This window comes from Tinamus guttatus, unplaced genomic scaffold (assembly GCF_059628265.1).
Source record: "Tinamus guttatus ecotype Peru unplaced genomic scaffold, ASM5962826v1 Tinamus_guttatus_pri_ptg001076l, whole genome shotgun sequence".
Classification (NCBI taxonomy): Eukaryota; Metazoa; Chordata; class Aves; order Tinamiformes; family Tinamidae; genus Tinamus; species Tinamus guttatus.
This window is the reverse complement of record NW_028289610.1, coordinates 109,055-235,299: the sequence shown is the minus strand read 5'-3', so window position 1 is coordinate 235,299 and position 126,245 is coordinate 109,055. Positions and strand designations below refer to the sequence as shown.

Here is a 126,245-nt window from a genome sequence, read left to right as displayed (position 1 = left end):
GGAAAGAAAGAAAGAAAGAAAGAAAGAAAGAAAGAAAGAAAGAAAGAAAGAAAGAAAGAAAGAAAGAAAGAAAGAGGGACAGAGGGAAACAAAGAAAGAAAGAAAGAAAGAAAGAAAGAAAGAAAGAAAGAAAGAAAGAGGGACAGAGGGAAACAAAGAAAGAAAGAAAGAAAGAAAGAAAGAAAGAAAGAAAGAAAGAAAGAAAGAAAGAGGAAGAAGAGGAAAGAAAGAAAGAAAGAAAGAAGAGAAGAAGAAGGAAAGAAGGAAAGAAGAAGAGAAAGGAAAGAAAGGAAGGAAACAAGTAAATGCCCGCAATTTAAAAATTGACACATCCTTTGAGTTATAGCCTCATATATATATTTCTCATGGTAAAAAATGTATATTGAAATAATTCTACCACAGAAAAATCACAAATTCAAAAGAAAAGTCATTCTTGAAATTTAACCAGTTTTCCCAGTAAAGTTCAAGCAGGTCCAGAAGCAGATAAACTCCTTGAAAAGTCCCCTGAGTATGTCCCCTGCTCTTGCCCCAAGTATTAAGTTGTTTTTATACTCAGATATAAGCAGAACAAACATTCTTAGCCAAAAAAGGAGAGTTTTCTTGGTCTTCTCCAATCTTTAGATGTTTCACTAAAACTACCAAATCCCCAAACGGGAAAAGCTACTAACTAACGTGAGAAATCAATGACCGCAAAGGGAGGGTCAGAATAAAGTTAGGAAAGAAATAGTGTGAAATGAAAACAACTTCTAATTGCTTTCTATTGGTTTAAGTTGGTAATCCACCTTATGTTTAACAGCTATTGGACCAAAAAATTCAAACTACCTCTGAAAAAGAAAGAAGATGATTCTTCAGTTCCCATAAAACAAGTAGTGCTTTTGAGTGGTGAAAATGCTCATTGCAGGAATATGTAAACATTTCAGGACTTACCTGATACCTTGGTTCACAGTTCGCTCAGTCCGTTACACCAATACACTCCAAAATCAGGGATTGCCCCTGCTTTATCCCAGGGTCAGATGGTTTTTGGCACTTCTCTCTCTCTCTCTCACACACACACACAGACACAGAGCACTTCCTTCGTGAGTGGCCTCTGGGGCACCATCACTCGTCACTAGCATGGCCAGGGCAGCAGTGTGAAACCTTTGCAGAGAGAAATAAAAACACAAAATCAGCTTATCCCGGATGTCTTCAGGAGTAACAAGAAGACAGAAGAGAACAAGGGCACCCCGTATCTGCTAACCGTTAGAGTGTGTATATCAAATGACATACAAGAAATGGGGTGATAATTTCTGAAACAGTTTTACTAATCATAATGTTAAGACAGAGACTACAATAACAAAACACAGACCCCAACAGATCTAGGGAATATATGAGTAGGACAGGGTGGGCAAGTAATGTAGATAGACAATTCTCTAATAATTTCAATCCAAACTGAATACACAACAAGGTATTATCACACACTATAATTTACCATGAAACTAACCTATCAAACACCAAACTGGTAGGACACAACAACCTTGCAGTGCAGGTTGAATGCAAATTGAATGTACTAACACTTATTCCCATAACTACAGAGCTAGTAGTGTTGCCCTTTTACCATTTTGCTATGAAGCTTTGGAGGATTTCATGCTCTTAAATCTTCAGTTCTTGGAAGCAGATGGCAACCCCAGAAGAACTCTTGATTGATTCATTTAAAAGAAAAAAAAAGATGGGGGGGGGGCAATAATCTTGGATTCGTAGAAACAAATTAGAAATTTTTGTATGGTTACTTTAGATAATACCATGCCAGGATATAAAAGAGCCTTTGTACATCTGAGAATTTAATAATATACTTTCATGTGTCATGGAATAAAACCCCAAGGGATGAGTTCTGGCAACACCTTCACATAGTGCAATTTTTCCTGGTGGTCTGGGAAGTCATTACCGCTTTTCAGCTGAAGCTACCTAATATTCCTTCCCTCAAAACCATGTTTCCTCTCTGCTTCTCCACTTGTGTCTTGTCATTGTTCACTGGGGCACAATTTTTCTGTAAAAACTGTCAGATGGTCTGACTCAGCAGGATTAGGAGATTCCCTGCTCCAGAACTGAGCCACTCCTTCTCTTTCCCATCCATGGAGCATATGGTGGCATGCCAGGGCGGACGGCACACTGCAGGAAGAGCAGCGCTCTGGGACTTCATAACCAGCTTTACAGGAGGGCTGCCTGGGCACGTTTCTGCCAGCCGGCAGAGGACAACCTCAGGGTGACTCCCCTTGTGTAACCCTAGAACCTGGAGAAAAATCTCCCAGCTTGGACACAGAAGCTGCATAGCCACATGCATAGGATATCAAGTGCTACAGTTTATTAACCTGGGTGAAGCACACGTGATGTTCTGGATCTGAGCTAATACTTATTGCAGTGCACGTGAGGAAGCAGAGAGAAGGCAATTGCAAATATTTTCCCCAAAACGGGGAGGGTGGGGAGCCAAAGGAGAGCAGGAGACAGTAAGGAGCTCTTACCAATGCTGTGAGCTTGTACCAAACTAATATAAAAGAGTAAGATTTCCTGTTGCTCGTCTTTCTTTTGGTTACTTTTGAGAAAAGGCAAAAATAGAACATAAAATTAAAAAATGTAAAAAAGAAAGCAAAAAGAATTTGTGGGGAAAGAAAAGGATACCCATCTTTACTAAATCCCAGAAATATTCAGTCTCAAAGAACCTCCTTAACTTATTTCTATATCTATTGATTTAGAAGAGTTCTGTTCTCAACAGGAATTCACCCTTGTTAAAATCATTCTGAACCTTATTTCCCCCTTGGGCTGATCACCAATGCTAGCAACAACCACCACCTTAGAACAGAAAATACACTGTGGAGAGACTCACCGCTTACTAAGCATTAGAGCCACCATTGCTATGCAGTGTAAGATGATATAGGAAATAGCGCATTATAACTCTTAGGAACAGAACAGGATAAGAATACAATTAATAGCTTGGCATGAATGAATGACTAATATAGGCAATTTAGACCATTCTAGCATTAGTTCTGCCAAGCAGAAGTTACAAGACTAGAAAATATCTAAGAGACGGCAGGTGAGTCAGAGCTTTCCATAACAAAAGGTTGGAAGAAATAGTTCCAAGTAGCCAATAAACTTCATTTTCACTTTATTTAGGATAAGATGATGTGAACATCTGTCTAGTTGCCTTAAACAGACAAGGATATTTAATGTTTTTGGTCAAGATAATGGAATACGGCTTCAGTACCCTAGTCACATTGCTCTGCCCTTGAATCTGTTGATGTGGAGGTCTCATCTACAGGTGCCCAAACCCTTCTTGAAGTCTTTTGATCTGAACAAGCTATATGATGTGTTTGCCCCAGTAAGTCTTCCCAGAAACAACTTTCTGACCTGATTTTACTAATTTGCCTGTCTTCTTTCTTTCGCCTTCATTTTTGCTTTTAATCTGTATCACAGTCACATGCATTTCATCACATTCATTTCCTGCCTATTGCAGAAGTTGGCCATTATTCTTTATTTGCTCTTTGCATTGCAAGAATAAATGGCTAAATAAAATCCTTGGTATCTCTTACTGTGGAATGCTTGTCTCTTTGGTTGTGTTCTCTGAACACTCATGATTTCCCTGTCGAAGTCTGGCGGTCCACCTCTCTCCTCGTACTGTGCTCCTACTCACAAGAGCTACACTGCTGAGGAACCCTTGTATTAAAAAAATGTTTAAAAGGAATATAATTGCTATCTGGAGGCACCAGTATACTCAAAAATCAAGACAGATGTAGTGGCAATTGTCAGCCACTGTTAAACACTCTGGAGTCAGACAAGATGGGTCTGTGTCTCCTCAGGGCAGTGCCTGTGCGAATCATCTAATTATATGATTCCAGATGAAACCACTCCATGTAAATCTAATTAGATAATAAGCAGTAAGCTACAAGATCTTTGTAGACCTTGTAGAGATAAGACTGAGATAGCTATGTAATGTCACATGATGCTCAGATTTAATAAAATAAATTCCATCTGAATTGTGAAAGTGATCTACAGGTCCATGAATTCATTCAAATTCCAACGTTTTAAAATTAAATTTAATTGTGGGTATCACATTGTGGCTCCACAGGGAAGTGGTGGTTCAGTTTTCTTATGTCTCATTTCTCCTTTATTGGGTTGCATCTCCCACAGTGCTTCATGGAATGGGACAGTGTAATAGAATTCCCTTTCCTCTTGCTGTCCGATTGGAAGCTTAACCTACAGAGAAGAACCAGAGCACAAAATATCAAAGCGTCATTTCAGAACTGAAATACTTCCTTCTACTCTGTATTTTTTCACAATATGTGGAACTTTAAAAATAGAGAATTTCAAGTAGCCACACTTTTTCCTTGAGTAAAGTTTTTAAAAAATACTTTCAATAGTGATCTCTTTTAAAACAAGAAATAACATAGACACAGAGATCATTTGTATTTTCAGGATAATCTAACTAGAACACAAGTGCAAAACAATCTCATGGAGTAGTCTTTATTGCATGAAGTCAGAGGGGTACTCAATAGTAACACTGAAATGTGTATGTCGTATCAAGTCTACATACATAGAGTGGATCTAGAAGCCTAATATATATATATATATATATATAAATCATTACATTTCATAAAAAGGACCAATTTAAAGCTTAGCAAGGGTGTAAAACAGTGGTCCTGACAGTCCAAATTATGAGACCTGTTTGCCCTATCTCACATTTCCTCTTCAGAGTTCCTTCTCTACAAAATGTGAGGAACATGGAATTACTGGGAAGTAAAACTTCAAGTTTGTGAGATGCTTAGCTAGCACAGTAATATAAATGTAAAATACAAAAGAAAAGTACCTACCACACAACCAAATTCCATTACAATAAAATCAAATAGTCTTGGTTTTGAAAAAAAATCATCTCTTCCAATATTCTCTGTTATACTTGAAACAGAAACAAGATAAGATCCTCACCTGCAATAAATCATCACAAAGCCATGGAAGCCAATGTCCATAAATCCCTTTCTGTCCAGGTGACCATGCAGCCCTTGTATGTGAACAACCCTCTTTTGAGGACTCCAGATTTTTAGCTCCAGCAGTGAGACAGAGGTTTGTCTTGTCGTGGCTTCACTACAAACATCTAATTGGCTGCATCAGCTGTTTGATTAAAGAAACAGTATTGACTTGCCCTCTTCTATCCCTAGACTGGTTAAGCAACAGAATTTGCTCTACAGGGTTTAGATAACACAGAAGAAGTTAGATAAAGAACAACAATCAAGTGAGCTGTAGGTGGAGATAAAATGACAGAAGAAAAGCTCTGTATGTTTTAAGAACTCAACTTCTTTTCTCTGCACCAAAACTTCAGCTTTAGTCTTCCCATATGTCGCCATAGTATTCTGCATCCCCTTAACGGGGACTTCCAGCAACTAAAAAAATTCAAATTCATTTGATCTGTTGTAAAACCTGAGGGTTTTTTTGTGTAAGTTTTTTTTCTTTCTTTCTTTTTTCATAATTAGATGGTCATGTGATTTTTCATGCCTCATGAGTCACACACTAGAATCTCTGTGTGACTCTTGGCCACACGAATGGTGCTACCCACTGTGCCGGAGCCAGGCACGGAAGGGCTTGAGGAGTATTTCCCAGGCGGGCAGGAATGAGCATGTTCACACCACAGTGGGATGCAGCTGGTGGGAAGGCGAGAGCCCGTGTAACCCAGAAGCGGATCAGACTCCTGCCAGCTCCCTAATCAACACAGTCCCAGTAAAAGACACACAATGCAATCTTAGTAAGGAAACTGCACTTTAACTACACATAGGGCACTTTAGGTTAAAACAGTTGGCAACTCCATATTGTCTGCCCTTTCCTTCTGCCTCACTGTCCTGTATTTCTTTCTCCCATTTCCTGATCTAATTTTTAATACTTTGTTGTGGTTTATAGCCATGCATATTCCCATTGATGGGACGTGTGACTCAAGCCACGCTTAATACCTTTTACTGATTGATTTTTCTCCACCTACATTGTCATGCAGACAATCTACAGCAGCACAAGAAGCTCAAATTCTGATCTAAGATATTCTCAGCAAAGCCATTTTGTTAGTACCCCTGCAGATGTGGATTCACCAAAGGGGATAAGGAGCTGTCAGCTACACACTTGTACAGTGCTTCCCCATCAGGGTGAACATACCAGCATCCCAAATGTCTATGTACAATGCCTGTAATATGCATACATATATTTTGTCAAAATATAACTTGTCACTTTGCTGAGCAAACAAGAGCTTAGTTTCTGGAATGGGTTAGGACTGAACTGGACCCCCGTATGAAGAATCAATAAGAGGCTGAAATACAGCTCATTGTAGAAATCATAGTAGTCAGAAAGATGTAGGAAAAGAGTAAAATAACTAGATGGACTTTGTCTTTTCCTTTCATTGGAAAATCTAGGAAGTGTTATGATGACTTAAAAAAAAAATCAGAAGTGTATTTTGAAACTGCTTAGAGCAGTCGTACTTCAGCGCTGCCAAGTGAATACATGGAAAGATTCAGAAAGCAGGGGCCTCTGGCTTGAGGGGCAACACTCTGTCATTGCTTTTTCAGATGAACAAAACACTGGAACGGATATATCATGGAACAGATCAGAACTGCAGGAACAATATTTAAAATGCATACATGCAAAGCAACTAGTCTCAAACCAGTCAAGAGCCTCCAAGTCACTGGTGCTCTGGAGTGGAATCCTCAAGGGAGCTTTGTACATGTGCAAGAGCACCAAGTAGCAGTGCGGATCCTACAAGGCATCCCTGATGTCCGCTGGCTGCCCTGCTTGCTGCTGCCACAGTTCCTCTTGGGACAGGGGCTCGTGCAGGTGGATCAGTATCTGAAGCTGGTGCTGAAGGAACTAAAAGCAATCATACAGCAGCAGAGTAGCAGTGGGTGATGTCTCAGCAGGGTTGGAGGCTCACTGACCCTCTCCTCGCCACAGTGAGGTGGTGTGGCTGGTCCATACACGATGGGAAGCTCCCAGGGAGCTCCCAAGGAGCAGATGCCCAGTTACCCCCAAGACCCCCAAACAGCACCATGTCAGGACAACAAGGCAATGGGGTTCATCTCCCACGTGGCAGGGGAGCATCTGGAGTCCACGCTACCAGATTACGACCATCAGTTTCATGACTGTTGTGACAGAGCAGGTAATATAGGAGAGTACTGACCAGGACTTGCAAACGTGTTATTTCTTCCTGTCACCTAGACTTCTACTAATCTGGTTTTGGCAGAATTAAGCTAAGGTACACAAACTGCTAGCCCAACAGTGGGGAATGAGCCCCAACCTATAGAGAGTTTACACACAGCTTCCTGATCCCATCTAACTAGTTTTCCACATTTTTTTTTGCATTTCCTCATCTGCATGAGCAAGCCGGTATTTGTAGCTGAGGGTGGGATCAGGGTGGAGCCTCTAAATACAGAGGCTTTTCATGGCATACAAACCACTAATTTTCCCAAAAGGCAAGCTCGGTTCAACATGACATTGCACATGGCATAAATCCCATCACCTGAGCTCAAGCATTTGTTCAGGGACTTTATTTAATCAGAACTTTAATGCTTCACATTTCCACCGTGACTTTGTTCATCAGATGAGAAGAAACAGCCAACAGGCTGGCGTTCTGTGTCCCATACTTGCAAATGCAAATCTTGTGATGATTATTAAATTATAGGTGCTGCTTTCCTGAAGCCTGTTATGGCAGGCAAAAAACAGGCCAAGCTTTCAAGCATTCAGCTCATTGTGTCGGTGATGAAACAGGCTTTCTCCATGGAAAATGTGACTGAATAAGCCTAATTACACCTTCTGGCTTTCAAGAAGAGGCCTTTATTGAAATGCAACAGGAGATACATTCTTTGTCCTAATCGCAACCAAAAGCATTCCATAACTGCAGTAACCTGCACAAGCTGCCGGACCAACAGCGCTCATATTTTGGCTTGTTTTGCACATAACTCACATACATTCATGTTTCATAAGCAGATCAGCCGCTCCTTTTGTCCTTGAGGGAAATTTCAGACAGTGTAGCACAAGAAGGCGAACTATGAATCTCTCCTTTGAAAATCATTCCTTTTCATAGAAAATGTTGCACAAGAGTCAAAGCCCTTTTGGAATGAGCACAGGTGGCCTCTACTTTATAGGTTCATTCCTTTCTCATATTCGAAAGCCAAGCTGTTTCTCTCAGATGAGGACGAAAAAAACCTCTAAGAAAAACAAAAGTCATATGACATATCCTTCAGTGTAGACAGAACCTTAAAAGCACGTGCCAAAGTAATTTGAAGACTATGCACTATCAGTATCTCCTCATGATACCCTATTATTGCATTTCTACCCATCAGGTCTCCATATTCAGTGAAACTTCATTGTATCTTGCTTTACTCCCTCCTCCAACAATAAAAGCTCTTCTCTTTCAATGTACCCACTCCCAAGGTACCTACCAGCTCCTGGGTGCCACCCTCACCCACTCTGACAATGCTTTCCTTCTACCTGAGAGATATGATTTACTTATGTCTGATTGTTTACATGAGTTTTATTTGGTGCAGGTCTTCAAGAACACAGATATGCACACAAAACATGGAATCTTGGAAGTTTCTTCTCTTTCCTAATTTAAGCAGAAAGGAAAACCTTCTCATTAATCTTAACCCTTCAGATGCAGTGAGCATTGAGGAAATCTTACCTTTTTAGAGTCTTTGTGCTTGTTCCCCAGCTTAACCAAATTATGATGCCATCCCTGAGTTCTGTTCTAGGACGAGTAACATGCATGTTTTCTGCAATGGGTGCGTTAGGTAGACACTGACAAGAAATAGCTTTGGAGGTGCTTGTGAGAGGGATTTCCTCACTCTCTGACCAAAATTAGATGCTAACCTCCTCACAGTGACAAGCGCCTGTTGTCACAAGATCTGGCTTTGCAGAATCCACTCACTTGGTGACGCCTGCACACATGTGCACACGCATGTACACATACAAAGCAATGTCAAATAAAATTGTGAGAATATAGCTTGTCACTCCGATCTTGAACCCATTCAAACTTCTAGCAAAGCTTGCCTCTCGGTTTTACTGGGAACAGGAACTCACCTGAAACTTGCTTGAATCCTATTTTATATTTTTGTGCTATTAAATATGAGTGAAAATTGACCACGAAGTACAGTTTTTTCTTCCAGTTAGGAAATGACATGGTAACTTAGATTAGACATTATCTATAAGTATCAGAGCTGCCAAGATCATGTCATCTCTAACATGATAATTCATCTAGGCTGGAAACAGATCCAACCATCATAGGAGCATAGTTTTCAGAGAGGTTGGGAGAAGAATGGGCCTAAAATCTTGAATGCTTTTAAGAACAAGCACCATCAGCTTAAATATAGGATTTTAGTATGATATTGGACTTCTGAAAGTAGGAGCTCCCTTCTAGTCCTGTGCTCACCATTAGTGGTCTCATTTTAGCTTTGAGGAAAAGCCCTCCAATAAATCCAGTATTTTCTCTTTCTCTTCTATTCTGGAGAGAACAATCTATGCCCTTAGGAATTTCAGATTCTGCTGTGTCTGCAGCATTGGTGTTAATGCAGTATGCTTGTTTAATCCAGTTTACAGGTATATCTGGGCCTTTCCATTCCTGTAAGACCAGTGGAGCGCTTCAGCACCACATTTGTCTTATTTGCAAGTCTTGCAAGCAAGAGAGTTGTCTGATGAAGAAGACATCATCTCATGTGACTCCCTGGAGACTACAGAAGCCTTAAACAATTGCAAAAATGAATGTATGCTTTTGTGCCCACAGTGCTTTCTTCAAAGAAGCTGAAATAGTATGTGATGCTTATAAGAGATTCACATCCTGCCCCAGCAAGAATGACAAAAGGATGGTAGGAACTACAAGCATAAAACAAGAGTCTTAGCAAACACCTCCTTGTCTACTTCACTTACAAATAAGAGCAGCAATTTGAATTGTAATATTGCACTGTTTATTATTTTATCCTAATATCATCAAGGACTCAAAGTTTTCAAAGTCATTTTAATTAATGGAATATATAAAGAAGCATTTAAGAAGACTAAGAGACTCTGCTCTATTTCATTCAAAATTTAGAGATCAGATGCATGAAAATGAATATTTCATCCCAAAATTACAATCTCTCTCTCTCTCTCTCTCTTTTTTTTTTTCCCAGTTTCATGGTCTCGTTTTTAAAGAGTGATAGCAGGATTTTGTTTTTCCTTATATACCTTAAAAATGCCCTTTGGCATTCCCCATGGGTGTCTGAGAGCAGAATGATAAGGGGATGCCTCTCCTTTGTTGACAGGAGATAACGCAGATCACACTGGGAGAGGTCACGGTGGCATTGCGGAGCACCCTGCCTTTCCTCGCAGTAGACTTGCTGAGACACAGTGACCATTCCTGAGGGAGGCAAATGTTATATACAAATAAAACTAACTGGACTTCATCTCCACTGCACTACCTCAGATCCAGGCAGAAATAACAGTGCCTTCTTGCTTTTCTGCTTTGTCATCACCATAGTTTTTTTGCATAACCTGTCTTTACTAATGGATGTGGTTTCCTGCAGAAGCCCTGAAAGTCTTCTCTGTTTTTGGATCTGAAGAGAACTTTCATGTCTTTTCTCCATTTTGATACCAGAGACACTGAGCAGCCTTTCATATGCTCAGATTTTGCAGAGCATGCACCTCTTCAGTCTTTTCCTAGGCAGGGACGGGGAAATCAGTGCCGACATCCAGTCAGATCTTTGGAGACAAATTACAACAAATAAGTTTATAACTTCTGTGGAAATTGTAGGCCCTAATCCGTGAAAGCATTGAACATTATCAGCTGTTATTACCAAAAAAGAAAAGAAGGTGCTTGGTGCCTTGTAGCTTTCTAGAACTCTTTTTTTTCCCCTCTCAAACCTATGTAAATTTGAGTGAACTACACTGGAAATAAAAATAATAAATAAATAAACAAACTAGGTCAAATAAGACTATGAGTTATGTATTTATGCTTGTGTATGTTTATATATAAACACAATTAATTGTCATTTTATCAGAGAGTCACACAAATCATTTTGATCTGTGACTTTGTGCGCTCCAAGAAACCACTAGCATTTCATTTAGATAAACAAGACTTTATCTAACTGTGCAGAAATTGTTCTTTGATGGAAGATTTAATCAGATTGGTTTCCGTGAAAAGTACTCAGTAGCTCACCAAGACCATTCTGGGACCCACATTTTACCCGTCCCGTCTGGGATGTAATCTTTGAAACATTGCCATTACTGGGAACTGGGAATCACTCAGTAAAATTCTGAAAGAGATTATTCTGAAAGAGAATATGCAGTACAGAATGAATATCAGCTTTTAACTCTCGGGTGCAATTTGTTTAATTAAGGTGACATTCAGAGACTCTAATTATTTTTTTCCAAGTATTCAGGACTCATGAGAAATTATGTTCTTTGCAGTCACTCAAAACTGTAGCATCTATAAACTTATAAAATATTTGACAAGCAGATATGGATATTTCTCTATCAATTTAACTGCTGTGGATCGATGAAAGAACCTTCTTCTCTTGCTGTCAGGAGAAAACAGGTCATGCTTCAAGGGAAACCATGACAGAATTAAGCATCATGTTGTTGCTCATAATAGACAGATCAAAGCTTAATGAAATCCACTCTAAACGCTCAGAGGACAGCATATTTTTTTCTGGAGGTAGCCTTTGCCTCTTTTATGCTTCCCACCATCATTTTGGGATTAGTTGGGAATGGTATTGTCCTGTGGTTTCTTTGCTTCAAGATCAAGAGGAACAAATTCACTATGTATGTCCTAAATCGGCCATTGATGATTTTACCTTTCTCTTTAGCTGCTTTGTTACTTTCTTGCTAATTCTAATGAACCTGGAGCCATCTGTTTTAAAGAAATATCTCATTCTTGTGGTGGACCTCATTTTCTACTTTGGGCACAACACCAGTTTCTTTCTTTTGACAGCCATCAGTGCAGAGACGTGTCTGAGCATCCTTTTCCCAGTATGGTACGAGTGCAATCAGCCTGAACATCTCTCAGAATACGTGTGTGCTTTTCTGTGGACTCTGTCCTGCCTGGTCAGCAGAATGCAGTACTTTTCCAAAGGAAGGACATGCAGTTCCAAGACTCTGGGATACAAGAGGCAATGGCTATATTTTCTTGCATATTAAATTTCCTGATTTTTACCCCTATCATAGTCATCTCCAGCTCGATCTTGTTCATTACTGTCCAAAGGAGACTCCAGAGCAGAGGCCCCAAATGAGGCTTTACATCACCCTCTTCATCACAGTCATGGTATTCCTTGTCTTTGCCATGCCTGTCAAGCTCACAAACACTGTAAAATATTGGCTTCCTGAACTGGTGTCACCTAGACCAGTCTGCATTTCTGTTTTGCCCAATGTCACCAACAGCAGTGCAAATTCTTTGGTCTACTTCTGCGTGGAGGGTCAAAACAGGCTGAGATTCAGGTACCCAATTCATACAGTGCTTCAGAGAGTCTTAAGGGATGAGATGTAGAGGGCAATCTGAGAATAGAACAGAAATATCAAAACTGAGTCAGAAACCCAGGAGTCTAGTTGCAAATTCCTGGCAGTGGAAATCACTCAGAAACTTAAAAACAGCCTGTTGTGCCAGAGCAGCTTACTTTTCTCTGGATACTACAGCATTAGAGATCGACTTGACTGGAAGTGGGTGTGACTTTTGTATTTGAGGAGTGAATATTGTTTTCTTTTACTCCATTCAACCTTCTTGCCTCAGGCTGTTATCTTAGAAGAAAAACAGGCTTTTGCTGGAGCATACGCTAGATGACTGTGAATTATTTACAGTTCTAAATTAAGGCAGCTGCAGGTATTCTTTCTGTAGTCTTCATTTTTGTCGTGTTTCAGAACAAAGGACTAATACTGCCAGCCTCTCTCCATCTTAGTAAAAGTAAATATAATATGAATAGTGTAAGTTTGCATGACTGAAAACTAATCTTCCTCACTGCAAAAACATAAACCCAGATTTGCATAGCTAAAGTGGAGCACGGTGTTTGACTGCATCTTGATTCAGATTGATATCAAAGGAGAAGCTTAAATACAGTTTCAGAATTGTTTTCAGTTTAGGCTTTTTATAATCTATGGACTTTTCTGCTTTTATAGAGATTTAAAGTGTTCCCAATCTAATATGCAGAACAAGACCTCAAAGGGCTTTGAAGGTAGGATTTCTTTACATCACCTGCTCTGTTCATTCCTCATGTAGCAAAACTTGAGCTCACAGAAATGAGAAATGCATCTAATGCATCTTATAAAGAGATGTTTCTCTTAGACAGGGGCCCTGCCTCCTGAACTAGTTATCTTAAAATGTTTAATTAAGTTTCCTTATAAATCCACTGAACTGAAAAAATAGGCTCCACCTGATAGTGTCAATCATGACATATTAAATCAATATAATGACTCTCTTAATGAGTTTTATTTCAGTGTCTCTTATTGAAAAAGAATACATTTTCACATTGTCATTAAAAACAAAGGTTCAGGAAGGACAATTAGATCATGAACATAGGCCTGTCATATACAATGAGTAATTAAATCAACCTGAAGGAAAACACTGATTTCTCTTTCCATTGTGTTTAGGACAAGATAACCAGTTCAAATTAAACCTTGAAAGACTGAAACGTGACAACATACAAGCCATTTTGTTTGACCTACTCTTTAAATCTGTTTGTGATCTGGCCATGAAATCTTTCTTGTTAATCTCATACTGTGATTATCCTTGCAGTCTTAAAAAGTTTGAAAAGTATTTCCAAGACTAGGTCAAACAAAATGGTTTATGTGTTGTCAAGCTTGTTGTGTGACAACAAGGGCAAATGATGGGACCTCACAAAGTTCTGTTAAGCCCTCCTTTATATATTGTATTGTGTTTTGATCATTTTGGACTAACTGTTTTTAACTCTTTCTTTGCCCTTGGATGCATTTTATCAATAAACATTTCAAAATGGTATTTTATTTAAAGTGTGTTTTAACAAAATACGTTGCCAAAGTAAAGCTCACCTTGAAAACATTTTTGAGGCCAAAAAAAAAAAGTCCATTTGTAGGTTTATTTGAGATGTTCTGGAAAAAAAAGAAAAAAGAAAAAAGAAAACAACAACAACAACAACAACAACAACAACACCAAAAACAGAGAAGTCTGTGTTTCCCCTGGAAAGAGAAGCAAATTAAAACCACACAGGGTCCCTACTAAAGTGATGTGAGAGAGATTTCCTCCCTGACCCCAGACGCAACACGCAGCCTGGGCAGCCTTGGCCTGGCCACACAGAGAACCTCGTGCTCCGGCATAAGGGCACGTGTGAAACCACAAGAATGCAGCTGCTGACTCACATGCTGAAGCACAACCACCCTTCCCTGCAAACACCCTGTGAAAATCTTCATTTCCGTGAAAGTATAGCTTCTGATTTTGTGGAAAAAGAGAAATTTTATCCGAAAAGATGAGTTACGCCTTTCCCAAACAAGTCGCCACAGACAATTTGGGGATTCTTGAGGAAACGGGCAGTCCCGGGCCTCAGGGAGGTAGCAAAGAAGAACCCTAGGGAGAGCAGGAGGAGGAGGAGCGCGGCCAGGCCTGCCTGGGCCAAGGTGCCTTGGCCGCGAGGCGGAGGGAGACGAGACCCTGGCAAAAGCAGCAGCCCACAGGGAGGCAGGAGGTGGCTGCAGCCTCCGGAGGGCAGGATGAATCCCCAGTGCAGCCCTTCACCTCAGCAAGGCTGCAGTGCTGGTGGGGAAGCCTCTCCCAGCCTGGCAGGACTCAGGAGGTCAGCATGGTGACAACCCACCTGGGGTGCAAACCAGGAGGGCCACACGACCTGAACGTAATGAAAGATTATACTGCTGCCACATGAGAAGAAAGGGAGGAGAGGAGCTGAAAAGAAAATGTATTTATGGCATTTCTCTGCTAAAGGCTTGGTCCTGCCTTTGCCTCTCAGTGAAAGCGGAGATGTCCGTGTTGGGTTTTCAACCTTTTGGTTGTAGGAGCATCTTCTGCCATGGGTTAAGCCATGACTAATGCTCCAGTGCTCCTGAAGGGGAAAAATCGGACCCCTGAGGCGACCGCAATGCTGAGCGAGGAAAGCAGCAAGATGGAGGAACCATGGGGAGGAAGAACTGAAGAGCAAACAGAGATAAGAGGCTTGGTCATTACCCAGCCACTCTACCTCCAGTACCCCTGCTGTGATCTTCAACGGAGACCTAGGCAGAGCTTTCAAAAGACAATCCTGGGAACTAAAGTTCATAACAGATGTTCATGGACAGTAAACATCATGGGTTCAAGATCAACATAATGGCAGAAATCCCTAGTTAACTCTTCCACCCTGCACCACATGGTAATTTTTAAGTGGATTACAGCATTCTCACCTCTATCACAAATGCCAACCCCCGTGTCTCTAAAATCATCTAAATTCATTTCAGAGCAGTTGTTTACAGACTGACAGCATGTAAATTTTGCTGCTATTATGGATTGCATTTTGTGTGTGTGCTGAAAGGTGTTCTTTACAAGAAGTTTTAAAAATTCCTAATTAACCTACCTCAGCTGAATACAATAAACTGACTTGCTCTTGCTTCTATTCAAATTCTATACTTCCAAGAGTTTTGTAAGAAAAATATTCCTGAAAATGTTTTATTCCATCTTTTGCGCACTATTAGGAATTAAGAAAAGTGATCAAAGTGATCCTACTAGCATGCAAACAAATAATGAAAAATAAGATTGATACATAACACATCTAATGCAATAAAACTGATTTTATTTATCAGAGTGAAAAGGAAGAAGAGTCATGATAAATAACTGTTGTTCTTCCTTTTTTACAAGTATCCCTCCTTAAGTTCCTTTAAACTTATGCTAGGAATACATCAGACTTTTCTCTCCAGCTGTTATCTTTTCCCTGATAGTTCCATGTCTTTAACTAAACTAATTCTTCCCTGAAGTAGTTCTCACGGAGCAGCCTATTATTCTGCCAAATGCTGTGACAGGTTAGGATGCTGAGTACTGTATCATGCTCTTGATGAGTCAGGTGAAGAGAATCCCCGGCTTAGAACTCCCACATGAGAGTATTACGCAGTGTTGAAAATGCAATTAAAGTGTGAAAAGGAAGTAAGAGTATATTTTGCCAGCACAGGCTTCCATGAGCGGTGCTGATTATAAACAGATGCCAAATCAAGAATACTTTTTTGTACAATAGGTTTAACAACTTGGAGGCAAAATATTGCTAAATAGTTAGCCATAGGAGCACAAAGCATCAGAAATGTGTGTTTCTGCTCCTTCTGCTTGGAAACCTTCATTAGGCAACAGTGAAATCTCTTGTGTCCCAGCAGAAACAAGCAGTGTACTTTTTTAATTTTTTTTCTGCAGCCTTGTCCTGTCACTTTACGCAAGCGCCGTGCTCCGTGGCTGACAGACAGGGCACTGTGCTGCCCTGTGCCGCAGGAAACAGCGCTTCTCTGTGCTGCCTCGGCTCCTGAGCCACCGCGTGCTCCTGAGCTCAGCTTCTGCTCCTGTGCTGTCCTCTCCCAATCCTCCTCTTGTCCCAGCCCCTCTCCCTGACCGAGCAGAGGCCCACAGAGCCTCTCTGCTGCACTTCCTGGCCCTGGCACCTGGCATGGGAGGATGAGGAAGGCGTCTTCCTTGGGAACAGCCTGCAGCGAGCAGATGGAGCAGCGCCTCCTGCTTGGTGCTGTGCACCTCAGCACAGTGACCCTCCAAGCACCAGCAGCTACAAACAGGAGCCATGTGTCCCTCCCAGCGCCCCTTGCAGCTCCAGCACCGCTGGAAGCACACAGATAAAGCAGTCTAAGCTAGGCAGGGAGCCTGGGGTCTGGATGCCAGCCAGTTTTTGTAAGCGTTTGGAAGCACGATGTCAGAGGCGGGTGCCTGCGGGATTAGGAAAGTCCAGGGCCATTTCTGTGCCCTGTCACCACTCTTCTGTGGTGTGCTGAGTTATGGTTTACGTAGGGTATTCATCAGCATGAGGTATGAAGTCAGAGCATCCCGCCTCTGTAGGGTTTTCTCCAGCTGCAGATAGCCCCTGGACACCCCTCATTGCGTAGCCATCCCCTGGGGACTGCCTGGCTGCCAGGCTCCGCAGCAGAGCCCGGGAGGCCCAGGAGCCCCACGCGGCTCCCGCGGCATCGGTTCCCATGACCCTGCAGCCGTGTGGAACAACCGCATGGAGCCGCTCCAGCCCCGCATCCCCAGGGAGGGCGCAGGTTTGGGCACTGCAGGAAGCTGCGAGATCCAGTGGTCTGTAAATCCTCCTATTTATGTAGGAGCAGCAAAATGCGTTGTACACATTTCATGCACAGTTTGCAGGAAACAAATCACTTCCACTGAGCAAGTGACAGGCTGCCTCTTCTGGGTACGTTCCTGCAGCTGTCAGCGAGCAGCTTGTTAAACCATCAGAAATCACAGCCAGCACATCCCTCGTGAGCCCAAAAGCCGGAGGCAACACAGAAATTTCTAGCAGCGTCTTTCAAAGCAAGTTTGAAACGTGGAATGTTTGCACCTAATTACTAGCGTCAAGTTTATGGAACAAATAAAATAGTTGCTATTCCTTCAAAATACAAAATAAAGATTGCTGAATCTCCCTTCATCATTTTCACTATTTTGAGTTAAAGTAATTTTAAGTTTTAAAGTGCGGTTATACAACATTTAACTCTCTAATGTTGAGCTTTGAGTTTCTACTTCTAGATACAGGTCATATTTGAAGGTAGTCCCCACTCCCACACAGGCACAAGAAAATGGGGCTTTAACTGCTTAAGTAAGGCTGCGCCCTGCACTCGGTGAGAGCCAAGGTTGCATTTCCAGGGGTGGGACGAGTGTAGTCTGAGCAATTTTAAATATTTTTTTCAGTTTATTTTTTTTTCTTTTTACCTAGATGTGTTTCTCCCAGGACACCATATGTCTCTCTTGCATAGCAACCATTACATCTTCCAGAGGTCCATCACACAGGCATGCCAAAAACAAACCTAACTCGCAGCATCGGAGCTGGCTTCTTTACCAACAGAGTTGCTGTTGCCGCTTGGTTTTAAAACCCGCGTACGGATGGCCTTGAATGAGTCGGAGGGGTAGGACACGTGCTCCGGAATGAGGGAGGCCACTGCCTGTGCCACCGGCGCTCCCACGACCGCAGAGGGCCCTGCCTGTCCAAGCAGGCAGGAGGAGGAGGAGGGCGCGCAGGGGATTTCTCCACCTCGGCTTTGAAACGGTGCCCCTGGGAAAAGATGAGCTTGCCCATCCCTCAGTGCTCGTTCACACAGGGAGAAATCAGAGGGCAAAATCTGGCTCCATAACACCCCTTTCTTAGGATGCTGATGGGGAACGATGCATTTGAAACTCTCACAGAGAGGATGAGGGTCGCAGATGAGCCCAAACAGTACTACAAGTGCTGGTTTTGTTAAGCCTAAACTTGAAGGAGAGAACCTCTGCATTAAGATGAAATGATGGGCTGGGTTAGACATTCCCTATAATGACCCTCTCCTCCCCCCTGCTCTTTACAGTATGACGCGTCTCCACTTTTTATGACCTCCTGGCTTGTAACACACTCAGTCCCTCAGGGGCTAGGAAAAACACAAAACAGGATCTTTCTTTCTGCCACCCCGCCTTCATATCTTCTTCACGGTCTTTGTCCTTTCTGGGGATCTCTTTCTGCCCACCCCAGGCATGTTCTGCCCCACAGCTCTGTGGGGCTTAGGGGGCAGCCTCCTTGCTTCCCTCCCTGCTGCGCAGCCACGGAGCCCTTTGGAGATCACTGTATCCTGGGGGGACAGCCCAGCCCCAGAGCTCCCTTAGGAGGCTTGGAAAAGTCCTGGAGGTGGTTGGAGGAGCCAGCTCTTTCGGCTGTAAGTGCTTCCCACTACGGGCTGTGTTATGCTACAGCACAGCTCTAACTCACCGCTTTCAGGTTGCTCAGAAACAGTAATTATTTGGCAAAAGATACCGAGATTTCTGCTCTCCCCAAGGTCTATGTTCTCTCTAAAACACCTGCTTCTGTCTTTAGCACAGGGGATGGGACTGAAATGTCACTTCCCTGCTGCAGGTCCTTGTGTGCCAGGCCTGTTGTAGACACCGGTCAGCTGCAGAGAGGTCTTTCCCCGAAGCAGAAGGACTGTGGGAAGAAACGTGGCCACAGCGTTTCATGCGCTGCTCCCTCTATTAGTCCTTTGGGGGCAGTTGTCTCCAGTGGAGAGCAGCAGGCAGGGAGGGGCTGCTGGAAAGAGCCCCAGAAAATGAAGGGACCTAAAACCACAAGCTGCAAGTCAGCGATCTGGCACTGCCTGCGGAGAACAACGCAGAAATACATTAGCCGAGCGGCTGTGCAGAATAGCGCTCCCTTGTCAGGCGTACAGAAACATCCTTAACACACAAGGTCCTGGTTCAGCTACGATGCCAGGATATGGGTAGAACAACCTCGGCTGGTTGCCTGAGGTACCATCACACAGGTGACTCAAACCAGCACCTGGCCGGCTGCTATTTTAGCTTATGATCTCTAGAGGCCCCTTCCAACCTCAACCTTTCTGTCATTCTGTGATTCCTCCAGTAAGGTGCTTGTAAGCACCCTGTTCCAGTAGGCATCAAGGTTTTCAGCTATGCGGTTTTATGAGCAAATGTAAAATGAAGAACAAGCATTAATTCACACCATTAGGAAAGCATAGGTCAAGAACACAAGGCATGCAGTTTAAAAAAAAAAAAAACTTATTTTGAACTTGAACATGTTAAAAAATGCTACAAGTCACATTGTTCTTTAGAAATAGGACCACTTTGATCTTTCACACTCCATTTTCAAGGTTATACTTTTGATGAGGGCTTTCACAACTTAAATTCCAGCATCTTGTTTCCATGAGTGTTGCGATTACCCTTCCTAACCCTACAAGCTAAAATGCAACTTTCTAACTGCCTCAGAGCTGACAGCCAGGTGAAATATAACTGCTCCTATGGACTTTGCTGCAGCTTTACTCCCATCTTTGGGTCTAGTTCCAGCTACCAGGCCTCAGAGCCACGTGGCAATTTCAACATTCACCACTTGGGTTATGTCCAGCTTCACTTAATAGCAATTCCCTAATCTTGAGCTATAAGTGCAGCTGAGCTCAGTACGGCCCCACATGCGGGGAGATCCTACCTTCATCTAGAGCTGCTCACAGAAACTTCTCATCTCTTGTCCATCTGTTCCCACAGCTGAGAGTTTGCTCCAATTTGCTAGACCAGCCCCCAGCTAACTGGTTTCATGAGAACTGACTGCACAGCCGACTTATGTCTTTAAAAGACTCTACATTATTATTAACAGGCTACTTTTTTTCCTTGAAAAAATGGTACCCAAAGGGGGAGATTACAATATATTCAACCTGCTCGTATTCTTTGTGCATTTATTCTGGATGTAAACATAACTGATTTATAGTAGCTTTTTATCTACTAGATTTGCCTATTTTTATTTATAATCTCAATTCTTCCAGCTCTAATGTCAGAAAGCTAAGTCTCCTGCCTGACTACAGTACTTTACTACAAGAAAATTGTCCTTTAAAGGGAGAAGGCACAGTCTGACCCATGGAGTGTTAGAATTTTTCCCTTAAATCAAAGGCCGCGCTCCCTTAAAAACTGCTGTTCTTCTCAAATGCAACAGGATCTAAGTGTGGTTGCCGCTCCCCACATTTAAGTGCTTATCTGAATTAAGGGCCCAGAGAACAAGGGTATGATTTTTCCCAACTCATATCTCCAGAAAAATATTTTCTTTGGAAAAATTTAAAAGCAATTACTCATTAGAGCACTTGTAACAGTCACTGTGGCTCAAAGAAGAATCTTTCTTAAGACGCATTAACAATCTGCTCCAAACGTTGCAATTAGCAGTGCAGATTAGCCTTCAGATTTCCCTGTTCATGTCTATGATGTGGTTTAGCTGTCTTTGGTGCAGCAGTAACTCACATTTGAGGCTTTTATTCATCTTAAGTGTAGGGAAAAAAGCAATTTTGAAATCTGATTTTGAAGCCTTCCCTCGTTTAAATTCCTTTGAGAGAAAAACAACACACAGCATCAGCAACATAAACCTGCCTGCTCAGTCACTACACAAAAACCTCATTTGTTGACACACAAGCTTCACTGTTCACATGCATTTAGTCTTTTGCTTCCTCACTAGAATACAAGTGGCAACAAATACAACATTTTAGCATTGCAAAACCATCAGATAAAAGCAATCATTTTCTCCTACCTATATATACACTGTCTTTTTCACTATAGGACCTTATGAAGAGGAAGAAAGAATAACTATTCCTAATTCACAAGTAAGGGACCTGGAGCAAATACCTCTGCGAGTAACTCCAACTTGTAGTGTAACTGAACTCTGCTTTTCTTAAATTTAGTGTTTTAGCCTGAATAATGCAGCTAGGTCAGCTGATTTCAAGGATAGATTAAACTTATGATCAAAAGTCTTAGACAGAAATTAAATGACTGAGAAGTGCTCCTGCAGGCAGAACAATATTTCCATCCTGCTACTCCAAAAGAAATCAGCTTCTAACCTAGGTGCTAGTCAATAAGGGCCAACCCAATAGCACTGCCATGATTTTATTAAGGTTTGTTCTACCATTTACAGGAACAGCATTTAACAGCAATACTTACTTGTGTTTTACAGAAACGGGACACATCCTATAAAGGCAAACATCTCTTTCCACCATAGCCTTTCTTAATTTGAATCATCCGATACCCTCTCATGAAGGCTGATCTCCATCACTCCTTTGCCTTCGTGTTCAGCTGTCCCTCCAGCCTGTTTTCTTGCACGCTCTACCCCTCCCTGCACTGCACACCCACTTTACAGCTAGTGCTCACAGCTTGGGCCAGCACACCGCTCTCCTGCAGCGCTCCTGTCAGCTCCTGCTGCTGGGAAATCCCCACGCGGACGAGCCGGGCGCCCCTCGGTGCCCGCCGGGCCCTGCGGCCTCCTGCTCCTCCTCATGGCGGAGCAGCTTCCCAGGCCGCACGCAGGGCCTGGCTGAATGGCACTGCTGTCTAGGAAAACGCGTCACGCCATGCTCGGCTTCACGTACATGCTACGCTGGCCAGAATCTGTCCCACAGGGGGAATGGATTTAGGGATTAGCTACCAAGCCTAACATCTTCAGGGCAGCTCCACATAACTGCCGGTGAAAGCTTTTCCCAAAGCCACACACACACACACACACACACTCAGAGCCTGTGTTCTCCACACAAGTCGATTTGTAGCGATGCTAAAAGACAGAAGAACGTAACAGAAGCAACGAACAGGGAGATAGTTGCACACTGGTATGTAAAGGGACACGGCCACAGAGAACCTCACTGCTCATTACATGACACAGAAAAAGCACCAGGAGTCGGTTACTTGTTTGGCTAAGAGCTAGCTTGTGAAATAAGAGCTGTAAACCACAAACGGCGCAGAACCTGAGAACTGCTTCTCAAGATGCACTGCCCTGTTCTTGTCAAGAGCAGCAAGGCAGCTACCCGGTAGCAGCAGAGCGCACGCGAGCCTCATGCCCGCTGCAACATCGCGCTGCTGCGTAAGCAGGGTTTGACACAAGCCTCCGTTGTACAGCCAATTAAAGGCACATTTTACATATTACATGACTACGGGTCCCATTCAGGTAGGTGCTGACTGATGAAATCTATTTGGAAACCACAGACTTGCAGGTTTTTCTAAGACAAGAAAATTCATAGAAGAAATTTTGGGAGAGGTCAGGAGTCCCTGGACTGATAAATATTCTCTTTATATCAGAGAGCTGAGCAGTGAAGCATGTCTCACGCTATTTTTGGATGGAGGAGTGCTCACATGTTGTGCACTAGAGGCAAATAGTGTGCAATGGGTGCAAACCCACCTGACTTGTGTATTTGCTTCCAGTCTGTAAAACATGCATGACCATTTATCTGTGCTTATCTTCAGCTCCACTACCACCGAACTGCGCAACACTCAAGAGCACTGCAAAGTACTTACTACTCCCCAGAATCTTTCATGAGCCTCAAGAGTGGTTTCTCGATGAACTCTACCCATTTTAATTTGGGCAACAGTGACATTTCCCCTGCTTTACAACCGAAGCCAAAAATAGCCTCTTTCATTTCGTAACTTCCAGAACTTTAACAAAATGTGTTTTACAAAGCAACGCAAGCAACGGAAACAAACTGGCATTCAGAATTGCTGTTAAGACCGAATAGAAGACTAACACTCAGATGAGTCATCCAAAATACCATTTCCCCCCTTCAGAAGGTGACTATGCTTTTAGTAGATGAACAGAATATTACTAACTGGAAACCACAGCATCCTCTCTAAAAAGAGGTTTGTGAGAAGGCCATTCTTATTACCGCTTTATTGTGCAAGACAAAGAAAACAGAGACAAACAGACAGTAAATAAGATCAGCATTCTGCAGTTCTCTTCCATAAGACAATCCTTCACACTGAATGGCAAGGAGCTCCTCCAAGTACAAAGGCCACGAGAGACCACAGTGCCACAATACTGCAGACTCTAAAGGGTAAAAATGGTAAGATATGGTTAGGCTTTTTAAATTTAGGGATTCATTTGTACTTTAAGCACTGGGATACCTTTCCAAATTGTGTCATGTGAGAAACTCACCCTTCACCAACATCACTGCCTTGTGACACTCTGAACGTGCACTTTGAATCTGCCAAGTTGAAAGTTTGTTTTTTGAAAAAACTCACGCACTTCCCACTCGGAGACTTGCCTCCCTCTCCTCGGGCTTATTAGAGCTAGCACTGCATCTCCCTGAGATAACTGCATCTACACTGACAGCACCTAGCTTTGTGATATTCATGAAGCAACGTCTCCCCAGGAATCGAGATCACAGCTCCATCTCCAGAGTGAAAACTTGGGAGCTCCCACCTGAGGGCAGCACGGGAACCTGCTCCCCAACCCCTTGGCTGTGCAGGTGGTCCTGCAGCAGAGCAGCAGTTGCTCAGTGCCCAGGCCTGGCACTCCAGTGCTCTTCCCTCACCCTTCCTGTCACACTGTCACCTACCGCAGGAGGCAGCTGACGTGCGGCGAGTGCCTCCAGCGGCGATAGAGGGAGATCCGCAGGTGAGGGTGGTCCTTGTAGTCGCGCAGAGCGAGCCTGATGCTGCAACACGAGCAGATGTGGTGAGCGCGAGGCTGCTGACGGCCCCTCGCTGCTCTGGAGAGGGATCGCGTGTCTAAGAGTTGCCAGAGCAAAGAGAAGGTGAGAGGGAGCGAAGATTTGTCACTTACTGCTTAAATTTATTGGACTGCAAAATGAACTGGTTCTCTGAAAGCCGTTGGACGTGGAAGCGACAGAGAGTTTTTAACTCGTGGTAAATATGCCTTTCACTGAGCCCTCGCCAGCCTTGGACATGGACAACCAAGAGAGGGGGACGTCGGCAGGGTACATCTACCCCAGAAAAGTTCTGCAAAAGGCAGAATATTGAGACATATCAGAGTTCTGAAATATAGAAGCACAGCTAGCATAACCAGGACTCATGCAAAAAGTGGCACGCAGGCGTAAGCCAAGCAGTAAAAGATAGCTGGGGTACAAGGGTATTTTTCTTTTGTCTCAGAATTTTTCTAAGCATGAATAACAAAAGCAAAGTCATGATTACCATGGTAAAAAACAAGCAAACAAACACCACAGAGGAAAATAGAACAACATCAAGCTGTTTTACACAGCACAGAGAATTAGGACAGCATAAATTGGCTGATGCCATCTTTCAGTGTGACAATATGAAAAGAATTCATAAGGCAAGATTCAATAAATTTGCTATTTCAAAAGGTCATTTGTGCCACCTGCATAGATAAAACTCCTGCCAAGGCAGGCCCAGGCACTAATGGATTTCTGCTCCTTCAGCAAAGCCACCATCACACACCCCCCGACGCGCTTTGGAGCTGCAGTCATACGCACGATGCTTGAAACGGCACCTCCGGTGAAATGCACCTGGTTCAGGCACTTGACTAACACGCCGAGATACTCAGAGAAAGGAGGATCAGTCTCTGCTGTGCCACTAAGCAAGAAAACAAAACAGAGCGACGATTTGTTCCTCCGGAGCCGCACTGTCACCCGCTACCTCTGCGCCACCCGCAGAGCTCCTGACTTGGCAGCCCTCCTGGTTACAGGATGGGTATTTCAAGCCCCGGTATCCTCTACAGAAATGAAGTTATAAGCAAAGGAATAGGAACAGTTGTCTGCTAGGAACTTTGCTGAAATCACTGCATCATACAGAGCTCAAAATGGAAATGAATGGAAAATGATTTGAACCTTATCCAAGTGAACTGAACTTCTGAGAGCTTGTTCAAGGACAAATAGGATTCACAATGTCATTTCCCAACCTCTAAGCCATCTCACGACTCTTGATTTCATTTTGAAAATGTCAGCTTTGACATAAAGCTGCTACGTTAAGATGTATAAAATCACAATCTAATTAGAACTGTGACATTTTCAATAACATTTTCCCCTACTCTAAAGCAAAGCCAAAGTGCAAAACGCAAAGTTATGCAAAGCAAACTGACAGCTGATTTTCAGAAGATCCATCCAAGTAACCTTTTTGAAAAATAACCATTTAAACAGCACTCACCCTGTTGATTTGCACAGTAGCAAATGAGCTACTTTCAGAAGAACTAGAAAGAGGAACAATGAAGGGGCATCAGAACAAAGTCATAAAGACAAAACTAAACAACTGAAGCAAACAAAAAGAAAAGCAAAAACTCACTGAAGTGTAGATAAATTGCTAAGAACAGACTGTATATAAACAAATATCACTTACCATCAAATAAATGAAGTTACAGAGCAGGAAAGGAAGGGCTGTGTTCCAACACAACTATTTGAGAAATGTTTAGAAGTATTTTACCTGAGCCACAGAGAAATGCATCATAGCCTGCCTCATGAGGAGATGACTTCACAGCTGAAAGCATCCAACAAAATCAGAAAGGGGTAAACACCTCCAACACACCATGCACAGTCACAGAACCCTTGCAGCCTTAAGACCTACTGCTTTGGGTTTTCCCCCCCACTCCCTTTTAAATTTTTATTCCCCATAGGAGGCTTAGGCTTACATCACAGATTTTAAAGGGGTATCAATAAAGAGGCAACAGTTACACCAACAGCTGTAATGCTTACTAAGATACAAATAAAGAATAAAATTATCTTTTACAAAAATGTAGAATAGAGTTGTATGCTACTGATGGATGGGAACCATTTCAAAGCATATGCAAGAGGGAGCCTGGAGAAGAGAACATCTGTCTGGGCAGCAAGTACCCCAAAGAGCACTGAGCACAAACCCCACAAACTTTTAGCAGAAGCCTCAGCACTCCTGCTTCTTTCTGGGACCTTCCTCCTACCTTCTCCCATTATTTTCCCTTCTGGGACCATCACTTCCTTGCTTTGCCCCTTCCAAAGGCTTTTTTAACAGCACCAAGTCAGACCAAATCCAGCCCAACTGTGCACAAATACCATTTGTGCTGGTGGCACAAGGCAGAGCTCTGCATCCTGCCTTGCAGCACGCTTGCTGGCTGCCAGGGGAAGTGCAGGATTTGGGAAAGCTGCACATCAGAAACTGTGCAAAATCACCACCAGCCCAGCACTCACATGCAAAGCATAAGTGGATATCCACAGAGTAAAATAAACCCATTTTAAATACCTGCCTTTTAAAATGTGCCTAGAGGAACGTACCATATCTTGAGCAGCCACTTGCAAGAACAATCACTGGGCACATTGGATCTGTGGGATTTAGGTCGCTGCTGAAAACAAGCAGATGTGTGAAATTTGTCTCTTTCTTTAGCATGTCAGAGAGAAGACAAGTTATGCACCACTTTTATCCTGCTATTTGCTAAAAAGGCAACACTTAATCGAATATTAGATAATAGTTTACTTCCTGAAAACTAACACCCTCACACTACCTTAGTTTTTTCCCCTAAATAGTAAAATCTATTAAGCAACAAATCTGTTCTGATTTCTTAAAATCAAACTAAACCACTAAAATCAATACAGTGGGCAACACTGGGCTTTGTAGGATAGAGTAATAAATAGATGTGACTGAAATAAAAGAAAGAACAAAGCAGAAGAATATCCACAAGAACCAAGTAACAATAACAACAACACAGAGCCCAGGCCCTGCTTATTATAGGCATCCACAGAACAAATTTAAAAAAGAAAAATCTTCAACCACCTCATATCTAAGCTCTGGGTGCAATATGTTTACAGATGAGCTCCATTTAACACATATTTAGCTACTACACAGGACTCAGTACTGAGAGCAGTTCTTTCCAAGGAGCTGGCACAAAGTTAGAATATGTTTTTGCTGAAATCTTGAGTGAGAATGCCTGCTTGTTTCGTAACAGGCATCAACACACTCTGAAGTAGAGCTATCTGCAAACCAAACTTGAGACCAATGAAATACGGATGGAAACCCATGAATGAAGCTCTCAAGCCCTGCTTGGTACTCTGGAGCCCAGATCTCTCTACAGTGACATTTGAAATACAACCAACCTGACATTGGCAACCATTTATGTCACAGAACAGAGACCAGAATATGTTTTATAGACTCTAAGCCCCTAATGTTATGAGAAGTAGTCTTCAGAAAAAAAGTAATTTACTTCACAATTACTTTGTAAGAAAGATTAGCAAGTTTGTGCTGTTAAATTTAGAGAGATGGGTAAATAAAAAGGAAGAATATTTGAAAGGAAAGTAAGTAGAAATATATGTAGTAATTGATTTGGAAATATGTTTCCCCCCAAAATAAAGAGATTGTTCAACCACTTGTAGCTACCACTTACCTGCACAAAACCTCATATACCTCCAAAAGATTAGATACTCGAGGAAATGGGTGATCCTGTAGAAGAATGTGAAGAAAATCAATTGAGACAGCTCTTGTGGTGAGTGAGCTCATTTTCTGTTCTGCTGATTTGCTATAATTGCTAAATGAAATCTGAAATCAGGATGTCTAATGGCAATACTAAGAACCAATCACAGCTGTGTAACCAATTCCAAACTACAAACAAACAAACAAACAAACAACAACAAAAAAAAAACCCTTTGCATCTCACCTTCCAGACAGACTTTGTTAGAGCCTTGGTGTCTATGAGGACAGGAAATAAGCTGTGAATGTTCCTTTTAAACTCCTCATAGCTTTCTGACCAAGAAATAAGAAAGCAAAACACATGTGAGAAAGATATCAAGAAAACAAGGAAAAGCCAGTAGTATTCCACAAAATAAGAGGGTGACAGTCAGGGGCCTGAGGCCCTGTTCCAGCAGTAAGAGCTGAGAAGAGGCAGATGATCAGCACCACGGCTCGCCAAGCCCCACGGGTGGCTGGCTGGTGAATGATCCCCATGCTGACTCTTCTGTCCCTGCTGCAAAGGTGCCTGGTGGACCCCACTGGGGAGCGCGGCTGGGCACAGCGTTACCTGGAAGGGGCTTGTAGAACTTGTCATGAAGGTGCAAGAGGTCCATGAGCATGTTGTGTCCCACCAGCGGCTGCAGGAGGAACACAAACAGAAGAGCTTGCTGAAGCACCCTGCCACAGAACGGCTCCCAGAGCGGGCACTTCCACTCAGTGTTCAGCAGCTGCGATCCTCTCACTACCTGAGCAGCACCCACACACACTCACCCAGCAGCCACTCAGGTGGCAAGGATCCCAGCAGGGCTAGTGCCTTCAAGAAGTGACACTTGGGGTCTCTTAAAAAGGATATTTTTCATTAATGTTCTGGTCTGAGAGGACCTAAGGAGCCACGGAGTGTGGTCTGCCTGCCCAGCTGAAGCCAGGTAAAGTCTTTCAGTGATCAGATTTACAGGCTCACTGGCCAGAGCAGGGAGTGCCCCTGCCTGCCCAGCAACCATAGACACTTCAAAACCTAAAATTCTTCCAATAATCTGCATACGGAACACAAGAATTACCACATACAATCAGACTAATGGCTTGGATGGTCTAATAAGCTTGTCTGCAGATAACTGCAAAACAGTAACTTGCTCAGCTGAGATGGTGGTTCATGCAGTATAATACCAGGATTTTCAACATTGTAAATGCCTACATTTTCTGAAGTCATTTAAGAAACCTTTTTTTTTTTTTTTTTTTCTTCTCTGAATGGGTTCTGGCTCCCGTTCCCTTGGTCTTGCTTGGTCTGCAGAAGTAACAAAAAGGAAATTCACTGCTGGATAAATAATTCTGAGCCTGCTTTGGGAGTGGGATCAGCAAGACGATGTTATGCCTAACAGCTATATTTTTCTGACTACAATCGCAATCTAAAAATTCCTCATGGTTTCATTATCAACTGAAAAGAAGATGTTAAGGCCAGCACACATACTCCGAATGATTCAATGTACTCGGTATAGAGCTCTTACATTTAATAAACCTCCTATTCCCTCTGTTGGGTAACAGCAATAAAAGAAAAAAAAAAGAAAAAAAAGAAAAAAAAAAAAAAAAAAGGTGTTTTACCTTCTTGGCTTTAACAAGGGCCTGGAAGAGGTTGGTGAAGCCCCGGGCAGACGTAAGAATTCGCTCCTTTCGGCAGGGGTCATGAGGAGAGTTCTCCAGAAGCCGGCGATGCTGTGGACTCACTTTTTTCACCATCACCTGAGAAGAGCAGTTACCAAGTCTCTCACCCTCCCATACTAGTAGTACGTATCTTGCTTACTAAGATTCCTTAAAGATGAGGACAGAAGTTCAGTTTCCAGCCTGTCAAGGGATGGAAAAGCAGTGCATTCCCCAGGACCTTAGGATTACCTCACTTTTCTTCTCTGAACAGGAAACAGTGCTCCAAAACTTGCTCTGAAGAAGAGACATATTAGCAATACACCCTTAGAGGATGGATGGTTGCTATCACAGATGCCTCAGAACACAAACGGACTTAGTTCAGTTTAATTCATGTAGCAACAAATTTACGGCACTGAAATAAGGGAAACAAAGAGGAATCACACAAACTGAATCCTCAAACGCTGTGCTTCACGTGAGATGACTGGGTAAACCCTTCCACTCTGTTGCCATTAATTATTAGGCCAAAACAGTACTGATAAAAAAAAAAAAAAAAAAGTATATAATTACTTCTAAGCAGACTGGTATCTCCTTCACCTCATGTTTAGAGAAGTCCACAACTATGGGTTTAATTTGAGGGGGAGGGTGTGTGTGTGGGGGCGTGGGGAGCACCCACATTTAAAATAGAAATCTAAAGATTGGCATATCCCACTAAAAACAAGTCATACAACAGAGAGCTGAAGTGTTCAGTGCAAAACTCGATGAAAAACACATAAAAGACCATAGTTTTTAGCCTTTTTAAGGGAGGTTCTGAAGGGGAAATTCGGCAAAGCTTGAGTACTTAAAAAGTACCTCTGGAAATGCCCTAAAAAAAATGTGCTTCTACTTCAAGACATTTTATGGCTATAAGAGAAACAGAGAACAGGTTTTCAACTTTGTGAGATCCCAAGAAAAGGGATCCAGAATCAACACTTCACAGAATATTCCTTTATCTTCTCTTTTCCTCCTCTTGGACCCATATCCTTAAAAGTACAAGCAACATATTTCAGACTGCAGAAATGCTACCTATATCTATCTAGATAGAAAATGTATTCCCAAAGATTCTAGTTTTCAGCTCACCTCATTGTCCCCAAGAGGCTGTGTCCAAACATTTTGAAGAGCCTGCCTCAGAACCAGTTGAACTTCGAACATCTGAAAGCCTGAGACAAGAAAGGAGGAACAAAAAAATCAGAGGTGCAGAGAAGGCTGTTAGGAAAATAATCTTCCTAAATACAAAGACTGAACAGATGTTTCTCTGCCAGTGCACAGGTGGTTTCTACACACTAGATAGACTAGTTTACCAGAACAGGCCATGGACAGCAGCCTGTGGCTCTAGACATTCAGGAAAAGTGATAAGTCCTCAGAGTCCACATGGCCTAATTGTTTCATACCACACAGATCCCGCAGAATCATAGTGTCCTCTTCCTTTGCTCCTGCTATCCAGGACGTCACCTCATCAATGGCCTTCTTCATGATGTCCCTGTGCAGGACACTGAAGCATGATAAGGGAGATAGAGAGAGAGAAAGAGCTCTTTATGGGAGTCATCTCGTGCCTTGATGTCAATGAGGGAATGCAGAAGCACCATTTCCCAAACATTCACTAAGTTCTTCACACTGTACCCTGTGATCTCAGCCATTCTCTGGAGAGATCAGCACGCTGGAAGAGCTGGCAGCAAGGCAGTCACATGAACAAGTTTTAGGATGACAAAACATGACCTGAATTACGGCAAGCTGCCAAGGTAGTCAGTATAGGAGGCAACTCCCTGGGGAACGCTCACCTGCAGACTTTCCAGCTTCCTGCCAAGAGATACTGCCTCAGGCTCTTCTCCTGCAACTCATTCATGTATGGGATTCCATCTTTCAGGAACTGAAGAGGAAAAAAAAAATGATCATTCTCCCCTGGACTTTTATCAAGTTACAGAAAAGCTGGTTAGGCATGTCTAAAATGGGCATGTACTTGGGAGAGCAATCCCCAACACATTCCCTTCAGAAGCACGCACGACCGCCCGAGGTGTTCAAAGCCTGCGAGTAGCCTAGTATGTATTTTTACATAAGAGAAGATGTATTTGGAGGAAAGAAAAGCATTTTGTCGACTTTAATCAGTCTTCTTTTTTTCTCTCTGCTTTTATCTTTCCTTTAATGACATACTTCCAGAATATTGCAATACCATGATGTTTCCTGCCCAAACTGCTAAGCAGTGCTGTTAATGTGATAGCATAGCCTTATTTTCAAATGTAGGTAACCTAAGGCTTCCCCATGTTAGTGACTAGTAGAGCTAGCACGATGGGCTAGCAAGGCAGTGTAGGTGCCCCAGGAGGGTCTGTTAAAATCTGCTCTCCTCAGCCCACTAGAGATGGGCTTTCTTCCTTAAGGACAGGGAAATCTGGTTTAGGCAGACAGAGACATGGGCATTGACTCTGTGGCAGCTCTGAAGCCAATGTTGGCTCTCCCTATTGATAGTGAGCCACATTGTCATCACATACATACTTTAGCAAGATGGCATTTAAAACAGAAATACAGCATTTGGGGATGTTAATTCTAACTTCTCCTGTAGTTACACAGACTTCCTCCGTTCCAGATTTCTGCTGCAGGGACTGCGTACCTTATTATAGTCAAAGCCGTAATGAGACAGGAACTGAATGCTAGATGCAGAGAGGGTGAATTCAGGATCCGTAGCTCCAAATGTTGAGGGAAAGAGAAAAAAGTTGTATGAATGCACCACATACCTACAGCAAAATGAAAGAAAATGTCTCTAGAAGACAATTACAAGTAATGGCATTAATCCTTACCCAGAAACTTCTCCATAAAATCCCAACTGCATTATCTTTGCTCTAACAGAAAACTGCAAGCTGATGTGAAAAGGATGTGTTTTACTTACTTGTTTGGCTTTTCATGCGAGAATATCGCCAGTCCTACATGAAAGAGAAACCTGAGCTGGAATGGCAATGTTGAGCTGGATGCCTACTCATACTGCAAAAATTAGGTAAGGGATGTGGAAATGCCCTAACGGGTTGCAAGGTTTTCATCCACTAACGATGCACCGAAATCTTAACAGCAACTGCCAGGTGACTCCCCAGCTCCCTGGCAGCTGAGCAGTAACAGCATTCTAGGACTGAAAGGAAAGGAGTCCAGATTCAATTCAGCAGGAAATAAAACCGAGCAAAGCACGCGTACCAAGGTGAACGGGGGCCAGCTACACTACGCAGGCATTTGGAAGTAACTAGGTACAACAGAAACACGGTTTTTGCTACTTAGGTCCCTGCAAACATAGTAAATCTCAAAAATGCTCATTAAGATCTTGCACAGCCTAAGCTTTTGAGGAATATTTACAATGTTTGGAGCTGATTTTTGACCTTTATCTAGTTTTTCTGAAAACAGTTGTGCGGAAAATCTTGCTGTCAAGAACTGAATGTCCAAAAAGGAGACAGAGGAGTCCTAAAACTTTATTCGAATAAAGGGAGAGTCCACCGGGCATATCCCTGTGGGGTCTCTCAAAATGCTGGGGGACGCAGCCCCCCCTTTTATCCTAATTTCCCGACCGAGGGACGCCCTCTCCTTTTCCCCATTGGCCAAGGCACTCAGAAGTTACAGCCTTCCCGGCCGCCTACACCGAACTCCGGCCTCCCGCCATCTGTTCTCACCTGAGCTCACCAACACCTTTGTCCCCCTTGCTGAAGAATGTGGGGGAATTGCCCTATTTCCCTCCTTTGTAAAGGCCCCCATCTCCTTGCAGATGGCTCTTTTTGTCCCACTCAGTTCATGGCTCCACTCAGTCTCCCCTCCCTTTGTCCTGCCCTTCAGCCAAACTATGGAGAAACCCCCTTATTGATGAATACAGAAACTTGAGCATTCCGCTCACAGTTAAAAGCCTTTCCCCCACAAAAGACCCTTCCTGGTTGACAAAATAATATATATATTAAAAATATCAGGAATACTATCCCTCCAATTCCAATAATGTCCTAACTCAGTAGCCTTGAAATAAGCTACTACGACTTCCTCCTAGTTTGCTATGCTTGGTTTTGCTAGCCCTGTGTTTGTAGCTATAATCTTTAAATATAAAAAACGCTAAATGATTTTTTACATAAACAATCTTAAAACAAGCAAAAGCTGATGGCCCACCTGACTTTAGATCCCTTACAGTATTAAAGAGCTGATGATATCAATACTGGTTAAACAAAAATCCACAGTAGCAAACAAATGGCTCTAACAGAGATTTGCAGAACTAACCGCAGCTGGCAAAAGGCAGGTTACAATTGGGATCTAGGGAGTTGTTTTTCTCTTCTTGGTTAGGAGCAGCACTTACCAAACTGACTAATCGTGAAGCGCTGAACGCTCTGCCTGGCCTTCAGATACCACTCGGCTGGGGAATCAAACAGACTATTTAAAAAAAAAAAAAGTGGGGGGCACGGGAAAAGAAATATGTAATTTTGCAATACACTAGTTCGTTTCTGCAAAGCTACAACACAACTCTTCCTCATCTTTCAAGTGCAGCACCTTTACCTTGGCTTGTTATTTACGGGGAAGACTGAATGCAGGCCTGTAAACTCCATATCAAGCCCTGGTGGGACAGAACACACACACACATTAAAAATCCAGCATGTGAAACAAGCATTTCACCTGCTCTGGATCTGCATCCCCAAACTACTCGGCCACAGTATTGTGCACACCGCTCACTGGGTGCAAACATTATATATGCATGCATATATATATATATTATATATATATATATATATATATATATATACACACACACACACACATACATATATATATATATATAGTGTTCACACTTGAAATCGGCGCCTCTGCGGCTGCTTTCCACGCCCAGAGCCCGGCGCTGCCCCCGCTCAGGAAGGGGACGGTACCAGGGGACGAGGACGCGCCCTCTCCCTCCGTCCCAAGGGGACAGGCGCTGCCTCGCCCACGCGCTGCCCCGCAGCCCCCCGGGGCCGAGGGGCAGCCCCGGGCCCCGCCGGGCCGCGCTCCCCGGCTCCCCTCACCCAGGAAGGCGGCGCGGCGCAGGCGCCGCCGCAGGCGCGGGAGCCGCCGCTCGAAGCCCCCCGCGCCCACCTCCATGGCCGCCCGCCGCGCGGGAGCCAATCAGGGCGCGGCTTCGGCCCCCCGCCGCGCACCCCCCGGCACCTCCTCCCGCGCAGGCGCCAGAGGCGCCTCCCGCCGCGCGCGCCGCCCCGAGGGCCGTTACGCGCTCGCCGCCCGCTAGGTGGTGCCGATAACCGCCAAAAAATAAACACAGCGCGAGCACGGGGGAGAGGAGCTCGAGTTCACCGCTCCCGCCGCTTTCCAGTGCACCTCAGGGCCCTCCGGGTGTAATTTGAACCCAGCCCTTCAGCCTGCACCCCACTGAAGACTAAACTTGGCTTCTTGCCTTTGCTGGAGCTGAACAATTACACAATTCCCCCCTGTAAATACGGGGGACTACAATGTATGAAAAGAAGTTGTAGTGAGGCAGGGGTATATCCTCCAAAATAACTATCCGTGGGACAAGAGGAAAGGGCCTCAAGTTGCACCAACAGCAGGCTGTTGGCACAGGTGAAGGGTTTACAGTTGAACTCAATGATCTTAAAGGTCTTTTCCAACCATAACGATTCTATGATTCAAAAACAGCCAGTTCTCAGCTGAGCACCAGGGCTTCTTTTGAGGTAGGTAAAGAAAGAAGGCTGAACTCAGCCCGGGAGAGTCAAACTCCAAATGTGAGACTCAAGATTTCAAACTCCACATGTGACTGAAAAGTTCAGTTCACACAGAAAACTTTTTTTGGGGGGGCGGGGTGGTTTCACTGTTTCAAGATGATAAAGATCACACAAAGGTTAACGCAGTCTGAATTATGAAGTACGAGGAACACTACAGTACGAGCTGGCCCTCATTTACATAAGAAATGGGGACTTTAAAAGAACCATCTTAACATTAGCTACTCTACCCTGCTCTGCAGAACTTTCACCTTACACAGTATATTCCTCTGCACGACACCCCTCTCCAGTTTATTTAATGCCTGGTAGCAGCCCAGACCAGTGCACAAGTTACAGGCATCGCTCCAGACTCTTTGAACATCTGTGAAAAGGCCACCAACTGCACAATCCTTTCTGAGGAACAAAGTAGGTGGGTTCACACTGACTGTAGCATTGCATAGCCTGGAAGCATTGCAGGCAAACAAGCTCACAGCACAGCTCTTTGGCCAAACAGGGCAAAATATTGCTTGAGCACAGACAATGAAGAAGAGGCATCTTAGTGCCTGCAGCTGTCACTACAGGGCAACTTCACTCCTCGGCCTAGGAGGTATAAACATTTAGAAAAGATTTGCCGGAGATCTCCAAAGACGACTTGGGGGAATTAACTCTTCATATGGCAAGTAGATTAAACACAGAGCTTGGGTGTATTCCAGGCATCCAGCTAATGAGTGCATTTTGCTAGACTGAAGAGTTCAGGTTAAAATGAACACAAAAACAAATATTATAAAGAAATAATTCATCATATTGCAGCAATTGATGACTTCTAGCATTAAATCAGCTATATGGAATCTTGATGCAGCAATTACTCAAATAAATTCAGTATGTTGTCTGAGTGACCACTGCTCAGACTATGACAACAGTTCTATCGTCAAAGTAATCTGTTCATAATTTTAGAATCAAAAATAAGACACATTTCTGTCCATTTAAAAATATTTTATTATAAGATGCCATGCTCCAACTTGTGCCAGTTCTGGTCCTTCAGTGTGCCTGTACACACACCTAAACAGATGAATGTTGTTCTGGTGCAAGTTTTGCAGACAGTCTCTGTGCTATCTTTATTGATAAATTCTTCGTGGCTCCTGCAGAACAACACCCCCCTCCTTCATAGCTTTTTCAAATTCCTGAATCTATTTTAAAAGATTTAAAAAAGAGAGAGAGAAGAGAAAAATGAATAAATATGATTTTCTTTTCCCATCCCACACAAGAAGAAAAAAAACTCAGCACCGAAACGTTATGCAGAGAGGCAGAGGTTAACTGCCTCACTGAAACAGAAGAGGAACTGCAGCTTGTCAGAGTTATCCTTTTGACCGTAGCAAGGAGGGATTTGTCAAGCCACATAACACTGATGTTCAAGAAGAATAAAATAAACATTTAGAAAAAAAAAAAGAGCAAAACTTTTTGAGGAGTTTTGAGGAGATAAGACACTTGCCGAGTCACAGCGACGCTCCCAGGGGATGATGGCTTTGAAGTTCACAAAGTTGATTCCTGCTTCCAAGCAGCGCTGTGCCATGACGTAGCCGAGGTTTCTGCACGCCGTCACTCCTCTAGGGCTGTACAGGTGCCTCTTTATGGCCCACTCTCGGGTAGAGGCAGACACTACCACATCCCCGTTGCAGCGCTCAACAAAGGCTTCTACGTAATGCTGTGTCCGCTCAAACCGCAGCCTGGATAAAGGAAAAAGTACCGTGGAATGTGAAGTATTTTCCACATTTGAAGAGATGTGGAAAACTATTAAGTGCTTAAGTACGCTTCATATGCAACTCACTGATGAAAAGAGAACTGTAATAATAACAATAGCAATTTTTTTTTCTCTTGATTCTAGTATTGAGGATATTTTTTCCTTTTATTAGAACATAAAAGAGAACTTGAAGCAATTTCTGGTGTGAACTTTTGACTCAGGCTTTGGTGCACTCTTAGTGCAGGCTGAACAGCTCCTGAGAACACCATGGATTGCCGGCAGGCAAGTAACCAGAGTTTTGACTAAACCTTTTGAAACTTTCAAAGCTTTTAAATTACGGCTGCTGAAAAAGGTGACACATTTTAATTCAGTGCTACCACATTAAGAAAAAGTGATATTTCTCTTCTGCCTTGTAAGGAGAAGCAAGTGCTTAAGCAGTACTGCTATGCCCTAACATTTGACCACAGGCTATTACTAGTAAATATTTCCTATTGCTCTTCAAGAAAAAAAAAAAAAAACAGCTTTTCAGATAAAAACTGAATAGGATTCTCCCCTTAAGAAAAATAATGATAATAACTGGCCAACTTAAAAAGAACTTATTTTCCAGAGAATAAGTGATTATTTTCTAAAAAGATGGCTATTTTGGGGCGCCAAGTAAAACAATAATAAACGGTCAGAACAGGTGTAGAACTAGGTAACTTGTAAGTTAAACGGCAGTTTTGTGATGACTGCTACCTTATGAGTAGTTAAAAAGATTGGGAACACACGCATAAACATCCACGTGATGATAGAGAACTGTTCTCTGAACACACACACACAAAAAAGATCGACGTTAATTCTTTCCAGGTCTTCATCTCTGCGAGTGGCTTTCTGCCTCACCTGTGCCAGAACTCTCGCTTGGGCCATGTCGTCTTCCAGCCGCGCTCCTTCCTAGCCAGGGCCATTTGCTCCAGGTTCCGAGGGTTCCTGTTAGCAAAGTCCGGGGCAACAATCTCATTTTCCCTTGTGTCCACCTCGCTCTCGGTTTCGAGGCCAGCTGCCATAGAGGCAAAACGAGGAGCTGGAGAGAAAGCAGAAAACATTCTGACACACAGTACATGCAGCCGTATGAATACCATAGAGTACAATGCTAACTTTGTTTTTGAAAGCACCAAATAGATCACTACCAGAGCTCAACCCCTTTTCCCATTTCATGGGTGGACTGTGAGCTAAAAATGAAGTGTATGTGACATTTAACTGTGCTCCCGAACCCCCACGTGCAATGTCAGTCACAGCGAGGAGATCCCCAGGCTGAACACTGTATCAAGTACCGAAAGAGACGGAGCCCGCACCGCGGCGGGGCGGCCTCTGCGGGGCACCCACCTGCGGCGCGGGGCTGCGGCCACCCGGCCGCAGCGCGCAGGAGGCGGCAGCTCGGGCCGCTCAGCGCCATGGGGAGCTGCCGCCACCGCCCGCTCACGGACACCCGCGCGCCGCCACCTTGCGTGGGGCGGGCACCGCTCCCCGGAACCCGGCCTCCAGGCGACTTCCGCCCGCACCTGATGATGTCACGCGGAAGCGCCTCGCCGCCGCTGCGCGTGCGCGGACGCTCCTGCGAGCCGTCTGTTGGGGCGGCTGTGGCCGGGAGCAGAGGCTTTCGGCGGTATTCCCGCGCCCGGACTACAAAAGCCTCCCCAAGGTTTTTTTTTTTTTTTTTCCTTTTTGTAACTGTAATCAGCGAAGAACTTTAATGTGTAAAATAACAGTGTATTAATTGGCGAACGGGCATAAAAAAGTCCTTAGGTACTAGTGGCTACAGACCAGAACTAAGGTTCCTGTATTGGACCCTAAAAATTCATCAAGCTGTAGTACAGAAGCTGGTTTCCCATTGCAATCCAGCACGCGCACTAACGCAGATGCCACGGGCGGGACGTGCGTTTCTCTCCTTTTCCAGAGGGAAGGGCGGGCGGCGCTCGTGCGCACGCGCGAGCCCGCGGCGCCTTCTAGAACCTCCTGGAAGAGCCCGCGCCTCTGTCCTCACTGCCCCACCCACCCCGTAGCGGTGACGACTGGCAGCGGCGCGGGCCAATCGCGGCTGGCGCCGTCGTCACGGCGGGGAGGGGCGCGCCACCGGATTGGGCGGGCGGGCGCCGCGCTGACCCGCCCCTCCCCTGCGGGTCGGGAGGGGAGCTGGGGTACCCATCGTGCTTTGCGGCAGCGTCGCCTCCCTGCGCGCCGCCGGTCCCTGAGCGTGTGGGGCCCGGGCGACATGGCGGCGATGGAGGGGCCCCTGGCCGTGTTCGGCGAGCGCACCAGCGGCGACGCCATCCGCACCCAGAACGGTAGCGGCCGCGGGCGGGCGCTTCATGAGAGCGGGGGGAGGGACCGCGGAGACAGAAAGGAGGCAACATGGCGCCGCCTGCGTGCGGCCATGTGCTCACCCGCCCCGTGGTGGAGCGATCCTGGCCCTCTGGCGCCTTTGGCTCCCGGGAACGCGGCTGCTGCTGGTTGCAGACCGGCCTTTTGTTCCGCCTCTCGTGGAGTCGAACTGCGGACGGGCATCCGTGCTGCTCCGTAGCTGCTTTGGGAGTGGGGACCCTCGAGATACGTGTCTTGCTGTTGCTCCAGGTCTCTCACGTTATTCACGATTTTAAACCAAGACTAGGGGCAAGTCGGCAAATGTCGGTTCCCAGGGTAGTTCTTGAGTGGGTGAAAGGGATAGGTGAAGATTTACCTTTTAATCATTGTGTGAATTTGATGCGATTTTTAAAACCGCATGTTCAAGACAAAGGTTCCTATTGTATGGCTGCGAAATAGTATGATAGTGACAAACTGCACTATGTCAGGGATTTTTGCTTTCCGAAAGTTGCCATTACACATTCAAAGCAAGAGAAAAGGTTATATCCTTCAACGTTCAAAGTAGGCTATTCCCATTATACTACCACTTTTTCATTTTCCAGATTAAGTGGCTATGCTTGTGGGATAGAGAAAACTTGCCACGGTCTGAAGGAAAAGGTTCATTGTATCTTTTTCCTATATGAAGTTGGCAGAACATCATTTCAACATGCCAAATAAGTGTTTTGTTTTACTCGCAGGCCTGTTTGAGGTAAAAAAAGATGAGTTGTTAATATATGGGAATACCCTTGTTCTGCACCTGTGCACTCCAGTGTCCTGCTTTCTTTGTGGAGCTGTGGATGAAGTGTCACAGCAGACTTGCTGCTACTAAAAGAAGCTGTGCAACCAATCTCTGCAAGGCAGGGCTCTTCTGACCTTTGCAATGTCCTGCATTAATATTATGACCCAAGATAAATTACTCCTACTTTTTTGAGAAGTGTTTTTTATGTCATCTTAGTGAGCATAATCTATTTGGATAGAAAAGCGAGGAGTGGCACATTGTGTTCTTAAGCAGCATCAAGCTGTTTGCAGCTAAATTATGTTAAATGTACTTCAGTTTTCTTAAGTGTGGGTTCCTGACACACTGTTTTCTAAGCCTGACTGCCTGTGAATTTTCAACGAAATAACCTGTTTTATTTCATTCATGCAGTTACTGCTGCATCTGCCATTGCCAATATAGTGAAGAGTTCTCTTGGGCCAGTTGGTCTGGATAAGATGTTGGTGGATGATATTGGGGTAAGTAATCTTTCTCTAAGGAGAAAGTGTCAGGATGGCTTGTATACCTGAACAGAGTGTTTCCACTTCAAGTGTTTCACAGATTTAACGTGCACATACATATATCTTCTGTCCATGGCAGGGAAGCAAAAGAACAACTGTAGACAGCTAGCCTACTAGCTGTCACATGATTTTTTGTTACATTGTTTTGCTGTAATTTAATGTAATAAAATACTAAAATTGGTTCCTTTTTATGCATAGAAAATTTGTTAGGCAATACTTGGTAACATAGGAATGAATGCTACTGTTAAAGTGAAGCCTGTTAGTGGTGTAGATTTGTATACCTCCATTGCTGCAGGAAGAGAGGTAACGCATTTCTATGAATTCAAGTAAACCCATAGCCATGGTTTTCACTAATTATCTCCTGTTTTTATTCACAAATGCTTTGAGACCCTCTGGTGTTGCATAAATAAAATAGCTTAACGTCAATATAATAGAAGAAAAATAGAAATCAACTTAGCACTAACATTTGACTCTTGAAAATCAGGATGTCACCATTACTAATGATGGTGCAACTATTCTGAAACTGCTGGAAGTAGAACATCCTGCTGCAAAAGTTCTTTGTGAGCTGGCAGACCTGCAAGACAAAGAAGTTGGAGATGGGACCACTTCCGTGGTATGTACAGAGTTTTACAGGCAGAGATGCGAAAGTCCCTGTTTCATAACAAAAATGCAACTCTTAATTTGTTACGAATCTATCAGGAATCGTGATGTAATCAGGATTAACTATATAGAACGAGAAAACTATTTAGTTCTCTCAATGCAAGCTGATTTTATAAAGTGGATTACGGAATAATAAATTTGACTGGTATTTTAGGGATACTAGTTTTCCATACTATTTCCATGTAACTGGTGGTCTGGAATGGTCTTCATCCAATGCAGTGTCATTATTCATGTCTTCCATTCTTTTTAAGTTTGAGGATAGGACATCTCAGTTGATGCTCTGAATGTTTAACCAGCAAGAGCAATCAAAAGATAGTTGGGCTAATAAATAAGGATTCTAAGTACTAAAACCTTGCCCAAGACTTGTGATAATTTGTGAGCCATTAAATAGTTGATGAAAGAGAGGAAAAAAATCAGGTGGGTTTTTTTTTTTTCCGCGGTTGGAAACTACTTGCAATATCAAGTTGAAAGTACTTTTAACCACTGAGTAGACATAGGACAACCCTTTGCGATTTTATTTGCCACTCACTGAAGACAGGTACTTAATTTGCTTGCGTGGAACACATGTATTCAGTGTTTGTATTTTAAACAGGTGATTATTGCTGCAGAGCTTCTGAAAAATGCAGATGAACTAGTCAAACAGAAAATACATCCTACCTCTATTATTGGTGGATATCGACTTGCTTGCAAGTAAGAACTTAGTACATCTGAAGTGTGCTTTTTTTTTTTTTTTTTTTTTTTTTTTAAGTACTGTGATTTCATTTTTTTTTCTCTAGATTAAAATGTCATATTTACTGTCCCAGAGGATAAATTGCCTTTCATTTCTGTATTCTTTCAGGTAATATTTAGGGGGTTTGACAACTTGCAAGATTCCCATCCTTTGTGGGAATGGTTTTCTTTAACAGCACTTGCTTTTATTCTACAGAGAAGCAGTTCGCTACATCAATGAAAATCTCATTATTAACACAGATGAATTGGGCAGAGAGTGCCTAATTAACGCTGCTAAAACATCAATGTCCTCCAAGATAATAGGAATGTATCCTTTAACTTGCTTAAGTTATTTAAAGAGAATGGTTGTCTGGAGAGCTTGAGTAGTGAGGCTAGATTCCCTTGCAGCAGTTTCTGTGGTTGGGAGTTAATCCATCATTTTATAGTGTGGTTGCATAGGACTCTTCACAGAGGTTCAAAGTCTGGCATGGGAAAATGTCCACATACAAACTGTTTAAACCTGGATAGACACACATGCCATAATCTCATGGTGGATTGATTGTTTCCTTACTGTGTTGCATGTTAGTGACACTGGCAGGGGAATTGGGTGAACGGAAGAATGCATTGCAGAAATCAAGTACCTGTGGAGTGAAAATACTGGAGGGAAGGTTGCATTTTACTGGGTAGTTAAGTCTTTGCGCTAGAAAGCGAATACAGCTTAATCATAGCATAGATATTTTTGTTAAGGAACAGAAAGTAGGTAAAATAAAAAAGGTTCCATCACAGTAGCCTGTCTTAATTTTCACATCAGTTTTTCACATTTAAAAGTACTCATTCCCTTAGGGGAATGGTAAAGTATATTGTGATAGAAAAATAAAACTCTCATAGCTTTTTGCGGTTCATTTATATATGTATACGTACATGCTTTTATATATACACACATTTTTATTATTATTATTATTATTAAGTTTAGCCTTAACAGCATTTTAGTGATGGTGATTTCTTTGCCAATATGGTGGTGGATGCTGCTCTGGCAGTTAAATACACAGACCAGAAGGGCCAGGCTCGGTATCCAATCAACTCAGTTAATGTTTTGAAGGCACACGGACGCAGTCAGAAAGAAAGTATTCTTGTGAACGGTTACGCTCTGAACTGCGTGGTGGGCTCGCAGGGTAAGAACGTGCCGCGTTTCGTGGAGACACGGGTCATTTCAGTCCTTCCACATGGATTTTCCTACTGACTTCGTTAGTTGCGAAAGTCATGTGAGCTCTTAGTTCCAGAACAAGTAACCAAAACAGATGTCACCCTTTCCCCAGTAGCTCCTGAGCTAGGATTGTGCCAGCTCATTAGTGGATGGTAAAGATGGCAGGTAACTGAGCTGTCTTGGTGCGGGAGCTCTGTTACATCAGGCAGTGAACAGTGTAATGAAGCTTCCTTGCACTGCATGTCAAGCCTGGCAGAATTTTACAGGCATTAATACAGTAGTTGGGGATTCTTATTTAAAAAAAAAAAAAAAAAAACAGAGCCTTTCCTCATCCTTTTGGTCTGTGACACCAAGAATATCTGGCTGGCTGCAATTCCATCATAAGCAGTTTCTGTGTTTAACATCAGCAAGTAATTCTGCAATCTTCTGGAACATCAGTACCTCCTTGAGGGAGCTGCTGTGAAGTTTGTAGAGAAACATATGTTTAGCAGAGCTATGTTGTGATTAGATAACTTCAAGAATGTGACACTGAGTCAGCTCATCATGGTCATTTGAGGGGCTGGGGGAAGGTGTCTATAAAAAGTAACATTTTAGTAGGAACTGAAAGGTATTTTCTCTCTTCCAAAGTTTTTGTTAGTACATTTCTGTAATAGTGCCAAATTTGAGAAGGCACACAGTAAAAATACAAAAGTAATACTACTTTTGTTTTCTGATGCTAGCTTGTTTTGTTTTGTTTTGCCTTTTTTGTGTTAAAACAGTTTGACAAAAATCTTTCTTACTCTCTCCACAGGTATGACCAAGAGAATAGTTAATGCAAAGATTGCATGCTTGGACTTCAGCCTGCAGAAAGCTAAAATGAAGCTTGGTGTTCAGGTTGTTATCTCTGACCCGGAGAAGCTGGATCAGATAAGGCAGAGGTATGTGGAAGCCTAGGAAGCTCATGGGGTTTCATGGGCTTTTGCTTTGGTCTCCTCTGTTCAGGTGGCTTGTACTTACAACTGAGCACAAGAAGTAAAAATGTTTTAAATGTCAATACTACTTGGTAAGAGTAGATAATAACTGTACAATACTTCACAGTAGACACAGGACTCTAGAACAAAGTCAGTTTCAGAGTTTCTTCTTCTGGCAGAGTTGTGCTCTAAGGTTTCAGAAAATTGACGGAAGAATGTGATGGCAAGATTTTAAATCGTTTTTACAGCTTCGACATTGTCCTTGCAGAGAGTCAGACATTACAAAAGAAAGGATCCAGAAGATTCTGGCCACTGGTGCCAACGTTATTCTGACCACTGGAGGCATCGATGACATGTGCCTGAAATACTTTGTTGATGCTGGCGCCATGGCCGTGCGCAGAGTTGTGAAAAAGGATCTTAAGCGCATTGCAAAGGCATCGGGAGGTATGGGTGGAGGAATCCCAGTAATTTTATTCATAAGGATTAGTTGCTGTTAGGGAATTGTTAACAGATTTTTTTAATATGCGAGACACTGCAGTGTATACATTTGGGGAATTTCAGGGAGAAGATGGGCAGAGGTAGCTGCTTTTGTTAGGCTCTGATTTCACTGTTGCTGTTAAGTCAGTGGTCTGTCAAAGTGGCACTGTGGGAGATGATTGCAGATGATGATAAAGAGAAGAAAGGCTGCCTTGCATTGGGCAGGCTCTCTTTTGGAGGGAATAGGGACCACAGTGTAGTAGTTCATGAGTCTCTATTAAGCACACTTTCATAAGCCTGTGGTTATGGAGAGTGAATTTTTGTTGTGTTATGTACCTTTTATAGACAGTTTAGGACAAACAACTTGTAAAACATCAAATACCCACCAAAAAATCCTCTGGTCACAAACAGATGTTTTTAGTCACTTCCTGCTCTGTTGATACTTTTTTTTTTATAGCAACTCTCAAACTTGTAAGAAAAGGTTTTTATTTTAGTAAAGTACAGAAACTTATACTAGTTGTGGAAATAAAAACAGTAGAAGTTAATTAAGGACAGCAGTACTGGTTATAAATGCAGAAAACTGAATTTCTACCTACAAGCTAATGTTCTTTACTTTGGGAAAACCTGCAAATCTACTTATGATGCTTTTCTGTTCTTGCTTTTCTTTATGTATGCCTAAAGGTGGCAGAGTTTGTTGAAATAGAATGCTAGTCTTTTTCACTTTTTTTTTTTTTTTAAGCAACCATATGTTCAACCCTTGCCAACCTTGAAGGAGAGGAGAGTTTTGAGGCCCTAATGTTGGGACAGGCAGAAGAGGTGATTCAGGAGAGAATCTGTGACAATGAGCTGATTTTAATCAAGAAGTAAGAACCTCTTTTAGAATGTTTAATTTTGTGCATAATGTCAATTAAGTTTGGAGCTAAATCCCATTTATTTGCTTCCATGCTTTGTCAGTGGTATGAGGAGTTATACGCATGGGAAAGACTACAATAAAGTTCCCTGCAAATTAGAGATGAAAATATCAGTGTTTCATCTCTCTTGCTGGGGCTGGACAGCTCTGTCATGAACCAGAATGTCAGGTTGCAGAGGCTTTATTTAAAATTTTGTGTTGGAGTGGGGAGGGGGGATGTTATTTTATCTAAATGCTGTACAGTAAAATGCTGTTAAATTGATAGAGATTTTAACATTATTGTCCTGTTGGATTCTCTTTACAAATAATAAAGAGAAGTAAATACCATCAGAATAATATCATAGAATATTACTTTGACTTCATTGCTCAAGAGGAGCAATAATTACCAACTCCCTTGGCACACTGTATATTCCATTAAAGGTTGTAATGTGCCAGTGCTGTCTGGTATCTGGACACTGGAGTATCAAAGTTTAACCGGAGCGTAGCTGCATATTACCTTCTCCACTGCGTGTCAGAGTGGACTCTCCTGGCAGGGGCACTTGCGCAGAGCTGTCCTTAGCTCACTTGATTGCTGGGTTGTGAAAGGGATTTTTAATGTCTCCTGTGCTCTCTATGCCATCCCCAAACGTCCTGACACCATAAATAACAAAGTGTTTAGCTTTTCTAATACTATTTGTTCCCTACTTATTTTGTTGAAAATGTCTTGACAGTCATACATTGTCAGGTATTTTTCTTCAAAATCCTGAAAGCCAGCTTGGTTCTTGTATTTCAGGCTCTTGACTGGCTAGGTTACAATGTGCAGATCCTTCAGTGTGGCATAATATTAAGGTTTTGTCCTACATGTTTGAAGAATTTGGTGCCACCAGACTTTGTTTAAAAAGGGGAAAATAATGGCAAGAAGAGTTTTAATTATATCCTCTTCACTTAACTAACTTCTGCTTTCTTTTTGACAGCACGAAGGCTCGTACTTCAGCATCCATTATTTTACGAGGAGCTAATGACTTCATGTGTGATGAAATGGAACGGTCTATACATGATGCACTCTGTGTTGTTAAAAGGGTGTTGGAATCTAAATCTGTTGTCCCAGGGGGTGGTGCTGTAGAGGCAGCCCTCTCAATATACCTTGAAAATTATGCAACAAGCATGGTAAGTCATGCTCAAATTAACCATTTATATATGTTAAACTGGGGCAGTTTTCCTAATGTGAATTTTCAAATACTTGTACTAGGAGTCAGTGCTGTGCTTATAGAATGTAAGATCCTACTCTAAAATGATATGAATCTTCTCTCTCGTTTTCATATTTATACTGTGGGGTTCTCTGGCCTAAAACAAGTCTTGTTTTAAAAACTTCTGCCTCCTGACCTTCTCAATCATGGCTGTTTTTTCCTCTTGTGCTGCAGCAGTTGGTTTAAAATCTCTTTCCTCTTTGTAGGGATCACGCGAGCAACTTGCAATAGCAGAATTTGCAAGGTCCCTCTTGATCATTCCAAACACATTGGCAGTAAATGCTGCTCAGGATGCCACAGATCTTGTTGCGAAGCTGAGAGCATTCCATAATGAGGCTCAAGTTAATCCGGATCGCAAAAATCTGAAATGGCAAGTAGGGGTAGTCTAGTTTGGAGTAAAGCGGGTAGTATCTTAGAAAAGTTGTCTTAGTATTTTACTCAAGGATTTGTGTGTGGAGTAATGATTGAAAGAATTCAGCAATAGTTTACATCTACTTCACTGTGTTAGTAAAGCCCAATTTATTTCTACCTCTCCCTCTGATTATAGTATTGCCTTTTTTCAGGATTGGTCTGGACTTGATCAATGGAAAACCTCGTGATAACAAGCAAGCCGGAGTCTTTGAGCCAACCATGGTCAAAACTAAAAGTTTAAAGTTTGCAACAGAAGCTGCAATCACCATTCTTCGAATTGATGATCTCATTAAACTGCACCCTGAAACTAAAGAAGATAGAGGGTGCTATGAGGATGCAGTTCACTCTGGAGCTCTTGAAGAATAACTTAGGTTTTATTTATGTTTGCATAGCTTACAAGAATGGAAAATGTAACTATGTTAATAAAACACATGCTTGAAAGCTGCTGCTATTTATTGTCAATGAATTAGTCTTCAAAAACCCAGAGTGAAAATGAGGTGGGTTGGGTTGAAAACTTAATTTCTAGCTGTGGTAGTAATTAGCCTGTACTGTACCATCTAATTGTAGGTGGAACCATGATCACTACTTTCACTGGCAGTGATCCAGTACCTTTAAGACTGGTGGGGGGGAGAGGGAGGAAGGGAAAAACCGCAGATGTAGTCCTCTTGACAGTTTATTGGTAAACCAAAACCCTTCAAGCCTCAGGGGGTTCATACCCTGTACAGTCATCGCTCGACACACATAGCTATTCCCATGCCACCTCCAACGCACAGCGCAGCAACACCGTATTTTCCACCTGTGCGTTCCAAGGCGTAGAGCAGAGTGACCAGGATGCGGCAGCCTGAGGCCCCAAGAGGGTGGCCCAGGGCAATGGCTCCCCCCTGGATGTTAACCTGAAAGAGAGGGCGATGCACAGGGTCAGGGGGTGAAATTGCTCCAGTAACCGTGCAGAACTTAACGGGGAAGATCGTGAAGGTGACTATGGCTCAAACCACTAGCACTATCTTAAGGAAAATTTTAACAGCTGTTAAGTCCTTTTCTACTCTTTTTCAAAAGAGCGCATCTAGTCAAATACCCTTCTTAGCTGAAGATGATAGGGGTTAGTTGATGGGAAAGTTGGGAGGGGAGGGTTGCATGCAAGTCGCCAACAGTAAATTCAAATTCTGACGCTAATAAAAGCACTCAAGCTGTTGCCTACCCACGCATTCAGATTTACTGTAGCAATGTTGTAGCATGTGCTGTTAGGAAACTGCCCATGAGCAAAGCAAAACTGCAGCAGAGTACTACCCCTGGCTGCCTGCTGCAATTCCCATCCTTCTTGCTTATGGCAAAGTCAGTACCAGAGGAGTGCTCTCACCTCTTAGCTTTGAATACCTTCCAGGAGGCCCAGAAGGGAATTACTTCAATTTATGGAAGACAAACTACTTAAGATACCTGGTATATTTATTACCTTTTCTGGATTTATTTGCAGTTCTTTTGTTACTGCAGCAGATACTGCTGCAAAAGCTTCATTAATTTCAAACAAGTCAACTTGGTCCAGAGTCCAGCCAGCTTTGGCAACCTGCAAACAAAATAAGCAAAGGCTTTATTTTCTCAGTACTCAAGGGAACTTTTCATGAGCTTTAAGTTACAGCTGACCTAAACTGCTCGCTCTTAGAAAGGTGAAGCAAATAGGAATTGAGTTTATTCATAGATTCTTGAAGACAACAGGCAAAATTCCAGCGTGTTACAAAAACTAGGTACAACTTGGTGGCTACTCTTAAAAAAATCAATTTTACATCATGCCCACTGGTACTGTTGCGGTTGTAACCACCAAGCCACATACAGTGTCAGTATTAGAATAATTTGAGAAGCGTGTTTACAAGTACTTTTTAAGCTACCAAAAGCAGCATTTCTCTCAATTATCTAACTCTGTGTCATTCTCATAAGAGATTTTCAGTGTTTACCACAAGCTTCTTTATAGGAAATAGTGAAATGACCATTAGTTGTAGGTTGTCACATGTAATCGGTCCAGTCTCTCCTGCCATTCAGCTGAAATTTTTCCATTTAAACTTTTCACGGTTCTTCTCCAAGATGGTCAAGCTTAATGGTTTCACGGGAGAAGCTGTTCCACGGTGCAAGAGCCTACCTAGGTGAAACGTGCCTAAACCTGCACCTACTTAGGAGTTTAACCTCTGCTCGCTTTGTTTCTAATGACAGTGTTTGTCAGCAGAACCTTTTGCAGCAACTGTATTTCACAACTGGCCCGCCCGGCTGGTGCGTCTCCTCCACGGAAAGTCAGGGATGGGAGCCCTGCTCTGCGCCTGAGTTAGTAATCAGTGGGGTTTGCACTGCAGAGCTGTTGGAGCACGTGAGCAGGATTCCTTTCAGGTGAAACTAAAGGAGGAGATGCTCTCCAGGACTGCATCTCCCATGCAAAACCCAGCACAGGATACCATCAGATTTGCTGATGTAGATGCACTCGCTGATCTCTCTCAGCGCTGCACTACTACAAATGCAATCAAGAGGGCGATACAAAAAGTCATCTCATGGCAAGACCAAATCATCCCTCAATTTGTTTTACACAGACATTCCTAAAATTTGATCTTTAGCCTCTCAGGGTATATCTATAAGGCTTTCTCCAAACTTGGCTAGTTTATTTTCTGAACTCTATTCATGTACATTTAAAAATTTTCAATGAATGGGCACCGGGCCTGAGTAACAGTGGTAGTCTAAGTCTTACCTACTCTGCTTTTTAAAAGCTTGCTTTCACTTATTTTTTCTACAAAGTTTTCCTTAGGACAAAGAAAAAAAAATGGCCAGTCAATGAATAGAGATTGCAAACTTTTTTTTTTTCCTAATAGTAATTAGATAATTACTTACAGCTTGCTTTATTGCTCTAATGGGTCCTACTCCCATTACGGATGGGTCTAAACCTGTCTGAGCCCAAGATACAATCTGGGCCAAAGGTGTAAGACCTCTCCTAGCAGCTTCTGATTTCTTCATAAGAACTACAGCTGCAGCTCCATCATTTATGCCTGTTAAAAAAAAAAAAAAAGAGTATTGGGAGGGAGGCTTATAGTTTTATTATAGTACATTTTTCTGCTTGTGTAAATTCATAATTTATGCAAAACTAACAAAAGAAAAACGAAAATCACAAAACTTTTACTGGTTTAAGTCAGCTGGAGCTCTTTAAATCAGCAGAATCTGACCAATGATATACACACACTCCCCAAGTATACTCCCAAAGTTACTAATTTTGAGTAATGTGACATGTTTGTGATTTTCATTAAGAAAGCAATACGTGCAAGAACTGAGACATAATCTGAAGGATAGGGATATCAACTCTATCAAGCTGACTTTGCAAGCAGCAGCATAAGGACTGACATGGAAATATCTATGCTGCCTGTAGCAGGAGTTAGTCCACAGCGATAACATTTTCAAAAAGGAATCATTAGCTTTTTCTTTGTCTTAACTTTTAATATTAAACACACCACTACGGGCTTGTTTTTTTTATGGAAAAGATGCCATTTCTATTTGTTCCAACCTCAGATTTTATTGTTATCTCCAAACACTTGCACTGCTTCACAAGAGAAAGCAAGCAAAGCCATCTCATCCTGAGCCGCCACACTCGAGTTTGACCTATAATGTCAAATACACTGCCATTCCCCGAAAACATATTCGGCAGTAGCCACACTGAAGCCAAATCCCTCACACAGACCTCCAAGCTGCACGCAGCTACTATTCTGTTTTTGTGTTGAGACAGATTGACCAACCTGAAGCATTAGCTGCTGTTACTGTCCCAGTTCCATCCTTCAGAAAACATGGCTTTAACTTTGCCATTGTTTCCAAGTTGCTCCCGTGTCGAGGGTGTTCATCCATTTTAACTTCTACAGTACCTGCAAAATAGAGTATTGCTCTTGGACCAGGGTCTAATCACACGTATACTTGTCTCGAACAGAAAGCTGACACAATTAGCAAGCTGATCAGCAATATGTGTCGTATTCCTTTTTAGCAATAAGCCCTTCTGGCTAAGGGATGGCTTCCAGATCAGAGCAGTTTACTAAAGCTCCCTCTAGCAAACAGGTAGGCTTACTGAAACCAACAACAGCTACTAAAATATTGCCTAGTTGTATGAAAGCAGATCTTGTTCTTGCTGTTCCTAAGCTAGTAGCTTCTCTTCCAAGTAAAAGGTTACTTTTTGAAAGGTAGTTCATTGCAAAGAACAGTCAAGAGTCATTAAACATTATCTAAACTGACATCAGGAAAGCTCTACGTCAGTTTGTAACAGGACCAATGCCAGAACTATTTTTCCCCCAAGGTCTCTTACATGTAAACACTGAACCACTGGTTCATGATGTCTCTTTGAAAAATTTAGTTTTTGCATTACCACCTTACAAGAAGTTGGGGAGTTTCCCTGCTCTAGAAACAGACCTGCTCTAGAAACAGAGCTTTGACTCAAGCGCCAAAAAGGCCTACTTATATCTCCATAAGAGACCTTATATCCTTGAGAGACCTATTGCATATTTGAAAGTCTACATGCACCTGACCCACTTAATTAACATCAATTAATGTAATTGTGTCTTTTACTAGAGGTATGTTTCACCAGATCAATGTGCAGCAGGAATTTAACACACGGTGACTGCAGGAATATTTGTACAGAGCTATATAGAGAGTTGTATAGAGAGTTGTTAGACCTTGTGCATTTATATTGCCTCTCATTTCAAAAATACCTACTGATGGTTGAAAGAGAGCAACTCTCCAGCCTGTGGAACAGACTGTGCAGCTGGGAAACCATCCACAATAAACAGATATCAGCAAACAGGGTGTTATTTAAATTTAGCTGTTATTATCCATTCACACATACCTTTTCTAGAAGGTACAAGAACAGGAATGATTTCTTTTGTAAAATAGCCAGCTTTCTGTGCTGCCTCTGCCCTGTTTTGTGACTGTAAAGCGAATTGGTCTTGTTCCGCTCTGCTAACTTGCCACTGATTAGCCACATTTTCAGCTGGAATAAGAACAAAATGTAAAGTCAAACAATCATTTCAGGCCATCAGGAACTGCCATCACTATAAGTTTAAATTCTAGTACAAGGGTAGTCTTTAACATTTGCAGCAGCAGCTAGCAGCTGAACTTGTAAAGGGCTTTCATTCTGAATCTTTCATTTTGTTTGCTTAAGATGCTCTGCCATATTTTCTTCTGGGGAAACTCTGCAAATAATCTCCTAGAGGATATATCAGGTTAAATGCAGATGAAAACAAGCCTTTCTAGGCGACTGCTTCTCTGCATAACTATGCTCAGGTGTCGCTACAGGCACTTCAGATGAGAGGCCTGTTTGGAAGTAACTCCATTTTATAGTCAAAAACTGAGAAAGTACCAGGCACCTTGTACTGGAATATTCCATCCTGGATGGAGTAAACAGATAGGAGCCACAAGCACAAAATGTACATTTCCACAATCAACAATTTATTAGCTGAGATAGAAAAAAAAAAATCTAATTTTATATACAGTGGAGAAAAATGCCTAAAAATTTTCAGTATTAGGATTTACTTTCTTCCGTCCTACTATGGCTTAAGCACAACTTGAAACACTTGGTGTCTGAAACTTCAGATTTCTGAGATTTACTAAGAGTGAATTCTTCCCTCCTTCCCAGTTTACCACTTCATTTTCAGGATTGCTGGTATTTACCTGTTATACCCATATGGAACTGATAAAATGCATCAGTAAGGCCATCACAGATTATTGTGTCCTGCAAGGAAGCCTCTCCCATTTTTACTCCATTTCGCATGTGAATTACGTGAGGGGCCTGCAAGTGGGTGTTTGGAAAAAAAGAGTTAGATTTTTAAACCAGGAGCACAGGATATAGACAGCTGGATAGGTAATCTGCCAGAGAGACACACACCTGCTTTAGGGCTGGGGATAGCAACCCTGAACCCCAGCTCACTGCTCACTTCTCCTCCCTGCAGTCCTCTTCACACACTCCTCTCCTGCATAACAAGATCCTTTTCCTCAAACACCACAGTGCAGAAGAAACTTTGTGGCAAGTTTAAAAAAAAAAAAAAAAAGGTCCTCAAGGTCCTCAGCCAGTCAAAATCTAAGATTCTCAAGCTGTCGCCCTCTGAAGTCTAACACTGGCATGCTGCACTTGACCTGCATACTTCCAAGATAACAGACCACACAGAGTGAATTAAATAACCCTGTGAGCCAATATGGGCTGTACTGGCCTGCTCTAAATCATTCCTTGTTGGGCATCAGCTCATCTGCCCAGAACCAATCATCTCACATGGCCTGAGACTGAAAACAGTGAAATCAAAGTGTTTTATTTTCTTTTCAAGCTCAAATTACTTCGTAAACATTCAGTCTGCACGCGAGTAATGCTCTCATTTATACTGTGCTTGGATCTTCTGCAGCATTAAAAAAAAAAAAAAAGGAGAAGCTTTTGCTAGTTGTCACAAGCAAATCGTTCATCACTATAGGCACAGGGGAAAATTAAAATTGTGTTTTAAATGTGATATATCCTTGCATGGTACCAGTTTAGTAGCTAATTTCCTCTTTTTTTTTTTTTTCTGGCTACTAAAACCAATTGTTGCAGGTAAAAGTTCAGAACCTGATGCTACTCTTACAATCTGCCCTCAAGATATTAGCCTAGAAACACAACTTAAACAGGGCTGCTGTGTGTTCTCAGTAAGTGAGAAAATCAGAGCATTTACCTTGCTCATGCTTTCCATGCCTCCTGCCACCACAATACTGGAATCTCCCACCAGGATGGACTGAGCAGCCAGACATACCGCCTTCAAGCCAGAGCCACATATCATCTGACAGCTCCAAGCAGGCACAGAGTAGGGAATTCCTGCCCCAATGCTCGCCTGCCGAACAGGGTTCTGACCAGCACCTGCAAAAACATGCTGTGTTTTTCCGTTGTTGGTTCTTAAAGACCAAACTCACCACTTTGCGCAAAATGTAGACCTTATTCTACCTTATTCCTGACTTTAACTGGTAGATAAAACAATTCCTAAAAGTGTGTTATCAATAAGAGCTCAACCACCTCTTCATTTATATTGCAGACTAATGCAATATTTGCAGTATATTGCAGACTAACGCAATATTTGCTGAGCCAGGGACTTTGGCCACTTGTTACAGGTACATTACGTCTGTAACGCTATTTTGACTCCAGGAGTGGATGAAACAAACTGTCCAATTTCAAATTAGCACTATACAGATGCACTTTTATAAGATAATGCTCTCTTTTAACTGCAAATAGCTGAAGGGTCTATTTCTGACATTTTCTGGAAGCCATGCACAGCCAGCTTTCCACAAATGCACAGACAAAAGCTCCCACTCTTTGTTTGCAATCTCAATGGAGTGAATAAAAGCACTATATTCAAAGAAAACCTTCTTCATCTTGATCTCCCCAGGCCGAAGTCATGCCAGCTCTTTTGTACGACGTAGAGACACAGACCAAGGGAGTACAGCAGGCCGAAAACATTCGGAAAGCGGAATCACCTTTACGTGCGATACTGAAGCAGCCATTTCACCCCGCACACACCCTTTGTTAAGGCACCATCACCCCACGCCCCTGCGGACGGTGTTTCCGCACGCCCCCACACGCCATGGCGTGAGACCACGCGGGGCTCCTCCTCACGCACCTGCGGGCAGCACCTGGCCCACGATGACCTCCGACACCTCCTCGGCGCCCACGCTCGCCCTCCTCAGCGCCTCGCGGATGGCCACGGCGCCCAGCTCGTGCGCGTGCAGCGCGGACAGGGCGCCGTTGAAGGAACCTGCCGAGCACAAGCGGGCAGAGCGCGGTCAGCGCGGGCGGCCACCCCCGCGGCGCAACGCCCGCCCCGAGCGGCGCGGGCCCTCACCCACGGCGGTCCTGGCGGCGCCCACGAACACCACGGGGTCGGCGCTCATGGCGGCTCCGGCGGCGGCAGCGGGGCGCTGGGCCGGCGCGGGGGCAGCAGCGGTACCCAGAGCGCGGGGCCGCCCTTCGCCGGGGCCGCCCCTCGCCAGACTCGGCCCGCTCCGCCCCGCTCCGCGTCGTGGGGGCGCCGCGGCTGCGCGGGCTCCGCCCCGGGCCGCGGTGGCGAGGCCGAGGCGGGTAATTCTCACGGAGGCCGCGGGGCTTTGGCAGAGGCAGGGGAGGAGTGCGCCCTCCGAGCAGGGCGCCGCCGGCACCGGTACCAGTACGAGCGCCGGCACCGGGCTTAGTGTCGGTACCGCTGTCAGTGCGGGGTGAAGGCGCCCGCGCTGGCGGCGCCCCGGCACAAAATGGCGCCCGCCAGGCTGGGCGCTTCGTGGCGCGGCTCGGAGCTGGGGAGGTGACAGCGTCTGCGGTCATCTCCCCTCCGGCGATGATCGGCCTAGAGTCCATGTCCTGGAGCCTAGATCCTGTCGTGCGTCTTTTATTTATTTATTTTTAATGGGATCCCCCCTGCTGCGGGCTCTATGATTCTGGTCAAGGCACTAATCTGGACTTCATTCAGCTACCTCCCATCAGCCCTTGCCAAGGACTATTTTGTTTTTTTTTTTCAAAATAAAATGCACAGGTCAAGCAATCTGTTAACAGTGAATGCCTTGTGGCTTTAAATACTTTTTTTTTTTTTTTTAGCTTTATAGTAGCATTTCATAGCATCCATGTGACCGGATTTAAAAAAAAAAATCAAAAAAAAAAATAAAATCAGTCAAAATTACCTCTCAATGTTAAGTCTACATAACAATCATTAACTGAAGTCCAGTGGTCAATCACCAAACCCCAAAGCACATCTGTCTTTAAAAAAAAAAAAAAAAAAGCTGAACAGACTGAAACCCCTCGGCTCTCTCCCAGCCTGGTTCCGAGTCCACGTTCCTTGCTGTGCTGGACCAGTGCAGGCTGAACCACTAAGCAGACACTCAGCCTAGGGGCCCTGACAGCCGAAGCACTGTGCTTGAGTTGATATTTGTCAACTCAAGGCCAACAGTTGGAACATAGAAACCGTGCTGCCTCTTGCCTTATTTAGATTGTCAGGCAGTTTGGGGGCATAGATTTTTATCAGTTTATTACAATTTGGTAGCATTTTGGAGGGAAGAGGGAGAAATGAAATCCTAGAAAACTGATGACCGACCGACACTGGCAAATGGTGTCTTCAACAATAATATACTCGTGGTTGCATTCTGCCTGCTGGGTAAAATGAACTTGGTGGTGTTAAAGTCTGTATATGTAAAAGGTTTTGATCCATCTATGAAAGCAGGGAAGAATAGGAGTGCTAAAACACCTCTGCTGGACTCCTGTTCTTGCTTTATACTGTGAGACTCTTTAGCATTACTATGCAGAAAAAATAAAACACAGAAAGCAAGATTGTGAAAATAGGTTTTAGGAGTACCTGTATTAACTTAAACTGGCTGGAAACTCAAAAGCTAAAGACAGAGCTCTCCTTTAGAGACTTCTGGTTTATTAAAGGATCATCCATAAGGCTTCTTCAGTATCTTTGTCGTTTCCATGTTTTGAAAAGAGAAGAATTCCCTGAGGTTTTCTGGTTCAGTTTACTAGCGTCAGACAGAAAATAAATAAATACACACACCTCTAGTAAATCCAGTGGGCAGCCAAATCTTTAGGTGGATTAATTTACCAGTCTCCTAAGGGTACATTAAATTGGCAACAGACTAAAAAGTTAAAGCACTACCACTGTCTTTCATGATGCTTCTGTTGGGGCTGTGCAGCCAGAGCGGCTGATGCACTAACACAGCCCTCAGATTATGTTTGGATGGGGGAAAAAAAATGTTTTGAAGACTCATCAGTAAGTCATGAGCAGGCCTACCAGCAAGCAGCAAAACTTGGGAGTGTATAACTGTAAGCAGTGCAGAGTGATTATTTTAGAATAATATGCAGTTCCTGAGCAACTGAAAATAATCTCTGCATCTTTTAAGAATTCAGTGAAGAATGATTAGAGAGATCTATAAAAGCAGCAGAAAATAATCTATTTTTTCAACAGTACTATATGCCAACATGTCATTCTTAATGTAGTAACTGATTAAAATTTGAGGTCATCACTGCAAATAGAAAATCGATAATGTAAGATGGGCTCAGATTAACATAAAATGTTAGCAAGCATGCAAAGTATAAAAATGGTGAAACATCTAAAATGTTGCAGGGCATAGGATTACTTTCTATTTAAAGGTTTGTAAATATATCCTCATAAATACTTAGATTAAGAGAAGGTGAGGATTCAGCCCCTTTCTCCCCAACTTTAACTTTTAATGCACTGATAGATGCAAAGAGCTTGAATTTGAAGGAGGTTTAGCAGGTCCACGACAACTCATGCCAATGAGATGAGGTTCCTTACAACCACAAATAACAATTATTTGGCAACTCACAAGAGTGATGAATGAGGCTGTAATGCTGGGTGAGCTTGAGACAATGGAAATGGATGAGTTTTATACTGGTATTCTTGTCAGATTTGCAGTATCCTGTTTAACTCTGCTTGGACAGTGTTCAGAATAGTGGTCTATGTATAATAAGAACATGTAAAGGAACAAAATAACTATTGCAAGAAGACATAGTTATGAAACATTTATAGTACAGATCAAAGTTATATAAAAGACTATATAACATTTTATATAACTAAAATGACTTTGTACAACTTATATAAAATACGATTAAACATTGCTAGTAGGAAATCGTGCTGTGAATTCAGAGTAGTTAATGAACACCATCATTTTCAATAGCAAACTACTGTCCAAAGTTGGTACATTTCTACTTTTCTTGGAAATCTAAGCTCTGAGAAATTCAGTCATTAAAAATTAGGACACCAGTTAGAACAGAAAGCTTACTTGCTATTAGCAAAGAAGTAAGGTTATGTTGCGCAAAGCTTCTTTATTATCTTCTTTCTTCCTGAGACACAATGAAATGGATTTCTATATTAAGTGGAATACTCAAAGTGCAAAGGTTTTGACATCTTTGTTTACGAGTGGCTTAGATTAATTAAGAATAGGCTAGCATTTAGGGCATTTCATTGTTCATTGATTTACTTGCTGCATTTTTATTTTTTGAATTTTATAGTCTCCCCAAAATGGGAAATTCTTGTTTTTTTACTATAAATGTGACACTTGGCTGCTGAACGTTTATAAAAATACCTCTGTTGAGAGTATAAGTCTGATAAAAAGTAAGCTGCACCTTTTATAGGCCAAAGAAATAGCAAAGAACAATCACTTAAATTCCCAAATCTTTATATAAAATTATTTCATAATTAAAACCTCTGAATTTTGCCAGTTTCCTGTAGTAGCAAGGTTTCTAATCTTTGAAGTCTTGTATATAGATTTTACTAATATTTGTATTGTTGAGATATAAATGTTTACTTAAATGTGATTCCTCATGTAAGGAGATGCAGCTTTTCTTCCTCCTCACTGATACATCATCTGACATCATTCCATATTGTGAGAAGTGAGAAGAAATTGTTGTGCTGCACTTGTCACTAAGTGAAGGTGTAATATTACCTCCTCATCAATGTTGCCAATAGGCTTTCACCTGAATGCGGAACACTCATGGTACTAAAATATGCAAATACTGAAGTATATCCAGAATTAAGACACAAATTTAAAGCAGAAGTGACCCCTCTTCATATTTTACACAATTGGCCCTTTACTGTACCACATGGTGTTTGTGATACTTAAATTTATGTCAAATAACTTGCCAACATCTGGGGCAGAGTGTGTTACTAACAGTTAAAGAATATCCTACTTCTATATATTTCTCTTCTTTATTCTTTATCAGCTGCATGGAACACACTTGACACTTGCAGCAGTGTACACTGAAACCCATGTCTTCAAAGACAAGAGACAACCTTTGTTATGGTAGGTCATATTATGTAAAACACCTCATAATCCTTGATACTTCTGAGATCCGTAGTTTTAATCTGAATGCATATTCACAACCTTAGGACTTGAAGACATACTCTCTAGATAAGATGTTCTGTGCCTTGTTTGTGTTTGGAATCACTTTTATCCTTGACAGGGAATAGGAATTGTTCTTCGGTTGGTTTAAGCAAAAAGCAGTTTTGTGCTTTTTGACAAATAGAACGCAAACACATTCTTTTATTCCTTAAAAGAAAAGGTAAAAATAAAACAGCCAGAGAAATAAATAAGCTTGTTAACTTGCATTATTTCATGAAAATCAGAGCCTTTTGTTCATTTTCTAAAGATCTGGATAGGGTTTTTCCCTTTTACATATACTTCACTTAATTTGGCATCAGGCCGGATGTATATGGCATTCCAACTTGCTAAACACCTTTAGTACCTTAAAGCCCTTTCTCAGGTCTAGAAGGAACATATATTCCTTTCTTTTTTTACCCAGCCTTTTTGCTAGTGGGTTGATACTCAGCTGTTCAGATAGGTTTGGTACCTAAGGTATACCCGCCAAGGAACAAAGTTTTCCTAGGTAAGATTTTCCAATTTTTTTCCATTTGTTTTCCAAAATTCCTAAAATCTCAAATTCTGACCCAATTGAATGACGTTTTTTAAGTAAAGTTCCTCACTGGCAAAAATGTCCTTGGCTGTGTTAACAGCAGTTTGTATCTTCCTTTAATTTTGACAGGAAAACATTAAATAAGAATTGCTGGCTTCCCCTCAGATAGAAAACATTTCCAAACTAAAATCATTACAGCTTTTCTATGATTTCAAGAAATAGGCATAGTCAGCCCTTGTTTCTATACCTTTAGGCAACAAACATACCTCAAATGCAAGCTTGCAATATTTATCACATATCCCCAATTTAACTCAAATTAAGTTTAATTGATCATACGTAATTCAGGGTATGTTTACGGGAGAGCCTCTGATATGTACTCATGGCTGTGGTCAGCCATCTAACAGGAGAAGGTTCCTAAGCATTATATTTTACGTAAGAATCCGCAGGTGCACAATATCCCCACATGTGCTGCAGTCCTGGGCACATGTGTTGCAGATCTGTTTGGCTCTATAGATAGTAGAGCTGCACATGATTATGGATTTATGTGCTCTCAAGAACTCCTGTATATGGCCATAAACACTTCCCAGTAATTAAAACAGGAGTCTTTATGGGAGATGGCTGAAGAAAATCTTGCACTAGAAGTGGAACAAAATTATGCAGTAATTCCAACAAGATGCTTAGAAATATCAGGTAATAAAAAGAAAGCATTAGGCCTGCAGCCTACTTAATCACAAAGCTTTTATTTTATTTATTTATTTTGTCCACTGCATCTGTAGCCTTCAGCAGCCTTTTCGAGTGACCTTGAAGCTCATTCTGTGTGCCAGCTGCAGACTATTTTGCCTTCGTCCAAACTATTATTTTGTTTTTCCCCATCTTATATCCGTACAAGTCAAGGACTATCCTTCATAAGCTGATTATCCTTGTGCCTTTATTTTATGGTCTTTTAAAATGCTAAAAACTGTTCACAGCAGTACTTCAAACATCCTTTCTTCTGAATAATCAGTTTTTTTAATCTGACTTTTTTCTTTGTTAACATCCTAGCTTTAATGTCCTGATCTGTAAACTTTAGTTGCAATCACCTGCAATTTATTTGATGCAACTTTTATGTTATTAAATGTTTGTCCTTAAAGCACAGGTTTCCCATGACATAATATTTCATGAAAATATCATGAAAATGCAGAATAAAAAGAAATAGCCCTTATGATCTTATAAAAAAAAAAAGCTTGCAGACTAGAAACAAATTTCTCACAAAGGTTCCCAAAGATCAACACAGTGGTATGCAATGCATTTATATTTTGAAAAATTAGAGAATATACATATGTTTTTTAATATGTCTTAGGGGTTTAGAGCTGTAATGCATGAATTCTGAATACCTCAAGCTAACAGTACTTGTCTTAATCTTATTTGGGATAGTGTTGTTTTGCTGTAAATCTTCCCAGGATAAGCAATGGCAAGAGAACTGTGCTGTGCTCAAAGATTAGCAGCGCCTCCTTGATTGCTTACAAAGCTTCATAGCCACAACACTAGACCAGGTGTTCTGATTAAAACAGGGCTTCAGTTTTGTCAACTCTATGTCAGCTGCTGGCTACCCAAAGAACTCAGAACACAGGAGAGGGCAGTATAAGTCCAAGAGAAGACATGAAAAGGAAAAAAAAAATACTCCCCAAATAAGCCAAAATGTAATAAAAAGCATTATTCCCAAGTTTAAAACAATTCTGTCACTGACATCATTTTTTACACGGTTTCTTAATGTTTGTTTTGTTCCAATTGGCAGTAACGTGAAACAAGAAATCCAGATGAAATGGGTAAGAACCATTACAAGCCACAAGTCTTCCAGCAGGAAAATTAGGTTAATGAACTACAAGTTGCCTTTCAAAGAACTTAACACTAGATGGGACAGTATGAACAGATTAAACAAACAAACAAACAAAAAAAACCACCCAACTCCTATTATTATCTGCTGAACAGGCCCTAGAATTGGAGCTTAAAAAAAAGCTGAAAAAAGTTATATAGGAATACAGAGGCATTATTCTATTGCCGAAGGGCATTTTGGTCAATACAATATTCTTCTTTCTTTAATCCAGTTTCTGTCAAATCCAAGTGTAGAAGAGAGTCTGTAACAATTAAAGATGATGCATATGATCTCTTACATAATAGGAGATGCAAATATATGAAAGTACAGTGGTTAATTTCATCTTAAACACATTTATTTCTTGTATTTAATTTATGGAAAGCTGTTTTGTCCAAGTCTTCGTAATTTGATTTATATTTTACCGTAATATATATTCTTGTGCTTTCTAAATTCTGCTATTTCATTCGTGTTTGGACAGATGCTTATTTGTCTTCTCATTTATAGACAAGCAATACTATTAAGAGATCTGTTAGTACCTATTATTTGAAAAGGTAATTTGTTCCATCTATTTTATTGTGACACAACCTAGTCTATGTGTTTATTAATGTGTTTATGCTAGTAGTACTGAAAAAAAACATAGAAACTGAACACTGAGACAGTTCTCATTGTGTCAGGTGCTGTGCAAGCTGAGTGAAAAGACTATTTTAGTAAAATGTGCTCTTCCCAAAAGTATCAGAATACTAATACTCACAATAACTAATATAATCAGTGCTAGTACTTACAATTTGATGTTTTAATTTTCTCGCATAGAAAAGTAAGTATAGTTGATAATACATTTGGTAATTTTAAGGGATAGAAGTAAGAATATAAGGACAGAATAGAAAGCTCTGTAAAATATATCCACTTAACTTTTGGTGTTTTTCTGCTTAGCTAGTAAGGTTCCCATAAATGTGATCTACACTAGTAAAAAAAAAAAAAAAAAAAAAGAAAGAAAAAAGTAACGTAAGTGTTGACAAGGGAAAGGAATGCAGGATTATTTCCTATGTTCCCATGACCCAGAAGAGCAATACGTTCCCAAGGAAGGTGCAAGGCATAAGCTCTCTCGACCCGCAGGGTTAGAATTTTACATGTACTGTTAAAGATAGACTAGAGAGGGACCCCCTTTACCAACGTAACAAAAAGTAGCTAAACTCTGCCCTTGGCAAATACTGACAAATTGCCTTTGAACTGTGATATATATAAAAGCATTGGGTAGTTACATAGAGAATAGAAATAGCTTTAAGCACCCCCCTGCATCTCTTCTGTATGTAAAAAAAAAAAAAAAGCTTCGATTTCTTGTCCAACCTGGCTTATACACATTTTATTACTGTAATGTTTTCATTTGTACAGGAGCAAATAAAATCAATTTGCCATGTTAACGTTCACAGTAAGGACTGTTATATTAACACCTCTCCCATGCTGCTGTATTCTGTGACGACTTTATCTGTTAATTAGTATCTTCAGTGCTTAAAACACGTACCTGCAGGGTATGTGGATAAGAAAACCAGTGGAAGGGGCAATGAACCCCAAACAGTAACCACAGCACATCTTTTCCTTGCATAAAAAACCCTAAGACTTCAAAGGAATCCTTTTGATTTCACAGTTCCCCTGGAAACTACTCATGGTTGTTGTTGTTGTTATGATTTATTTTAAGTGACAATTGTCAAGTAACTTAAAATGTGGTCAGTGTATTAAGAAAAAAAAAGTTACATTTATACGTGCACCCGCACATACCTACGCTAGACTTTCTTCTGCAGTGAATGTATTGCTTTCGCTAGCAGTACCAGAGGGAAGGGGTTTCTGGAACACCATCCACAGGTGTTCAGAAGTGCAATTACATTCACGCAACCCAGCTGAGACCAACTTAGCCGACAGAAACTTTATTGGTCCGCGGGCAAGAAGGGAGCGCGCTCCGCTGCTAAGATAACGGCAGTGCCCGCGAGCGGCAGCGCGGGGCCCCGGGGCGCCCCTCAGCCGTATCCTTCCGCGCGCTCCCATGGGAGCGCGCGGAAGGATACGGCTGAGGGGCGCCCCGGGGCCCCGCGCGGGCGCCGCCGCTGCCACGCGCCGCCCCTGCGCCCGTTTAACGGACGCGCTGTAAATCGGCGTTCCGATAACGAGGCGGCGCGGCCTGCGGGAGGCGGCGGTGAGCGCCCCGCGGCTGGCCGCGCTGCCCGCCAGGACGCCGGGGCCGTTGCCGTCGGCCGCGGCTGGCGCGGGGCTGCGCGCGCAGCTGCACCGCCCCGACCGTTGGGGGGCGGCCGGGGGCGGGGCGGCCGGGCGCTCATTTCCTCCTTGGGCGCCATTTTGTAGCGCAGAGACCCCGCAAATAAAGAGCGGGCGGGAGCGGTGTGTGGGAACGCGTGCGGTGGGGGGACGCGGTGGAGGCCCTGGCTGCGGAGCGGCGGCGCCGCTAGAGCTGCTCGCGGTGGCGGCGGGGCTGAGCGGTGGCGGCGCTTCGCCCTCGATGTGACGGGCGCGGCCCAGGCAACCAGGGTGCTGGGAGAGCGCGGCCTGCGCAGCGCGGGCGGGAGGTGAGTGAGTGACCGCGCGCACGCCCCTCCCTTGCCCTCGGCCGCGCTCCCCCTCGCGCTGCCACTGCTGTCCCGCGGGAGGCACTGGGGACCGGGCTCTGCGCGGCCCCGGGCACCCAGCGCCGGCCGCTCCATGCTTGGCGCGAGCGGGGGGAGGAGCGGAAGCACTTAGAGCCATTTTGTGCGAGGCCGCGAGCACGGCCTGGCGCCCCCGCCGGGAGCCTCCGCCGCGCTCGGGAGCACCGCCGGGCCCCCTCGGGGTGAGAGACACGCGTTGGGGTTTTGTTTGCTTGTTTGGCTGCCTTTTTGTCTTCTTTATTTATTTGGGGGGGGGGGGGGGGGGAAGAGGGTTCTTTGCCCACTAGAGGCGAACGAGAGTGGCCTGGCGGGCTCCGCCTAATGCCAGCCGCGAGCCGTCCCGTGGGGGCAGCGGCGCCCGGCCCGCGGCTGGTGGAGCCTCCGCGGAGAAGGAGGAACCGCGCGGCGGCCGTTCGCCGTTGGCTTGGGGCGCGGGGGAGCACGGGAGGGGGCAAACGGGAGCCTGGGACCTGGCAACGGCGCGCTCCCGACCGCGGTCGCTGAGGCCGGTGCCGAAACTGGTAGGTCGGGGTCCGATTTCGAAGGCTTTTTGTTTGTTTCGGGGCACTCGAGCGCGTGCTGGGCTCTTCCCAGGGAGTGCCCTTAGTGTCGTTGGAATAACTAGGAGTTACTTCAGCTGTTGCTGCTAAAGCAGCAATTTACTTGTGTCTGTTGCTAGTTGATTGCTTTGTGTCCTAGTGCTCTCTCTTTTATTTATTTATTTTTACCTATAAACCTTATATTCGCTAAATACTGTGGTAAAAGGTGCACAGGAAAAACACAATTCCTTAAACTACAATGCACTTTCTCTTTTTCAGTCTTTTCATATTTCAGTTACAGTCAAAGTGTAAGACTCGATGAGAGGACCCTCTTCTAAGACTGAAATATGGGTTTTTTCATTGCCAGAAGCAGGTGTAGTTGTGGAATTAAACAGTTTAACATTTCACTGCCTTGAAATTGTAAGGTGTATTTTAGATAGTACAGGTTAAACTATTCATCCTATTGATTGAAAAGTGCGATCATGATAAATCCAGTCAGAAAACGGCAGTTTGTTCTGTTCTTGCAAAATATTACTGAGATGCTTAGCAGATCCTCTCTCTCAGGCGAGAGACATGGTGTGATGTCTCTTACTACACAGCACTTCGAGTTAGCCTATTAAATTTAAAATGTGAAATTTTCTTTTGCAGTAGACATTTACAGTATTATTTGTGAAGTGCAAAAATGAGGCAAATGACTGATAAGTGATATAAGTAAGTTTGATGCTCTAAAGTTTCCAAAAGTACTGAGCACGATGATAGAAGTATAATATATAGCAACAATGAGCTCCTAAGCTGTTTGTAAGTTAATGTAGGTCTTTTTTTTAAAAAAAAAAAAAAAAAAAAAAAGTGCACTGTCACTTACCTGTAGTAGTAAGAAGCTCAGATCTGAGCCTAAGTTTTCTAAAATACTATCTTAAAAATATGCATCATGGTTTGTTTTGGTGCACTATCTTAGTGTCCTTCAAGTGAACAGATGGCAGTAAAATAATAACTTGGGTAATACAGTGTACTGTATCTCTCATCTTCAGCATGTGCACTAAAAAAATCTTGCCAGGTAACAAGAGCTGGCTTTGTAAATAGCAGTGTGTTGGGTCCAGGGGGCGGTTCAGAGGGTGATCTTGTTTGGTGCTGCTGTAAGAAAAGTGGATGTGGGAGCCTCGTGCTAGGCCTGGACATAGGCAATGAGAATTCCCGTTGGGCTCTGATTTCTTTGAGCTGCTCTTGTGGCAGCACTTGGGTGCTGCTTGTAAGCTTGCCATAAGCTGCTGCAGGGTTTGCAAGCCGAGTCTTTAGAGGTGTGGGGTGTGTGTGTTTTTATTTATTTATTTCTTTGTGGCTATGTGTGATGACACTTGTGTATGTTTTTAAGTGTGTTTTCTTGGGATGTTTGAAACCTAGATTTCTTTCCCTCGGGGATTTAAATTCTGTTGAAATCTACAAGGCTCCTTCTAAATACTGAAGGAATTCAGGCTTCTAAAATCCTTAAGAAAATTGTAATGGGGGAAGTAGGCAACCTAAATATAGGGGTCTATGAGCATTCCCATGTGATCTCAAGTTATTTTGTGTTATTTTGAATGACTAAATTGAGCATCATGAGTTGAGCATCAACAGTCTCTTGCAATTCACTATATTTCAAATTTTGTTTAGTAAAAATCTTAAGTGGGCAGCTGTGTCCAAAAGTTGCAAAATGTTTGATCCACTTATCGTAAGAGAGAGAAAGGTAGTGGTGGGGAGGACAGGCTTTTAAGGAAAGGGAAGGGAAACTCTTAAGTGTATGTTACAAAGATTAGGAACAGGAAGCTGATATTGGTCATAGATGTCTGCATTGAATATTATTAGAAACCATTTCCACTGGTTTCAGTGGTACTTTTTTATTTTATGAAGGACTTGAAATCTGTTCTAACTGTGTGCTGTAGGTTTTGTAGAAGTTATCACAGGCTTGTTTGGAATAGTGATATATACTGAATGTTAATATAAGTTGAGAAAGCTGTTTTTTTGCTTGATATGCATTTGTTTGGCAATAGAGAAGCCTTTAGAGTTCAAAAAATAATTCTATTGACATTTTGGTGAAAACAACAAAGAGTGCTTGGTATAAATTCTGTGTGTTCTCTTCTCCCCCTCCTCAATCACCTGTAGGCAAATGCATCCTATTTAGGAAGCTGACTGTTCACAAGTGAGGAGTTGGCTGCATCCATTTTCTGGTGTATATGTGCATGGCAAGAATGTTTAAATGTCAATATTGTGTGTAGCTCTTCAGTGAAACAGTGGAAGGCGTATTGTAAAGAAGTATGCCTCCGCAAAGCTTGCCTCCATTGTTTCTTAGATACTTAGGATATTTGTGGGGTTGCTTTTTATTTTATTTTTAAATCATTATCATCCTATAATGATTTTAAAAAAAAATCTTACTGAGGTAAGGAAATATGTCCTATACTACAAGAAATTGTGGCTAACAGTTAATTAACATAGGTTTGATAGATTTGAACTGTTATAAACTTGCAAAAGAAACAGTAATTGATGGGGTACTCAAGCCATTTATCACTCGCCCCCCCCAAAAAATAACCTGACATTCCCCAAATACTAGTGATAATGTTTCCATGTCTCCTTATATATATATATATATATTTATTTCAAAGAGACTAGAACTGTGGTCTGAATTACTTTCTTCAGGTCCTAATTTTCTGCCTTCTTTTAGAAAAGAAGAAACAGATGTAGGCAGGTGTCAAATGTCAGTTTGATCTAAAAACAATTTGCACAAAATTAGGTTGGCTTAGTTAAGTAGGGGAAGAATTGATTATTGATGCTCTCAGATATTGAAAGAACACTCAGTAGTTTTTGTAAGGATGTCTCATGATGTATATAATTAGCATAGGAAACTTGTCATGGTGTTCTGTTGTTCTTTGTACAGCAGCAATGTTTCAGTAATCTAATACCATGATTAAATAGAATTTTAAGGAAGAAGTATAGGTGTCTGATTTGCTGTGTGTTCTGTGTACCCTAGTAAAGGCATTAAATAAAACTTTTTTCCTTCTCCTTTAGAGTTCACAATGACAAATGAAGAACCTCTCCCCAAGAAGGTATGTTTTAAAATACTTGCTTCATGTCTCCCCCTTCCCCTCCAAGTAGTCATGATAACCTGTTAAATTGTGCTTTTTCTGCTCTGTAGGTTCGCCTTAGTGAAGCAGACTTTAAGGTTTTGCCTAGAGATGAGCTGATTTTAAGGTAAATTAACAAACACTTTTTCTCTTGCAACAGTTTTGTGAGTTCTTAATGGGAAACATGTAACCTCTTTTCTTCGTTATTGCTTGTAGCATCCTTGTTCTGATAGCTTTTCATCCTTTTTGTTCTACAATGCTTTTGTAAAATTCTTTGTCTCAAAGTATTTGAGACACTTGAGTTGGATATATGCTTTTCTGAGGGAGGCAGAATCCTAAGCATTTTTTTCTGGTCCATGAGTAGATTTTTTTTTTTCCCCACTTGCAACTTCAGAAGATTTAGGTTGCTTACATTCTTTTCTAGATAGCAAATCATTTTTAAGCATCAGAAAGCTGTTAACTGCTTACTTGTAATGAGTTGTCTTTCTGACATGTATTTAAAGATAAAATGTTAAAATCAAATTCTCACTCAACGCATAAAAAAAAACCTGAGCATCTTTTTTTTTTGTACTATTTAGGGAGGGGAAGCTAGGTGTCATATGGAAAATCCCTTTCCTCAATTCTAAACTAGCATTTACTATACTTTCACAAGTTCATACCGGAGGATAGTCAAAAGAGAGAATGAGAACAGTTAAGTGGACTGTATTTATAAACTTACCTCAACAAACTTGGAAGAGGATTTTTTTTTTTCCCTTTCTGCCATGTTTTAGTTTAGGTTTTAGTTAGCCTAACTAAAACCAAGATTTTAGATAATCTTTCTTCAAGACTGAACATCCCGATTGGATTTTTTTCATCTTTAATGATGGCTTGTTCTGTGAGACAGTTCTGGGCTTTCTAAAGAGTTCTTGCAGTGGTACAGGCTGTTTGAAGAAATAGACTGAAGGCTCTTGGCTCAAAATACATGAAAGCACTGATTGTGAAAAAGGAAACCAGGCATTCAAGGATTGTCTTGTTTATCTGCTGGAGTAGTCTGTACGTGCCTTTTAGTAAAACTTTAACTCATAACTTGCATACCATGAGTTATTAGCATTATTACAGCAATTTTTAATCAAGTTCAATATACTGTATTACATTTAGGTTAACGAAGACCAAACTTTTTAGAAGAATGAGGGTGCAAGTGCAGTACTTAATTGGATTGACTATTCCCTCTTCTGGACAGATCAGTAGGGGTGGACTTTTTTTCCTAATGGAGTCCATGTAGTCCTACCCCTGAGCTTCCTCATACCCAAATATCTGTATGTGAGGGGTGTGTGTGTGTTTTTTTTTTTTTTTTTTTTTTTCTCCTCCCCTTTTTTTGGTAAGAAACAGTGTTTAGAAGCAAAAGTGCTTCTTTGAGTTTAAATGGTTCAAGCATTGTAAGTCTTTTTTTGTGTGTGTTTACACCCACGCACATACACACGCCTGTGCTCCAGGCTTATCCTTGGAGAGTAGCAAGCTTAGGAGTTTCTAAAGCTCGGCTGTTCCTTTTTGGTGTGAAAATCCTATTGAAGTGTCCTGGGCATCCTGTGTGAAAACAAAAAAGCTTCTGGCTAATCAGTGTCTTGGTTTGCTGCTCTAGAAAAGAGATAACTTTCAGTATATATTAAAGTGAGACTATGATGGAATCTGCCTAATGAGGTAAAGTAAATCAATAGCTTAATTATCTCTGAAAAGATGTGGTGATATGAGACAGTTGCTTTGGCACTGAATCTTCCTCTTTGTGTAGGCAGAGGAACTTACTGTGCTCTCAGAAAAGCCATTTAATTGATTAAACTGTCCCTCATGCTCAGAAACTTAAATGCCATTTTGGTCCTGTCCATGTTATTTGTTTGCATTAACCAGCCCTATACCATTACCTTTTCTTAGAATTGGATTTTTAGCAAAGTTTGGGTCTTATCTATGATGTCATGTAAAACTAGCATTATGGCATTAATTGCTAACATTTTGTAAGTTTGTAAGTGTGATTGTAAAGATGGAATAATAATGTTAAGCTGTGGAAATTGTATTTTATTCAATGGCATATCTGCTGTTCTCAAATTTAGAAAAAAATGCATTGACCCCTACTGGGTAGACCTAGAGAATTCTAATTCTAAGGCTTAGAATTTTTTTGGTCAGTGCTTTGGTGGGGCTGATGTTTTCAAGATATTAGTTTGTAATCTGTGGGTTTTGATACTTTAGATAATATAATCTCTGTACAAATTGCAGTGATAAAAATATGTATGTAGAAAAACTGCTTATATCCTGTACTGTGAATCCAAACTTTGCTGTTCTTTTATATGAAGCGCATAATTTAGGTTTGCTTGCTTTTTAACTTCTGTTGACTGAAAATGAGCTGGATCTGCACATTGAGAAGCTGCTGTGCCTGGCCTTCTAGTGATTCCTGCTTGTCTCATTACTTGCAGCTGTGGACTCATTTCCTTCATTCCCTCCATCACTTTCCTTCTTCAAACACAGTCACTTAGCCGCTTAGCTTGAACATGTAGGAGCTGCTGTGATGGAAGAAGAGCCAGAAACACAATGAGCCAGCACTCTGGTTCATAGCTTCTCTTGACCAGTAATTATGTGATTAAGTGTAGTGGCTGGTCTGTGTGTGTGGGGTTGTGTGTGTTTGTTTTTAATCTTGAAGCACCCATGTCTGTGTAAGCAGCTCTGGTGAAATATACAGCATTTAAAGTGCTTGTTGAAGAGTGGTGCTCTTAGTAAAGACTCTTAACCAATGTGAACATACAGCAAGTCATGTCTGGAATAGCTTAAGAGCAATTCTATCTCCCACATCCAGAGTGCTTGTCACTTCTTATTGGAGGAAAAAGAGGACTGCAGAGCTGGGCATGAAAAAATGGATGCTCCAGGAAAGTTAGCTGCCTTTTAAAAGTGGAATTTAGAGATATTTGGAAGCCATCGCATCTTCAAATCTGTTCCTGGGTAACAGTAATATATTGGGTGAATGGAGGGAGCTATTTGGTAATACTTTGAAGTTACCCTCTACTCTTGGTGAGCTTGCAAGTGCTCTGCTGAATGTTAAATTAGTTTCACTGCAGCCTCACTTTTTCTTTGTACAGATCTGTGTCTCTGCTCTGCAGCACCTCACAAGTAGCATTTTAATGAAACTGTTCAGCTTGTCAGTGATCTGCTGACTGGACAGTGACATGAACATGCTGGCAGTTCAGTACCAAGACTGATGCTGGTTAATACAGATTTGGTAGAAGAGTGGCTGGCATTAACTTTTAGTTATCTGTTCACTGCTGAGCTGTGCCAAGCCCCATGCAGGTGTGCAAGATGGGGAATAGAGAATAAGAAGGGCAGGACAATTCTTGTTTAAAGCAGTGCCTTGTTAGGTTGTATGCACAGTTAGTCTGTAATAGGTGAAGAGAGTCTTTCTTGCCTCTTAGGAAGATAAGACTTAAATTTGAAGTCTGCCCAGTAAGTACTGGTAAATTACTAACTTTGGTTAAAAGTATATGGAAATTCTTAAATAGGTTAACTGTTTGTGTCAGTGTAAGTCTACTAAATATTCGTTTTTAAAAACATTTCAAACTAACACAGGTATGATGTATCCATAATCTGGGTGGCAGGATATTGCTTTCAAGAAGAAAGGAAGAAGTTCTTATCTGGGAAGAAGTTTCCCTGATGGGAGTGCTGTCCACTTTCAGCTGAAGATGGGCTGGTAGCAGGCTTTTAATTAAAACTTTTAAGGCTTTCAAAAAATACTACCACAATTTCTATATGTGTTGTCACTTTTTGGCGTGTTTACAGAGATTGGGTGTGATTGGGGCAGAAATCTCCTCTCTGAAGAGCCCAGTGTTAGCTAGTTAATGTTTAAAACTGCAAACACTGTTCCTAAAGATTACTATGGAGACTTTCTTAGAAGTTAAATGTTTCAAGTGTGTTTTGGTGTCTTATGGGGAAGCTTTGTATTTATATGCGGAGAATTACATTGTTTATGAATACTGTTGGAATTAAAATTTGCAATTGAAATGAAATAAAAATGTACTCCACATGGGACATATGGTGACATAAGTGAGTTGACATTTTTTCTGTATGCAGGAGGATGTCATTGGGCACCCGCATCTTGTGTGTGCGTATGCACATACTCATGGTCTATCTTATGCCTAAAAATGCTTGGAAAACACTGGAGTTTATGCTTGATACTTAGGATGTCTAGGTGATGCTACACATGCTATTAAGTTAGTCTCTGCTTTGGCTGTTCTAGTTTCAACAGGTCATAGCTGAGAAAATGCATCATATTACAATCCCACAAACTTGCTGTCCTTGCCCCCTTTTTTGAGCTCACTGTGAACACTTAACAAGTGGGAAATTCATGTAATGGGAATATGAATTCACCTCATCCTTGTATGTCAAGCTGGGCATCCATGCTACTGGAAGAAGAAAAAGAGCAAAACTGTTATGCAGGGAGATTCAATTATGTAAATTAAGATCAGTGTTCCACTCCTGGAAATCCTGACCTTTAGGTTAAAAACAGATTCTAATTTTCCTCTCATGAGCTATTTAGTTAGAGAATTCTTACAAGCAGTTACTTGAGATCTAAAGTGCACAGTTGTACATTTGTCCTGTCCCATCATAGATTCATCTGAACTGCTCTATTGTCCTGAACATAAGAAATACAAATAGGGGTGTTAACATTGTCAAAGCTAGAGCATTTAGAAAAAACTTTCAGTGGCTTCAGGTTCTTAAAATGCTCTGATAGTTCTCTGATAGTTCTTTAAAAATATTCAGCTTTTTAACACCAGCACTGTGAAGATTAGAATTTTACTTTAGGTTCCCTCTGTTAATGATGTGTTACTACTGTCAACAACAGGAACCAATTACACTGTGAAATAAGCTGGGGAAATAAGTGTTTAGCAAAATGGTTCATTAAAGATACTAAACAGAGCAAGTTACTACAAGAAGCTATAAGAGACTGCAACACATGTGGAACAAGTGTGAGAAGTGTTAAGTTGAAACTAAGCTATCTAGGCTGTCACTAGACTTGTTTTAATCTTCCAAGTACAGGGGAGCTCTTTCTTTCCTTAATGGCTGTTCATGTATTCAGGACAAATATTTTGACATTACTCGTCTTCAGGATTACCCAAGCTTAAAAATATTCACATCAGATAAAACATCACAACTACAAGTTTGATTGGAAAGGCAGGGTGTGCTCTTAATAAGGATCTATTTATATGTGTGTTTATTTTTCTGAGATAGTTAATTGGGGAAAAATGGTCTACTGCATCATATGCATATATTTAAGCTTCAACTTCCATTGCTTCATTTCCTCTTTTGATACTTTAGGTATCTTTCAGGGTTCCTATTATCAATGAAAAATTTGTTGCATGAAAGTTTGGGGGTTTTGTGTGTGTGTCTCTTTGCACTGTGTGTCTTTGCACTTTTTGATTTCTGCTTTCCTTGAAGTGAGAGGAAAAGGAGGTGAATTCCTAGAAGACAGAACAGATTTTGGCTTGTGTAGTTTTACCAAAATTGTTGAAATGGGGGTGCAAGACAATGAAGTAGCTTTGATAGAGACACTTAAAATCTTTAAAACTGATTGATAGAAGAGTTTGTAATCTATGGTGATCGCAAGCTTATAGAGTTTAATTCATTTTTAGGTTAATTGCTATAGTCTTGACCAAACTTTGTCCAACTTTGTCCATCATGTTGAAGCATAATGACATAATTCTGAGGTCTGCAGAGCCACCCTTCTGAAAGAGTTCGTAGGCAAATGTATTAGGTTCCATGACTTAATGTGCTCAGTTGACCCTCGACTTGGCAAATTTTAGTGTCCTGTTATATACTAAGCTTGTTCACTTGATCAGTGGCATAACTGTAATGCAGACCTTTGTTATCTTTGTGTTACAGTTTCTACTGTGTAATTTAGTTTTGATTATGCATCTTAGGTATTTCGCATGTACAAAATAAGAAATTTTTAATCACAATGCTTGATCTCAAATAACAGAGTAAGTTAACTTTAAGTAACAGCATGTAGCTATGCTTTTTTTTTTATCTTGTCTCCCCTTCGAGGTGCAACATGAAATTAAATATTTTTGTGGATTTAAGTAACGTTTTTTTAAACAGAATTGTCATTTATCCAATTACGTAATTTCTTTGTGATGCTGATTACAGTATAAATGTGTACTATGAAGGAGGTATATGCCTTAATTCAATAAACTTAAGATTCAGAAAATCTTTTTCTTTCTTTCTGCGATAGGTGGAAACAGTATGAAGCTTACGTGCAAGCTCTGGAGGGCAAGTACACAGACCTGAATTGTAAGTTAGTCAAATTTCAAAATGGTACAAGTCCTTTGAATGTTCATACGAGTAGAGCACTGAGATGATGTCTTGTTTTCTGAAATTATTGGAGATAACATAGTTTTTTAAGATTATTTGCTATGCAAAAGATCCATGTTTTCCAAGTGTAAGTTTTCAGTCTTTTCTGTTTTCTTATGCCATTTATTTTCTTTTGCAAATCTTACATGGCTTCTAAAAAGTCCATTTTTACATTTATTAGGGTCAGTTGTGCCCAGATTGCTAAAGAAAAAAAGCCCCAAACACAACCCCACAAATTCAGTTTTGACTTTTGCAACTGCAGGAAAAAATATCCTCTTCCAGAATACTCGATCAGTGTTTGTTCCATCAGTATTTTTTCAGGATTGTAAATCAGGTGTGTGTGTGGGGGGATAGTTTGTAGAGGCTGACTGTGAGCCTCAATGCTGTATCTGATCAGATAATTTAATTTCAAATATCTGTTTGTATACTTCAGTCTTTCAAATGAGGTGATTTAGAAAACCTCATCTTATTCTTCAATGACAGCAGTGGAATACGTTCTGGAAGTAACTCTGTTGCTAATCCTGACTCACTTTTAATAATTGTTTTGGCAGCTAGAGAATGACCTTTTCTACTTTCCATTCCTGTCTTCAGTCTAAGTAACAGAAGTCTTGGTACCGCTGATTTTGTCCTTCTGTCAATTTGAGTGGTGGTTTTCTTCTTGTGTCTCCCACTCCCTACCACACTGTAATGTGTGTAATGATTTGGAAAGAAGAAAATATAGCAAGTGTAAGCTGAGATAATTATAGATAATTTGTTGTAATGTTTCCATTTTTTCAAGTTCAGCATCTTGAATGCAGACTTCAGTAATCAGTATTATTGAATTATCTGTAAAGAATAACTCATATTTATACCAAAGCATTTTTTTCTTCAGTGTTGTTGTTAGCTTATAGTTTCATTCATCATTTCCATCATTTGATATGTGATAAGTAGCAGGATAAATATTTACTGTTTGTATCACACTGCTTGCATGCGTCCCACTGATGTAATTAGGAAACTTTGTGTTGCTTCCTCATAATTTATATTTCATATGTAAGCTTTCAGAAATGTTCATGGACCAGAAAACTTATCTGATTGTGACTCAACTGCTATTTCTGAAATTCTCTAATGTCTTGCTATTTGCTCATGGGATATTGAGATGACTTTGCAGGGTTGATCACAAATGACTCTGAGGAACATCATTTGCCAGTCCTGGCAAGTTCTATAAATTCTCTAAAATACTAGGCAATTCCTTCCTCAGCAGTCTCAGAATTCAAGTGGTAATAGTTAAGGATAGAGTAGCTGATGAATTTAGCACTTTAATAGTTAATTCATGTTAAAACACTTTTAAAATAATACTAAAAAGGAAGGGACTACTAAGGAAGGGACAGAGATATGTTTAAAACAACTTATTTTGAAGCTCTTCTAAAACATTCTGGCGTTTTGATCTTTTGATATTGGTTATTTCTGATTACTAAATTTATGCTTATTTTGCTTGCGTGCTATTTATAAATTACTTGATTTCCAGATTTCCATTGTCTTTAAGCAGCTGTTCATGAGAGAGTGCTATAATACATGCTTTCTGTGTTTTATTATTTGTATTAGCTAATGATGTGACGGGGTTGCGAGAGTCTGAAGAGAAGCTGAAACAGCAACAGCAAGAGTCTGCCCGAAGAGAAAATATTCTGGTGATGAGGCTGGCAACTAAAGAACAGGAGATGCAAGAGTGTACTGTAAGTATTTATAAGTGTTTTCAGATTGGAACAGAAAAACACCTGCTTTTGCCTGAGCATGTACCCATATACTGTGTATTTCATGAACTGTTGATAGCATCCATCAACCCATTTTGTGTCTAAAGAAATGGCAGGGCATTAAAGTTTTAATATTTCACTGAGTTACTAAAGATTGCTTTTCTAGTTTTGCTTTTTAATATTGCTGTTTCAGTTTATATCAAAAACTGTGCTTGGAAGGACTTTTGCTCCAGAACTGTTGCACAGGTTTGCAGTAGTAGCAAGCTCTTGCACAGCGTTTATCAGCTGTACATATATAGCAAAAATGTTAGGCTAGTAGTGGAGACAGGAGTAAATTGAATTGAAGCCTGAGGAAAAGACTGAGCTTTCATTTTATTTAGGAACTTTTAGGCAGATGTGAAACTTGGCTACCCAAATGCAGCATAAACAAGTCTTTACCTTCATTTAGTTGAGTGGCCTGGTCTAATTGTAGGTGGAAAATGTTACTGACTTTTCAGAGGGAGTCTTTTTGAAATTTGTCAGGGTTTCACTTTTTGTTGTTGTTCCTATTTCTCATTTCTATGGGTTTTCTGTGTCTTCCTCTTTCTGTATTTAACTTTTTTTTTTTTTGAAACTGCCTTTACCAATGGTCTTTTGAATGTGTTTTTTTTTTTTTTTTTGGATCACACTCTTAATATTGTTTGACCTGCTGCTTTAACAGTCAGTTTCTGAAAGAAGACTGTAAAGTGCTGCTTGATGTTAATTTGTGTGAAGTACTCCTAAGAGCTGCTCTAAAGAAAATTAGAGATTCTGTGCAAAACCAATCACAAGCAATGTAGCCCTCCTTCTATTATTTTGTAGCCTCCCCACTTTTTGTTTTCCTGTAGGCTTCCAGAGCTGTTAAATGTATCAGTATAGGACTTAATTCTTAAATCATGATTTTAATGGTAAGGAAAATAATATGACATCAGCCTGTAGCGAATACTGTGATGAAAAGAAAAAAGGGGAAGGGGAGGGGCGGGTAAAACTTCTTTTGCATTGGTAGAGTGTGAATCACAGAATTGCTGAGGTTAGAAGGCACTTATGGAGAGCACCTGGTTCAAAGCAGGGCCAGCTGGAGCAGGTTGCAGGAGTCCAGTCAGGTTTTGAATTTTTACAAGGATGGAGACTCCACAGCCTCTCCTGGCAACTGGTGGCCTCACCAGGGCTGCTTGGAGGGGCAGGATCCCCTCCCTGCACCTGCTGCCACCCTTCCTAATGCACCAGGAAGCAACCTGGGCCCTGGAGCAGTGACTGCTAGGGCACTCCTCCAAAGTAGTGCTCTGTAGTTCACTGACCGGTGAAGTAAAGCAGGCTTTGGTTATTCCAATGTCTACTTGTGGCGTAAAAAATAAAATGTAAGACTTTCTCACCAAGTACAGATTTGTTTATATTTTTAACCTTTCTTCCTCTATTTTTTAAAAGGCCTTCACATGTTAGATTATGAATTCTGACAAGATCTTAAAGACTATATTGGGTTTTTGCCTGCACTTTTTCTTACAGCTGTGGTGTCTAGACTTTCCAGAACATCCTATTTGAAAAACTTGTTATTAGCTTGTTTTGGTTTTACTTTTTTTATCTAGCTCGGTTTTCCAAATTGTTGACACACAAATTACATCCAGGATGTTATCTCTTTCGTAGAAATAGAGAGATTTCTTGGAAGAACAGAAAAAAACCTACTGTGAAGACACTATTGTCATCTTACTGTTTTCACAGTGAATATGTGGACAGTTTGAAGAAGTTAGCACAGTTTGCATTATATTATTAAGTGGTATTTTTTCAGTGAGGTAATAGTAATAAAATATGTAAATTCTGTAAGAGGTGCGAAGTTAAACAGCAGGTTGCTGAATCATTTGATAAATGAGCAATGCTGTGTATTGTATCATGATGTATTTGAGATCTCTAATTTTGAGTCCACAGAGTAACTTCTGTTATATTTTTACACTAAAGTTAACCATGTTATATAATTCATATTTAAATGCTGTAAAATATACCAGTGACACTGTCATTTATACATAAGCATTTAGTGTTGTCTATCACAACTTAATTTGAAAGACTAAACATCTTGGATATCAAGTTTCTTAAATCATTGTTCTTTGAATCTGATCGTTCTTACTATTAGCCATGTATTGGCTGGACATGCTTAATATTTACAAACTTACCTCAGTCAATCCTTAATTTAACTGAGTTTAAAATAAAATCACCAACTTGAAATGTACAAACACAGGTGAGTGTTCTAATTATCTATGTGTAAAACAATTGGCTAGTTAAAAAAAAGTTTTAAAATTTGTGTTTTAAAATAGGGTGTGCTAGGCCTTGTCTTCGTTGCGATTTTCATTGGTATGGCTTTTTGAAAAGAACAAAGACAAGAACCTCTCTTGGCTTATCAAAGTTATATGTACAATTATTCTTCAAACTTCGTAGTTAGGTGTGTCAGATAAGTCGTCCTGACACACTGTTGTTAAAACAAGACGATGGTTTGGTGTGTGGTTTTTTGCATAATTCCATTCTTGGGCTCTGTGCTGATCCTAGCAGCAGAATGGATTGGGAGGGAGGAATGACAGAATCTGACTGGTATTGAAAACTTTCGGGGTGTAGCACAGGGTGGCTAGCTAAAGAGCTAGGTGGGTGTTTAGGGGTTTAATACCTCATCCAGCCCATCCAGTCCTCATCCCATTGGGTCAGTAAAAGCCTTATGATACCTGCCCCCTAGCAAGAACACTCCTGCCCAACAAAAAAGGAGCCTTTTGTTCGTAAAATGTGGTGAGGTGAGGTAGTGGCTAGTGCTCCTACAGTAGTTGTTGCTACACAGAGCTTTATTTCTGAAGAGAAGGTGTTGAAAGAGTGATTGCTGTTCCAGGGAAAGGCCTTAACACTCTTAGTAAGCTACTGCACAGCTGCTCTGGGCTGTAAGCAGATGGGTATTAGGAAATATTTGCCTCTCAAATAGCTTTTCCCCATATCCGATGTGGAAAAGATGAGTGGAAGTTTCTCAAGAGTACCATAGGACCATAGTACCTAGATAGAGAGTCATACTATTAACCTGTTTGTGGTTAGGGTTACTGTTCTATTGTTTTGCTTTGTGTTTTCTCAGCACTATCCTTTTTTCCCTCTCTACTGCTTCCTTAAAGGGAGCATTTATAGTTGCACTTATTTAGGTTGCTGACATTCCGTGTTAAGATTCTAATTTCTGTGTGGTGTTTTTCATGTCAGAGGTTCTGTTCTGTGGGAATGTTTTTAGATACCTCTAGCCTATTAAGCTGTTTGCACGAAAATGTGAAAAATGGAGGAGTTAATGTTTTTGCTTAACAAAGAAGAAGCGTCCAAACAAACAAAATCCTCACAGCTGCTGTTCTCCTGTTTAGCATACTTGAGCGTCCTTTTGTCTTGGGCTAAAGCAGATAGAGATGGTACCAGGGCCATCTGTTGTGCTTGTGGCCTTCATCCCTATTTGTCCAACTTGCAAGCTTTTGAAAAATACTAGTTAGTGTGTGCTCTCATGTTTGAGAATGTAAACACCAGTAACTGTTTTACATGCGAAGTGTAGTCGGGTCAAAATCTGGTGGTGGACATGATTTTTCCTATATTTTCAGTTCTAGTTTGAGGTCCCTAGTTTGAGGTGAATTCCTTTGCTCCCTGGCCCAGTATGTGACTGGGACTGGCTGAGCAGGGAGATACAGGGAATAAGGAAGTCAGCAGAGGGATTAAGAGGTATAGATTGCCTTGGGCCTGGCTCAGATCAGGAGCAGGTTGTTAGGCCTGACAAGTGAGAACTCTGGAGTTAGGAATGGAGAAGAATGTTACCTCTAGAGAGATGGAGGGAAAATCAGTGTTGGAAAAAATGGAGTAATGAATGGTGGTTAAGTTTGGGGAAGGATGTTTCTAAATAAAGTTGGCATCAGCAGGTTTTTAATTTGTCAGTGCTTTTTCTTGAAAGTTTTTTACACTGTGCTCATTTATTCCTTTTACATTTCTTTCTGGATATGTATAGATATATTTTTAAGTAGTGAAAGCACATAAATATTTTTGTATCAAGTTAATGTGAAGTTAATTTGAAATATTTCAGGTTTTTCAGTAACTTTGAAATGGCTTGAATAAAACCAAGAATTGGTGCTACTTAATATAAATTATGTCTTCCTAAATTGAGAAGTGAGTTTGGAGTCACTCCTGCTCATCTTTAAGATAAATAACATGTTCATAGTTGTATTTTCTCTTTGTCGTTGTGGTGTGAAAGACTCTGCAGCATAAATGACCATACAGGAAATAGGTTAAACCTTTTACTGTGAAGGTCAGTTTGTCCTGAGCAAGCCAAGTGTATGTGGGGGGACACTTGTGTTGTCCCTCTGCTACACTGGTGATGTCTTGCACTGTTCATCAGTGAGGCTGTGTGTTCAAAGGTGCGTTGCTGTCTCTGTAGTTGCAAGATAGATAGAGCAGCAGGCACCCTCCCTCCTCTTTTTTTAATGTTTCTTTTTAATGTACTCTTACATTTACCTCTTTGTATATACACTGTACTTCTCAGTTACATGGAGCGTAATAAACTGAACTTCAGAATTAACTCTTTCTGCATAGGTGAATGTGATGTGAGTGATTAAATGGATTCTAGTTGTGCTGTTTAGTAGCCTGTTTTATGATTGCCTGTTGTGATGGAATTAAAATTGAATCACCTGGGAGAGAAGGCAGGGAGGAGGTCTTGTTTAAATAAAGTGTAGTTTTGACTAACATGTTACATTTAAAAGAAAGGATCTTGGTTATTCCTCCCAAAATACTAATGGCTAAGTCTTTTGGGTTGTGCTTATTGCAAGAGAATCTAAATCCAAACAAAATCTGTCTAACTGATGTTGATATTTCTAAATTTTCTAAATGATTTTGGTTTTAAAAGGAGTAGAGGCAAAATCATATTGTAAGTCATCGTAGCCTTTGCCAAAAAAAAAAAAAAGAAGGAAAAAACCATCTTGGTGTGTATGTTTTTACCAAATGCTTGGATCACTCATGTTAACTTTCACGGAAGTTACTTAGGGATTAGCCATCCGTTTTAATGTAGTGTGTTGAAGAAAAGAAAAGCAGCCTTGAAAGATTCAGCTGGAGTGGGGAGATATTTGAGGAGCAGGCGTATTAATAGGGGACTGGTTCTTTATCCTCTCCTCTTCAGGTTAAAGTACTGTAAGGGGAAAGCAAGGTTCCTGAGTATTCTCTTTGGAATACATGTTTTTAATTGTTTAGTGATGTATAAATGACATTCTGTTTTTGTTTTGTGCAGAATCAGATTCAGTACCTCAAGCAAGTCCAGCAGCCTAGCGTTGCCCAACTGAGATCAACAATGGTCGACCCAGCGATCAACTTGTTTTTCCTAAAAATGAAAGGTGAACTGGAACAGACTAAAGACAAACTGGAACAAGCCCAAAATGAACTGAGTGCCTGGAAATTTACGCCTGATAGGTAAACAAAACAAATACTCCCCAGTCAAGACTTCCCTGACAGTCCCACTACGAGAATGCTATGGTGGGACAGCCAAGTACTCGTTTCCACACCAAGACTCAGACGTTTTGAGCCAAAAGCCACATTCTTATACTGTCCAGCTTGTAATGATTAATGTAAAACTTATCAGATGAACCTTGTGTTTCAGCTTTTTTCTCCCCCTTTGCTTCAGAGGCCTGACGGCGTCGGACTATTCTGAAGAAATGGCCATCTCCGAAAAAAATACTTTCTAGAACATGTAGACATTTGCAAAATTGTTCTATTTGAAGAAAATAGAGGGAAAAACAGAAGTCTTAAAGTCTGTGGCACACTGTGTCTACAGACAGTTTGGAGGAGAGAGACCTAGAGATTCTAAATCATGAATTGAACATGTAAAATTCCCGTAAAATGTAGAAGTGGAATATGCTTCGCTCTTAACCTTGAGCCTAGTGACTTAGAGACACTGTAAGTCAGTTTTGCCAATAAGACTGTGGACTTCCTGCTTGTTCACTGAACTGCTGGGTCAAAACTCAATGAGGGGAATTTTGCATTAAAGGGTATTTGCTAACCAGTTCTGAATAGCCATGAGTGCTATTTCCTATCACCTCAGTGGTAGTGTACACAATTGACTGTTTAGCATCTGGGCTCTGTAACACTTGATGGAGCCTTAAGTCAATGTTGCTAAATAATGAACTGTTCTCTGGATGGTTGGAAGTACTGTGGATGCCTCAAAATTAGGACTGTACAAAAATGTACGTTCTATCTAATTGCAGGTGTAAAACTGTTGGAAGTGATATATCTTTGATCACAACTGGCATGTATAAGTGAAACTAGTTGTGATAAGTATTTTACTGCATGTTACCATGCAGCAATGAGAATTTTTCAGTCTTCTATTCTAAGAACTGATCTCATATGCTCACTACAGAAGGCACATGCAATGGCAACTGTCTTCAGTGTTGGTGGGATATTTTTACTCCTTTGTACACCTGTTTTTTTTGTATTGCACTTCTATATAAAATGTGCCTTGAAATAGTTGTAATATATAGATCAAGGAACACTACTGGTTATACTGTTGTATTGTTAAACTCCTGGGGTGAACGAGAATCGGACAGATTGTTATTTCTGAATTGTCTCGTTCTCTGAAGAAAGGGAAGACGATATTTTAACAAATCAAAAAACCTTAAATGCATGCATTTTTCTGGGTGCAATCAGTGAAAGGACCCTTTGCTACTCTGTTGATGCCTCTGTTCTGTTGTCCCAAGTTACTTGTAAGAATAGCAATATAGGAGAGCTGGGGAGTGCATGTCTGAGGTGTGTAAAGTGAAATGCAGACTTGATACAGCATATGTGTATTTATTTTTTTATTAGCAATTTGAGTTCTTTCTAGCAAACTAAGGTTTTGATTTGCAATTCAGTTGGACAATATTTGATGACTAGAAAACTTGGTTTTAAATTTTTAAGAGGTCCAGCTTTCATAGAAGGTGAAGAATTCTAACTTGTTTGGTAAAATTATGGTCTTTATTAAGATGACATTACATATTTTTCAACTCAGGAGTATCTTAACTGTTTGTGCTTTAGATTATTAATATGGAAAGGAAGAGTAGTATTCTTATGCAGGATTATTTTTTGCATGAGTAATGGCTTACAGCAAAAGAAAAACCTTCAGAAATACCTTACTTTTAAAAAAAGTGATACATCTGGAATGATTTTGCTGTAGCAGTATCTAAGGTTTTAATGATCTAGCATCAAAACGGAGGTAAGACTTGCATTAATAAATTGTTAACATATTACCAACCTGTTTGTAAAATTTACTATAATGTGCGGACAGTGGTAGCTGTTGGGATTGTTCATCTGGCATGCCATGTAGATTGCTTGTTTAACTTGGAATTTAAGAAATGACTTAAATATATTAAACACGGGGTGTTTTTTTTATTTTTAGGAAGTCCTCAGGCTCTAAAGTTATTTGTACAACTGAGGAGAGAAGTAACTATTGCTACTTTCAGAGAAAGTGATTTAAGAAAAGTATCAGAAGATTTTGTCACTTTCATAGTTAAAACTTCCCCTCATACTTGTTGTATAATTGTATCTAACTGATGGTGAATTTACATCATATATATGTGCAGTAGCTGAAATACAGAAAGTTAGATTCATTTCCTGCTTAAATAGAGGTTGTTTTCAAATTGGGTTATGATTTGATTCATTTTTTTCTGGAAAGGTAAAGATTTCATTTTTTTGCTGGAAAGGTAAAGAAATGCTGGCTCATATGTAAAGGGCCTGCAGGCTTTTTCAGTTCTTTGCTGCCCTCATCACGCTGGTCCCATTGTTTGTCCTTCCTCACATGCAGCTACTCCTGTTTCATGGCACCTCTCCTAGAATTTGAAAGAGGTGGTGCTCCTGTTCAAGTGTCTAACCCAGTGTTTTGAGGTAACACATTGACTGCAGCCCTAAGCAGTATCAGTTCTGGACCTCGACCATAGATGAGGGTGTACAGCATAATCATTGCTGATGTCTGGAGCAGAAAATACAGGATGTGTAAGGAAAGGAATGGCTCTGCCAAGCCGTTCTAACCATCATTGAACATAACAGTATGCTCTTCAATTAAAGAAAAAAAAAAAAACTCAATTTGCAGAAGCCTTACTACAAAAAGTAGTCTTCTGAAATTTAACCACTCATATTCTTACAGGTTTTCTTGCATGTATGTTCAAGCGATTTCTGAAAGCATTGCCAACTTTAGTTTTACAGCTAGTAGGAGTTATTTTAATAGTTGCTGAATTTTACTTGTGCATGTATTGTCTTTTACATAAATTGCAAGGGGAGATTGCTTGGTGCTGTGCTGCACTAGTTCAGAACATCTGGAAATCTTGATGGGAAGAAATAGCATTATAGGTAACTATGCAAATTTCTATACAGGTAATAAATATTTTACACTTTGGCAGGAGTTAACATGAAGAAATTAATGGGATTCTAAAATTGTCCCAATTTTAAGGTAACTGGTACTTGCTAATACTACAATTTTACATTGTTTTGTGAAGAGAAAAATGTGAAATGACTTAAGCACTGTGAACTTCCATAAATTGTAGTGTTGATGAATACAGTAACAGGAATCTGCAAGTGACTAAAAATCATTGCATGTCTGCCTAAATGCTTTTGGGATAATATGCCACATTGCTGATTTCCAAAGTGGTCCTGCTTTATACAGAGTGAACATCTTAAGGAAACTTTTATCTTAACTGTATTACTTGGATTGTATTAGGTCAGCACAATTTAAACGTCAAGGACCTGGCATTGGACATCACATCAAGAAAGAACAGGTTGCTGCCTTTAGCAGAGTTGCAGGCTTCCAGGACTTTACACAGCCATATTTCTTCTGGAGCAGCCCATCTGAGAGATGTGGGAGAGCCAGTCGGAAAATGCTAAATGGGCAGAGCTGGCAGAACTTAATGACTGTCAAGGGCTTGAATGCTTAAAAGGCGGCTGATTAGGAAATGATATATCTTAAGTTCTTTCTGCTGGGTGTTTTGGTTGCAGGAGAGAACAGTGGCTGTGAATCATAGTAGCAGAAATTCCTGTTTTACTCTCTTAATCTTTAAAATCTCTTTACATCCTTGTCAATTGCTTAAAAACAACTTTAAGATGACCTTCTTGGTCCTAGCTTAAGTCTATTCTTTTTGTTTTCTTTGTTTTTAACAGAGCTTACACTTCCATAAGAAAGAGGACAGCTTTATCACGTTGCTGAGCCTCATGAAAGAGAAATATTTGTGGCTTTTGTCCTGACTTCAGCAGACCAAGAGTCTTAGAGGACTTTAGCTCTTGCTTTTATGGAGTCAAATGTATTGCCTATATATTAATTTGCATACTACTTCCTATAATGCTTTACAAAGCAATTTTCATCGTGAAGATTAAAGATGTGTGATGTTACCTATTTAGTAAAGACAATGTCTTGTCAGTTCAGAATAGCTTTTCTGTCTGATATTTACTGCTTATTTATGAAATTGGATATCCTGAAGTGTTATTGTTTATCTGAAATGTGGCCATTCTAAACAAATAGTAATATGCTTTTTAACATTTCCTTCCAATTTTTAGTGGCACTTTACTTTCTCCTCGCTATGCAAGATGTGCACAAAAAGAGATGACTGAAAGAATCATGAAATGGACGGTGAACAGTACTGTATATTACATGAATTGAAAATTGGACACCTAAATTTTTAAACAGAAGTACCCAGATTACATTCAAATGAATGTCTAAGCTTTTTCTAAGAAAAATGTCACAATAAAAATAAGCATGGGATTTTAAAGTTTTCTCCAAACCAACTTTCTTCACTCATATGTAATCACTAAATTACATGAGTACAATAAAAGAACATGCTTTTTGTTTGTATATGATTGAGTTTACACATTTTATGCTGTCCTTGATTTTTTTGAATTACAAGGCACATCTTTAATCAAATATTTAACTCCATTGGGAATCAGCACATGCAAGACTGTGCATACTGATAGTCCAGATGTTAATATTAAAAAAAGAACAATATGCTCGTTCATATTTGCAGTAACAAACTTGCCTTCCACTTTACGGGACAGCGCCAGAAGATCAACTGACATTGGAGCAGCATGTGGTAACTATAGGGAGACTTTCTGCTATGACAATTATGTTGAGGCATAATGTTCCTTGAATTGTGACATGCAGAAATTGTATCTCCTTTTTGTCTATAATGGTGATTGAGGAAAAGTACTGAAGTTCTTATATTCTTTTTGTGATAGATGGCTCTTTCCTTTGCAGCCAAACAGGCAAAAAGTTAATGGCGAAGTGTCGAATGCTTATCCAGGAGAATCAAGAGCTTGGAAGGCAGCTGTCCCAAGGACGTATTGCACAGCTTGAGGCAGAGTTGGCTTTACAGAAGAAATATAGTGAGGAACTTAAAAGCAGTCAGGATGGTAAGGGATTTTTTTTAAGAAAATGGAAGTTGCCTTGCACTTCTAGCTTAATTTACTGATGATGCAGTTACTGTAAATTCTCCTTTGCTAGAATGAAAGGGTAGTATGAAAAAATGACAATTGTGTGTCTTCACTGATTGCCTTAATTATGGAATCAAAAAACAATCCTAACCTTGGGGGGGATTTGCTGCTGCAGTAATGTGGGGGTTTGAATTAAAAGTTGACAGACTATTTTAGGCCTTGCTATTTAATAGGAAATGTTTAAACTGAACACATTATTGGTGATTTGACAAGATGAAAGCTGTTGACATTGCATGGATCTACACATGCACTGAGAACAGAATGTTTTTTGTCAATTGCAACTCATCTTGCATTTATTTTTGGGGAAAACCAAGGTTTTAGCTATGCCTAATGCATCAAAAAGACAATTTTTGCTTAAATAGCTCAGCTGTAACAGTTCCATTGTATTCACAGTCCACATTGTGCAACACTATGAGCCTGAATTGAAATTACCTGTAAACTCTGACTTCTTGCATAATTTAAAGGGGAGAGGGGGGGAGTGATTTTTATATTATTATTATTTTCCAGGTTTTTAGTTACGAGTCCAGGATAAATAGAATTCTTAGTCTCTGATTAAAATCTGACTTTTTTGTAGTGTTAAACAATAGGTTGTCTGATTATTACAATAATTCTTGGGATGTGAACTCTGTGACATTATTGCTTAAGCCTTAATATATTTTTGTTTTACAAGTGAAACCTGTAGGACAGCATAGCTGCGTTTTAGCACTGCCCTTTTTATCTGTTCTGTCAGGTTAAAGTAGGAGACTTTGGGTTCAAGGATTTTTTCGCTGTTTTCAGGTCACATTCGTGCTGTTCCAAAACGTAGTCTTCGATGAAAAGTCTTTTCTTTGTATATTAACCCCCCTTTGCTGATAGGAAAGTCAGCAAAAAAAATCTAACTTTTCTTTTAGTGTCCTGTTTACACAGGATTAAAAGCAGTACGAATCGAAGCTTTCTTGAAATATGACTGATGCTGTTTTTCTCACTGAATACATTGCTGTATTCAAACCTGTTACATACAACCATGTAGTTCAGGGTTGCTTTTATTTATTTTCCACTTGAAAGTACAATTTATTTGCAAAATGGTAATTTTCTTCCAGATGGTACCAAATGGTAATCTTTTCCAGATGTCCTCCTTTTTTTTGCCCAAGAATAAATGTCGTCTTATAATAGTATTTTCCTATCTTCTTCTCTTGTATTCTGAATAGCATTCATTTAGAATTAGAAATCCATCCAATTAGAATTTCCTCCTTCAGAGGCGGAGTATCAAAAATTATGACTAGAAAAATAAGTTCACTGCAAAATTCCAGCATGAAATGTTGCTGTGAGATTTTAATTGTCTTGTCTGCGACTCCAGCTATATATGGGCTATTAAGTCTTTGCAACAAATGTGCTTTCTTTATATAGAATTGAATGACTTCATCATCCAGCTTGATGAGGAGGTAGAGGGTATGCAGAGCACCATTCTAGTTCTCCAGCAGCAGCTGAAGGAGACTCGCCAGCAGTTGGCTCAGTACCAGCAGCAGCAGCAGTCGCAGGCCTCCGCTCCGGGTACCAGCAGGACTCCCTCGTCGGAGCCTGGCGAGCAGGGGGAGGCTGCAGGTAAAGACTGCAGCCGCCTGGCTAACGGACCAAGTAACGGGAGCTCTTCCCACCAGCGGACGTCTGGGCCTGGATTTTATAGGGAGGGTAGCGGCACGGAAGATGACTTCCCGGCTTCTCCAGGGAACGGTAATAAGCTGGCCAACCACTCAGAAGATAGAACTGGTAGAGGAGGTGGTAGCTACATAAACCAACTCAGTACTGGGTATGAAAGTGTAGACTCTCCCACTGGCAGTGAAAACTCTCTCACTCACCACTCAAATGACACAGACTCCAATCATGATCCTCAAGAGGAGAAAACAGTGAGCGTGAAAGGTAACAGAACTGTGGGTTCTCGTCATGTCCAGAATGGTTTGGACTCCAGCGTAAATGTGCAGGGTTCAGTTTTGTAACATTTTTCTGCAGCATTTTTATACAGTGTCATTTAAATTGGGAGAGGATACTGTCCAGAAGCCGTTTAAATTAGTGCAACTTGTCACACTTTTGCCTTTTTGTGGGTTTCTTTTTGCTTCAATACCTCTGCCACTTTGGAAATTTTAACAGTTAATTACGTTGAATGTTGCTAAAAGGACGTTTGTGTAGCTCAAGTTATTTTTATATGAGTTAATGTGAAGTTGAAATGGAAATTATTTCCACAAAGTATAACATAAATGATGTCTGTACAAATCTGTGTATATCTAGAACCTGTGCTGTGGATAAGGGCATTCTTACTCATACTGTTATACTTGCACCACCTTCAAGAATTGTCATAATAGCTGTGGGTTTATGACTGCCAAGTTTGCCCAGTACAGTAGTTTTATCACTAAAAGATGGACTTGCTGAAGGAGTCCTGTAGTAGTTTCAGTGTTAATTACAATTTTTCCCACCATACATCTGTGCATTTTCTCCTTAGGTGACCGAATGTTTATGAATTGTGTGCATAGTTACTCAGTTTTTAAGAACTGTTGTATCCTGTTTATGCATATTGCTCTGTGACTCCAATATTATCTTACCTGTACTGACCAAACCTAAATAAAAACTTTTAATAATGTAATTTCCTGATTGTTCTGCATTGGTGTACATGGCTTATTTGTACGCAGTGTATTTATAGTGCGTATTTTCTATTGAATTTGCCCCTGTGTTTAATCTTGCATCATATAACTTATGCCTGAGGTGTGTTATCTTACTAATTGTGGTATCAGTGACTGCTGTCTTACTAATTCCAGGCCAGACTGATGTTGCTTATTCTACAGATTGTTCCCTTATCTGCAGATAAGGGAGGAAAAATCGGGAAAGCTTCCTAAAAGCAAACCCAGAGTTAAACTTGGCTGTTAAGAAGATGCTGTGATAGAAGTATCCTGTAGGTAAATACATCAAGTAAACTAAAACTTTAAGGAGTTAACTCAGATTCTTAAAACATATACAAGTCTGGGTGTGTTTTTGAACACCTAGCTGACAAACACTTTGAGTTAACTTAATTTTTTTCTACATTCCGTGTCTTAGGAACTATATTTTTTATTATTCAGTAGCAAGATGAGTTAATACAGATTTCTCATCCTTGTTATATGGTGGTATTTTCTGTTTACAATTTTAGTAATAGTGATATGTAAATGAGGAGATGAAAAAGGCTCTAAGTACTGGTTAAAGGGAAAACAAGTACTTTTAAATTGCTGTACTTATTAGTAAACCTAAGTTCAGATTCAGCACTTGTACTTGAAAGTCTTTTTATTGCCTACTGACTAACAAAATTATTCTAGTGGTTTTGCAGTTATAGGATAGACAAAGAATTTAACTGCAAAGTTATAAGCAGGTTTTTTATAGCTTTGCAGTTCACTCTAGAGATTTTGACTCCTGTTTGAAAGCTGTTTAATTCTAGGATATTTGGGTGTGTGTTAACTTAAAAGCACAGGGTTGTAATAAATTTCTAGATCATAGTGATACCAAAGAAAACCTTCTATAAGTGGCATACTATATGAAAATCACTAAGTGTAGTAGTATTGTCCATGACAGCAGAATGTTCTCTTACTTGCTGTCATGTATGTTGGAAATATGCTAGTCTGTGTGATGTGCAACTACTGCTTTAATTTCACAGGGCTTAGAAGGGTGTTAAAAGTGGTTTGTATTTCTCATCAGAGGCATAAATTCCCCTGGCAATACCTGATGTTTTTTGAATGTTACTTTTGCCTTCACTGTCTGAAAAGTAGCAGTTTCTGGATGAATGCATGAAAGGGAATGTATTATCAGACTTTATCTGATAATACAAATAGTAACAAGCCTTTTAGTGAAATTTATGGTGGGGGTTCCAAAACTCAGTTTAACAGTGATGCCAAGAAAGGAACAGACATCTCTTTACCTGCTATATAAATCTAGGGAAGCAATCTTAAAATATCACTTGAGTTGGAGTAATTGCCATTAATTTGTTCTGTGGTTTAAAAGTGCATAGCTTTCAAGCAGGGATAACTTGCCAGTTATCAGCTACTTCACTGAGACATTTCTATTTAAAACCTCGTGTGAAGATAATTTGAGTAGTTTGTTTTCTCAGTAGCAGGTAGGGCAAAATTTTTGCATATTAAATCATTTTAGAAACTTTTTTAGTTACACTGTTGTTAGAGTAAAAGCTGGCTTAAGTTGGTTTAGGAAAACAACTGTAAGAAAAGGTAAGCCATTCCCTTTTTTGTTCTCTACTTGTCTGGCATCCTCCAAATAAGCTGGGTGGGTCATTTTGTTTGATTTATCAAAAATGAAAGCAAGTGATGGAGAGGATTCCATCACTTAAGGAAAAAAAAGGGGGGGAAGGGGACCCAAAATGAAACACAGAATTGTCTTCCTGGAATGTTTGCTGTGTAGCATTAGGGAAGTGCAGTCTTAACAGTGCATATAGAAATGCTGACTATAATGCTGATGTTCTTGGCAATCCATCAATGAATACCTGCAGCTTATTATGACATGTTCAAGAATGCTAAAGACAATTAGTTTAACAGAAGGACAAATTGTATTAATAGGTATAACATACTTCTGTTTAGATGCTGCATAATCCTACATATAGATTTTAAACACTTGAGGGAAATCCTGTTTCCAAAACTTCTGTGACTTAAGAGAATTCATCTTTTATCATATGTATTGATAGAGCCTTTCTTGCTTTTACTGCACAGATTTCCAGACTACAACTGATAAATACAGAACTGTGGATTTACATGTGTCTTTTTTCTAGGATCATTAAAGAAAGGGAAAGGAGGGTTTTCTACCAACTTATGCATGACAGTTGACTTCCATTCCATGGATTTCCTGGCAAATACCAAGATGAGGTTTATTTTCATCAAGGTAGTTGGAACCTAACTCCTTTCAATTTTTGTAATTCGTGTTTTTATAGTCTGATTTAAAAAAAAAAAAAAAAAAAAAAGTTCCGTGGAAACTTATTTAAAACAAGAACAAACAAAAGGCTTTTGTTGGTAGCCAAGAGGATTCAGCATTCAGTACAGCGTGAATTTTATCTACTGTTTGTCTTGTCTGCAGAATGCTTCACAGTTTTGAGGGAAGAATTCCCCTCAGTTGATTGTTCCGGAGAGCTAATTCTTAATAGGTGTTTTAATTAATTTTCCCTAGCTGTTTGATACAAGTACTTTTTCCTGATCAAGTAAAGGTACAGGAATGAAGGTTTCTGAGTGTTAAAGGTACCCAAATTGCTACCTGGAGGAAAAGAGAGATGCTGGGAAGCAGGACACACAGATAAGTAAGGAAAGGAACAGAAATGAAATGGGGAAAAAAAAAAAAAGTCTGCTACAAAGGTGTTAGCAAGTACTGCTGATCCCATCAGTAAAGTGACAAACATTTGCTTTGCAAGACAAGTTTTCATAGCTTAATATGTCATTTTGTGCTCTTGTGGTATCCTATTCAGTGCAAAATAGCTGCAAAGGACAGTTGTAAGTGCATCTATTTTGTGCGCAACTTTCATTGTTCATATAATACCATTTATTTCAGTGTTAGTGGATGATGATTGGTAATCAATGCAATTCAGAAGTACCCTCTTCTTTTTGGCTTTCTCATTAGCCTGTGTCATATCAAAGGATGTTGCTAGTGATGTGGATACTAGGCCAACACTTGACCCTGAAGGGACAGAATGCTATTAGTCCTGACCCTATTAGGAAACATGGGTGAACCACTGGCATGGGATCCAGTCAGTTAATCTTCAGTCACATCCATCATGTGCCTGTTAGTGCCACCCACAGTAAGTCACTGCCTTAGAAACAGAGAATTCTAAATATGTTGTTGTAGCAGAGTTGCTTTTGTTAACCAGACGTGCATTTTTTTTTTTTTTAAGGAGAGAAAAAGTCGCTCTGAAAATGATGATCTGCTTTCTGTGAAGATATTCCGCCTGATAATAAGTTGTATTTTGCTTCTAATTCTTGGGTGATGGGATTCCTTACCTTAACACCTTATTTTGTCCACAGTTCATACAAGGCTGGCAGATCTAAGAGCATTATGTAAGATTCCACTGCTTTTAAAAAATGCTGGCATCATATTGGCAGTCCTCTAATTCGTTGGGTTTCTTTGATTTCCAAGAGCAGACTCTTACTAGTGGTTCTGGTCATTCACTTTCTTAATATTCCAGGAATAAGTTTTAAAGACCTTTTGTGGAACAACTTTAACAAACCGTATATTCTCCTTTGTTACATCTACATTTGATTTAGTATCAGTATCACATAAGAAAATAATCCTCCCACTTCCTTCCAAAACCAGAACACTAATGTGTTAAATGCTTCTTGAGTTTCCCATAACCCTGTTTATGATTCTGCCATCTCTATGTACTTCATTATCATATTTATGTTAATGACCTCCTATTGTTCAAACTGCACAAGCAGGAAAGCGAGTTGGCCTCAGAGTTAAGTAAGTAATGGCAATCCTTCCCTATGCTGAGAGGCAGAAATACTCATCGGTGTGAGCAGCACGTGCTCTACGAGGGCTGTAGGGAGAAGGTTCAGCCTGGAAAAGGAGCAGCCATTTTCTCCCTGGTGCAGCGCTCCTCATGCTTCCCCTGCAGCCAGCGGCACCACCTACTGACTCGGGCTCGCACACCAGCTGCTCTAGATAAGGCACCACTGCACAGGGGAAAGCTGGGCTCTTCTCCCTTGCTCCCAGCAATAGTGGTTCTCAAGAGCAAGGCTTACACAGCTCCTCCTGCAGAAATAACTGCTGCAAAGGAGCTTCCTTTGGAGGAACCTTCAGCAGGAGAAAGATCCTGGCCAGCCTTCACCCTAGAGGCCCAGTCAGAAAGGAGAGCCTGGTTGCTGTCTGATCACTGCAGGGCTGCTTGCCCTACACCTCTGCACACCTGGCTGTCTCCTTTCCTGCTTCTTGGCCTGCCTTTGCACTGCCCTTGCACCTGCCCCCTTCTCTTCCTGTTTTGCTGCAACTAGACTTAAACCTGGTGGTACTTGTCCTGTACCTAGGGAATCTCTGCCCTAGACAGTACAACTGATAGGGAAGCTTTGGTGGCCTTGGAAAGCTGTGCTTCCCCCAAGGTCCCTGTGCTCCTGCCTGCTCCGGTTATCTGGGGACTTGGCCCTTTCTCACAGGCCTCCCTGTGAGCCACCTGTGGGCTCCGGGCACTATCTGCATCCTCTCCTCTTTCTCACGCTGTCCAACCTGTTACCCCTGCTCTTTCCCATGCCTGTCGTGCTGCCCTCTGTGTCCTCCCTGCTGAGCTCTGTGCCGGGCTGGGGCCGGCCTCCGCAGGGCCCCGAGCACACGCGAGCGGGCGCCTATGGGGCTCCTCTTCCCGAGCGAGGGGCGCCCCGCGCTGGCGGCTTCCCCTGCCAACCAGTCCCGGCCCGCCCGGGGCCGCGGCCCTTCTCCCCGAGCCCCGCTCCCCGCGCGGGGGGCGGGCGCTGCCGCCGCGGGGCGGGCGCAGGCGCGGGGGGCGGGCGGGCAGCGCTGCAGCGGGCGCCGCGCTCCGAGTGGCCGCCGCCGCCGCCATGTTGTGCCGCCTGGCCTCGGCGCGCAGGTGAGGGGCCCGCGGGGGCCGCGGCGCTGGCGATGGGCGCGCAGGGCCGGCCGGGCGCGGAGCGGCGGCGGCGGCCACGCTGCCTGCGGCCCCCATGGCCGCGCGGGCGTGAGGGAGGCCATGGCGGGGGCGGCAGCTGCCGCCCCCCTCGCTCCCTCCCTGGCTCGGGAGAGCCGGCCTCGCCGCCGCGGGACTCGCCGGCGTTCGGGCGGGCGGCCGCTGCCGCGGGGGGTTGCGGCGGCCTCGCCGGGCACCTCCCGCCGCGTTTGTCCTTGAGGCGCCCGCGCCGCGGCCCTGCCGCGCCGATAAGCGCCGCCGCCGGCAGCGTCCGTGTCGCCGTCCCTGTCCCGCCCGTCGCGCCGAGGGCAGCCGGGCAGCGGGACGGGGCCCCGCAGCGCGGCCGCGTTCCCGCCAGAGCGGCGTGGGCGAGGGGCAGGGGCTGCCCGAGACGCTGCGACCTCCCCCGTCACCTCGTGTGTAGCGCCAAGGAGCCGCAGCGGAGCACGTGAATTTCTGCTCACGTCGGTAGTACTGGCAGGAGAAAAGTTAATGTTATAGTGTAACCCAGGCCCTGTTTAATTTTTCAACTTTTTGAAAAACTTTTCTCCTCCTTAGTGCGGGGACCATTATTTTGACGATGAGGGCGGGAGATTTACCAGGGACACACTGTGTGGCTTCCGTTTGACCCAGGCCGCAGGACTGGGCGAAGCTCTCGTGGTTGCTGTGCTGCTGCAGGCCTCTCCTTTGCCCCTCGCCTTCCCCTGCTCGCACCGGCGTCACGAGGCGTTTTGTGGGAGCCGTGCGGAAGGCAGGCTGAGAGCTGGCAGGTTGCGGCTCTACACAGCAAAGCGCTCTCTGTCCATGTCCCTTCGGTGATTGCACCTTATTAGCCGACCTAGTGTGTAGCTTCTAGCTCCTGGTGTAGGAAAACAGTTTGTCCTTGTCTGGGATACTGCCCCATCTACTTGTAGCAGGCGATCATAACAGCTGTGGTTTGTTTAGTTCAGCGTTAAAGTGCAAGCATGGAATAAAACTGTTTCCTTCTCTTTTTTGTTTTCTCCTTTTCCAGAAGCAGCGCGAATCTGGTAGCGCCGTTGGGATGCTTGGTCTCTAGGCAAAAGCACACTCTTCCCGACTTGCCTTATGACTATGGGGCTCTTGAACCTCATATTAATGCAGAAATCATGCAGTTGCACCATAGCAAACATCACGCCACTTACGTCAACAACCTGAATGTTGCAGAGGAAAAGTACAAAGAGGCACTCGCAAAAGGTTTGTATATTTGCAGTGAAGAGATGAAAGGGTAGCTCTTCAAGTTACATGCTATAGAAAAACAGGTTAACTTTTCTTTCCAGGGGAAATGCTTTCTTTTCAAAGAAGCTTTGAAATATCTAATTAAAGCTTGTGTTTCTATCTCTATTTTTTTACTTTTTTTAGCAATGAAATGTTTTAAGGAAAAAGCTTTTATTGTGGACTTCAGTGGTGATTGCACTAAGAACCTGGGTGTAGTTAAAAAGAGTTCTGCTCTCTTTAGTAACATGAGAAGCTAGAAGAAACTGCAGTGATTCCTGTGGATTTAGTCCCTGTCTGCAGAAGTTACTGGAACCAAAGACAAGTCAGTAGGAAGTTGAAGTCATTTTGCTGAACAACATTGTAATGGAAGTGTAGTAACAAAATCACGTAAAGCAAAACTTTATAGCTGTATGGTTTCATGTCAGATATTCAGCTGATGCTTTGTTGAAGTTCTGCTCCTGTCTGGTTTTGTTTCTCTGGGTATGATTGTGACTGAAGGTGCAGAGACTGCACATTAGTAACTCTTCATTTTGACTCCTATGTATATTTCTGAATGGGAAAAAAAAATCAGGCTATTTTGCGTACAAAACAGTGATGCTAAAGCAGTGGAACCCTTTGGAGACATAAGAAGCAGTGGAACCTTTATGGAGACATAAGGCACCAGGGAGTTCTTTAAGGAATATGACTTGTGGAGGGGAAGAAACACAGGGTGTCTGCCCTTCGGTGACATAAGGGTTACCTGTATGCAGGGCTGGAAGCAAGGGTCGGGATTGCATGCAAACTACTCATGTAGTCCGTGGAAGTTTCTCAGTGGGGTTGTGGTCTTCGTTTTTCTTTTAAAAGCCTGCCTGGCCTGAGAAGAGATGGAGAGTTTGCAAATGTCCAAGAGTCATTGGAGGAGAGGTTTCTGATGCAAAGTTCTGAGGGAGGGGGAGCATTTTGCTCATGTGGGTACTTGCTGTACTCATTGACCTTTTCTGGATCGCAGTTTATTTGCCCTGTAAATATTTTAAGAAGTTTAAAAAGTCCTAACTCACAAATCAATAAAGCTAATGGGCAGAGTTGTTCTGTGGTGGTAATACTGGGAAGCTTACAGGTGCTGCTCCTTAAAACGTTCTGGTCACCCCGTTGCTTTATCCTACTATGGAGTGGCAGTAGATACTTAGTACTCTGTGATAGGCACAATGCTGGGACATTGCATATCATTAAGATGGGATAAGAAAAGGTAGTTTGAAATCTTTAATGTGCTTTGTGGCAGTCACTGTTTAAAATATGGATAACAATCACAATGTCTTTTTTTCCCATAGACGTGTTACAGGCTTGCAAGACTTAGCAGGTTTAGGAGGGTGGTGGGTGTCTAGCTGTTGCTTAGCTGTTAATGTGGTGATATTGTTTTTATTATTATTTTAATATTATTTTTATGTTCTATAAATATATATGTTATATAATATATAAATATATATATGTATTTATAAATATATAGATATATAAATAAATAAAATAAATATTTATAAATATATATATATATATATATAAATATATGATGTTCTGCATCTTTAGGTGATGTTACAGCTCAGGTGTCTCTTCAGCCTGCACTTAAGTTCAATGGTGGAGGCCATATCAATCACACCATCTTCTGGACAAACCTTTCTCCTAATGGAGGAGGAGAGCCTAAAGGTTAGTGCTTGTTACTGAGGTTTATTGAGTCAATTTTAATTGACCAATTTTCATTGACCATTTCTCTCTCTTTGGAAATGTCCAAGGGATCTTCATTTTTCAGAGTTAATTTTGGCATGAAAGGCAAAATAGAAAAATATTCCCGTGCTAAATATTTTTATTTTTTAATGTGGATTCTCTGTATGCTGCAAAATAACTGACTGTTGCTGTAAATTGTCTGCTGTCCTCATAAGAGAAAATAGCTGCCCAGAGCTGTGCTAAGAAAGATATGACTTACATGTGCCCAGCTCACGTGGAGATCCAGAGCTCATGAAGTGCCCAGTGGATGGAGTTGCATTAACTGGCCCCTCACTGCTGTCCGTTACAGCTGGCAGCCTGTGCCTCGGGACATAAACTTGGAGCCCTCTGCGCTCAGCAGCCTCAGGGCTGACCTGGCTGAGTGACAGACCCTGCAGCTCAAGGTTTGTCTTGGATCTCTGCTGCCCGATTCGGCCCTGCCGGCCGGGAAGCGATGCGTGTGTTTTTGTGGAACTTCCCAGGAACAAGTGTTTTCACGGAGCCTGGTGCAGTTAACCACCCAGAAGTGTCGCGATTGTTACTGCAAGAAGAACAACTCTTTCATTCTTACACTAATCAGGTCAAAACCAGCTGTGCTAATACAATAGTCCCGCTGCTGCAGTACAGTCCAATCCAATAGGAACAGAAACATCTAAAATCTGAGGTATTGTGTGAATGAGCAAATCCAGCTTTGGCAGAGATTGTCTGCTTAATGTGATAATACAAAAATGAAGTCATAACACATTGCAAAGACTTGATGCTTTGTTCTGAGCAGTTACAAGCTTTGTGTCAATAAAAAAGTCAGTGAGCCAAAAATAACTTCTTTTGGTTTGAACTGCATTATCTAAGGCTTTTGCTGGAAACCTCCTAAAGCCTCTCTGAAATGCACTGGCAGCAATCACCAAGAGATTGACTTCCAAAATCATCTGTCTGAGTGTTGGAGGGATAAAGTTATGTGCTTCAGCATAGGACTCTAAAGAATTCTTGCATCGTAATCTTACACAGCTAACTAGCAGCACAGACACCCTCAGGTCTAGAATAAACATATATGTATCTGAAAACCAAATGTGTGCTAGGGTGCAGGGGAGAGAAGGTAGTCTGAGAAAGACTGTGTACATTCATGGAAGTGGATTTGAAGGACACCCAAATATTTCTTTGCACTGCGACAAAGAAACCACAGGCATTCTGGGTTGCCCCTCTAGGTATGCAGATTGTACTCGCTTTCTTGCCTTTTTTTTTCCTAGACTTTCTCTACAGTGTTCCCTTGTCTTTTAGGCAAGACTGTAAGCTCATGAGTGTCCTGCTGAGAGCACTGTGGTGGTGTCTCTGGTGATGGCATCTTTGTTTACCGCCCTAAATTCTTTCCTGTTTTCTTGCTCTATTAAACACATCAGGACAGAACTGTTAATCAATGATGCAACTACCCTGTCTAGAGACTTCCTTCCCTCAGATCCCAAATGCTTTTATCTCTGTTTATCTGCAGGAAATATATGGCAATAGAAGAAGGTTAAGTACCTGATATTCTCTGATGTTCTTGTCTATTATTTTGTTTTTTAAAGGTGAATTGATGGAAGCCATCAAACGGGACTTTGGTTCCTTTGCGAACTTCAAGGAGAAGCTGACAGCTGTATCAGTTGGTGTCCAGGGATCAGGCTGGGGGTGGCTTGGCTATAACAAGGAGCAGGGGCGCCTACAAATTGCAGCCTGTGCAAACCAAGACCCTCTGCAAGGAACAACAGGTCAGGTTTCTCCTGTTTGCTCCACTTCTCTCTTTGGAGATTTCAGAGACAGACATATCTGATCCAAAAGGCCTTTTCAGATAACTGGTGATAAAAAAAATGACTACATAAGTAGGGCTGGAGACTACCTGAATAACATCCTAGCATAAAAAAAAAAAAAAAAAAAAAGGAAATCCAGTTGCAGTTTTAAAACAGAGTTTGCAAAGAAGGGCTTACAAACTCTGCAGAGAGCAGTGGGGTTAACAGTCTGTCTAGTCGAAGAGAAGACAGAAGAGGTGTATTATGGAAGCTATCTGTTTAAGGCAGTAGTTTTAGCTGGAGTTCTTTCAACCTGTTCACCTGTGCAGCTCACCGTGAGGAGTGTTGGGAAGTTTAAGCTTCTTGCCCTTTAATTGGTTCCTCTGACAGCAAAGTTATTCACAGAACTGTTTCCATAGGCCAGAAAGCAGGAGAGAAGAAGGTGTGTTTAACTACTCTCGTTTTGAAGTGGGCTAAATTTGAAATGGTAGGCTTATAACATGCTTCCTTTGTCAGTTAAACACTCAAAAGGAGATAGTTCTTATGGATGAGCCAACAGAATAATGCTGGCCGTACTCTTTTAAAGATTTTTTTTCTCTATAAAGTCACATGTGCTTATGACAGGCCAGTGAGAATCCTGTCCTTGATGGCAGATATCTTTAAAACATGCTTCATGGAATGCATAGAGAATGCCCAGGAATACCATGTGTTGCTCAGATCTCCTGTCAATATCCACAGCAGTCCACGTATTGCTTATTAGTAGGAGATTAAAAAAATTGCTACGGGGAAGTACAGCATAAGGCAGGTACATTTCACTCCCTCCCCCTCTACGATGCTTCCTCCACCCTCCCACCCCCCCAAAAAAAAAATCCCAGTTAAAAAAAATCTACAAGAAATATGTTTATCAGAAAAGCGAGGAGAGTAATCGTTCTTTTAGCTGGCAGCAAACTGTTAAGACATGAAACTTTTGTGATGCAGTGTTTAAGGAAAATGCTTGCATAACTGAAAGATGTAAACATTTTCAAAAGAGACTTTTGTTTCAGTCGTGTCTTCAGGAAAGTTTTAAAGTACTTGTAGGTGTCTATCTTAATCAGCTCAATTGATTCATACAATGTATGCGTGTTTGGAGAATAAGCAGTCTGTAAAATGTTGCAATGAGCTCCTGCATGTTGGAGAATTCTTTGACTCCTGAAGACAAAGACTCAGGAGTTATGGGGAGACCTCACAACTTGAGGATGGAAAATAATATTTTACATGTAACAAAAGCATTCATAAACTTACAAAGTTAATCCTTCTTTTTTTTTTTTTTTTTAAATAGGTCTTATTCCTTTGCTAGGAATTGATGTATGGGAACATGCTTATTATCTTCAGTATAAAAATGTCCGACCTGATTATCTGAAAGCCATCTGGAATGTGATCAACTGGGAGAATATATCTTCAAGATACGCGTCCTGCAAAAAGTAGAGTGGGGTTCTCGCGCAGACTTCTAAAATGGCATCAGTTCTACTTCAACACCACTCTTGTTGTAGTGCCTGTGACTCGCAAATGAATTGCTCCACTGCAGAAAATACTTAAGCTCATTCAGCAAAAGCATTTCATAATCAAGCAAAGTGTGTGCTTGTCTCTTTTTGAGAGGAGTATTTACTTAGATTTTTGAAGCTTTAAACTTGTGCGACAGAGAGACACTTTAAGTAATCTTTTCCACTGCCTATAGAAACATAACTAACCTTTCTCAAGGTTAATGAGGTAATGGATTTCCTTGTTGCACTTAAATATCTAAGTAGAAACATGTACTTGATGTTGCTATAAATAAATAAAACTCAGAAGAAGAATCTTATTTAATCGTTTAAAGCTGACTCATTTTTGGTCATAGTAGGTCTATCTACTTGTTTTGCTGGTGGCTGGAGGAGTATCTTTTGTAATTTGATGCATTTCAGGAACTTCCCCACCCTAAAGGTGGATGTAAGAGAAGGTGGGTGTTGCTGTGTGCTCTGAACAGACTTGACTGCCTTCAGTTATCAGAGGAATCCATGTTTTGGATTCTCCCCTTTCCTGGATCCCTTACACGAGATCTTCATTTTTTGCAATGTGCACGAACTTTTGAAGTGTTGCTTTGAGAGAGGCATTACGGTGTCCTAGGAACATCTGTTATCTCCCTCTCTGGAGATCTTCCAAACCCGCTTGCACGCCGTCCTGTGCCATGTGGTCTAGGTGACCCTGCGTGTGCAGGGGGGTTGGATTGGATGATCTCTGGAGGTCCCTTCCAAACTTAACGATTCTGTGATTCTATGAACTTAATGGCAGAATGCAGTACTCATTGCATAGCAGTTGTAAGCACGTCTTAAAACACACTTTAGCTTTAGAGACCAATTAGGTGCAACTTTGAAGTATAAATTGCCCCTGCTTTGCTTTGTTTCTGAAGCAGTTACAACAAGTAACTGCATAATGCTTGGGTCAGGATGAAATACTGTGTGGTAAAAAGGAGCATGCTTGGATAGGTCTTGAAAAGTGTAAAAGACAGGTTAGTGTGTTTTGTTTGCTACTCCTGTCTTAATTATTTCAGACTGGATGGTACTGGACTTATGCAATGCCTTGTACATAAGTTTCCTTGAGCTTGCTCAGTATGTGGCTCTAAGCACGGGATGAATTCTTAAAGGAACGAGGAAATTACTTCATACTTCAGAATTGCAGTCCAGTAATGTTAAGGGGAGAACTGTTTTTTAATAAGAGATACAAACGCATTTCATCAGGTGATGCAGGAGAACTACCAGATAATCTCTTGGTCTCTATGCAGAATTTTACCTAATTGGGTGTCTCTGTTGCAAATAAAAGTGAATTGGGTAAGATGACTTACTATGTGAGGATAATAAATGCTCAGCCTTTAGAAAGGTCCATATTTACACTGTCTGCAGAATGCTCTGAAAGTCTGGGAGTTGGTGTTGGTATCTCTGTATCATAAAATATACCTGGCTTTCCTCTTAGGAGCTCCTATCCCGGTGAGTACCCACACTGTTTCCCCCATGGATGCACCTGGCAGAAGGAGTTCTGTACAACCTGTGTGGTACCTACTCGGTAAAGCTCGATCTCGGCTATTTTAGGTGTACTAGGGTGATCGGGTAATACGTCTTGAAATCCATCTTCCCATCCTAATGCTCCCAACTTTGGTTTTCATGCATTTCCATCTAAGCATTCTAACGTTAGATTCACGTGGCCCATAATACTCCTGCTATGAGACTATTGAGGCCAATCCTTTATAGCCACTATTACTAATGAGCTGCAGAAATGAATAATGTTGATAATTAAAGGTAGAGAAAGGGACAATGTTTACCACTGTAAATCCTATGTATTTCTAGGAAGCACCCAGTAGCCCGGGATCATGTGAAGCTTCACCGTGGCAAGGTAGTTGCTAAATGCATTGGTATGTGTGAATTAGGCTTTCTGGTGTGCAGGGTTTTTGTTTTTCTTTCTATTGAGTTGGTATCTGCATGGCTAAAAGCAGATGCTTGATCTCAGTTGTCAGACTGCAGCTATCGAATAGAGTGGGTCGAATAGGGTGAAGAGAGAAGCAGTGGCACTTTCTTTCTAGAGAAGGAACGGGGTCTTGAGATAAGGAGAGGATCCTCCATTTCTCTCTTCCCAGAAGTATCATCAAAGTACAGGGGAAGCGGGTTGTGTTAACCATGGAACCTCCCTGGAGCTGACGGAAATGGCAGCATCCTTTTTTTTTTTGACTTACTCAAGATGATACGATACGGGCAGACAGTGCTCAGCAAAGGGGAGACCAAACGGAGCCGAGACGGGAGCGCTCGGCACAGGGGCTGCGTGAGCAGCACGTCGGGGTGCGAGCGGCGAACCCTGGAGAGCCCCTTGGGCAGAGCTGGTGCTCATGCAGGCTTGGAAGGGTCCCCGGTGAGACTGGAGCCGTGCGGGGGGCTCGGCCTCCAGCGTGAACAGGTCAAGGAGAAGCGTCTCTGCCCTTGAGTCAGCTGCTGAGTTTGTCCTGGTGGCGGGGAGCCTGTCTTTAGAGTGAGCAAGGAGAATCCAAGGCTGGATAGAAACGCTCGTGTTTGTGGACTGGGAATACCGAAGGCAAATACAGGTATGCTGAAGCAATGAAAATGATTTAATGCATGTTCTAATGCACCATATTTATAGAGGACTGAAGATTGTGTGCGCAGCTATTCTGCGGAAAGGGTTTGATTAAGCTATCCTAACTTCAAACTTCTGTGAGTTTTGGAAGAAGTCCCAGTGGCTCTTGTGAAATGAATTGAAGGATGTGCCTGTAATTTAGCAAGTCTGTTAGCAAAACTATCAACTGTCTGTGCAGTGAAAAATGTGTAAGCATATTACTAATCTGTGTGAGAAAGTAATTTCGAACCTTCTGTTGCTATTCAGAACTAACACTTAGCAATCACAGAAATAGCTTTGGAGAGGGGCAGGTGTTACCCCTATGTGAGACGAGGTAAGGTGAATAATCACAGCCAATGTCAGGTGACCTGTCTGAAGGGACAAGTCTTAAGGCATGTTGTTCAAAAAATGAACTACTAAGGCACTTTCTCCTCCTGATCCTAGCAGTGAAAATAGCAGCTGTGTGTGGAAAACAGAAGGGAAGGTTGATTCCAACCTGAGCTGTGCAAGGAATGTCACATCACTGAGCGTGAAAGTATTTGAGGACTTGAACTACTGGCCAGGGACAGTGGGTTTGGTTCAGCAAATACTGAAATTAGAAGCCGGTGCAGAAGAATTGCGTCCCAGCCATCCCCGGAGCCCCTTTCTGTCAATCCTTGTGCAAATGTGCTCTGTGTGTGTGTCTGTCTGTCTGTGTGTGTCTGAATGCAGCCAGGTCGGGTGCGGGGGTGGTGTCACTTCATGTTAAAATAAGAACTTGGTATCATTTTTTTAATGGAAGAACAACTGCAATATCTAACCCAAATCCTCCTGGAAATGCTTTTGTATTATGAATCAGAAGAAGGGGCATCTGGGTGATCCCATAAAAATGCTCAACGGGAGGCAAAGCTGCTGTGTCTAATTAGAGGCTTTGGTCTGCAGGCTACAAAACAATCCAAGTGGCTGAGCTGCTTGGAAGCACATCCGCTCGGGTCTCCGGAGGCAACGTCCTGCTGTAAAATGTGCGCAAACATTTTTATTTTTTCTAATCTTCAAAATAACACATAAAGGCTGGTGCCGAATGCAAAGCATATGTCTTCCATTCAGAATTAGAATAGATTAAAGTAACTTAAGGTCAGGCAAACCAAGCTATTGCAGTCCTTTTGCTGTCACTGTGCTGGCTAGTGCATGTTAATGCTATGGGGCAGGTCCAGAAAGCCCGGACGGTGGCGCCTTCATCCTGCTGTTAGAATGGGAAAACTCTATGGATGCCTTTCCAGAGAGTCAGAGAGAAGAAAAATGCTCCTCTTTCCTCCTCTTTCCTCCTCTTTCCTCCTCTTTCCTCCTCTTTCCTCCTCTTTCCTCCTCTTTCCTCCTCTTTCCTCCTCTTTCCTCCTCTTTCCTCCTCTTTTCCTTTTTTTTTTTTTGTTAGTTCACAGGTTTTGCTTTCCACATCACAACTGTTTATTTCATTTTTATCTAGAGAATGCAAAAAAAAAAAAAAAGAAAAAGAAAAAGCCCCCATGAACTTTTTTGCAGAAAACCCTGGCAGTGACTCAAGAATAAGAGAACTTGCTGCAGCTTCAGCTACTTGGAAAAGGAAGGTACTCATTTGTTCAGTGCAGACCTCCTCCAGCTAATCTGGTAGGCTCATACAGATGTAATACCTTTTTATTTACAGAATACTTACTTGGCTTTTTATTTTTTGTTTAGGAATTTAGTCCTCTCTAGAAGAGCAGAAGCAGTATAAAATGGTGCTGCTCTATTTCTCTAATATTTTGCACTCTTACTACATGGACTTTGCCGAAGTATATCATTACACTAATGTAAGGCAAACGACTGCTGTTGGCAGTTCTGTCTAACATGGAGCAGATAACATTCTTAAATTTTAACGGTCTTAATCTGTCTTTTCTTAAACCACCATCTACTTAATGATTAAAAATAGTGCATTCCGGTTTCACCATAGCCGTCACATTGCTCGTTTGGTTTCCAGGCGTTGCTCCTGCTGGGTCCGGGGCAGGTGCATGGGTTTGGCTGCAGATGTGGAGCAGCTCCGGTGCCGGGAACCAGCTTGTGCTTCCCACTAGATGGAGGTGTGCGTCTGCTCTACGCTGCTTTGGATGGATTTCAGAATTGGGTTTTGGAGAGGCAAATTATGACTTTTAGGTGCTCTCACTGCACGCGATGCAGACTGCGTTTGGACAGTTGCTTTCACACCTTAAATGTCAGCTAAGGGACTGTCCCGAGTCCCATCATGGTCTTGCCAAAGCGGCTGGTGTTCCCAGGGGCTTCTGCGGTACCACTGAAGCAATCCGGTGACCTGTTCCCCTGTATCTCTTTTAAGCATCCCTCTGGCCTAATGAACATGTCTCTGAAGCATCTGGAGCACAGCTTCCACATGGGAAGTCTTGACATTAAGGCTTTGTGAAATGGCTGGCAGTCCCATAGTTACAGGTTCTTGTTACACATATATTTGCAGGAAAAAAAAATCAAATTCTGTTATAAAGGTATCCATAAAACTCTGGAAAAACACAAGGCAGACAGATTGGGGGCTCACAGCGTCTCACTCCTTTGGGGCATTTAGCCATGCTAGAGAAGGTAGGTAACTTTGAAAATTTGAGACCTAACTTCAACTAGACTCCAGTTCCCTAGTTCTTTTTATTTATTTATTTATTTTCCTACCTTTTTCTGCTGAATAGCCAAGCCTGCCCCCTTAGCTTCTCTCCACATCCATAGAGTGCTTCATCTAGTTCCCTTATGGATGAATAGCTCCTTCATAGTTATCTTGGAAGTACCTTTATTTCTTGTAGCTGTGTTCATTCCCCTCTGTTGCTTCCATAGTGCATGTAAATATTAGCTATGGCTTAAAACAAACAAACAAAATCTTAAGGGTTTGTCCCTTACACAGTTGGCAATAGAGCTGTAGTTCTAAGTAGTCCCATCTAGAAGCACATAACATTAGAGTTGTGCTGTTTTTATCAGTGACTTTTGCAACACTGACAGAATTGGAAGACTGTTTTGTGCAGGAATTACAGTTTTTCCTTTTTTTTTTTAATATAAAAGCAATTAAAAAAGGTTACAAGTTTTCACTCTGCTATTGCAAAGAATGTCATGAGAGCTGTGGGACACGTGCATCAGAGCTCTGGAAACCAGAGGGTAAGGCAAAGGACATCTGTTAAACTAAGTGCATGGCTTGAAGATAATCTTACAATTCTGAGATAGGCTTATTCATGCCGTATCACAGATACTTGGTCCTGTCAGGAACCGCAGTCTCTGTCGTACTCCTAGAAATTGTGACCTGAGGTAGATAAAGGAAGTGCTTCTGGTTTACGGGAACTGGAATTTGGCTTATGTGAAAACTTTCCTGAATCAAAAACTTGACAAAATTTCCAGGAAAGCAGAGGCTCCGTGGGCCCTGCAGCAGCTGGGGAAGTCTGACCTTCCTGTGAGTTGCAGCAGCTGTAGTGGGCTTCAAGCTTTGAGCTTCTCCGAAAGACATTCAAACAGGGCTGCTTCCAACAAGGCATTCTGGGCTGGCCAAAATAGCATTTAAGAAAGCTATCTATGTATCTATCTGTCTATTTATGTATTTGTCTGTTGACTGCATGTTTCACTGGGAGATTTCCAGACACTCCTATCCCTTGGGAAGAATTCAATGAGTAAGAGGCTGCAATGAGGAGAGCAAATACAAGCTTTCTGAGGATGCATCAATGGACTAACTGTTTTTGATTTCTTCCTTCCATAAAAGATGCTCACAGACGTGGCCAGCCCTCCCTCTGGCTGAGAATAGCTGGACACTTCAGTCCTTTGAGTGCATTTCCTAAGCTGCCAAGAAGTTTGAGACCTTAAGCATGTCAGAAATGATGTACCCTTTTTTGCCATCTGGGTTATTCCCCTCTGCTTAAGGTTTCAGGCTCTTTCAAAATCCCCTGGGTTTAATTGCAGTAGTAACACTGACATTCACAGGGAAGAAATATTCCTGAATTTCTGCTTATTTATTTGCCTTGCAAAAGAATAAGGATCACAAATCTAAAGCTCTCACCTAGATTTTGGGGGATGCGCGAGTGTTATCTCTGACAGCTAAGTGTAGTGTTTGGTGCTTCTTTTTAGAACTGAATAAAATGGGAACAATGAACTGGAACTTGCCTGTCTGAGTATCAAAGGCTTCTATGGCAGTTTTTTCCTCTGCTTTTGTGGGATCTGGTCAGTTGAAAGTGGTTCAGAGCCGGAACTGCTGTTTTGCTATATTATCTAACTGGGAATTGGAGTTATTCCCAGGTTTTGTTTTATCTTAAACATAAATTATAGCAGTCAAGTGATTGTTACTATCCATCTGCCAATTTTCTTTGCTGTCCTAATTGCATTCTCTCCAGCTGCGGTACGACTGTGCAATGCACATCGTGTGTGACATCTGAAGATGTGTTTGTATGTGAGAAAGTACGTGATCTTAAAGGGAACTGAATGTTTTTGTTAGTTCCAGATGTGGCTGGCTGCTATACAAACTGCGGGCCATATCCAGGTATGGGCAGGTGCTGAGTGCTCAGCTCTGAAAACAGTCCTTGAAAGTAACATCTGCATCGACTGGTTCTGGGCTGACCTGGTTTGGTTGCTCTCCAGGGAGCACCCTCATTTGATAAGGTGTGATTATAGCCCCAGTGGAGCATTCCAGGGATCTAGGGCTATCCCATGCACATGCTTTTCCTTTGACCAAGTCTCTTGCACACAAGGAGATGGTGTGTCACAGCACTGCAGTGATCTTCCTGCTGCGTTTGCTACTGTAAATCAAAACCAGCTTACTGGAAGGCAGCTTTGCGTGGGTAGAAAGGAGCAAAGCTGTTCTTGGCCACCTGGGGATCTGACCCACTATGTTGCAACCTGGAGCCTGCTTGCTTATGACTGGAGTCAGCTGCAGAGAGAGCATGTGGGCTGCACCCCTGGGTCAGGTCCAGCATCGAGACCATGACACGAGGAAGTCCTGATCCAGCTGGTGCTTGCTTGGAACTTCTTGCAGAATCTGATCTGGACCTTATATCTAAAAATCCTAGCCATGCGGTCCAATTACAAATCCTTAGGGATGACAAATTTGAAGGGGTAGTGCGTGTATGCGCCTGAGCATGCAATAGTGCTCATGAGCTTGGGTCTTAGGAGGAAAAAAAAAAAAAACACAGCAGAAAAATCAGCTGGCTATGCTCATTCTGGCAATCCAGCATCTGGCTGCCAGAGGCTGTATAATCTCTGCTCATGTGGTTTCCACACTTTGTTTCCCCGCTCTGACCCAGTGCTGGAGAGGAACTGGCCTCTTGTGAGAGCGTGCAAGCTGACAGCATGCTGGACCCTTTCAGAGGGGAAGGGCAGAAGGTATCCACCCCTAGCACTTGTTTACATGTAAGTGTAGCCAAACAAATCAAAATGGCAGTAAATACGTGTGGTTCTTGTACTGCTTCATCCCTAAAGCCTAATCCTCTAGAAGCTATTGCTTGGGCTGGAAGTGCTCTTGCAGTTACCCAGCTGTGCTGCAGAGGCGAAGCACTGGTCAGGCACCAAGAGCATCATCAAACTGCAGGCCAGGGAGTGTACTATAGAGCAGGACAAAGGGAAGCTGCCTACCCTTCACTTCAGGCATTTTCAGATGAATTATGACTTTTTTTTTTTTTTTTTTTTTTTTTTTTTGCCACTGAAGTACAATTCAGGAATAAAAAGGTTTTGATTTCCCTCATCCTTACTGAAATTAGACCTTCTGCCTTCCCCCCTTGGATTATTTTTGGATGACTGCAAAAGGGTGCAATAAAAGCACCACTCCTACGAGAAAGGAGGAGGAGCTAGTGCTGCAGTTTTGTCTCTGTTCTCTGGGTAAACAGTCAGAATGCCCCTCCAAAATGAAGGAGAGCAGCATTGCTTAAACGGACCTGAAATCACCCCTTCCACCAAAGTGCCCTACTTGCCATGCCCCAAGTCTCTGGGAGGAGGGAATTCTCAGTTCCTGCACTGTGTAACTTACTGGATGTTCATTAGCACAGACAGACAGACAGACATGGCCACCTCCAGCCCGGTGCCTAAAAAAGAAACTGAATTTCTTAATCTTTTCCCATGAATACTGCAAACAGGTATCCTGACTGCCTGCGGAGAACTATCTGCCTTCACTATGGTCTTGATGTGTTAATTTAACCCCACATTGCCCTTCTGGTTCGAGCCATTTGGTGAATTGGTCTAATTAGCAAGTTTTTTTGAATCAGTCAACACCCTGTGTTCAACAGATAAGTTACTTGCTTCTCCCTGAAGCACAGCTTCCCTGTGCTGCTGCTCAGACAGTCTTGCTCACACAGGAATATGAAACCAGAAGGCAGTGCTCTGCCAGTGACAAGACCTGGTATACTGTGTTGATCATAAACCCTTCTAGTGATCTAGCCTTTGCAGAATTATACAATAATTTAAGTTGGGAGAAACCAGAGGTCCAGCCAGTGTTGAAAGCAGGCCCACCTAGATCAGATTGGGTAGGGTAAAGGATGGAGATTCTCCCACCTTGCTGGATATATGTACCAGGGTTTGACTACCTACATAGTGATTTTTTTATTCTTTATGTTTGATAGGAATTTCCTCTGTTGCAACTTGTGTCTCTTGTCTTTTCTTGCAGCACAGCGCATCTCTGAGAAGAGCCTGGCTCCATCATCTCTCTATCTGCCCAAGAGGCTGAGGGACCCAGATCTCCCAGCTGCCCTTTCCTCATTACTGTTTGACTGCCTCTCTTTCGACAAAGCTTTGCAGAAACAGCATCTCTATCCCATGGCAGCTTTCAAGGTTGGAAAGCTGAGTTTTGTCTTCTGCTAGAATAAAAGTAAAAAATTGTAATGTGTTTATGTGGAATGAAAATTGTGTCAAAGTAGCCATTTACAAATCTGTGTCTCTTGACTTGGAAGGTGATGAACACTGACGTGTGGCAACTATTTTGGGGTCTGATGTCCAAATATAAATATCCACCTTTTTGATTCACAACCCAGATCACCATGAACAAGGCAACAGATGGATATAGCACCAATTTCTGCTAAATCAGTCATCTACGTTATTGTCAGGAGTGACATGGAGGAAGAACATTGACTATGTTTCCATGATCTCCCTATAAGGAAAGTCCCAGTATTTCTTGCTGGGACTTGCTCCTGGTCTTGTCCTTTGCCCCCATCAGAGCAAGGTTTCTACAGGAGTCAAATCTTGAGCCTAACACATCTTGCCTTAGGTGCTTGCTTGGTAGGGTAGTAAGGACATGAGTGCAAGGAGGAAAGTGAAGCTTTCCTAATTGCTGCTCTGTTGACAGCACCGGGTGGAATTTAGGCAGAATAGTCAGAATCTTGGAGAATATCCACAAACAAAGGGGAGAAGAAATGTCACAAAGAAGAGAAGTGAACTTTTTGATGCTATCAATGAGTTCCTTCAGTATTCACAACACTGTGAGTATTGATGCATAGTGATGTGATGAATTGATATAAATAGGGATGAAGGACCAGAGTTTGCAATATCAGATAAAATTCCATTCTTCACAAAGTCCTTCAGGTAATTTCAAATTTAATTTCCTTAAGAGACCGAATATTTATATATTTCAAAATGGACTCAAAGCGATGGAGACTAGAAAAAATTTGCTGTTCCTACTCCCTTTTGAAAATATCATATGTATTTGGAGAAGGTTTGAATATCTTGAGAAATGTTTTGCACTTTTTTTCACTTTCAGGTCAGCCAAAACTAGTGAATGAAAGAGGTAAGAGTGTAGGCAGTCCATACTCAAGGAGTAGAGAGCTTTATGTGTGTAGTAACTGGATGAATCAGATGGGCCTGGGTGATAGATCTGACTGAAGCACTCCCACTGGTTTCACTGAAAGCTGAGAGAGACCTTTGAGGCCTCAGTCTCAAAATGAGAGTGATCTGTGAATGTCTTATCAATAGCACTGGGTTAGAACAGCTATGAACAAATAGGCTGTGCTCTGCTCTTTAACTTGATATAAATTTTTGCCCAAGCAATTATTGCTGGGGCTGTGGTGGTGTCTACAAGGTCATTGTCTGAACTCCTGGTATGAGATGAAATGGAAATTTATGTCAAAAAATAAACATTCTTTATAAGTAGGGCCTGGAGACCATTTGATTTGCATAGGACAGACTACCGTGTCTGCTTGCTCTCCCTTCAGGCATATCGCAGGATAAATATCACTAGCACTGAGACCTCATTGAAAAATCTGAGGCAGTTCTTGCTCTGAGGGCTGTTGATTTAAAGCAAGTTGAATAATAATGTGTGTTCTCTCATTAAGAGGTTCGGTGCATCCCATATTCTTCTGAGATTGCCTAAGTAATATGTTGGCCAAATGTACATTGTGTACACAAAATGTACAATGTAGGAATGTGTACAATGTACATTTTGTGCATTGGACAATAATTCACATCCAGTGTCTACAAAGGGGTATGTGAATGTATTTCTGAAAGGTGAACATGCTTTTGGGTGATGCGGATAACATACTTCTATTTTGGCATGCAAGTTAATATTATTATTCTGAATATACCTGTAATCACAGTTGTGAAGAAACTAACCTCCTATTTGTTTGGATAAAATCAATCACATTATGACCTGAGTTATGCAGGAGTCAATATGAGTGGGTGGTCCCAGTAACTCTGTGTTTTAAAATCTGTGAATTTTAATACATTTATATAAATTATTTTTCTGTTTCAATTCCTACTTTTTATTTTAAACTCCCATTGGAAACCTATAGAGCTGTAGCACTAATGTGAGCAGGAAAATCAAGTTGCCAAGAAGACGAGTTTTGGTGGTGGATTTTTCTGTAGAGTAAAAAGTGAGGTAAGGAGTTCGTAAGACGACTCGCCCTCTTATGCTTTGCTTTATTTAACTGAGCTGCCTGTATGGTCTGTTACTTGTTGCATGGTCATGGACACCAACCAAAGAAGAGATTTTTTCTTTTAGCTAAAACTGCCGTGAACCTGCTCCAGTTTTCCATCATCCTTTGATACACGTGATTCTCAGCCCGGTTACATAAGGCTCTGCTTGTATTGACTTCCCAACATCCCATTAGATCTTCACAAAATCTCAGGCTGTTTTTATGTTTGGTTGGTTTATTTTTAGGAGAATGAAATGAAATTAAGATAAACTGAGGCAGGATGTATTTTTATGTACAAAGAATATACTAATAAATAAGTAGCATGCAACATAGAGCACAAAAAAAGCTTTTTTGTGGTTGTTGTAGGATAACTTCAGCAAAGGAGGAAGTGAAAGTCCCCAGGGCAGAGTTTTTAAAACAAGGAATATATACTGTCTATGGAATGCTTCCCCTCTATCCCTTAATCCCTCCACCTCTCCCCTGCCAAAAGAGAAAAAACTTCTTGTCTAATATTAAGAGTAATTGAGCTACCGGTTTCCCTTTGGAGCCTCTGTGGAAGTGTATTCCATCAAAACAGTGCCCTTTTTCCTCCACAGAGCATTGGAGCCGTTACCTCCACCAACACACTGGGCAAGAAGCTCTTCTCACGCTTTTTTGGCCAGGCATTTTCCATGGGTGCTTAGGCCGATGACTGATGTTGCTGGTCCAGTCAACATTTGTATAGGAGTCCATCAATGGGAAGAGTGCTGGTTATTATAAAAACATACGGATCTAGTCTGGGTGTATTTTCCTGCAAACTAAGAAAGTATTATTAGAAACAGGTAACTTTCTCTTGCTGTTTCCTGGGTGCAATCCTGCACTGTTAAGTGTGGCCATACGTGTTGCTTTGCAGCCTTCAAGTTGCTTTCTCTCCTGATTTCTGCCACGGTGGTAATTGGTTGTTACTCATATCATGTAAGAGAATCAAATTCCAGCCCTGCTTGTACCAAGTGACTCTTGGATACATAGGTTGGTTGTATATGCGTACGAGGTGTATGTGTGCTCTTAGATAAGCAGCAACAGGATTCCTGCTCTCAGCAAAGCCAAGGTGTAGATACTGTTCTGGAGAGGAGTATGCTCAGACATAAGCACTAAATCAGAGCTCAAAGTCCCAGTCCAGCCAAACATTTTGGTAATGTTTGGTAATGTAATAAACAAAGGAACACTTATGACCTTAAAGATGAAAAACAGTGAATTACCTAACTGGAAGAGAACACTAAATAAGGGCAGCATCTGATCAGCTATGCCCTGTAACAACTATATAGCGCTCTCAGTATAAAATTGTCTTTCTGGACAATTTTTTGTCATGGTCTGTACTGATTCTTTTTGGTAGCAGGAGCTGTTTGAAAGGAAAGTTCAAAAAGCAGAAATGATATTAAGGGGAAAACTAGCACGTATAAGCCTATGTAAACCTCCTGACTCTGAAATCACATGGTTTTCAATAACAAGCTTTATGTGAAAAACTGAAATTTAATTTTGGGTTCAGTAGACTTTCTCACTACTTAAAAAAAAAAAAAGTAGAAGAAGAAAATGACACTCCCTTATGAATTGCCAAGTAAGCACACAAAAGCTGCATTTATTTTATTAGCCTGCTGACCTTTCCCTTCTCTGGTGAGCTTTCTTTTTCCTATTTGCTCTATTAGACCGTCTACTGAGATGGCAACAAAACAGTCGCTGTTATTGTTGGATAATTTCCCCTTGCTCTTTCAGCAGGGAATGCAGACGCACAGGCCAAGAGCAAACGTTTCCCTTGCCCTCGGTGCTGCGTGACACGTGTGTGACACCCTGCACCTGTGACGCTGGGTGTCGAGAGGAAGCCCTCACCATGAACACCATGGTGCTGAGGATGGTACAGCCGTTTTTGCAAAGCACTTCAGGACGTGCTGACCATTGAAACAGGAAGTTTTTTTTTTTTTTTTTGCCCTCAATGGAAGAACGTAGTTTTGTTTGGTACCCTTTATGTGTTTTTGTGCTGAAACTGCCTTTTTTATTACTATTTATTTGTTTTCCCCTTTTTACTTTCCCCACAACCCCCCTTTCTTTGGAGATGATTTATGCTAGAGCACATGGGCATGGCTTGATACTTCCTGTTCCCGTTGTTCCTGGGGAAGATTGGTTTACAGCGAAATATTGTGTTAGTTGGAGAGATGGGTGTAGCTCTTGTGGCAGCACTTCCCCAAAGTCCTGCGTGCATTTTATGTCCTTTATTTACAGATTGGGGTAATTGACATCTCGGCATTAGTGGAGCTGGGTGTTTCCAAACTGTACATCAAGCAGGAAGGGTCAGCTGTCATGCTGCCACCGAGCAGGACTGCAGTTTTGGGCTTATATGGAAGTCTGAGAAAACTTCAGAAATAATCCTGGAATTTGCCCAGCAGACTGCATTGTAACAGAGGAGCTGGCTGAGGAATTTATAGCTGTGGGGAGAAAATAATAATCTTTGTCTAAAGAAATTTTGGTCCAGGGAGAGGAAAAAACAACTCAGAAGACTAGTGGAGAATTTGTCGAGTAATTTTTCTTTGGTGAGTAACTTATCTGAGACCTATATGCATAAAACATAGTAATAAAATGAATACAGATTAAATTGCCAGCAGTGTTTAGGTATTATGGTTTGGAACTGGGGTCTCACCAATTTTCCAGAATGACAAGATCATAGTGCTGCATTATTCTAATATTAGTCACTTTTAGCAGATAAAATTATATATAAACCTCAATATACCCATGTAGGAACAATTAAATTGCTAGTTCTTGAACACAGGGCAGGATGATAAATGTGATCTGTTTGCTGTTAGCTCCTGGAAAGTCCAATGATTTTCTTCTTCTGTCTACTCTAAGGGAAAAGGCATTTTACATCTTTATATGCTGGCATTTGGAGTCTCCTCTTTTTAGAACCATGACGCACCATCTTAGAATTTAAGGGGGAAGGTTGAATCATTTGTTCTTATACATTTACTCCATTTATTATAGTTTTATTAATTAATTTATTTATGTTATTTTACTTAGGACCTTAACCCATTGTACTAGACACCATTAAAACAAGTACCAAAAAAAAAAAACCCAACAACTTTCTTTTTTTCCTATGGTTGTTTACATATTAGAAAAAAAGATTGCAGAAGCTGTATTATTTACCATTTCACATAAAGTCTTTGAAGTACTGAGTCCACCCATAAGGATGTAGCTGGAAATCATCCATAACACTGCCCAAAATGTAATGTACTCACTTTTAGAAATTCATGAAGAAGTTGTTGATATGTTCAGGGGAGTGATTAAAAGTGGACTGAAGTGAACAAATGATTAACAAGTGTGCTACCAGAGGAGACATGATAAAAAAGGGGCACTTCAGACAGTGAGGAGAACAGAGAGGAATGAAGGCAGAGCCCACCCAGTATTGGGATAGGCCTTTTCAGCACAACTTTGGGATCATGCAAAGCCTTAAATAAGGTAATGCTGAGGCTTTTGCTGAAAATCCTATCAAGATGATCTGGTATCCAAGATTCCCATTCCAAGGACCAGGAGATGGGACTGTTATTACAAGCAAAATAATAGCAGTCACGGCATCACAAGAGCTTGCTTACCAGCTCAGCAGCCATATTCACCTCTCTGTGTGAATTAAGATTGATCCCACCTCACTGGCCTTTTGCATACTGTGACCGATGCGCTCCTTCCCCAGCTCAACCTGACTTCTCACACATAGCCCTGTTCAGGTGTTAACTACTACATTACCTGATCCTGGTAGTTGCCTCCCTGATTTTTTCCCCCACCCAGACATTAACCATCAATAACAGTCCCGATGGCCCTATCCTGATGGGGAGATAAGGCTAACTGTGAGTACACCAGCCAACAGTCATTTCTGAGTTGAAAGAATGACTATCAGTCAATTATCTCGTCCCATAAATACCAGGGACAGCCCAAGAGCCCATTGAGCTCTCCTTGCTTGGCAGCGGGCTGCACGCTGGGAACTCCCCTCGAGCAGGGATGCCTCTCAGGGATGCTCCTCTAGGTTAAGAGATCCTTCCCACTACAGATTCGTGGTAAGTGACTATAGCGCGCCTTTCTCTTTCTGAATTTGTAAACCTTACTTTGTAACTGTGCACAAATCCCTTAGACATAAACCGTTGACCAGGTCTGGGACTAGGACTGGATCCAGCCGCACCCAGACTCCTCTCAGAAGGAGTTTGGAAAGGAAGGGGGTCCAATCTGAACCTCGTGACCCAATGGGAGGGTGTCCTTGATAATTCTGTGTATATCTTGAACCTCCATGCAGTAAATCGTAAGTGACCTTGCCATAGAATCTCGTGAAACCATTGTCGTTACCAATAAAACCTATTCCTGTCTCTTTCCCACGAGTGAAGTGTCACTCATCCTCACCACCACTCGTTCCGTGACACATACCCTGTGATTTTTTAGAAAGTACTTTGCAATGTGCAAAATACCAGAGACAGTGCATTGCTCCTCTGTGTCCCATGGCATAGAGCACAAAAAAAGCTTTTTTGTTGGCATTAAGCCAGGATTCAGGTGGACAATGGCTTTTTGTTGCTTGTGGTTAGAGGTGCCTCAAGACCACACTTAAAAGTATTGCCACAACAGTTAAAAATAGTTAAAATAATCCTTGGCTTCCAAAACTCCACATTTGCGCAGTGCCAGCCATGTAGGAGTCCTACTTTATTATCAGAGTTCCCATGGAGTGCAGCAGTACAAAAATACAACTGGGAATGGATGATTGTCTTCCAGGGTAGCATCCTAGTGCTTGTTTCTCCTTTTCTGTGCACAGATGTTCTTGTAAAATCTCTGTTAAAAGGTGGACGGGATTAGCAATACAATTGCTCATATGCTCACAAAGCCTAGGTTAGACCCAGACAATACCTCTAGTTGGCTGATTTGATCAATAGAGTATGTCAAGAATGTGATTATACAGTGAAATGATATATGCTTCATACACTCTGAAGTCTTGGTCAGTTCAGCTAAAAGTATTTCTAAATGAGAATTGCAAATTCTTCTGTGTTTTTAAAAGGCCAGTTCATCTCTTAATTTGTCTGAGCAGGATCAGTCTGCAGAATAATACAGTCAAAGAAATTCCAGGTCAGTGGATGTATGGCTTCATACTAAACAACAGTGAAACAATACAAATTACCTTTATGGTTCCTTTCAATTTTATAGACAGGCTACCCCTATATTTTTCAAATAACTGAAGTTGTAAAGTTTTCTATTTCTTAGATAGGTTCTTTTTGGGTGTGTGTGTCAGTTAACGTTATTCTCTTTTTAAATCCATGTGGTGATTTCCTGCCAGCTTTAGTTCATGTTTTACAGACATGTCATCTCTACAGGGTTCTGTTATAAAATACTTTATAACATTTCATGTCTATGTGCAAACCACAAACAGTCTCTCCAGTGAAACGAAAATGTGCTCAATTATATTAATCTTTACTAATTTTGCTCCTCTCCGAAAAGCCCCTTCAGATGTGGCTAGTGCCGCTGCAGAGGAGGCAGTCAAGGGGAGAGAGCAGCAGGAACCCTCTGCTCCTCCTGAAAGCAAGAACTGTCCGAGGAGAGGGGCTGGAAAGCCCCTCATCGCCTGAGGTCCCTTGCTGGGCAAGGGAGGTGGCCTCGCGCAGTCCCAGCGCTTGCACAGCGCCAGCTCTGCCATCTGACCTTGCTGCCGTCCCACCTTCTCGCTGTTAACTGTGTGAACTGGCTCAGCATTGCTCTTCAGGGTCAGCCCAGAAGGTTTGTAAAGCTGTTCTTTCTCTGGCACAAGGGCACAATAAGACTGACCCAGGAAATCTGACTGAGCTGGCCTTGGGGTATATGTTACTTGTAGAGTTAGGAAACTGGTTAACATGAAACCAGTGAAATTGCGGAAGGTGTTGTCTTTAGTTTGGACCTTTGTTTGGGATACCATGAGCTATTACCAACTTCTGCTGTGCTCCCCTTTAATAGGAGCCACCTGCTCTAAATACACTCTTATCTGAAGACTCAAAAGTCCCCCCCCCCTTTTTTTTTGTAATACATTATCCATACAATTTTGATTTAAATCCTGAATGTGCCTTGTGTCCAAAAGACTTTCTCATCTCTCCAAGCACTTGGTTATAAAATAACCCCTGCAAGGTAAATGTTCTGAATCATGCTCAAGGTTGAATCATTACACTGGAACCAGGGACAGACAAATGGAAAGAACAATTTCAAGCACCTTTTGTCACTGCAAGGTACAAAGTATGTTTTGGGTATAATTCCTATTTATACCTGTAATACAAAACGGCCTGGACTCCAAGCCTAAATTTGCTTTTCTGAGTGCAGTGGAACAAAGTGCTCATCTTACCCTGGGCCTGGATGCCTTGAAGGTTTCATGTTACTCCAAACAGCCTTTCCAGGGAAGAGATGGCACTTCACCTTTTCCAAGGCTTGAATGTGAACTCACTGGTGTTGTGTCAACACTGCTGGGTTTTGTCCCCCAAAAACAAGAGAGGGATTTGCTGCCATTCTGGCAGCCCCCAGGGCCTAGCAGGACCTCACCATCTGTCCTCACAAAAATAAATTGCTTCCACAGCAGCAGCAACTTCACAGAGCTGAGTAAAGTGTTCCCAAGGTTCATCAGGGAAGGCCTACTCGATATGCAAAATGCCATGTGTTAATTCACAGTGTATATTATTTCTTAACTGGTGTAGCCAGATAGGCCCAAGAGTTGTAGGCTAATAGAAGCTGAGTAGCTTATTTTGATTTGTTTTAATCTGTTGAAGAAAATCTGTTGGGTTAAACAGTGTCAAAATATAGTTTTCATGTGTAGACAACCAAGTACCATAACTCTCATTGACTCAATCAAAATTATTAAGACAAATTGACAGCTAGCCTGCTACAAACTTCTTTGCAGATAAGACCTGATTTGCTCTTTCCTACTTTCCTAGAAGGAAGATCGTAGAGGCAACGTGGGAACAACTTACCAATAAGAGAAAAATAGAAGTGGAAGGGAAAACTGCCTTCTCAATTAGGTCAAAGCATGAACTAGAGTTACAAGATGGAGAGATATGGGACAGACACTAATGGAAGGGCCTCCAGAGGAGGAGGGCAGGGAGGATGGCCCACTCGGAGCCATGCTGGAGAGGCCTACAAGCAACTGGAGGGTCCACAAGTACTCATGGTCAATGGGGAGACGAGTATAGCAGCTCAATTCCAGAATTGGGGGACATCCCTCCATACATTGTGTGACAGCAGCTGAGAAGAGTGACAGCATCTATCTGACATGTGCTGCTGATGTCAGCCTCTGTCGTGTACTAAATCACATCTATACTTTGGATCATGGCTCTTTTTCATGGCCAGTGGCTGCTGATGGTCAATGAGCGAAGAAGGGAAGCACAAGGAATCCTCTGAGGTGGGATAGCAGCTAGTGCATTTGTCTCTTTCTCTTCCTTTCTCTTCTCAATAATTTCTGTGGCTTTGTGCAACCTGAAGCAAAAATTCCATGTTAGCTTGGTCAGGCTGTTTTCCCCTAGGTGAACACTACTTTATTTCTAGAAGATGTGCAACTGAAAAGGCAAGAAGAGCAATGACCAGTATAAGAATTTAACAAAAAATAGCCACATTGACCAGACTTGCTCTAAAATGTATCTCGGGAATGTAAGAGAAACCAAGTGAGGCAGAACAGAGGTTCATCTAGCTCAGCAAACTTCACCCTACAATTGCTGATATTTGAAGCCTGGGAATGGAAGACTGGAGCAAAAGTGAAATGACACTTTTCTATCCTTCAGCAATTTATCTCTGAGTCAAAAATGAGTGCTTTTGTATTTAATAACTCTTGATGTGTTTCTGGTCTGTCCATGGGCTTGTAAGGTTGCCCCTTGAATCCAAATAGACTTTCACATCTGTAGCATCTCGTGTGAGAATATTTAGAGTGGAGAGATTTTAATGCTGGAGTCAGTTCATGACATGAACTGAATTTAAGGTTTACCTGCCTTTTCACTATTTTCAGTAATATGATCCAGAGAGCTATTCAGTCTTTTTGCAGGGATTTTTTTTTTTTTTTTTTTGTGGTCAGAAGTTCCAACTGAGCTGAGATTAAATAGTTATTTATGTTAGATATAATATACACCATGATTCTGATAAATGGTGTCTGCAACAATATCTGCTTTCTGTGTGTACAGTATTTACTGAGTAGATATGTCTGAGTATACAGAAAAAGACATAATTCCCACTCTAATGATTCACACCGCATTTCTCTGTGCTGATTTGCCCATCTGTCATCCTTTATTCAGAGCAGGAGCTCTTCCTCCATCCAAGATCTTGTTTCTTTTTCTTTTAAGTTTTCTTACTCTTTCAGAGAATATAAGTGGATACAGAGATGGTATTGCACTGGGGTACAGGGTGCAAACAAAGCAGTTCCTTGTCAGCAGTTTTTCTGATTTCATTGGTGTTCTCATACTTTAGTCTTCTTTAGGTAATAAAAGCCCTGAGTATACACAGAAACTGAGGTTCATTGGTTATACAGCAGGTGCCATGCCAGTACAGATGCTGGGCTATTCTCTGTGACAGTTTGTTTCTCAGATTGCACAATTTCCAGGCACAGAAAGTTTGTATTAAAAACACAAAACTTTGTGTTTGTTCCTAAAGAAACTTAAATGTGTTGCAGCCACTGTCTGCCCACAGCTCATAAATTTAATGCAATTAAGTGCACTAGGCAAAACGAGTCACAGCTTCCTACTGGCCTGCCTTTTCTCTCTTGCCTTACACTATGCAGCTGTGAGGAAGCAGCTTCTCTGGAAAAAAAAAAAAGGGCACAAAAAGCAAAGGCCCCAAAAGTGAAAGAAGAATAAATGGGAAGGGGAAACTAACTGAAACACAGAGGAATAGAACTCTTGTGACCCAGTTGGTCTTTTGCTTACATTTTAAATCACTCCCTTATAATCATAAATAATAAATTTGAGGCCATAATTGGACTCGTCATACAAATCTCCTGCCAGATATTAGAGTCCAAATGCCCTGAGCTGGGTTGCCTGCAAGCCAGCACTTGTGCGGTTTGGGGGGAGGCCGGGGAAAGGGAGAAGGGGGGCGGTCTTTGCAGTCGCCAGAGTATTTTCCATGAGCAGTTCTGCAGCTAGAAACAGATGCTTTGTGTTGCAGTCCAGCCAGTAGAATATGTAAAAAACATTAAAAAGAGGCCCTTCAAAGCATTCTTTCCTGCAATAGCTTGTGCTCCTCCTCATTCCCCACCAAAAGGCCTTATGTGGGTATAGTGATAGTCATCCCTGCAAGAGGAGGGAAATAAACCCCATAAGAGCCAGGAGAGCTTTGTCCTTTTGGGGCCAAAGATGAATTCTGCTGCTGTTTTTTAGTCTCAGATCCTTCCTGAATGTCAGAACTATGGAAGAGATTTTAGATTTCCTTGGTGATTTTTCCTGAGAAAATGTGAATGATAGATGTAACTCAATTTCCAGTGTCCCTGACAAGTCTTCCCACCTGGGTATCCTACCTGAGCGCCACCTTTCCTTTGACTGCCCAGAAATGTGTTTGCCCCGTGCCACTTCCACTTTAGTTAGCTTACTTGACTAGTGATACTATAAATAATATAGTTGTAAACAGTGATCAAGCCTGAGAACGTAAAAGTCCTGCCGTGATTTTGCTTTCTACTCCTTCCGCACAGGGCAAAGCTGTGCCGAGCAGTGCTGCTTTCGGTTCTGGTCCAGCAGCCAAGTGCCAGAACAAACTTGCCCAGTTGTCCTTCAAGGCAGGATGTCTTTGGTGCCATGCACAGAGAGATGCTTCAAAAGCTCTGCCTCCTTTTGGTATTGCCTTCGTCTCCAGCACCTTTCCCAGCAGTGCTCCTGCACCACGTGTGGCATGTGCCCTCAGAGCCAGTGCCTGCACTCCTCCTGCTGCTGACAATGGCCATGTCAGTGGAAAATCAAGCTCTGGCCAAGCTGGGATTAGAAGTACTGGCTGAAGAAGGATCTTCTTCCAGAGAGCCGACTGTGTCTTTCTCATTTTAATTTCACTTCCGTCAGTGCAGGTGCAGATTTCAGTGTGCTCTGAAGGAGAACTTCATTCATTCCTACTTTCTGCTCTGCCATGTCCAGTTACCAGCTTACTCTGTGGCTGGGGGGTGGTGGCTGCCTGAGTTCAATATACATCAGTGAGTACTAGTGAGTGATACACTACCTTTTTGCTCCAACAAGGGTCCTTCTGTTTTACCCTTGAATGTTTTACCATTTCAGCTATGCTTGATCCTTCTCTGAAAGGCTGCATTACTAGCTCAAGTAGGCTCCAAGGGGGATCTCTGCTGAGTACTTGCACTATGCTGTCTATGCTCTCTCTGAGCAGGGCCCACCAGCACATGGAGCAATATGTTCTGAGATGTCCCCTTGGTGCAGGTGTTGCTGTGTCAGAGACCTTTATCTTGTTTGCAGCAGGTTGATTCACAGTGTTAGGTGCGAAGGGTTCCTATGTAAAGAGAATCTGAAATTTCCAAAGGTCATTTTGGGCAAAATTCATGGGCTGAATGAGGAGTTATCTAGAATTATTCATAAACTGTGTCAGATCTCTGGCCTCTCTGGGTTTTTTGGACCTAGGTCCCTTTGAACAAATGGAAGTCCTTACTTGCTTGGGACTTCATGGTCCAATAAATGTATTTAACTTACTGGGACTTGTTCTCTGGAAAGGCGATGGAGCAGCTCATCCTAGAGACCATCTCTAGGTATGTCAAGGAAAAGAAGGTGGTCAGGAGTAGTCAGCATGGATTCACCAAGGAGAAGTCACGTCTGATGAACCTGATAGCCTTCTACGATGAGGTGACTGGATGAATGGATGATGCCGTGGATGTTGCCTACCTTGATTTCAGCAAGGCTTTTGACACAGTCTCCCATAAAATCCTCATAGGGAAGCTCCGAAAGTGTGGACTGGACAAGTGGGCAGTGAAGTGGATTGAGGACTGGCTGGATGGCAGAGTCCAGAGGGTGGTGATAAATGGGGCCATCTGGTTGGAGGCCTGTGGCCACTGGTGTCCCCCAGGGGTCAGTACTGGGCCCAGTGCTGTTCAACTTGTTCATTAATGACTTGGATGTTGGGACAGATTGCACCCTGAGCAATTTTGCCAATGACACCAAACCGGAAGGAGTGGTTGATGCTCCTGAGGGCTGTGCTGCCATTCAGAGAGACCTAGACAGGTTGGAGAGTTGGGCAGAAAGGAACCTTATGAGGTTCAACAAGGACAAGTGCAGGGTTCTGCACCTGGGGAGGCATAACCCCAGGCACCAGTACAGATTAGGGGTTGACCTGCTGGAAAGCAGCTCCGCAGAGAGGGATTTTGGAGTTTTGGTTGACAACAAGTTAACCATGAGGCAGCAATGTGCCCTCGTGGTCAAGAAGGCCAATGGGATCCTGGCCTGCATCAGGAGGAGCATTGCCAGAGGGATGAGGAGGTGATCCTGCCCCTCTACTCAGCTCCGGCGAGGCCGCACCTGGCATATTGGATGCAGTTCTGGGCTCCCCAGTACAAGAGGGACGTGGAGCTTCTAGAGAAGGTGCAGCAGAGAGCCACGAAGGTGATTGAGGGACTGGAGCATCTGTCATATGAGAAAAGACTAAGCGAGCTGGGCCTGTTTAGTCTGGAGAAGAGAAGAAAGAGAGGAGATCTAATCAATATATATAAATACCTAAGGGGAAAATGTAAAGAGGATGGGGCCAAACTCTTCTTGGTGCTGGCCAGTGACAGGACAAGGGGTAATGGGTACAAATTAAAACACAGAAAGTTCCACCTCCATGTGAGGAAGAATTTCTTTCCTGTGAGAGTGACAAAGCCCTGGAACAGGCTGCCCAGAGAGGTTGTGGAGTCTCCTTCTCTTCCACACCCACCTGGATGGCACCCTGTGCCACGTGCTTTAGGTGTCCCTGCTGGAGTAGGACTAGATGCTCTCTACAGGTTCTTTCTGACCTTCGCCATTCTGCGATTCCTTCTAACCCTGGAAATATGGACATGGAACGAGTGATGATCTCTGCCTTCTGTTACTGTTTGAGCAATTATTTCCTTTGCCCAGGAAGCTGGAAGGCCATGCCGCCTTCTCTTTTTCTCTCTCAAACCCATCCTCCAGCCCGCCTCCGAAGTTGAGCCTTTGTGCCAAAGTCTTTGCAGTCTCCGTGTGCAAGACAAAATGAGTCACTTAGCTGTCCTAAAGAAAAAAAATCCTTATCTTCAAGGAAAATTGTTTGATACAATTGTACAAGTACAAGTAATACAAGTACAAGTAATATATTTTTTTCTTTTCTAGACATTATTTGGTTTTCTTTTATATTATTTCTCTTCCTCCTAGATTTGCTTCCCTTGTATAGCAGATGCTTGATGGTGGTGCTTCAGATATTTCACCCTAAAAACAGTGTGGTTATTTTTCTAACTTAGAAAAAATATATCATTCCGGTGACTTTTTTGTTGCATCCTGTTTCTTTAAATGTAGTATATTGAGCATTTGGGGTTTATGTGAAGCACACACTCTGTGTTCCCCAATTACAGTCCCAATCAGCATGGGCTGTGGGGTAGATTTTTGGAGTTCTGAAAATGTAGACTTTTGGTTTTCAAGCTACGAAATCACTCCTTTATTTCTCCCCCTTCATGTGGCATAACCTGCTTTTCCAGTAACATGTTTTAGGAACTTCCATGTCTGCCTCTTACATGGAAAGATATATTTCTACATAAAAAGTTATATTTCAGCTTGTCTGTTATTTTTCCATTTTGAATCATTATCTTAAAAGAGAGGGCATATGTGAGGTTTTCTTAAGTATCACTTCTTTTAGAGTCACTTCTGGCCTGCCCATGTTACCCTCCAGTATGCTTGTGTTTCAGACAGCTTTTTATTAAATCCACGCAACACAGTAATTTTCTTCTACAGAGCTTTCATTTCCCCCTCTTAATACAATATTTCCAGCCAATATCAGACTTTTCCCATTTCTAACAAGCCTTCTGGGGATATAAAACATTTTTCTGGCAGCAGTATAAACAATCCTAATCCTAATCCTGTTGCCATTTGGTTTATTGCTTTGGAGTCTCTACCATGCTAAGCACTTCTTTTAGCCAGACTGCTGGTCCTTATTTTTTTTTAGTTCTCTCTAGCATATGGCTACATAGCTACAGTTTAGGTGGTGCATTTTAGCTACATGACAACAGTCCAATGCTACATTACAGCTTCTGTCAAGGATCCAGGTTCAGATCCTCACAGCGTTTCCCAGTTTGGGGAGGTGTAAGTGCCCTTATATCCCTGATATCCAGAAAGTGGCTGGATTCTGTGTTGAGCTAAGCTGCAGTGAGAGGAAAACAGCCCTTTGAAAATTCCTTGTATACAGTAATTTTCCTGTTTGGCAAAAAGATACCACCTAGTTTCTGGAAGAGCGAAATTGGAAGAAAAGAGACTGCAAAAACAGAGGAGATATGTTCATAAGGAGATGAAAGAAAGACAGGTAGACTAGGTGGATGTAGGAGGAAAGGTTGGACTTACTCAAAAAATTCTTGAACACTGAAAAGCCACCACAAGTTTTTTTAAAGGGAACATTAGGACTTAGTTCAACTGTTCTCAGAAATAGGTGGAAAAAAAAGAGAGAATTAAAAAACAAAACAGATCATGGTTCCTTCTAAATTGCACTCTAGTACATGCAGCACAATTCACGCCTATTAAAACTGGAACTCACAACAGCATGCTATGAGTGAGCTATGAGTTAACTCTGGGGGCTTTTGACTTAGGCACTCACTGGAAATCCAATTCAATTTGGGGTGAAAATATCACAAAGTCTTTAAATATTGGTAGGAGGGGACTTCTGAAGGTGATTTAGTGCATCCTCCCCTGAAACAGAGCTGTTACAAATGCCAGCCTCATCTGTTGTGGCTTTGCCTGGAGGCCTCTAAGGAGGTGAAGTGCACCACATCCTAGGGGAGCTGCTCCAGTGCTGCCATGGGAAGAAGACTTTCCCTAACGTTGAAGTGAAGTCTCCAGCTCTGGTAAGCTGTCGACTTTAGTTTGTGATTATTCATATAGCTCACAAATAAATACTACTCCTAATGCCTTTTCCTTCCATATAGCCTGGTCTCCTGCCTGTTGAATGAACTGTAGTCCGTATCAGAGAAAAAGAAAATCCCTGCAATATAATCTCCCCATCATCCTAGTAGACACTGTACAATGTTTTTCTGTAGCATTCATGTATTCTGACATTCCTCTCTGGTGCCATGAGTTGGTTGATCTTTGTCCGGAAATATGTAGATTGATGAAGAGTGCAGTCTTGTAGCATACTAATGTATGTGGAGATTGTTTACTCCAATGTTTGGTCCTACCCTCATATCTCACAAGGGTGTTTTCTTCACTGATTTCCTGGCAAAATCCAGTGGTAAATTTTGATATTGTTTTCTAAGCATTTTCTTCAAGAGTCACTTTTCAGGTTTTCCATGTGTGTGGCACCTCAGTGAAATGGCACTTTATCTGCATAAACAAAACACATCATTCTTCTCCCTGCCTTTTTTATTGAGATGAGTGGCCACCAAACACCACAGCTTGGTACCTGCCTTTAGAGGCTGCAGCCCCTCTCTTACCCAGTGGCATATTAGTCACCTTAGTCTTAGGTGGGACCTGATTCCAGGCAAACATGACCTTCTGTGTTTGCTTCTTTCTCCTTCTTTCTTTGCTCTTGG

General features: G+C 41.8%; 6 protein-coding genes and 2 non-coding genes across 8 annotated transcripts; 5 read left to right on the top strand and 3 right to left on the bottom strand.

Annotated features, from left to right (window-relative positions):
* Positions 1-23,314: 23,314 nt before the first annotated feature.
* On the bottom strand, positions 23,315-34,038 carry PNLDC1 (PARN like ribonuclease domain containing exonuclease 1). Its single transcript, XM_088538407.1, is given in 18 exon segments — positions 23,315-23,480; positions 23,992-24,090; positions 24,219-24,394; positions 24,919-24,985; positions 25,556-25,598; positions 25,745-25,882; positions 26,650-26,717; positions 27,753-27,808; positions 28,023-28,108; positions 28,383-28,452; positions 29,411-29,548; positions 30,566-30,645; positions 30,877-30,977; positions 31,264-31,352; positions 32,088-32,211; positions 32,364-32,397; positions 33,789-33,862; positions 33,986-34,038. Coding segments are annotated over 18 exon segments (1,566 nt in total). The 5' UTR covers positions 34,036-34,038; the 3' UTR covers positions 23,315-23,407.
* A 2,106-nt stretch (positions 34,039-36,144) lies between these two features.
* Positions 36,145-38,034, bottom strand: MRPL18 (mitochondrial ribosomal protein L18). The gene is made up of 3 exons (XM_010225742.2): positions 37,790-38,034; positions 36,662-36,896; positions 36,145-36,359 (listed from the first exon to the last, which is right to left on the bottom strand). Exons 1-3 carry the CDS (start codon positions 38,026-38,028, stop codon positions 36,288-36,290), a joined length of 546 nt encoding a protein of 181 aa, XP_010224044.2. The 5' UTR covers positions 38,029-38,034; the 3' UTR covers positions 36,145-36,287.
* A 1,071-nt stretch (positions 38,035-39,105) lies between these two features.
* Positions 39,106-47,507, top strand: TCP1 (t-complex 1). Its single transcript, XM_088538409.1, has 12 exons — positions 39,106-39,231; positions 40,434-40,519; positions 41,046-41,174; positions 41,814-41,911; positions 42,147-42,257; positions 42,920-43,101; positions 43,924-44,050; positions 44,352-44,527; positions 45,300-45,423; positions 46,424-46,616; positions 46,903-47,066; positions 47,260-47,507. The coding sequence occupies exons 1-12, from the start codon at positions 39,159-39,161 to the stop codon at positions 47,471-47,473; spliced, it is 1,677 nt and encodes a 558-aa protein (XP_088394535.1). The 5' UTR covers positions 39,106-39,158; the 3' UTR covers positions 47,474-47,507.
* LOC148590843 (small nucleolar RNA SNORA29) lies at positions 39,816-39,950 on the top strand. Its single transcript, XR_015914235.1, has one exon. It is a non-coding gene; the product is annotated as a small nucleolar RNA SNORA29 (small nucleolar RNA).
* Positions 45,483-45,617, top strand: LOC148590842 (small nucleolar RNA SNORA20). Its single transcript, XR_015914236.1, has one exon. It is a non-coding gene; the product is annotated as a small nucleolar RNA SNORA20 (small nucleolar RNA).
* A 255-nt stretch (positions 47,508-47,762) lies between the features above and the next one.
* On the bottom strand, positions 47,763-55,021 carry ACAT2 (acetyl-CoA acetyltransferase 2). The gene is made up of 9 exons (XM_088538411.1): positions 54,958-55,021; positions 54,736-54,870; positions 53,800-53,981; positions 52,778-52,895; positions 51,954-52,097; positions 50,863-50,985; positions 49,970-50,124; positions 48,558-48,668; positions 47,763-48,000 (listed from the first exon to the last, which is right to left on the bottom strand). The coding sequence occupies exons 1-9, from the start codon at positions 55,004-55,006 to the stop codon at positions 47,833-47,835; spliced, it is 1,185 nt and encodes a 394-aa protein (XP_088394537.1). The 5' UTR covers positions 55,007-55,021; the 3' UTR covers positions 47,763-47,832.
* Positions 55,022-63,799: 8,778 nt separating this feature from the next.
* WTAP (WT1 associated protein) lies at positions 63,800-88,854 on the top strand. Its single transcript, XM_088538408.1, has 8 exons — positions 63,800-63,956; positions 67,610-67,647; positions 67,737-67,792; positions 73,907-73,965; positions 75,607-75,734; positions 81,031-81,209; positions 86,005-86,159; positions 87,627-88,854. Exons 2-8 carry the CDS (start codon positions 67,618-67,620, stop codon positions 88,211-88,213), a joined length of 1,194 nt encoding a protein of 397 aa, XP_088394534.1. The 5' UTR covers positions 63,800-63,956; positions 67,610-67,617; the 3' UTR covers positions 88,214-88,854.
* A 4,895-nt stretch (positions 88,855-93,749) lies between these two features.
* SOD2 (superoxide dismutase 2) lies at positions 93,750-100,339 on the top strand. The gene is made up of 5 exons (XM_088538410.1): positions 93,750-93,801; positions 94,871-95,073; positions 96,655-96,771; positions 98,388-98,567; positions 99,904-100,339. The coding sequence occupies exons 1-5, from the start codon at positions 93,773-93,775 to the stop codon at positions 100,047-100,049; spliced, it is 675 nt and encodes a 224-aa protein (XP_088394536.1). The 5' UTR covers positions 93,750-93,772; the 3' UTR covers positions 100,050-100,339.
* The last annotated feature ends 25,906 nt before the right edge of the window (positions 100,340-126,245 follow it).

What these genes read in the sequence shown, in the direction of transcription:
- MRPL18 (XM_010225742.2), bottom strand. Translation starts at nt 38,028, where the DNA reads ATGGTATTCATACGGCTGCATGTACTGTGTGTCAGAATGTTTTCTGCT. An exon ending in AAGCGAGAGTTCTGGCACAG is followed by an intron (nt 36,897 to 37,789) that starts GTGAGGCAGAAA and finishes TCCTTTATCCAG; the next exon opens with GCTGCGGTTTGAGCGGACAC. An exon ending in GGGAGCGTCGCTGTGACTCG is followed by an intron (nt 36,360 to 36,661) that starts GCAAGTGTCTTA and finishes CTTTTAAAATAG; the next exon opens with ATTCAGGAATTTGAAAAAGC.
- TCP1 (XM_088538409.1), top strand. Translation starts at nt 39,159, where the DNA reads ATGGCGGCGATGGAGGGGCCCCTGGCCGTGTTCGGCGAGCGCACCAGC. An exon ending in TGTTGGTGGATGATATTGGG is followed by an intron (nt 40,520 to 41,045) that starts GTAAGTAATCTT and finishes CTTGAAAATCAG; the next exon opens with GATGTCACCATTACTAATGA. An exon ending in GATCGCAAAAATCTGAAATG is followed by an intron (nt 47,067 to 47,259) that starts GCAAGTAGGGGT and finishes GCCTTTTTTCAG; the next exon opens with GATTGGTCTGGACTTGATCA.
- ACAT2 (XM_088538411.1), bottom strand. Translation starts at nt 55,006, where the DNA reads ATGAGCGCCGACCCCGTGGTGTTCGTGGGCGCCGCCAGGACCGCCGTG. An exon ending in GCATGGAAAGCATGAGCAAG is followed by an intron (nt 52,896 to 53,799) that starts GTAAATGCTCTG and finishes ACCCACTTGCAG; the next exon opens with GCCCCTCACGTAATTCACAT. An exon ending in AACAGCAGCTAATGCTTCAG is followed by an intron (nt 50,125 to 50,862) that starts GTTGGTCAATCT and finishes TTTTTTTAACAG; the next exon opens with GCATAAATGATGGAGCTGCA.
- WTAP (XM_088538408.1), top strand. Translation starts at nt 67,618, where the DNA reads ATGACAAATGAAGAACCTCTCCCCAAGAAG. An exon ending in AAGAACCTCTCCCCAAGAAG is followed by an intron (nt 67,648 to 67,736) that starts GTATGTTTTAAA and finishes TCTGCTCTGTAG; the next exon opens with GTTCGCCTTAGTGAAGCAGA. An exon ending in ACTTAAAAGCAGTCAGGATG is followed by an intron (nt 86,160 to 87,626) that starts GTAAGGGATTTT and finishes TTCTTTATATAG; the next exon opens with AATTGAATGACTTCATCATC.
- SOD2 (XM_088538410.1), top strand. Translation starts at nt 93,773, where the DNA reads ATGTTGTGCCGCCTGGCCTCGGCGCGCAG. An exon ending in CAAAGAGGCACTCGCAAAAG is followed by an intron (nt 95,074 to 96,654) that starts GTTTGTATATTT and finishes CTGCATCTTTAG; the next exon opens with GTGATGTTACAGCTCAGGTG. An exon ending in TGGAGGAGGAGAGCCTAAAG is followed by an intron (nt 96,772 to 98,387) that starts GTTAGTGCTTGT and finishes TGTTTTTTAAAG; the next exon opens with GTGAATTGATGGAAGCCATC.